We start from the raw sequence: 120,524 nt of genomic DNA on the forward strand, positions 1-120,524 counted from the left end.
CCCTGCATCCCGGGGAGGGGGTCTGGGTGCTGGCATCGAGCAGGGGCTGCACAAGGCAGGGCTGTCCCCAGCCGCTCTCCAAGGGGCCCCATGCCTCCATGGTATCACAGCTCAGCAGCTCCCCACCGCAGCTGCAATCAGGTTTATTTTGAGCTGAGACACATGAGTCATGCCACGATTTAAAAGACAGAGAAAGGAGGAAACAACCCACGAAGAGAATAAAATCAACAAATAAAAATAAACCCAAAGCACACAAAAACCTCGCAGATACTCCCCCCCCCCCCTTCCCTTTAAAATAAATTAGAATCTCTGCTTTCTAATCTCAGCATGGCAAGTTTTTGGTGGAGTCTCATGAGCACTGGCTCCCAGCACCAGAGTGGGCACAGTGCCCTGCCCACATGCATGAGGCTGAACCCAAACGGCCCTTCAGGGACAGCACATTCCCGTGGCACAGGACAGGGCCATGGGGCCATGTGCCCAGAGCCAGGCACACCACACCAGCACCTGGCAGGCAGGGGGCATGGCACTGTCGCCATGGGAGGGAGCAAGGGGAGGCAGCCACAGGACTCTGTGGCCCCTGCAGCAGTAATTCAACACGAAGAGAAACTGAGGCAGACCAGCACTGGCCAGCCACGGCCTTGCACCCTGCCAGGCACCAAAACCAGCATGACACCCAGAAGCACAACGCCCAGAGGCACAGTAACCAGAAGCATGATGCCTGAGGAGACCAAGTACCCAGAGGCTCAGCAGCCAGGGAGGCACGTGTGACACCTCAGGGGGACCGGTACCCAGGGGTGCAACAGAGAGACAAAACATCTAGGGAGCCATGACAGCAAGGCTCGAGGTGCACAGGGATGCACTCGAGATGCTCCAGGGAGTCCAGACCCAGGGGCACACCATCCTCAGGCATGAGATATCCAAAGAAGAACAATACCCAGTGGCACAACATCCAAGGAGGCATCATGACACGCAGAAGCACCGTGCCTGGAGACACAACAGTGAAGGAGGCAGGCAGCCACATGCCTGAGACCCAAGGAGAGGCAAACCCCAGAGGCACAATCTCCACAGACACAGAACAGTACCCGAGGGGGGTGGGGGCACAGAACCTGCAGTACCACAGGAGGCACAACACCCCAGGAGGTGCAATGCATGGAGGGCTGATCCCCAGAGATGAGGGTGACCAAGCCCTGTGCCTCCAGCACCACGGAGGCTCCACGCTGAGGCAGGGCCAGCCCAGCGTCACGGCCGGCAGCAGGCTCTGAGGTGAGCAAACAGAGCACTCGGTGCCCCCCATCCCAGCCAGCACCCCCAACACCTAGACTGGGAGCCCCGTGACCGGCCATGGGGACCCTGGGACCAGCAGGAGCGCTGGGCTCTGCCGTGGCCAGGGCCAGCTGGGAAGGACGGGGGCTCCCCCTCCTTGTCCATGTGCCCAACACTGGGAATTTGTTTTCTGTGAAGGGGAGGCTGCTGCCAAAACAAGAGCCCTTTCATGCCACCCATGTCACCCCCGGGCATGGAGCAGGGCCCCCAGCACTGCGTGGAACCGGAGTGGGGCACAGCCCCGTTCCCCCCCCCCGCTCCTCCCCAAATGCTGGGCAGCACTTCCCACCCCCATGTACCTTCAAGCCCTGGCACGAGGTGTGCCAGGCGGCCCTGACTCAGAGCACCCACTGACTCAGAGCATCTCCACAGCACTGCACCAGGGCCACCGTGGCCTTCTGCTGGCACCAGCACCCCAGCAGAGGGGAGAACACGGGGTGACTGCCAGGGCCGTGGCACATCGGCTGCAGGAGAGCAGCCATTACCCCACACAACAGCATCCCCAGAGCGCCCAGCACCGCTCAGAACACTGAAGCCAACTCACCGCTTCCTGCCGCGGGATCACCCTCCGCGGACAGACAGATTGACAGAGGGATGGATGGCAGCCACCCCGCCCTGTACTCAGCCACAGCCACTCCAGGTGCTAGCTATTTATCTCCAGGCTGGCAGAAAGGTGATGGTGAGGGCCGGGCAAGGCCAGGGCGAGCACAGAATCTCAGCGCTGGGGCCAGGATGCCGAGCGTGACACAGCCTGGCTCCCCTCTGACTCGTCGGCACAAATGTCTCAGCGGGGGCTGAGTCTCACCGCGGGGGAGGTGGAGCCGGGGGGCAGTCGGCCACAACCCGGGCGGCTGCCTGTGCGCCTGGGCGTGTGTGCACAGCACACAGCTTGGCCACCCACCGACCACCCGCACACCAGGCATGGCAACAAGGCCTCCATTGAATGCAGCAGGACGGGGGAGCGGGGGTCGGGCATCACCCACACTCCCGGGGAGGCCGGTACCCGGCGCTGCATCACAGGCGAGGCAACCAGCACGGCTCCCAGAACCCAGCAGCGCTGGCTGGGTGCAGGGACAAATGGTGTGGCTGGCGGCTCAGGGTGGAATTTGGGGTGGGCAGAGCCAGAGGAAGAGCAGGAAGGGTGGGAGTGGGACTGAAGAGATGAGACAAGCCAAGCTGCCCATGCCAATCCCCTAACCACAGACCTTCCCCCAGGGCCACCCTTGGCCCAGCACCTCACAGCAATCCCCACCTGCCTCATGCCCTGAGGGCAATCCAGTACTGGTTCCAGTGCCATTCCAGCTCCACAGGACCGGAGCCTGGCACAGCACATGCTGCCCTGGCACCCCCGGGTCCCCATGGCACAGGGTAGTGAATAGCCACATGCCCCTGGGGATGGACAAGGGGCCTCTGTTCCTTTCCTGCACCCTGGCAGCTCCTCCCTTCCTGGATGCCCAGCAGCTCTCCTGGGCTTGCCCAGCAAGCCACCAGCTCACCTGGAAGCAGGCTGCCCCACAGCCAAACCAACAATCGCGGGACCCTGCCAGCAGGCGGGGGACACCTACGGCCCATGAGGATGGGGCTGGGACAGGCAGCATCGGGTCCCAGGCAGCCCCAGGAAGCACACTCGCATCCCGGCCGCATCCCGGCCGCATCCGGCCGCATCCCGGCAGCACTGATACCGGTTGGTGTCTGGGCCTCAAACTGCCGCGGCATCATCACCTCCCGGCGCGGGCATACGCAGCCCCAGTGCGTGTCCCGGGCACACAGACATCACGACCCGCATCACCTACGGACACAGGCACCCGCGGATGACACATGCACGCACGGACGCGCTCCTCACCTCCCCCGGGGGGCTCGCATTCTGCACCGCCGGGCACCGCCGCCCCGGGCCGGGCAGCCGCGGGCCGGGCACCGGCGGCTCCGGGCCGAGCCGGCGGGTCTCCGCAGACGCTGCCGGGTCGACCCAGCGTGCGCCGAGGAGGCGTCTCTGCGGCACCGGCCGGCTCCGCCTGCCGCTGCATCCCCTCCTCCTCTTCCCTGCCTCCATCGTTCATCCGTCCCTGCCTCCCTCCATCCTTCTTTCCCTCCCTTCTCTCCCTCTGACCGTCCATCCTTCCTTCTTCGCTCTCTCCCTCCCTCACTCCATCCGCTCCCTCCTTCCACCCTCTCTCCCTGCTCCCTCTCTCCATTCCCCACTTAGTCTCCTCAGTCCCCACACCCGACAGCCACCTCCGGTGCCAAACCTCCCCTGCCTCTAGCCCTCTTTGTGCTGAGCCCCAGTCCTTTCCCACCCTTCAGTTCCCTAGGAACAATCTCTAATCCCTCTCTCCCCACTCTCCACCTCCTTCCCAATCCTTCTGCCAACTTCCCAGGCAACCCCGAAAGATCCCAGATTAGACAAGGTTCTCCATGACACCCTCAGCAATCCGTCCTGACAGCCTAGTTACCCCCAGTCAGTCCTCCCTACCACCTTCGTCTCCCTCGGATGCCTCAATCCAAATCTGACACCTCCAATCCCTTTTGTCATCCCTAGAACTCCACGAGTCCTTCAAGCACCCTTCAGCCCCCAAACACCCTCACTCGCTCTCTAATCCTCCACAATTTCCCAGGACATCCCTATCAGCCTCGAACTGCCCTTGAGCACCCACCATCCCAGCCTGACAACCTCAGTCTCCCCCACTTTTGCCATTTCCCATCCCAACTCTGATAACCCCAGTCCCCCATGACACCCCCCCTAGTTCCTTGCCCTGCTTTGTAGCCCAACCTTGTTACTGCCTCTGCCCTCTCCCCCAGTTCCATCCACTCTGCAGGGCCCGCACTCCACTACTCCCCATTTCCTGCCCCCACTCTCCACCCTGCATCCCTCTCATCCTGCTCTCCACTTACCCTGGCCCCTCAGCCAGCTGTCACCCGTTAAGCCCCCCAACCTGCCACCAAACAGACCCCGGTTCTAAGGGGGTCGGCAGCGGGGTGCCATGTCCCCATAACCCCACACTCCATCCCACTCATGGGTCATCAGCCTCCACAGCCCGCGTTCCTTAGACACCCATTCCACTGACCCTGGCAGCCTTGGGGTCCCCCCAGCCCGAGAAGCCCTTCCTCAGGACACAGGCAGGGACCAGAGTCAAGTCTCTGCGCCTGGCTCCCGCGGAGGGCCAGGAGCGGGAGGACATGCCCCTGCCTGCAGCTGCTCACCCTGCTGGCACGGCCCGGACCCCAGCAGCCCCCCAGCGAGGACAGGAGTGCCGCGGCTGTTCCTCCGGTGCTGCTCCCCAGGAGAGGGCACCAGCCCGCCAGGAAAGACGGCAAGAATGTCGCCGCCGCCGCGGCTTGCCCGCGGGTGGCCTCCTTACAAGTGGGACACAGGCGTGGGTGAAGGGCCACGGATATGTATGGAGGCTTTGGGCAAGTCCAGGAGGAGCTTTCGTGGAGGGCAGGCTGCCAGCGTGACCGGTCCGCGGGTGCCTTGAGCAACGTCCCAATAGTTAACAGAGGCCAGAGCCAGCAGCAGGGCTGTGCCAAGGGGCTGCAGGGCTGCGGGGCCGTCCCGCACTCACGGCGTGTCCCACGGTATTGGCGTTCCCAGCCCACACCACAGGTGAGGCTGCGGAGAAGGAGTCCTGTCCCGGCCCCTTGGTCACACAGCCCCTCTGGGGGACTGCTTCAGGATTTCACCAGCCGCTGCCCTTGACCACGGCTCTCCCCCTCTGCTGACTGCCCTGGACTTTCCCTACTCTGGCGTCACGGTTGTTCCCTGGCCGTGGCTGCAGGGTAGGGAGCACCAAGGTGTATGCAGTGCCAGGGTGTGCACAGCGCTGGACTCTTCCATCTCAGCCGTGCTGCCCACAGTGAGGGTACCCATCCTGGTCACTTCCATTGCTTGATCTCTACTGGATTTAACACCCTCAATGGCCACCTCGCGTGGGGCAGTTCGGTCCAATCCCCGCTGCTTGAGGCACACACAGCCCCTGGAAGGGCTCAGTCACCTCAGGATTCATCTTGGGAGCACCATCATGTCCCTGCTTCCCTCTCCCAGCACACAGAAAGTGGTGGGGAATGGACAGGACCTGAGGACTGTGAGGGTTTAGCCCCACGAGCAAATGGGTATTGTCCATCCCTCACCATCTACCACGATGGGCTGTGCCATGGGGTCCCCACACCATCCCCTCTTGAGGGACAACGCTTTCCCCCAGGAGGTCACCGAGCATGGCCATGTGGCTCTTGTCCCATGGAGGGCGTTTGCTGGGCGGCTCCTGTGCACCCCATGTCATTGGGAGCCGGTGGTCAGGGCTGGACCCGTGTCCTGGGGCCCTTATCAGGGGCATTGCTCAACAGCAGTGTCGGGGGTGGGCAGGAGCCATGGCACTGCCCCACCTCTGGGCTGAGGGGTGCAGGAAACCCCCAGTCATGGCCGAGCTGGGGGGGGGGGGGGGCATGTCCGAGCTCACCATGGGTGGGTGGCCGAGCTGGTCCCCTGCCAGCGGCACCCCCAGCCTTTGCGGGGAGCCACCCGCACCACCGTGGCTGCCACCAGCACTCCCCTCCCAGCGCCGGGCTGCGATGCGCGGACAGGGAAACCGAGGCACGGCCGCGCTGCAGGATCCCTGGCGCGGGTACAGCGGGGTCCCGCTGGGACAGCCCCTCCCCTTTCTCTGGGGCTGCTGGGGGCCCGGCTCCGTTCCTCTCCGCCTCGTCCCTCCGGGGGTGTGTGTGGGGGGTGGGCCCGGGCGGGCTGGGGCGGGGAGGGGAGGGGAAGGGAAAGAGGTGGGATTATGGAGACGGGACCCAATGAGCCCGGCAAACGCGCCCCGGTCGCAGCCCTTTTAGCGCGGCGGAGGGGCGGCAGCAGCCTCCCGGCAGCTTGCAGAGGGAGCCGACACCCCCGTCCCGTCCCGTCCAGTCCCGTCCCGTCCCGTCCCGTCCCAGCCCCCGCCATGGCGCTGGGCAAGCTGCAGAAGGTGCTGATCAGTGACAGCCTGGACCCCTGCTGCAGGGAGATCCTGCAGGCTGGCGGCCTCCGGGTGCAGGAGAAGCCCGGACTGACCAAGGAGGAGCTGCTGCGGGAGATCAAGGTGAGAGCGGCCGGGCTGCACCCACGCGTGGGTCTCGGTGCAGGTGGGCACAGTCGGGGTTCGGCTGGCCCGGTTGGCAGCGGGCGCCCCTCACGCAGGGGATCTGGTTCCCGCCTCCCGTCTGATGCAAGAGCTCGTCCGGTTTCACGCACGGCGGATCCAAGCCCCTGGCTGTCCCCAAAGCCACCACCCCCTGAGAACACCAGCCCCGGCCCTGGACCCACCCCCCGTGACTGATTTCGTGTCAGCAGTAGTGCGGCCAGCAGGCCTAGGGCAGTGATTGTCTGCCGGTACTCGGCACTGGTGAAGCCACACCTCGAATAGTGGCTTCAGGTTTGAGCCCCTCACTACCAGGAGGGCACTGGGGTGCTGGAGCAGGTCCAAAGAACAGCAAAGCTGGAGAAGGGTCTGGAGAACAAGTCCTGTGAGCAGTGTCTGAGGGAGCTGGGGGTGTTTAGCCTGGAGGGAAGGAGGCTCAGGGGACATCTTGCCACTCTGCAACTACCTGAAAGGAGGTTGCAGCAAGATGGGTGTTGGCTGCTTCTCCTGAGTAGCAGGTTGTAAGACAAGAGGAAACAGCCTCAAAGCTGCACAGGAGGAAGTTCAGATTTGACATTAGGAAACACTTCTTCACCAAAAGGGTTGTCAAGCCCTGGAACAGGCTGCCCAGGGAAGGGCTGGAGTCACTGCCCCAGAGGTAGTTAGAAGACAGATAGATGTGGCACTTGGCTAGTGGCACACTTGGCAGTATTAGGTTAACTCGGTGGCCTTACGGGGCACTGCCAACCTAAGCAGTGCTGTGGTTCTGTTGCCCCCAGGACTGCGATGGGCTCATTGTCCGCTCAGCCACCAAAGTCACCGCTGAAGTGCTGCAGGCGGCAGAGAGGCTGCAGGTGGTCGGCAGAGCAGGCACTGGCGTGGACAACGTGGACGTGGAGGCAGCCACCAGGAAGGGTGTCCTGGTCATGAAGTAAGAGCAGGAGCATAGGGGACATCCCTGCCTGCACTCCTGGGGAGACAGGGGAGGCTGCAGCAGGGTGCTCTCATCACCCATGGCCCCCAGCACCCTGCAGGGCTCCGTTCTCACGGGTGCAGATCCCCATCAGGCTGGGGTTGGCACACCAGTGACACCATTCTTCATCCCCAGCACACCCACTGGGAACAGCCTCAGCGCCGCCGAGCTCACCTGTGGCATGATCCTGTGCTTGGCCAGGTGAGTGTGGGGGCAGGATAGGGAGGCAGATGTGTGCCCCATGGCCCTCTGCCCCCACGCTGACCACAACCCCCTCTTGCAGGCAGATCCCCCAGGCAGCTGCCTCCATGAAGGAGGGCAAGTGGGACCGTAAGAAGGTAGGGGCAGGTGCAGCGTCACAAGCAGGATGGGGTGAGGGTGCAGCATGCCGAGCAGGGCAGAGTGGTGGTGCCCAGGTGGGATGCTGTGGCTCACCCTCTGCCTTGCACTCTAGTACATGGGCATGGAGCTGAACGGGAAGACGCTGGCTGTGCTGGGGCTGGGGCGCATCGGCAGGGAGGTGGCCACCCGCATGCAGGCTTTCGGCATGAAGGTAAGGAGCCAAGTGGAGCAGGGCCCCCCCGGCCTGGCCATAAGCACTGTGCTGGGCTGCAGGAGTGAGATCCTGCTCTGCCTCAGACCATAGGCTACGACCCCATCATCACCCCCGAAATCTCGGCCACGTTCGGCGTGGAGCAGCTGCCGCTGGAGCAGATCTGGCCCCGCTGTGACTTCATCACAGTCCACACACCGCTGCTGCCCTCCACCACAGGTACGGGCTGGGCCCTGGTGAACAGGGGCTTGAGGGGAGCTGGAGCAGCCCTGCGTTGCTCACAGCACTCCTTCTGCAGGGCTCCTGAATGACAGCACCTTCGCCAAGTGCCGCCGTGGTGTGCAGGTGGTGAACTGTGCCCGCGGTGGCATCGTGGATGAGGGCGCACTGCTGCGGGCACTACGCTCAGGGCAGTGTGGTGGAGCCGCCCTTGATGTCTTCACAGAGGTGAGTGGGGCCATGGGGACCCCCCGAGCTTGGCTTCAGTTCTGTGTCCCCTTAACTGCTCAAACCAGAGCAGCCTGGCAAACCTGTGGGACCAGGACCGGGCACAGGCCTAGCCCAGCTCCCCTTCTTGCAAGGTGGGGAGGGGGCGAATGCCCCCCACAGCTGCCGGGGGCGGGGCAGGGGCTGATGGTGGGTTGCATCTGTGTTGGCAGGAGCCTCCAAAGGACCGTGAGCTGGTGAACCACCCCAATGTCATAAGCTGCCCACACCTGGGTGCCAGCACACGGGAGGCACAGAGCCGCTGCGGCAAGGAGATCGCCCTGCAGATCGTGGACATGGCCACGGGGAAGGGGCTGGCTGGTGTAGTGAGTTCCTCTGTGCCTCAGTTTCCCTGTCTGTAAAACATGGGTGCATGGGGAGCTGCCCTGTGCACCTGCTGGTGGGTTCTCAGTGCTTGCCCTGCTCTTCTTCCCAGGTCAATGGTCAGGCTCTCAGCAAGGCTTTCGCACCCCAGACCAAGCCCTGGATTGCCCTGGCCAAGGCCCTGGGCACAGTGCTACGCACAGTGGGCAAGCAAGCACAGGGCACTGTGCAGGTCTGCACCCTAGGTGAGCAGGGATGGCTGTGCCCTGTGCCTGGGTGCAGGCTGGGCAGTACAACAGGGTGCAAGGGATGGGGGAGGGGGGGTATGGGTGGGTGCATGGATGTGTAGAAGAATGGGAATGGAGGGAGGGGGGGTATGGGGGAAGGTGGGGGGGGGTGTGGACCAGCCTCGGGCTGGCTGCTTCAGCCCTATGCTGGTCACTCTGCTGCTGGCACATCCACCCCATCCTCCCTCCTCCCTGCACCCCAGGGCCACCCCTGCAGGACTCCGGGAGCTATCTGACACCCGCGGTGGCTGCGGGCATGCTGGCTGGAGGGGCACAGAAGGAGGTGACCCTGGTGAATGCCCTGCTGCTGGCCCAGGAGGCGGGGCTGAAGGTGTGTGGACAGCTGGGGCTCTGCACATCAGCCCGAAACAGAGAGACCCTGTCCTGGCAGCAGCTCTGGGGGCAGCCCCTGGGTTGTTCCCCAAGGACATCCCTTTCCTGTGCCCTGCCACTTGCAGGCCCTGGAGGCTGAGTGTCTGCATCTCTCTGGCAGATCACCACCACTCACAGGGACGTGGCCCCGGCCCCTGACAGCGGCGTGGGCTCGCTGCAGGTGTCCCTGCAGGGCACCTCGCTGCGGGCAGCAGGCTCAGTGCAGGGCAGCACCCCCGTGCTGCAGGAGATCAACGGAGCCACCTTCGAGCAGCCAGCCCCCCTGCAGGGCCCCATCCTCATCTACAGAGCCAAAGCCTCCGAGCCCAGCACCCTGCCTGCTCTTGCTGGTGAGGTCCTCACGTCACACCTGAGCTGAGTGGGACAGGACAGGGCGTCCCCACATCCACCCTGAAGCAGCAGGGAGAGAGCAGATGTTGCATGGAGAGATAGAGAGAGGGAAGGACACAATTTGGGCAGGGTTTTGGGGGCTTAGAACAAAGGACTTGGGGTGAGGGAAAAGAAACAACATCATAAACTTTTTGAGGGGTGTTGGGGTGGGCATAGCCTTGACACCCACTGGCTGCTGGGGGGGGGAGGGAGGCAGCCTGCAGTCCCTAACCCCTTTCCTCCTCTCCAGGGCTGCTGGGGAAGGCAGGGGTCCATCTCCAGTCCTATCACAGCTCCAGCCCCCTGGCAGGGGAGCAGTGGAGTGTTGTGGGGCTTTCAGGGCCCCTGCCTGACCTTGGGGAGCTGAAGCCACGCATCATGGAGGCCTTCCAGCTCCTGCTGTAAAACCTGAGTGCCAGCGAGGACTCTCCTCCCAGCTGCAGCACCTGAGCAACTTCCCAGGCCAGGGGACCATTGGACGTGGCTGGTCCCAGGCCCCATGCAGGGCTTGGGCTGGCCCCGTGCTCAATAAAGGGTCCAGGAGAAGAGTGTGAGGTGCCTGTGTCTGTGGTTCCTTGTCCTCAACCCCAAAGCTCTAACAGGCTCTATCCCTCCTGCCCCCCTGCCCCCACTGCTGTTTGCCCAAGGGTGCAAAGGTCTCTGTGACTGCTGCAAACCTGCTAAGGTCCCCCCTGGTTGTTGATCCTGTGCTAGGACATGGCCCAGGGAGCAGGCAGAGCTCCAAGAGGGTCTGAGCCCTCCTCTGAACACCCATGGCACCTGCCCCCTCCTCCCCCCCGGGTTTTCCCATGGAGGGGGTTCTCAATTCACTGGTCTCATGAGGAAAACAGCATCTTGCCACTCACAAAGTGAAGAGGGAGGAGCTGGGGTTCGCTTGGCTCCTCCAAAATGCCAGGGCATGCTCAGAGCCTGGAGAAACGGCTACTGAGGCACACAGCAGCAGGGAGGGTACCCACAGGGTAAATCCCACAGGGGACTGTGACCCAGCCCCCACAGTGGTTGAGGGAAGGGCCCCGAGGTGAGAGAGGCGACCCCTCATGAACAGGAGTCAGAGCCAGGCTGCTGCCCCTTCTCATCCATGCCTTTATTGCCGCTGCTGCCCAGGTCTGCACAGAACATACCACAGCCTGCCAGCTCGGGGGCCTGAAGTGCCGCTGGCTGCTTCCCAGGCGTCCAAGGTGAGCTTTCCCCCAGAGGCCAGTCCCGGCTTTCAGGGGGAGCAAGGATGCTGGTGGGGAGGAGAGCATCCCCCTCCCCAGGGCTCAGCACTCCGGTGCCGTCTAGATGGGCTTCCTGGCATATTCCCGGCGGTACTTGGCATCCACCCGCGTCAGGTACCAGGTGCCAGGGAAGAGATCCGCCTGGGAGCCGTGGGGAGCGTGGTTGGCTGTAGGGAGGGAGTGGTGATGCTCAGTGGGCCCCTGGGGTGGCAGCGAGGGGGGGTCACATTCCCCCGGCCCCACTCACCCAGGTGGTGTGTCTCCTCCCGCCGCTTCATGATCTCGGCGAAGTCCTGCGGGGCCACTCGCTTGCGAGCGTCCAGGCGAGCCGGCAGGTCGGCCAGGCTGGAGATCAGCTTGTCCAGGGCTGAGCCTGCCGGCGGGGACCCACCCGGGTGAGACGGCCCTGCCAGCAGCCCCCGCTCCCTAGCCCCGAGCTTCCCTCCCCTCCCGGCCCCCGCTCCCACGCCGAGGCTCACCCGGGGCCGCGTCCTGCGAGACGCGCAGGGAGAACATGCTGGCGGCCAGCCCCGAGCCGTAGGAGAAGGCACCGATCCGGGAGCCAGCCAGCTCCCGTGCCGAGGACCTGCAGTGAGACGTTAGGGGGTCAGAGGAGATCCGGGGCTGCGGAGCTGGGGTAGGAGGCAGCCTCCTGCCCCGCTGCAGACAGGGGTCCTGGGACCCGGGGCCGTGTTGCCGAGCCCCCGTGGCCCGGGCGTGTGCTGCTGCTGGGGAGCCCCAGGAGGACAATCTCACGTCCTGCCCTGGTGCTTGACCATTCCCATGGCTGCTTTGCCGCAGGGTCTGCCATTCTGCTGGGCATGACAAGAGAGGTTTTATCCTCCTGGCATTGACAGAAGGGCTTTATGTGCCAGCCCAGCTCCAGAAACTGGGATGGAAAGGCTGGCAGGGAGCCAGCACAGAGCAGGGTACATCCACGCCAGGGATTTTGTGAAACAAATGCTCTGGGGTGGGATGATGAATGCTGGCACCTGCCCCTCCAGCCTGCCCGGGGACTGCTCTCCCAGAAATGACCTCCCCCAGCTCCCCCAAGCCAGCTTTCCAGAGGACTCACTGTGCCAGGAGGGAGGCCAGGCAGCCGTACATGGAGGGTGTGTACATGTTGCCGTTGCGGGAGGAGAGGAGCAAGGAGGGTTTGGTCTTCTGGTTGAAGATGTCCTGGCTGGCTGCCTGGAATGCCTTCTCCACCTCCTTACTGGTGTAGGTATCCTCCAGCTTCAGGCCACTGCACAGAGAGAGGCTGTCCTGAAGCCCACACGGGCACATCCCTGTCCAGGCTGAGGGCCAGGGGGCACAGCACAGGGACCCACCGAAAGGACTGCAGCCCCTTGTAGAGCCCGGTGGCGGTGTCAGGGTTGGGAGCGGCCAGGAAGTCGTTCAGCAGCAGCCGCCCCACCGACTTCTGCACCAGCTTGCAGAAGGGGGTGTGGAAGATGATGTACTTGAAGTCTTCGAGGGTGAAGGGCCGCTGGATGCCAGCTGGGAGGCAACGTGAGACTGTCAGCATCTGGTGGGATGGCACAGGCCCCCTGGAGGTGCCCCCACTTACCCTGCTGCCACTGGCTCTCTGCCTTGCGGCGGTACACAGCGTAGCAGCGGTCCAGCGCCCGCAGGTAGCACTGGATGGAGAGCTGCCCGTCCACCACCGGGTACTCGGAGGACAGGTCAGGCTTGTAGAAGTCATAGGCATGTTCCATGTGGGTTCCCCGCAGGCCTGTGGGCACAGGGACACCCAGCTGCCAGGGAGTCTCTTGGGGTCCCAGTTGGATAGAAAGCACCCATGGGTGCTGCCACCCATGCCAGCTCCACCTCCAGCAGCCTCCCTGGCTCACTCTGCGGTGCTCGCAGGGAAGTGGTCAGAGCTGAGCAGCCACAGGGGCTATCAGAACCAGTGCTGCTGGATCTCAGCAGCTCTGTCTGGGTCTGGGATGTGGATGTGCAGCCCCAGGGACAGCACCCCTCAGCCCACCATCCCCAGGGTCTCATGATGCTGACCTCTCTCCAGCACCAGCGGGGCATTGGGTCCCACCAGCATGGCAATGGCACCAGCACCTCCTGTGGGCCGAGCGTTCCCTGTGGCATAGACGGCGATGTCCCCACACACCACCACGGCGTAGCGACCTGGGGAGGACAGAGAGGCTGAGGGGGGGCATCAGCAGGCAGCAGCCTCCATCCCTTGGCTCTCTCCTCCCATCCACACGCTGTCAGGTGTCATGGCCAAGGCAGGCAACGAATGGGGACGAAGGGGCAGCAGTGCCCTTCGAGGCTTGCTGGAACATCTTTGGGTTTCAGGCCACCTCCAGCCTCCTTCTCCCATCCCACGGCAGCCCCTCACAACATCCAGCCCCACGATCTCCACACCACAGCCCCTGCCCAGGCCCACCACCCACCGTCCCAGGCGCTGGACTCCACCCAGGAGGCCGCGTTGAAGAGCGAGGCCGTGCCCCCGTAGCAGGCGTTGGTGGTGTCGATGCCCTCCACGTCGGTGTTGCCCGAGTCACGGAACAGCTGCATCAGGACGGTCTTGACGGCCTTGGACTTGTCGATGACGGTCTCGGTGCCCACCTCCAAGCGGCCAATGGCATCCCAGGAGAGGCGCCCACGCTCCACCAGCCGCTGCACCACCGTCAGGCACAGGGAGTTGATGTCTTCGTGGGCAGCACAGAAGCCCATCTGCTTCTGGCCCAAGCCCCGCGTGTACTTGCCGGCCTCCACGCCGTCGAACCGCTCCAGCTCCTCCTGCTCCACGTACTGGGCGGGGAAGTACACCTCCAGCGCCAGGATGCCCACATCCTTGGGCCAGCTGCCCGTCGCGGTGCTGCTGGAGAGGCTGCGGAGCAGAGGGAGCAGCAACGGTCCCACGGTGGCACCGAGCTTCTGGGACAGGTGGTGGCCCCAGGGGGATGCCACCAGTGAGCACCCCAAGTCCCTGCCAATTCCCCGTGCCCAGCAACACTGAGCAAGGAGAGCGTCCTCTTCTCTAGTGAGGTTTAGAAGCAGCTCCCAGACCCCTCCCTGGCTATGCCTCCACCCCTCCCAATCTCTGTGGGTGCTCACCATGCCCTCTGCACAGCCATGGGGTGCTGGGCTTCCCAGAGTGCCTGCTCTGGTCCTGGCAGCACCCTCCTTGCCCCCCAGCAGCGCATGGCACGACCAACCAAACGCAGCATCCTCGCCCTGGCCGCTGCACAGACGGAGGGACAGGCAGCAGGACAGGCAGCAGGACAGGCAGCAGGGTGGGCTTTGCACGGTGCTTTTATAAACTTGGAGGGCAGCACGGCACAGCCCTCCTGGCCCTTATCAACACTGATTCCCAGCGCTCAAAGGTCACCCAGCGCCAGCCAACACGACAGGGACGGCAGAGCCGGCGCTGGCTCTGGAGGGACAAGCTGCAAGACATCTCTGTCCTGTGCACCAGTGCCTGGGAATGTGCTCAGCTGGAGCCAGGCCTGACGGGCTCTCCTGCAACCCCAGCCCCCCACAGCAGCAGCAGCTCCAGTGCCCACAGCTTGCCGGCAGGGCTATGGTCAGTGCTTGGTGTGCAAGGTGCTCTGCAGCCTCCCCAACTGCCCCTGTGGTCCTGGAGAGGGAACAGAATGTGGCCAGGGTCGGCACCATCTGCGCTGCCTGGGACATGATTCGCCTCTAGCACATGCTGCAGCTCCAGGAGGCAAAACCACCATGACCTAGGTGAGGGCAGAGCTACCTCCAAAGCAGCAGAGCAAACAGCCACGTGATGCCTGTGGCAAGAGTGCAGTGACACCAGGAGGGACCTTTGGTCCAAACGCTGTTGTCAACACGGCCACGGGGCAGCACTGCGGCTCCTGGGGAGCCTCTGCACCCAGTGAGGCACCCATCCCCTGACCCTAACCTCTCCCCTTCTCTCATAGCCTCTGACATGTGCAGTAGCTTCTCTCAAACGTGAGGCTGGGGGTCCAGCTTCCACCCCCTCCAGGCAGCCTTAACGGCCCCTGCCCTATTGGCTCCTTGACCTCAAGCCTGGACCCTGCAAAACAGGGAGAGGAGAAAGGGCAATGGCTCAAGCAGGTTAGCTGGCTTGTCAATGCCTCTTACAGGACAGGCTCCTGCTCTGCCCCCCTGCCACCTTCACCTTCCCAAAGCAGCTCCTGCTCCCTCTACACCATCCTCCCTCCCTGCCTAAACAGCTCCTGTTCCACCACCACCATTTTTGCAGCCATCTCAGAGCTGGGGGCAAGACCCTCAGCCAGCCAAGATACCACCCAGAGGAGCTCAGCCCCATGAGCAGCCCCAGCCAGCACCTGTGGAGGGGATTGGAGCAGTCAGCAATCCTAGCCCTAACAACCGGGGGGCCACCAGGCCCCCCGGCCTTTTGTCACCACCACCATCACCCAGTGTGCTCCAGGGGCACTGACCTGAGATGAGAGGAGGATCCTCAGCCCAGATGGGCTCAGCTTGGGGCTGCTGCCTACCCTGTCGGGGATTAAATAGGGGAGTGGGTGGGGAGGGCCAAGTGAGGAGGCCCAAGTGGCCACACCTGGGATAGGAGGAGACTCCAACAGAGCTCAGGTGCTGTGAGTTTGAGGGGGAAAAGGGGGAAATGGGGCAGGGGAGGTGGTGGTGAAGGGAGCGGATTCTAAAATAACTTCATTTTCTGTCAGTCTTCCACAATGCACAACTGCAGCTCCTGGTTTGCTTTGTCTCCATGCAAAGGGAACAAACCCACCAATGCCTCATAAAATCAAGCACAACAGTGGCTGTCATCATCATTGTGCTTGGCAGGAAAGCCTGTGCTGTTCAGATCAAGACAGCAAGTTGGAACAACCAACACAAAGTCCTGCAAGAGTGAATTTTTTTCCCTGCATACCAGCTGACACCACCTGGGTGATTGGGGACTGGAGCAGTGCCCTGTGGGGAGAGGCTGAGAGACCTGGGGCTGGTTGGTCAGGAGAGGAGAGGACAGAGGGGATTTGGTGGATGTTTGTAGATGAGAGTGGTGAGACCCTGGAATGGGTTGTCCAGGGAGGTGGTCGAGGCCCCGTCCCTGGGGGTGTTTAAGCCCAGGCTGGATGAGGCTCTGGCCAGCCTGGTCTAGTGTGGAGTGTCCCTGCCCATGGCAGGGGGGTTGGAACTAGATGATCCTTGTGGTCCCTTCCAACCCTGAATGAAACTATGAAACTATGTCTGAGGGCTGGGGGTCAAGGGGGAGGGCACAGGCTCTGCTCACGTGCACCCTGTGATGGGACGGGGGGCAATGGATGGAAACTGCAGCGCAGGAGGTTCCACCTCGGCATGGGGAGTGGCTTCTTCACTGGGGGGGTTGCAGAGCCCTGGAGCAGGCTCCCCGGAGAGGTTGTGGAGTCTCCTTCTCTGGAGACTTTCAGGACCCCTCTGGATGTGTTCTGTGTGACCTGTGCTGGATTCTGTGGTCCTGCTCTGGTAGCGGGGGTGGACTGGATGATCTTCAGGGGTCCCTTCCAACCCCTAACATCCTGTGATCCCTGACCCTAACCCCTCCCCTGACCCTAACCCCTCCCCTGACCCTAGCCCCTCCCCACGCTCACACAACCATGACAGCTGCCATCCCCACCCGCAGCTGTGCCACAGGTCTCCTCCTCGCCTGCACCCCAGGGACATTCTTGTCCCTGCTATCTGCACCCCAGGGACACCTGTCCTGTTTGGCACCAGCAGGCTGGGGATGAGCAAACATCAGTGCCTGGCTGGGAGCGCCCTGCAGCTCCCGGGGGCTCACCCCCAAACGGCTCCACCAGCACTGGCAGCTCCCCAGGAGCTGGGAGCCATCGGGAGAGCCACTGCAGCGCCTGCCTCTCCCTCACCCGTGCCAGCCCAAGGCCTCGCAGCAGCACCGAGCTCACACAGCACTTGCATGCTGCTGCTTTTACAGATTTATTTGTAGGGGCTGGGGGGAGAGGAGCGGAGGCGGCAAGGGAGGAGCGAGCGTTGCCGGCGGGGGTCGCGCAGGGGCCGTGCTCATTGCGAGGGGATGAACTTGCAGATGTAGTGATGCGTCTGGGCACAGTCTGTGCTGGACCACACGGTGAAGCCTGCCGGAGAGAGGGGCTGGGGGTTGGTGGGGGCCACGGAAAGGACAGGGCACCAGCTCTGCCTGCTGCAGCCCCCCTTAGGGCTACAGGACCCAGAGGAGGAGGAGCTGGAGGCCAGCCGGGACCAAGCCCTGGAGCGGGGGGTGAGATCTCACCGCTGAGGTGGGTCAGCACGCCGCAGGTTCCCCCTTGGGCACCGTTCCCAGCCAGCCCATTGCTGGTGCTGTACTTGCTCCCACTTGCCCACTGCCAGGCCTGGCTCTGTGCAGGGAGATGGGGGTCAGAGGCGTGGCTCTGCTGCCCCTCAGCCCCCTGGCACCCCTGGCCACCCCTGCCTCACCTCCTGCCCGTAGCGCAGGCCGAGCCAGACAGGCTGCACTCGCTGGTAGTAGGAGATGGCTTTGCGCAAGGTGGCTGCTTCCTGGGGCTCCTCCACCCAAGCCAGGTGGGCATCAGCATGGCTGGCCTGGCAGTGTTGCTGCAGGGACAGCCATCAGTGCTGGGGCACCCCCAGGAGATGGGGTTCCTCAGCCACCTGCATACCCCCGAGGTATGCTTACCTCAGCCTCCTCCCAGTTCCGAGGCTGGCTGAAGTACTTGAAGCAGCTGAGCTTGTAGTAGGACCAGCCCTGGGGGCAGTAGTCTATGTACCGGGCACCTGTGGAAGGAGAGCCGTGGGGAGGAGGAGAGGGGGCCAGCCTGTATCACAGCTCCCTCCCAGCTCTGCTGTGGAAGCAGCTGGCCCCCACCTCATGGGACTCACCGGCTGGCTGCAGGAGCCCCACGCAGCCCAGCAGCAGGAGGGCAAATCTGGCTGCTGCCACCATCCTCTTTGCTCCTGCAAGTGTCCCCTGCAAGAGCTCAGGGAGTCACACCACGGCCCTGGGGACAGGGGATGCCATCTGTGCCCAGAGTTTGCAAACCTGACATGCTGTGGACTGAACCTAGCTCCTTTCAGCTGCCTAGAGGAGACAGCAGCCCTGAGAGCTATGCCTCCCTCTCCCCTCCCTGGCACAGGTCACTGCCCCATGCCAGCACCCCATCCCACACTGGCATTGGGGTGTCCTGGCCCCACCAGTCCCAGCCTTGAGAGGAAGCATCTGAGTGAGCCAAGCTGCTCTGTGGGGACATGGGGAGAGTACGGGGACCCCAGCCCCGCCTTGGCACCAGGCTGCAGCTGCAATGGCACTGGCAAAGCCAGGGCTGGTTAGGGACTGCGTGCCCAGTAGCATGCCCCCCCCGGCTCCTAGCACTGCCAGCCCCAGGCCGGGGTTTGTGTGAATGAGTCACATCAGTGCAGTTCCCCTTTGTCCAGGCTAATCCCTGGGCACCAGGCTGATCCCTGGGCACCAGGCTGATGTGCAGACTCAGCTCATCTTCCCCTCCGAGCAGCAGCAAAAGTCCACATGGGGCTGAAAACTGCACTGCTGCAGCCTGCTCCACCCGGCAAGGGCAGCGCTCAGCTCCCCAGGAGCTTCCAGCACCGGGACCAGCTCCTGCTTGCCCCAGGCACCCTCTAAGGGGCTCCTTCCTCACCTGCTTTCTGGCGATCAGGGGAATAACGGCTCCTCGTGGGTCACAGAGAGGAGAGGAGCTGCCCTTTTATATGCCAGTGCTCAGCAGCAGAACTGTTTGCCCAGCTCAGGTGATTCCCACCATAAAAATCTTATTGCTGACTCCCCCCTATCCCCCCACTTCGCTGGAAAGCTGCCCAGATCTCTGCTCTGTTTGCACTCAGTGTTTCTCCAGCAAAGGACAGGAAGAGCCTCTCCTAGTTGGTCAATAACCCCCTGCAATTAGTGTTAATAACACAGAGCGAGATAATCTCACGGCCCAGAGCAGCCTGGCACCATGCAGGGATGCCCACTGCCCAGTCCCAGGGGAACAGGGGGCTAGCAGGGACGAGCCCGGGGTGAGGCTGCCCTGGTCTCGGCTGAAGCATCCCGGCGGTGAACGGCCAGGCCACAGGTGCCACCTGCCGGCACTGCCCCCGTGCCCGGGCAGCGGTGGCAGCCCACGCCCTGCCCAGCTCTGCCATGCGTCACTCACACACCACCCTTGTTTGAACTGCCTGGGGATGTTTGCCAGCAGGCTGCAGGAGGCTGGGATGTGGGAACAGCCTGCAGCCGGGGGCTGGCAGGGGCCATCAGATAGTGGTGGGGGCGAGCGGTCCCCACGCCCGGCAGTGACGCAGGGCTGCCCCAGGCTGCGTCCCTCCAGGAGGAAGGGGCAGGTCCCGCAGAAGCAGCCCCTGCCACCTCTACCCCATGTTGGGTACCTGCAGCCCTGGCCCTCAGGAGGCTGCTCTAGGCCCCAGCAGTCAGAGCCCTTTAGTAGGGTCAGGCACAGCCTTCTCAACCAGGGTCCTCACCCCGGGGTGTCCTCCTGAACGAGTGGGAGGCAGCTGAAGCTCATCTGCCTGACTGCTTTGACCAGGCTGCTCTGGAGCATCACTTGGCTGGCTCCTAACATAACAAAGCAGCTTTGAAAGATCTTCCTGCTGCCTGTCCCGTGGCCTCCTGCAAAGCTGCCAGCTCCTGACCAGTGCTCTGCTGCTGCCAGCTCTAGCCGATGCCCTGCTCTCCTTCCCTCACCACTCGAAACCCTTGGAGGAGACCACTGGGTGCTACCCAGGGGGCAGCTGCTCACAGAGGATCCAGCCCTAGACCCAAGCCTCACTTCCCCCAACGTGGAAGGCTTGCAGCTGGCTGGAGCTGCTACTTCTGGCTGCCAGGCTCCAGCCACGTCCCCCAGGGATCTGCCACATCTCCTCTGTGGCAGCTCTTGCTGAAACATGCAGCCTGTGAGTGCTGCTGCACCCCCAGGGAGCAGCGCCGTGCCAGCGTGCAGAGGCACGTCTGGCTTTCACCACAGGGCAGGAGGAGGATCAGACCTGTCTCCCTGCATCACACAGCTGGGATACAGCTGCCACTGCTTCCCAGACCTCTCAAATATGGGTCAGTTTGCTAGGCAGCCTTCAGGGCCAAAGGGTAAAGGCTTCCTGCATTCAAACACAGCTGCTGCCCACTTCCATTTCTGGAAGAAACAACCTTACAGAGATCAGCTGCTGTGACTCATGGGGAAGCCCTTCAAACCCCGCAGCCCCCCACAAGACTCCCTCCTTGTTCAGTGAGAAATCATGAGAAAGCTCCCCAGAGGAGCCTGAGGCTCCTCAGTTACTTCTTGGTCAGCTAAAGGATGCCTCAGCTCCCTGCCTGGCTGGTTCAGTTAAGCTAATTTGGATGCAGCACCACAAGTCTTCACAAGCCCCTTGTCAGCCCAGGCAGCGGGGGAAGCTTGGGCTGTCCCCAGGGAGACACAGCCTCAAGTCCCAGCTTGAGCAGCGGCAAACTCGACATAGCTGTGCCAGGGACAGAGCAGAGCTCACTGAACTTTGGCACAGATGCACAACCTGCGGGAGAAGAGGGGCGAAATCCTCCTGGAGGTTTGTGCTTGCCAGGCTGCCTCCACTGGAAGATAAAGGAGCTGTGCAGTTTGAATATTAAACCCTTCAAACGCCCCCAGCAGCTTTATCCCTGCCAGACATCGGAATCCAGCTACTGGCTCTGTCCAAGGGCCAGCAGGAGCTGGAAGCCAGCCAGGCGAGCGCCAGTGGGGCTGGAGGCAGCGGTGGCTCCCCCCTGCTTGGAACACAGGAGGACAGCCATGGTCTGTTTGCTCTCCAACAGTTCAAGTCAAACGTTTGAAGCCTGAAAACACCACGGAGGGGCCACAATTCCCCAGCTCAGAGGAGGGAGAATCGCAGAGCTTCATGCACCAGCAGCCAAGCTCAGGCCAGGGAGGGAGCTGCAGCTCTAGGCTGAGGCTCCCTCCCCAGCTGGAAGAACTGCCCAGGGAAGCAGAGCGAGGGAGCAGGTGAATCCACACCTGACCCATGCTCACTCACACCTTTCTAAAAGCCACACAAAAGCCTCAGCCCTTCTCCAGCTGCCAGACTCCTGAGAGCTCTCACTCAAAGCATTTCAGAAAGGCCACATCCCAACTCCTCATCATCCTTCCCAGCTCCTCCTCATCCTTCCCAGCTCCTCCTCATCCTTCCCAGCTCCTCCCCATCCTTCCCAGCTCCTCCCCATCCTTCCCACTATGCCCACCTGCTTGGCTGCTGGGTACTGCCTCCTTCTCAGCTACCAAGGGACCCAGAATCCTCCTGCTACACCTGAACTGGGCTGCTTTCAGGTCCCATGGACGGAGCTGAGGGGTGGGGTCCAGGCACCGCCGCCACAGCCTGGAGCAGCCTCCACCCCCAAAAGCTCAGCGGTGACTTGGAGCGTGGAGGTCCTAACGAGCCCTCCCCTTGCCAGGGCTCTGGGCAGCCACTGAGCAGCGAGGAGTCCTTCAGAAGCCAGGGGCTGCGCCGCGCTAGCCAGGAAGACACCGCGTGGCACGCTGACGCCGGGCACCGGGCACATACTCTTTATTCTGGGGATAAAAATTGCTTAATACATTTTGGCAGCAACTATTTTCATAAAAGACTTTTATAAAAAATGTAAAAATAAGCAAATATTTTTCCCATTATTAATAGAGGAAAAGGCTGCTGAGTGAATGGTTACTCTACAACTTACCGAGATACAATACCACCTGCAGGAGATAGTATCTTTACAAGTAGTTAAAAAACCCAAACAAACAAAAGGGGAAACAAAGGCAGGCAGAAGGCCACCGTGTTATCAACAGGGCAGGCACCACGCTGGCTTCGTGCCACGGAGAGAGCGCTCCTGGGACAGGCAGCCACAGTCAGAACAAGGCACTTGGTTACTTGGGACTAAGGAGGCAAAGCCCTTTGTTTCTTTAGCATCCACGCAGCAACACTTCATTATTTGCAGTGGAAGATGTACCTGGACAGACCTCCCAGCAGCTTGCAGGCTCTGGCCTGGAGGTCTGAGTCGGTTGCAGCTAAACTTCAGGGGACACAGGGCGGCGAGCGTGCCGGGGAACGCTGCCGGCGTGCCCTGAAAGCAGTAACTTCAGAGTTAAAAACTTCAGCCCAAAGCACTGGCCCCGGGAACCAGCCCCCCCTGAGGCTCTGCCTTCATGTACCATCGAGGTGAACCACAAGGAAAAGCTTCTGCTCTTGACCGGAATGGGAAGAGCCACCAGAGAAAATACTGCACGTGGTAGGATGCCGAGCGGCCGCTGCCGGAGCGCAGCAGCCTGCTCTGTGCCGCGGCGGCAGCCGGCAGCCCCCCTCTCTTTGGAACGTCTGTCTGCAGGGGTCCCCCGAAGAGGTAGGAGCAAACCATCCCCACAAATGTTCACTTCAGCTGCTGACTGGTCCAGAGCCCTTCAGGGAAGCGTGGCTCTTGTGGCCAAAGCAGGAAGAGCAGCTGCTTGTCTCAGGGCAGCCGCAGCTTGCTTCTTTGGGGGAGCTGCAGCACCAGCGGCACTGCTGTCCCACAGAGCACGTGGGGCACCTCAGCTGGCAGACCTTGAGATGGGCTGAAGCTGAGAGCACAGGACAGCCCCAAGCCTCTTAACCACTGCATCAGGCAACAGTTTCTGAGATATCAGAGACAGTAGCTGAGATCTGCTCTGCTGCTCAAGTCCGGCTCCTGGCTTCAGGCACGCCGCTGCTGGAAGCCTGCTCAGGAGCCAGCGCTGCAGCCTCCTTGCTGGGAGGGGAGGCCAAGGCAGCCCTTCCCCAGGGCTGAAGCAAAAGGCACTTTTCACAGGGCTGGACACCATTCCCGTCCCAGGAGGACACACACTGCAAACATGTAACAACATCCTCCACACTTTTTGCTAAGAAGGTAAAGAGGCAGCATATGGTATCTGGAGGACAGGACACAGCCACCCTTGGATGGAGGGAGGGGAGTACTGTGCAAGAACGCTGGGACCTTGGATTATCAGGGCTTGAAACACTGGGGCTCATCCCAGCAGCTTCCCAAGAGGCTCGTGTCTCTTCCATCAGCAGAGCCTGTGAAGGCAGTCCATGGGCACACCTGGCAGAGGACAGGGGCACGGGGAGGGTAGTGTGTCAGAAGGGTCAGGTGTGTCTCAGGGAAGACATACAACGTGGTAACGTGGGAGAGGTGTGCCCACAGGCCACCTGGGGAGGACAAGGTCAGACCAGGGGGTCTGGGAGAGGGGGTGTGGGAAAAGAGACCTAAGAGTAGATTATATGCATATATCATCTCCTAATACCCGGGGAGCAGGCAGTGAGAAGGCTAAGGGGTGTTAGTGGGGTTGTACAAAGGCTCTGGAAGAGGAGAGGATGCGGCTGCGTGACAGAAGGCGTCACTTGACCTGCAGCTGTCTGCGGGAGTCCGGCTGGCTTGCTGAGCAAGAGTGGCCACGGGGAGCAGCAGTCTGGGAACGTGGGTGCAGCTCTGAGCTGTGTCAAGGCAACTTGAACTCAAGGAGAACTAGTAGAAGGTGCTTCAGAGAGAGGTTAGGTGAGTAACAAAAGGAGTAACAAACTAAGGATACGAAGCTTGTTTTGGCTAAGTTTCTGGAGCAGGGCCCGTGAATGCACTAAGCTGAAGAGCTGTCTCCAGAGAAACGGTGGAAGATGTGTACAAGCAGACTGGAGAGTCCAGTGCAGACAGCAGTCACCCCCAAGGTGCGTGGCAGGTGGTTAGAAGTGACCCAGGTGGTCTTCTCCATCACCAGCTTCTACAGTTCTGTTTAGCAGAAAAGCAGAGAAGCCCACAGCGACCACAGTCCCTCCGAGGCAAGAGCAGCCTGGGCTCGTTAAGACTCTTGGCTACTAAATCAGTTCTTCATTTCCGTCCTGGAAGACCTTCATGAGTTCTGGAGTCCGCTTTAGCCGAGCTTCCCCTCGGCCAGCCCTCAGGCGTACACCTGCATGTTGCTCCGCTGCTGCTCCGGCATGTGGGGGGCCGCCGGCCCACGCTGGCTGTTGCCAGGGCTGGTGGCCACGTCGGACCAGTCAGAGGCAGAGTGTGGGGAAGAGCTTGACCACTGGTCTGGCGACTCGGGCGACGGAGTCAGGTACGGGTGCTCCCCCTGTAAGTGCCGGTTGTGGCTAGGAGTCCGTTCCGTGGCCGAGGAGTAGCAGCTGTGCTGCGAGGGAGGCGTGGGGTACTTGCCCATCGAGCTCTGGAACTGGTGGTAGGCCGGCAGCACCGTCTGAGCCACCTGCCCGTCCTGCTGAGGGATGGCAGCCACGGAGAAGGAGGCGCTGGGCAGCTGAGCTATATCCGGGATCTGGTACATGGAGCTAAGGGGCCCGGCCACGTTCTGAGCGCAGTTGGGCTGCGCCTGCTGCGGCAGCGCTTGCTGGTTTATGCCGCCCTTGGGGACCAGCTGGAAAGTCATGATGGGGGGCAGAGACTCCCGGGACACCGCCATGTGCTTGGCATCCGCCTGCAGCAGGCCGCTCTGCTGGGGCAGGCTGGGGTGGGGGTGCACCACCTGCGGCACCACGCCGAACATCTCGCTGTACTGGGCCTCTCCCACCTCCACGCGGTTCATCCACTCGGCCGCCACGTTGGCCGGCCGCAGCCTGCCCAGCCCGCCGCCGGGAGGGGTGGTTCTGTGCTGCGACAGCAGCTGGCTGACCGAGGGCAGCACCGCGCCGGCCCCGCGCCCCAGGGGCTGCATCTCGTGCAGGTTGGGGAAAGACAGGGCGTGCGCGGCCGGTGCCGGCGCCGCGCTCAGCAGCGAGCCGGGCGACGAGTGCAGCACCCCCGGCGACGGCATCACCGGGGACGAGGTGGGCTCGGACGCGAAGGCGTGGGGCGACTCCAGGGAGTCCACCGGGGACAGGGTCACGGAGCTCTCTGAGAACTGCCCTTTGCTCTCGCTCAGGGACTTCTTCCTCCTCCTCTTGGCGTCTTTGGTGAGGTTCGTGGGCACGATGCCTTTGGCGTTGGGCTTCCGTGACTTCTTGCTCAAGGATGCGTGCTTCAGGTTGAGGAAGGACCTGTTGGGGCCGCAGATGACCGGGGAGAGGGCAGAGTTGAGCATGGCGCCGGGGTGCCCGGCGGGGCTGTGCGCCACGTTGTACTCGTTGAGGAGCTGCACTATGTCGTGGTGCATGCGGTCCTGGGCCACGTCCCGGGGCAGGCGGTCCATGTGGTCTGTGATGTCTCGGTTGGCAAAATGGTCCAGCAAGATTTTTGCTGCTTCAAAGCTGCCTTCCCGAGCAGCCAGGAACAGCGGGGTCTCCTCCTGGAAGCAGAGGAGGACTTCAGTGGCGTCACTCTGGTGGCACTGGCTTACAGCTAACGCTCCCTGAGCGGCGTGGCCGCGCCTGGAAGCAGTGTTTAATGCAGCGCCACTTGAGTTGTCTGGCAGAAGAGCCCACCCTGAGAGACCCCCCCCGAGGAAGGCAGATCACAGGAGACTGCTAAACTATCCCACCACGGAGTGCGTCACTCTGCCACGGCTCCTTGGAGGACCTGGGAAAGCCTCTGGTGCTTTCCTTCATTGTCCCCTGAGGGGGAAAGGTACAGAGGACTAAACCAGCCCAGTAGAGACCTAAGCTATATGGGAGAAGCTCCTGGACAGGGAAGAGAAACCAGACTAAGACACAGCAAAAGCTAACAGCGAAGCTACAGAGATCTGCACAGTGCAGACTGTCTCTCAGAGGGGCTTCTCCCTCATATCTGCCCTGCATTGAGACCCCTGGAAACATGACAGGATGTGACTGCTGCTGTGCTGCCAGATCTCTCAGCTAACTGGAGTCTAGCTGCTTGGCAGCAGCAGCGCTTCACCCTGGTGGTGCTCTCACACACCACGGACTGTGTGCATCCCTTCAGTGCACAAAAAGCAGGACAGCACTGATGCCCAGAGAACTGCTCTCCCAGATCAGAAACCCTGCAAGACTTGGGGACATCACCTGGGGACAGTTCCAGGCAGTCTAGGTTTGGAAGAATCTGTACTGAGAGCCCAGTTTAGGAAATCTGAACTGCATTCACTACCAACAGTAAAGAATCAGAGAATGGTTCAGGTTGGAAGGGACCTCAGAGATCATCCACCCCAATCTCCCCACCGTGGGCAGGGACACTTCTCAACTACACTCAGCTGCTCAAGGCCTCATCCAACCTGGCCACAACCTCCCTGGGCAGCCTGCTCCAGACTGCCACCACCCTTGTGTTGATGAACTTCTTCCTAAGATCCAGTCTGAACCTATTCTCCCTCAGCTTCGAACCATTCCCCTTGTCCTGTTTCTACACAGCCTCATGAAAAGTCCCTCTGCAGCCTTCCTGAAGGACCCCTTCAGGTATTGGAAGGCAGCCCTAAGGTCCCCCCAGAGTCTTCTCCAGGCTGAAGAGATGCTAAGGAGATGCTTTAGGTTAGGCAGCACAGCCATGCTGAGCACACCCTGCTGTACCTTGTTATCCTGCATGTCTCTGTTGGCTCCGTTTTTCAGCAGCACTAATGTTGCTTCCACGTTGTTGACAGCAGCAGCCCAGTGAAGAGCAGATTTACCTGTAGGGAAACCCAACAGCTTCAGGTGAGGAGGTATTTGCTGAAGCACCACGATGAACAGAGTACACTGAGGGAAGAAAGCAACCAGAGACCATGTGAACAGGGCCTGAAGTCACGTTTACACTCTGGGAGGCTCAGGTAACACACCTCTACATCACCAAGATGCAACAGGGCCTTCAGCACTTGCCCTGGGATGGTTCTGATTTCATGTTTTAAACAACCTGTTCACAGGGTCAGAAAGCAGCAGCACATCCAACCCCGTTGTTTCTTCTGCTTCTCTTCCAGGACTGCCTAACCAAGCCCCTGTGCAGCAGCCTGCAGCCTGTTACTGCTGGGAGGACTTCCTCGGGAGAGCCTAGTGCCTGACTCGGCTGCAGAACGAGCGAGCAGCCACACGCTGGGCGGGCAGGAGGCCACCCCCCCTCGCTTGCAGCACCACAAACGCTTGCTCAGCCCAGCACACTGTGCTGCCATTACCGTGGTCATCCACAGCGTTCACATCTGCCTGGCAGTTGATGAGCTCGGCCACCATGCCCTCCACCGCCAGGCGCGCGGCCAGGATCAGCGGCGTCGTGCCGTCGTTCATCCGAGCGTCCAGGTCTGTCACTCTGTTACGGATCAGGATCTGCACAAGGCAAACACAGACACCTTCACTCTTGTGTTCTTTTTGTCAACACCACTGCAGAACAAAACTGAGGAAACTTAACCACAAAGAAGCAGCCTGAGCGCTGAAATGCAAGGAGCCAGGCAGCGGGTGCCAGAGGCCAACCACCACACGCCAGAGGCTGCATGCATGCTGAGCTCTTCCAGCTATAAATACCTCAGGAAACCAGGTGTAAAACACAGTTTCACCTGGCCAGCAGGCTGGGCAAGGCATGAGAGCCAGGCTGTGAGTGAACAAAATGCAGCTTCACACAATTAAACAGGTTGGAAAAGACCTCAGAGGTCATCCAGTCCAACCTCTCACCCAACACCATCCAATCCACTCAATCGTGGCACCGAGTGCCTCGTCCAGGCTCTTTTTAAACACCTCCAGGGATGGGGACTCCACCACCTCCCTGGGCAGCACATTCCAGTGGCTAATCTCTCCTTCTGGGAAGAATTTATTCCTCACATCCAGCCTAAACCTCCCCTGGCACAGCTTGAGACTGTGTCCTCTTGTTCTGGTGCTGGCTGCCTGGGAGAAGAGACCAACCCCCAGCTGGCTACAACCTCCCTGCAGGGAGCTGGAGAGAGCAAGAAGGTCTCCCCTGAGCCTCCTCTTCTGCAGGCTAAGCAACCCCAGGTCCCTCAGCCTCTCCTCACAGGGCTGTGCTCCAGACCCCTCCCCAGCCTCACTGCCCTTCTCTGGACACCTTCAAGTCTCTCAATGTCCTTCTTAAATTGAGGGGTTGTTGTGGCCAAAGTGCAGAACCCAGCACTCAGACTTGTTAAATCTCATGCCATTGGACTCTGCACTTCAAGGTCTCTCAGCCTGTCAATGTCTCTCTGCAGAGCCTTCCTACCCTCCAGCAGACTGACACTTGCTCCCAGTTTGCTGCCAACTTGGCCAGGCTCAAACAACTTGTGGCAGTTTTAGGCTGTGCCTAGGAAAATTTTCCAGAGATTGAGTAGGAAAATGATAGAATGTCAATAAATTACCACTGGATGTAAGAGGGAAACTCATGCTGAGGTCCAAATAGTCTTGGTCTGGTGACTGACATAAAGGTAGTTGTATAAACTAACTCTCTCTCAGGCTTCTTCACTCTAGCAGACACCAGCTGCTGGCTTTGGCTTGGCTGCTGCTGGCCTTGGCTGTGTTTCTTTCTTGTGGCTAAGTACTAACAGCCACTCTCTGCTCTCCTGCTCTTTCCCTTTCCCTTGTCTGGCAGGGGAGAGGGGAAGCTGTTGGCAACCTCCTGGTGTTGTCCAGGGGGTTCTTGTGCTGTTTGTAAATGGCAAACCCATGTGAGTGTTGTGTATTTTGTACAGCTCCATTGCATTTCCTATCTCCAGACTGCAGCCTGCTTGCAAACAGAGCTGCGTTTGCTTCCCCCCTGCCCTGGGCTGGCAGTTTCATTCTGGGGGGGATCTTCTCCACATTAGCTGTGGGGTAATTTTCAACCCACCACCCCCCCCAGAACCCCGCTGCTCTAGCAGGGGCTCTGCAGTAGCTGTACCTGGAAGACGCCCTGGGCGTCAGCAGCCACGGCGGCGTGCAGCGGGGTGCGCCCCATGTTGTCCCGCGCGTTGGCATCGGCGCCGGCGTCCAGCAGGCGCTTGGCGGCGTCTGCTCTGGAGTAGCGGGCTGCCAAGTGCAGTGCCATCTCCCCAGTGCGGTCTGTTTGGGCCTGCAGGTTGGCACCTTGGTAGATCAGATCTGTTATTATGTTTGCTGAGGAATCCTCCGCGTCCTCGTCGTCCTCGCTGATATCGGAGCCGCCCACGCGCAGGGATGCCAACATCAGCGGCGTGCAGCCGTCTGCAACAGAAGAGATGGCATCAGAGCCACCTGGCAGGGACGGCACACCCTCACAACCCTCTCCCCTTGGACACCTACAGCTGCAATCTCTTCAGTCACTTTAGCCCAGACCTGTTCTCTTAAAGCCCAAGAGAGCTGGTGAGCTGCTTTCCCTCCCAGCAGCACTTCAAAGCCTGCCGCAGCCCTGAGAGAACTTCTCAAATAAGCAACAGCAGCATGGAACAAAAAAAGGTTTGCTGCTAAAGTGGAAAACCTCCTCAAAAGTGTCAGGGCTAGCTGAATTCCTAAAGAGGAGCAAGGGCTACAAAAGTCAAAGCCTTCAGAGGTGTAACTGTGCATGTGGATGCTCTGATCACACACCTGGGGAGAAGAAAGAGCTGACACAGGAAAGGCACTGCCCAGCCAGCCCAGATCATTGCTGGTGTTCTGCAGGTATTAACCTGAAGCAAAGCACAGATGAAAGCTTCCACTCCTGTTACACACCAAAGCCTTCATAGGATGGACCCTGAAGGTGGGATAGACAATTACCCAAAGCTGGAAACTGCCCCAGGAAGGAGGCTGAACCAGCCTCATCCTGCCTTTGTAATGTCCGTGATCCAAGCCCTTAGCAAACTGATCAAGCATGTTCTGTGCTTTCCAGTAGCACACCGTGTAGGAAGGGTCCATGGAACAGGATCTGCTCCAGTATTGATGAATGGAGTACCAGCAGCATCCTACACATGCACAATGTCCCCATTCACCCCTCCATGGCACCAAGGACTGCCACAGATACAGGCTGCTGGAAGTCTGACACAGTTCAAGTGCTTTGGAAGATGCTGGGTTCCTATCTCTCCACAAGCCTCCACTGATGGACTCACACTGATGGGACATCCACAAAGGCTAAATTCACATTCACTCAACCATGCTCCTTCAAACCTCTAATTTAACCTAGCCCCCTGATCAGAGAGGCTGGTCCAGGAAGACCAGCCCATGCTGCTGATCTTTCACTACATCCCCCTAGATGCAGTGTAATTAAGATCTAGAACACCTCCACATAGTTTCAGCACTCCATCACATGCTGAGTGCTCCAGCAGACTGACTGTCTCAAGACAGTCACTGTCTCAAACCAAAGACTCCACCTGGAGATGCTAATGTTTGCTTACTGCTTTTATTGCTTTACTTGGCACATACCACAGGCACCTAGAAAGTGAGAGGGACTGAGCTGACAGCAGAAGTGAAGCAACTGTGCTAACCAAAACGATTCTGTGATTCCAAGGGCCTCACTGGAGCTCTGCAAAGGTGAACCCAGATTTTGCTTCTCCACTATGGGTCACTAACAGAATTAGAATAATTGTGGGTGGAAGAGAACTTTAGGATCACTGTGTCCACCCCAGCACTGCCAGGTCACAGACAAACCATGTCCCTGAGTGTCACACCTCTTTTAAACACCTCCAGGGATGATGACTCCACTGCTTCCCTGGGCAGCCTCTTCCAATGTCTGACAACCTTTTCAGCACAGAATTTTTTCCTATTATCAAATCTAAACCCCCAGAAATTCAGGACAATCTCTCAGCAACTGATTTAGTCCATGAACAAGCAGGGAACCTTCCTGGACCCTCGAGACAACAGCTTCCCTGCCCATGGCAGGGGGGTTGGAACAAGATGCTCCCCAATGTCCCTTCCAACCCTGACAACGGTGTGGGTCCCTGCCTGCACAGCTCTGTCTGCACTGCAGGAACTGGCTGAGCCCTGCAGAAAGCCATGCAGCAGAACAAGGACTCTGCTGATAACCAAGGTGATGATCTCCTCTTGGAAGTAACAGAGAGCTCTAATGTCCTGCTGCCAGTTCCTGCCCTCTGATCACCTAACTTTGCTGACCAGCTTAGGGCAGTTTCAAACTTCCTGCAAGTTCACCCTTCTGCCACCAGACACAGTGCGAGGCAGGGGCAGAGGGGGGTGCAGAGACAGGCTGGTGGCAATAGCAGGGGCGGCAGCAGCAGCCTGCATGCTCCTCCTAGTGGCTCCCAAGCACAGGGGACACTGGCTGGCACCGAGCTGTTTTCTCCGGAGTGGTTGGACAGCAGCGGTGCTGACGTCTGGGCCTGGGGTCAGTTCCAAGACCCAGTCCTGTCTACAGACCCTCTTTCCCAGTTGTCCAAGGCAATACCTCCTTTTGTCCTTCTCCCTCCCACTGCTGGCTCTGCTTCCCTGTCCCAGATGAACACTTCTCAGTATTCAGGTCAGGCTGTGGTCTCCTCCATACTGCACAAAGAGCAGAGAGCCGGAGCAGAGAGGAGCTTTCCTCTTCTCCAGCACCACGGCCCTGGGAAAACCACTCACAGGAAAGCTCTTCCTTGCTCACTCACTACAGTTGCTCTGGACAGATCATGCTCTGCTGCTCTACAGGGACACAGCTACAGTCTGCATTAAATCCTAGCAAAAATTAGCTGCCACCCTCCACAAAGTCCCTCAGGTGTGTGCAGCTCCCCTCAGGGCGCTGCAAGCTGGCCACACATGGGTGGTGTTATGAGACCAGCAAAGAGCACAGCCCAGCAGCACGTCACAGTTAAGTGCTTGATGGACTGCTAGGGGAAAAAAAAGATGTGGCCACAATGTCTTTCTTCCTCCTTCCAGCTTGTTCTCTGAAGGAGCTGCAAAAGAAGCCCAGAGGATTCAGCTGGAGGCAGACACACAGCATGGAAAATTCCAGTCTGAACCACTGAAGTTTCAGTCAGTGAAAAAGAGGGGCACATAATAGGGACAGTTAATCAGTTTTAATTATAGGTGGTGGTACCAGTTCTGCCTGCAATTGCATTTCCCTGGTTACACACTCACAATACCTCCAGTGAAAGGCATGTCCTCACCACTCTGGGGAACAGAGAGAAAGAACAGCATGGGGAGGCAAAGGTGGCAGCAGCATTTTACAGAACCTCTTCTGTCTGCTCTCTTCAAGAAGACAGCCCCTGGGCAGATGTAAAGCCCAGAGCAAGATGGTAAAGGCAGAAGTTCACCAGGCAGGTACAACAGAATACTCATGCTGGCACAATGTGCTGAAAGCTGGGGTGCAGAGAGCCCACTGGCAAAGCCTCCAGGCAGTACTTCAGTAGGAGAGTGAGCCCCTTGGACCCCCCTAATCTCAGAGACTGCAGAGGTGCTGGGTTAAGAGAGGGAACAGCCTTTGGCACACCAAGGTGTTTCCACTCCCCTCTCCTCTCTCTAGAAAAGATCTCTACTGTTCTACCTACCACCTGTGGCCAGGATCTAACTCACCCAGCTCCAGATGCTCCAGCCCAAGCACCTGCACACAAGTCACTCAGCCTCAATACCCTTTGTAATGAGGGGCAGAGAAGCATTCCTGGAGTGTGAGCCACCCAGTTTTCAGGAGCCTGCTGCTGGAGAGAGAGATGAGCTGCCTCTCAGAAGTGCCTGCTTCTTCCCTCTGCCCACAGAGGAAGAGGAAGGTGGCCAGGGCTCTATTAACTGTGAGGAATCTTCCCTCTCCTTAGTAAGCCATCACTCCAACACTTCTCAGACTTTCAAAATGATTTCTTCCCCTGACAGTAACTCAGCTGCTTACTTCTGATGCTGCAGAGGGGGACAACTTAGGGCAGCCTGTTGCTTGCCTCTCAGCTGCAGCTGAATGGCAGGAAAGCAACTCACAGGTCAGTATTGTTCCATTGCTGCTGTTGGGTGAAGCTTTGAGTGCAGTCTGAAGTCTTGAGAACATTACTGCCTGCACTTGGAAAGCTTTTACTCTGCCACACAACTAGAAGCTTCAATAGGGAAAATAAAGAAAAGCTTACATTTGGCAGACAGTGATGGTTTGTGTTCTCACACTCCTTACACAGAATTCCCTCCTTCCCTGTGCTGTGCACTTAGGAGAGCCAACGGGTCAATGAGCAGGGAAAAACAATGGAAGAGAGCTGAGAGAATGGGCCCAGGCATCATTAACTGCATGGACACATTCCCACAGAATCCAGTAAAAAGCACTGCAGCCACATCAGCAGGATCACCTCTCTACATATGAACAAGGGCCATGCTTGCAGCTCTCCCAGCCAGAACTCTGCTTAACTCTCTCCTTTCAGAGCACAGAACTCCACCACGAGCAGGAGACCCATCCAGTCCCTTCCCAGGTTACACAGCCCTAGTGCTAAGCTCAGGAAAAGCAGCAGAGCATTCTTAGTGTACTCAGTCATCTGAGACCAAGACAGAGCAAACCTGTGTGCACAAAGAAGCTCCCTTCAAAGTTCCCAGCTTGTTATGATTACAAGCTGCTCACCATAGACTGAGGATATAAATCAGTGAATAAACCCCCAAACATTAACAAGCTGGCTGCACTGCTGCTCTGCTCCAGCACAGATGTCTCTCACACTGTCTGCCAGAAGTCATCTTGTAAAGGAAGAGGCCATCCTTCCTTCCACCCCAGATAACAGACACCTCAGGTATAAACCCTGCTAAGTCAGACCTTAGCAAAGTCTGGCATAAGTCTTTGCAGCACTCCAGCTGGAGAAGCTGGGAGGTTATTTCCAGCACAATTCTGCACTACAAACCCCTGCTGCAGGAGCATTCTGATGATACCTTTTAGGGACACACTTTCATAAAGGAGATCCTACCCCTGCAGATCCTACAGGTGTTTGCTAAGTGAACTGTTTTACTCCTGGTTAAGTGATGTTCCATAGAGCATGACCCAGGCTCACCAGCTTGCTTTTCTGGAGTGCATGTGAGCTTCCCTTGGGTACCAAAGAAGCTCTGCTGCTGTTCCTGTATACTCCATATAGTTTTCAAACATTAGCCACCCCAGCCATGGGAGGCCAGGGAGTGGCTGGCTCACAAAACACATGGATGCAGAGAGTACTGACCTGGCCCTCTGACATTGACATCCAGAACATCCACTTCTTGATCTGCTTGAGGTGGTGTAAGGGCTAGCGACGTGCTCCCACAGACATCGGCTGCCTCCAGGTGCTGCTGCGTCCACTGCCGCTGATCTATCTGCTCATCACCTCCTGGGAGCAAGGCTTGGTCCTCAGCCTGAGCACAGGAAACCAAGCAGTTGCTTCAAAATGCTCACCAGGTGGCCATTGAAAGTTCTTGGGGCTTTCTTAGTTTTCCTGGGGGCTCTTGGTTTGGGGTAGTGCTTGTCTGTTTTGGGGGGTTTTGAGGGCTGAGGGTTTTTAGGCTTTAAGCTCTTGAGGATCTGCATTTACCTCTGCTTGGGAGCAGCAGTGACCTGGCTGCTCTGCTGGCCTGTGGTGGCAGTGCTGCCCCGAGGGTTTGCTCCCCAGATGCCATTAATCATGCTTTACAAAGCAAAAGGAGGTTTTGAGGATGGCTTTTACCCTGCTGCTCTCCTCACCAGTGGTTTCAGCAGGGAGCATGAAGTCCTGGAGTCTTGGAGCTCCTTACCTTTGCTCTCTTTGGCTGAGGTCCACCATCACCTGCCCAGTGTTCAGTTGGTCCAGAATCTGCCAGGTTACCCTCTGGGATCTGGACAGACAGATTCCTAGCAGACAAAGGGAACACAGCATTTTGCAGGCTGACCAGGGGCTGCTACTGCTGTTTACACTAGCCTGCAGAGACCAAGGATGAGCTGCTTGCAGGTTTGGCAGCTTGCAAGGAGTGGGACTGAGAAACAAGAGATCCCAAGCAGCCAAGAGTGGTGCCAAATACATTTAGAACTGCAAACTTGGTTAATTTAGAGGAAAGCCAAAACTGCCCAGGTGTGATCCTTCTTCTGAAGCTTTCCATTCCTTCTGAGCCTTCTCTTTAATGAATTGAGCTAGAGGTATTGAAAGTCCATTGTCACCCATCAACCCCAAAATGTATCACCTGTTCCAGGAGGAAATTATGCAGCCAGCCCCCAGCTGCTGAACTGAATGGAGTGTCAGAAAACCAAACATCCCAGGGAGAGCAGATTTGACAGACTACAGTCAAAGCTCTTCTGTGCAAAACAGATGAATTAGGACTTAGAGAATTTAGAGAAGACTGAGAGGGGATTTAATCAATGTCTATCAATATCTGAGGGCTGGGGGTCAAGAGGGAGGGGACAGACTGCCCACTTTCACCCTGGGATAGGACAAGGGAAAATGGATATAAACTGCAACACAGGAGGTTCCACCTCAGCATGAGGAGGAACTTCTGCTCTGTGAGGGTCCCAGAGCCCTGGAGCAGGCTGCCCAGAGAGGTTGTGGAGTCTCCTTCTCTGGAGCCTTCCCAGCCCCATCTGGATGTGTTCTGTGTGCCCTGTGCTGGGTTCTGTGGTGCTGCTCTGGCAGGGGGGGTGGACTGGATGATCTCCAGAGGTCCCTTCCAACCCCTGCCATGTGATTGTAAGGAGTTCTAGCGTAAAGGGGCAGTTTTCTGTATGGAGTCAAGTGTCTTCCATGAAAGGCTTTCAAAACCCTCTACCAGACTGACAGACAGAGAGGCAGTGGCCTGTGTGCGACTCACTTGAGGCCAACGGCGTCCTCCCCGACCGGCTCTCTGCGCTTGTGGTTGCTGGGGTCCCTGCGCAGGATGAAGCCCTCGGGGAGCCAGAGCGAGCCGTGCTTGCGCTTGCGCTTTGCCATCATCACGCCCAGCAGGAGGATCAAGAGGATGATCAAAGCTGCCACAGCAAGGAGGTAGAGCAGCTGGGTCTTTGGTGGCAGCAGGGGTTCACCTAGAGATTCCAGTGAAAGCACAGTGAGTGTAACACAGACAATGACCTTGGAGGATGCCTTCTTCCCTCACTCAGCCTTCCCCCACAGGCAGTGTGCTGTATCCACACTGGGATGCATTTAGAGCTGAGAGGTGAGGAAAGCTTAGGCTATGCTGCAACTGTTGGGAGAGTACTTCCTGCCCTTCTGACTTCCCTTGATCTTGTTCCTCAAAATATCATTTAGAGTACATGGCTGCTGAACTGAAGGTCTTGCTCCCTGCTCAAGAGTCCTGCTGGCTGAATACTGCCACCCTGGATCAGCACAGAGAGAGCTGATCCACATCAGGCTATAAGCACAGCCCCACCAGGAGCAGTGATGTTACCAATCTACTATGAGACCACAGCTGGGCCTCAGAGTGAGGGAGAGGGGAGCAGGAATCAAAAGGGTTACATATTGCCAGGGGGGCACTGAGGAATGCCCTCCTCCCTCCTCTCCAGTGGCACATTTTTCACTGAATTCCTGGCCTGGAACACGAATGATTTGCAGTGCAGACAGCATCACTGAGCGTGGCACAGCTGCAGCACATCAGAGGTGACTCTTTCTACAGGGATCCAGATGTCTAGGCTGCAAACTTACCTGCCCTGCCTTGCTAACCAGGTGTCCCCCCAGAGCAGAACAAGCACAGTGCACACAGAGCCTTCTGCAAGTGTGCATGAGTAAGTTAGCTCCCAGAAACCACAGTGAACAGCGAGACAAATGAAGATGGTGATCAATGACCTGAGGATGAATTCTGCGAGCCCAAGCGTGCCGCCTGCCCTCCCGCCCCAGGCAATTTCCCCTCTGCAATTACTTACTCTGGACAGACACAAAAGGATAGGGCAACATGCCCTTGATGGCCTGAGCAGCTAAGAGAGCTGCAGCAGCCTCTGTGTTGTGAAAGCATTGCTCCGAATCCTCTGCACACTGCCGGTTGTCAATCTCCAGGAACACCCTGGTGCTGCAGAGGCACAGGAAGAGGGCACAGAAGTCAGGGACAGCGACTTTTGCCAAAGTGCTTGGTGCAGCTACAGCCCTTTGAGTTAACTGCTCCAGCCCACCGCTGCATTTGGTGGTTGCAACAGCTTTACACTTCCCCACAAACAGAAGGGCTACAGTCCTAGAATCATTGAACTGCCAGGGTTGGAAGGGACCCTAAGGCTCAGCCAGTCCCAACCCCCCTGCCATGGGCAGGGACACCTCACACCACAGCAGGTTGCTCACAGCCACATCCAGCCTGGCTGCAAACACCTCCAGGCAGGAGGCTTCCACCACCTCCCTGGGCAACCTGTGCCAGGCTCTCACCACCCTCCTGGGGAACAACTTCTTCCTCACAGCCAATCTCAATCTACCCATTTCTAGTTTTGCTCCATTCCCCCCAGTCTTATCCCTCCCTGACACCCTCACAAGTCCCTCCCCAGCTTTCTTGGAGCCCCTTGCAGACACTGGAAGGCCACAATGAGGTCTCCTGGGAGCCTTCTCCTCTCCAGACTGCACAGCCCCAACTCCCTCAGTCTGTGCTCACAGCAGAGCAGCTCCAGCCCTCTGCTCATCCTCATGTCCCTTCTCTGGATCCATAATGCCCCAGACAGGTACCTCCAAGCAAGAGCCAGAGGAGACCAAGAGCATCCTCTTACCCAATGACCTCCTGCTCCAGCTCCCTGTGCTTGCGAACCAGCACCAGCGATCGCCGGCTCCGCGCCGCCGACTTCTCCCCGTAGTATGGGAACACCATGGGGTTTCCCTGGGAGTCCAGCTTGATCCTCAGGTTGGTGTGCAGCAGAGTTCCCAGGGTGCGCAGGAAGCTGCGGACGTCCTCCAGCAGCTCGTCAGGGGGCATCAGGACCACGATGATCAGGGTGCCCTCCGCCAGCTTCTCGGCTTTGTCGCTGGCACAGTCCAGGCCGTCCCAGCCGCACTCCTCGCTGTTGCAGCCCTGGTCACAGCGGCCGTCTGCGTAGTGATCTGCACAGTACTTGTCATACCTGCAGCAGGGACAGGCTTACAGGCAGCATGTGGCACACACATCCTGTACCTACCCCCCTGTGCAGCCAGGGCCTTACGCTCCTCATCACACAATCACCTTGGCTGGAAAAGACCTTTAAGGCCATGGAGCCCAACCGCTAACTCCACCAAGCCTGGTGCTAACCATGTCCCTTAGCACCATTTCTGACGCCCCCAGGGGTGGTGATTCATCCACTTCCCTGTGGTGACTACTCCAGTGTCTGAGAACACTTGCAGTGAAGAAGTTTCTTCTAATGTTCAATCTAAACCTCCCCTGGTGCAGCCTGAGGCCATTCTCTCTTGCCCTATCACTTCTTCATGAGAGAAGAGACCAACACACACCTCACTTCAACCCCCCTTTCAGGCAGTTGCAGAGACCAGTGAGGTCTCATCACTTTAGGTAAAACAACACTCATTCAGGATATAAGGAGAAGAAATGTAACCCCAGGATGTGCTAGCAAGCTGGCAGGGTGGAAGCAGGATGCACAGAACACCCCAAGAAGATGTGCTTCAGTCTCAGCACCAGTGGAAGGGAACTGCTTATTCTGTTCAGTAAGATCAAGCTGCAACCCCTCCTGCCTTAACAAGAAAGGATCCTCACAGCAAAGCTGTAGCCTTTATCACAACTGAACAGACAGGAGAGCCGTGGCAGACAAGGTGGAAGACACATTCAGAGGTATACAGCTAGGATAAAACAGAGGCACTGCTGGCATGGAGTGAAATTCAGGACAGGAAGCAGCAGCATTAAAATCCAGTACAAGGTGAAGAGCCTCCCCTCCAGACTTCCACACAGGACAGGGCACACTCATCAGCAGGTGACACGTTACCATTGCCCAGGCTACCAGCTTAGCTCATAGCATACAAACTCCAGACCTTCTGTCCAAAATAGATGAGAAGTGCACAGAGCAGCAGAGACTCCTTGATGGCAAACCTTCAGCCAGAGCAACAACCAGCAGCAGAAACAACGGAAGAGATGGGAGCGGCAGGCAAGCGGCGCAGCCAGCACGGGCAGCACCGGCAGGAGAGGCAGCAGTGACACACAGAAAGCAGAGCAAGCTCAGATCAAGCCTTACTTGCACGTTCTGCTGCTTTGCTGACATTCAAAGTTGTCAAACAGGCACTCGGGGGTGTTGCAGAACTCATCGCACTGCCCATTGAAAAGCATCCAGCAGCGCAGCGAGGAGGAGCAGTTGGCCCAGGGATCTTCCATTGTCAGGGAGCAGTCACCTCCATCCCACTGGCAGGCATGAGTGTTGCAGTCCTCATCACAGTAGCCATCTTTTGCCTTCTCTGCACAATGGGAATCCAAACAGCCCCGGGGCTCCGGGCTGAAGGTTACAGGCTGCTCGCACTGGCTGCCTTGGGTGTGAGTGGGGCACTGGCAGTAATAGTAAGGAGGCTGAGAATGAGGGTGGCAGCTTCCCCCGTTCTGGCAGGGGGCACTGGCACAAGCCATGTTTGTCTGGCACTCCTCTCCCACAGCCAGCTTGGGGCAGTAGCACCGTGGACCAGAAGATGTCTGGATGCACTGCTCCCCTTTCTTGCATTTCACTTGTCCACAAGTGCTGTGGCTGCTGAACTCACATTTTGCTCCAGAATAGCCCTATGAGGAAAAACCAAGGGCAAAATAAACAAGTTGCCAACTGACTCTGACACTCTGAAGGCTGGAGGGAAGGTGTCACAGGCAAACCCCTTCTTCTCCTCGATTCCTCAAGCCTCACTGCAGGACTTTCTACACCTAGCCTCAGGGATAAACCGGGAACTCACAAGGCACTGCCACAGTTTGAGATGGATTTTGCAGAGCCATGAACAAGGGGAATCTTGCAGTAGGCACAGAGAACACAGGATAGCAACCAAAATGTTCCAACTGGCTGTTAGGTCTCAGGCAGAAAAGGCACCAATCCTGCCTCCAGGGCACAACTGCTTGGGGTGACAACAGGCAGCATCACCCTCCCAAGGCACCTAGAAGCCCTGGTGTCCCAGCCAAATCACAGAATCAACCAAGATCACCAAGCCCAACCACTCACCCAACCCTAACTAATCAGCCAGACCATGGCACTGAGTGCCTCACCCAGGCTGCTCTTAAACACCTCCAGGGATGCTGACCCCAGCCCCTCCCTGGCAGCTCATCCCAAAGGGCAATTCTCTGTCTGAGAAGAGCTTCTTGCTAAGATCAAGCCTAAACTTCCCCTGGCACAGCTTGAGACTGTGTCCTCTTTTTCTGGTGCTGCTTGCCTGGGAGAAGAGACCAACCCCCACCTGGCTCCAACCTCCCTTCAAGTAGCTGTAGAGAGCAATAAGATCTCCCCTGAGCCTCCTCTTCTCCAGGATAAACAATCCCAGCTCTACTCTACAGGACGTGGGCAGAGTGTGTGCAAGGGCACAGCTTTGCCAGCAGTACAGGAAAGATACCCTTCATCTCCAGTGGAGCAGTGAAACTCCTGAGAGTGAGTCCCAGGCGCAGTGCTTACCGGGGGGCACTGGCAGATGAAGCCCTCGGGCATGTTGCTGGCCACGGCGCAGCTCCCTCCGTTCTGGCAGGGCTTGCGCGGACACACGTCGATGACACTCTCACAGTGACGGCCTGGGCAGAAGAGAGCAGAGCCATCAGGGGCTGTGCACATCACAAAGCCACCACAAAGCAACCCTCTACGGTGGACACCCAACGAGCCACACTGTGAGGCCCCAGGGAGCCCCTCCCCTCCAGGCAGGTAGGCAGCATCCCTTCAGATGCTCTGCGAGGCGCCGCCTAGGCAGCGCTAGAGGAAGGCACATCTGCAGGCTCCGTGAGCAGTATCTGGAGACAGCCTGCCTGCCTTTCCTGCCTCAAGAATATGCACAGCCCAGCACCAAGGCAGAATCTGCTGCTGCAGTCCCCAGGTCATCCAGACACAGAGGCTGCAAGTGCTGGACCATGTGCGCCTGGGGGGTCCCTAAGCCTCCTTGGCCTTTGGGAAGATGCTCGGCAAGTCCAAAGGCAAATTGCCCCCTAAGCACGAACAAGCAACCCTCAGGACCAGGTGCAACAAGACAGAACAGGACAAGGCAGCAGACCCTCCTCAGGCTGATCAGCCAGATGGAGGTCTTACTGCCCTGACTAACATTTGCAGCAGTTTTCAGTGTCAAATTGTGACAGCAGACTATAAAAAGATGAGGATGACCTAAGTCTGACTTGGACCCCCAAGGAAACCATTAATAGAAGTCTCCAGACATGTGCAGCCAAGACTGACTGCTCACAGACAGGGCAGGATGGCCCACAGAGTGCTGGCATCCTATCAGTCAGGAAGCACAGCAAAGCCACCCCATTCCCTCCCAGGCAGGAGGGTCAGTGTGGAATGCACAGAAGACCAACAGCTCAAGGAAGAAACACGCTCCCCCTCCGTGCCTGACATTTCCAGACAGACTATGTCTGAGACAGCAGCTCCCCCTGCTCCTCCGAGGCTGCAGCAGGTCTGAACCCCCCACGCTGCAAGTTCTAGCAACCCTTGCACATGAGAGCCAGAAGCAACAGGAGGCACAATTCATGGGAGCAAGCTTAGCAGACAGGCTCAAACATAAACCTATCTGAGGGCCTTCACCAGCATCCCACTAGCTGGCCTGCCTCCACTTCCTTCATGTGTGGCTCTCTGAGGAGCTGCTTTTTACCCCCTAGGTAATGCATTCAAAAACTACTATGTGCCTTCTTCAGATGTGCAACTTTGTGATTTCTTTGCATCTGACAATCCCCAATTTAGAGGAAAATTGCAGCACCTTTGCATTTTGAGAACAAAAAAAAGGCCAGGATAAAAACTGCAGGTAAGGCATGCAAAGAGGGGCACTGGGAAGCAGGGGAAGTCACAGGCTCTAATGGAGGAACACAGGAGAAGTTGAACTGACATGGAAACCTGACAGCTGAGCGTTAAGACACATCTGGAGACTATTAGCCTAAACTTATGCCCAGGGGGAGGCAGAAAGCAGAATTTCAGCAAGAAAAGACATCTAGAGAGAGTGAGACATAAGTCTGCACAGTGTGAAATTCTTGCAAAGCTGTGACTCAAAGCTGGACTGTGGAAGGATCACATCACTAGGCTAGGAATGCACAGGCTGGCTGTGCAGAGTATTCCATCCTGGCCACCTCACCAATGCAAAGCAGAAAGGCAGCCAGGAGGAGGAAAGGAGGCCAAAAGCTAATCATGGATACCATGGCACTGATTTACAGGGGAAATTCTTATGCTGCCTTGCAAAAGGCAAAGTCATGGAGAGGTTGCTTGTGTGAACAGTTACACTTCCAGTATCGGAAATGGGAAACGGGGAAGGAGAGGGAAGTACTGCAGGAAGAATATCCTGGCAACCAAGTGCCTCAGGAGGTTCCTTTGTCTGAGACAGCTCTGGAAGCCAAATCTCTTAGAAGCTTTACAGAAATGGCTTCAGAAGTGAGCCATGCTGTAGGGAAAGAAGGGAAGCAGCTAGAGAAGCTGGCTGGCAGGAAGGGCAGGAACGGCCTCGCTCCCAGATGCTGCTCCCGGCCCGGAGAACGTTCAGCGCCGCTCACCGGTGAAAGCACTGCGGCAGACACAGATGTAGTCATTGATCAGCTGGATGCAGTCCAGGCTGCCTCGGGGGTTGCAGGGGTTGGAGAGGCACTCGTTGATGTCGCCCTCGCAGCGCTCGCCGGCGAAGCCGGGCAGGCACAGGCAGCTGTAGCCCCCGATCTGGTCCAGGCACTGCCCCCCGTTGAAGCAGCGCGGCGCCCCCGGCTCCGCCGCGCAGTCGTCCACGTTCTCCTCGCACAGGCGGCCTGTGGGGACAGCAAAAGGGACAGGCTGAGCGGGCAGTGCCAGAGACACCTTCCCCACGCTGCTGGCCAGGGTTTGTGACCACATCACACAGTCCCAGACAAACACAGGTAAAGATCCCAGCTCAATCCCTGTGCACGGCAGCCGGCCCAGGGGGCACGTGTTTTACACCCAGGCCACGCTGGCATTTAGTGGCTACCATGCTTGACTCCAACTAAAAGCATCATTAAAAACACAAATCCAAGACAAGCCCCAAACCCCAGATGCACTCCATTTAGCCCTGTGACTCGACCCAGCTGACCACCCTGTGCTGCCCTTGCACGGCGGTGAGCTCCCCACTGTTTGTTTAACTGGCTGCCTGGACCCCCTGCAAAGAGCATTTCTAGCACCACCATTGAACAAGCAACAAGGAACCAACAGGAAAGCAGCTGTGAGACAGCCCAGGCTGCAGGCCAGCCTGCCATTCCTGCCTTTGCCTTCTGGGGACCTACAGTAAACTTCAGTAGTTTAAAACCAGCCTACAGGCACTGAACCTTTTTACCACAAGACTCCAGGACAAGGGACAATGCAGGGTCAAAATTTAAACAATTACAGGGTGCTGGAAATGATGCAAGAACGAAGTAAGCTTTCTGTGTATTGAATCACAGAATTGATTAGGCTGGGAATGATCTCTAAGATCATTGAGTCTCTTAATCCAGCACTGCCAAGTGCCCCCAGGTGCCACACCCACAAATCCACTTCTCCGAGCAGCCTATTCCAGGGCTTGACAACCCCTTCCAGGAAGAAATTTTTCCTAATGTCAAATCTAAACCTCCCTCAGAGCAACTTAAGGCCATTTCCTCTCGTCCTAGCAATTGTCTATTTCAAAGCATCCCAAAGGAGACCTTCTGTTTACTCTCTCAAGACCAATAGGATGGGGAGAGATGGCAATGGTAAACTCGTCCATCCCCGTCGCCGAAGATGGATCACACACTCCCAAGGGACACTGTCGTGACCTATTCCATTAAAAGAAGAAGAAAGGGGAAAAAACCCAGGAGCAGCATTTATTTTTAAAGAGAAAATATGTGTCTCAAGGGATCCAGTGCACTTTGGGAACATTCCTCAAAGCAAATAAGGCACTCCCTTTAGACTCCACGTCATGACACCCGCAGTCGGAAGAGTCGCTCTTGCAACACTCAGTAACTGCTGAGCTTCATACCCCGAGTTCCTGGCGGACAGGAGCACTTGAAATGGCTGACGAGGTCTATACACGTTCCTCCGTTCTGGCAGGGCTGAAAGTGGCACTCATTCACTTCATATTCACAGTTGACACCTTGGTACCCAGGCACACACTGCCGGCACAAAAAGGAGCGTGAGCAATCTGCTCTAACAGACAGGGCAGCAGACGTCTGAGAAAGGCTAAGACAGGCAGAACAAGACCCCAGTGGGACAGAGTGGGGCTGCCTTTGCAGCTGTACAAGTGCAAGTGATTTCAAGGGCTGTGAAGCCAGCCAGCCTCAGCACACAACTTGACCATGGAACTACTCAGCAGCACACCGCACGCTGGCACTGGAGTGACTTCGCTCCTCCCATCCTGACACCAGCTTGGTAGCTTTCACCTAAGGTTTACATGGAACTCATACTGCCCCCGCTCTGGGCATGAGCTTCCCAGGGGTTCTGCGATTCTGAAGAGCCTAGGAAGGTTGATAGACCAAAATCTGATGGTCTACACTGCCCTCTGCATCAGCTGCAGGAAAGAGAAAGCAGTGGAGGGCATCTCCCACCCAGAGACGAGGGATATACTGCCCACCCAAGAGGGAGAACACAGCGTTTCTGGAGTGCATTCTGCCCAACATGTATTAATGAAAACTACACCTGGGGCAAAAGGTAATGCAAGAGAAGCACTCCAAAGAGGGAAGGAGTTCAAATGGTCATCAACCACACCTGCTTCCCATCGCACCTCTAGCTCAGTCTTAAAAGCCTCTCCGGAGCACTGCTGCTGCTCCAGCTAAACTGAAGGTTCTTTCCAGGTTGCTTTTATCCCCTCTTTGAAGCTATTCTCCCACTTGCACGTGTTTCTGATCTCCTCTGGTTCTTTTGCATTGCAATGCTCTGAACATTGAGGCCTGTTCCCACTAAACCATCACAGCTTACCTCACACTGGTATCCTCCCAGGTGATCCCGGCAGGTGGCACCGTTCTGGCAGGGGCTGGAGTCACACTCGTTCAGCTGCACCTCACAGTAACTGCCAGTGTAACCCACCTGGCACTGACAGTGGTGTGTGTTTCCAACGTTGAGGCAATGACCAGAGTGCTGGCACAACTGGTCCACTGTGACACCTGAAAGGAAGGCAAACACAGTGAGCAGCCATGTCAAACACACGTGCCACCAGTGCTGGCAGCTCAGCCCAGAGTCACCATCCTAGGCCCAAGAGCTGCAAAGCGGGAACTCAAAAATGGGTAAATTACAGTGGCTCAGCATCACAACTGGCTTCCAAATAGAGTCACTGCCCTTTGGATCACCAGCACCAGAGCTGGCAAGAAGTATCTGTGTTGCTGCACTATTTTACCACTGGCTGGCAAATATCTGAAGCACTACTGCTGCACTGCAAAGGTTCAGTGTTTGCACCTAGAATGACTGCAAAAGTTATGGGAGCTTGACACCTTTCTCCTTTGGCCCTGCATCTGCTTCTTTAGATTTCCTGGATTGAAAACCACAGTCACAGAATTGTCAGGGTTGGAAGGGACCCTAAGGCTCAGCCAGTCCCAACCCCTGCCATGGGCAGGGACACCTCACATCACAGCAGGTTGCTCACAGCCACCTCCAGCCTGGCTGCAAACACCTCCAGGCAGGAGGCTTCCACCACCTCCCTGGGCAGCCTGTGCCAGGCTCTCACCACCCTCATGGGGAACAACTCCTTCCTAACATCCAGTCCGAAGCTACCCACTTCTAGTTTAGCTCCCCCTGGTCCTATCATTACCTGACAGCCTACAAAGTCCCTCCCCAGCTTTCTTGGAGCCCCCTTCAGATACTGGAAGGCCACAAGAAGGTCACCTGGGAGCCTTCTCCTCTCCAGACACGGCTTGACACTTCCCATTGGCCTGGGAAGCCATCTCCCAGGAAGAAATGCCCTTACAAAGCAAGTATTTCACATGTAAAGCACTAGAACAGCAAGTTATGACTGGGTGGGCATACTATTACCTACCTAACTGAAGAGTTCAGCAGGCAGTATTCTCTGCACAAGTGCTTGCAAAGATCAGGAGCTACAAGCTGCCTCCCCTGCACAAGGCCAGCACGTTTCAAACCTGGCCTGCCTGGCCTTCAGCAGGAAGGCATGAACAGCTGATGTGTTTTTCCATATGGGCAGCCCAGGTGAGCCAGCACTCCTGAGCCATCAGAACTACTTAACTCTTCTTTCCTGATATTGTTATGGTAGCAGCCAGCTTCTTACATCAAGAGAATCAGGAGACCTGGACTCCCAAATGCAATCCTGCAGAGCTTTCTAGCTCATGAGTGGCCATGACCAGCCAGCCAGCGGCAAAGCTCTCAGGCCTTCCAGTGCATGCTGTGTTCACAGGTGTATGGGGAAAGGAGGCAGAGGTCTGGGATGCTTGGGGAAATGGCAAAGCACAGAGGATGCTTGTTTACCCCTTTGTGAAGCTGCCACCTGACAGGAGACATTGGGCACATCACAGTAAGCACCAGTCCAGCCAGATGGACAGATACAGCGAGTCTGGGCTCCCTTCTGGTCACATGTGCCTTTGTTCTTGCAAGGAGACTTGCTGCATAGATCCATAAGAGTCTGGAGAGAAACAAAAACACATCATGATGTAAGGCAAGGGCAGCAGGAAACAGGACTTGGAGCACAAGCTCAAGAAGCAAAGCAAGAAGGCCCTGCAAAACTGGTTCCATGTGGCACTGGGAAAAAGGGACAGGACTTCCCAAGTCTAAGCCTGGTGCTTCCCAAGCAGCCTCAGGGCCTCACATGCCCAGGGAAGTGCAGATGTGCAAACTCCAGGTGGCAGCATCATTTCAAGAGTAAGCTGCTGCTCACACCTTGCTGCACAGAAGGATCTGGGGCTCAGACTAAGCTTCCAGTTCTAGGAGGAGGCTTCCAGCTCCCAACAGGTGACTTTTTTTTCCCCTCCCAAACTCTCTCTCCCATCTTCACTGCTCTGTGAGGATGCCAGGTATGTTCCACGTTTTGACCTTTGCTTTTCTTTGCTTTGGAATCAGCTCCCCACATCTGCACTTGGCCCCATTTGCTCTGCTGTGGTCTCCCTGAGCTTCAACTGAAACCTCACAACTCTCAGGGACAGAGGATGGGTCAAAGCACACTGTTTGTCCTGATTCCTTGCACGAAGTGTTTCCAAACAATGAGACTGAAACACAGTAAAGCATCAGATGAAAGTGAAGACCCAAAATAACTCTGTCTGACCTAACCTAAACCAGACACTAACCATCATTTCCTTTCTGAGCGCTTCGCCTTCAAAGCAGTGCAGCCATTTGATGGACTTCAAGGCGACCCGGGGGAAGGATGAGGTTTTTACAGAGAGTAGCTCTGAGTTTTGGCTGCAAACTGGAATTTCACTTGCAGAAAGCTCTGCTTTTCAGATGCAAACTGTCTCCTCACAAAGATTAAAGCAGAGAGAGCTGTGCTTTCACAGGCAGGCTAAAGGAAACCTGGAATGAAGTTTTATCGCATGTAGCTGAGCGTGAAGAAGAAAGGCACCAAGCCTCCTGCTTCTGCATTTGTAATGAGTGGCTGAGGGTTTGACATGCAAATTCTCTAACTTATGAATCATTGCCCTCATTTTGTCCTGCTTGTTTAGCTTTGCTAATTAGGTCAAGCCAGCTCACCACTAAACCAAGAACTGCAGAGGGGCTGCAATCTCTGAATCTCCCCAGTACAGCTTTGAATAGCACTGAGAAATGGAGAAAGTTCTGAGTCCTCCTCTGGAAATGAGTAATGCATTACATGAGCTGCTCTGAACAGCAGGCAGCCCCCCTGAGAATCCACAACCTTCAACCCGGGGACAGGCACATTGATCCTTTTCTCCGGTGAAAACAAAGCAAACACAACAGCAGAGGAACCACCGAGCCTCTCAGTGCTTCACCACCACTCTCCGTGCTAATTCTCCCAACGAGGTCTCAGTGGTGTGCCCAGAATGCATAATGAGGGGAGCAGGGGGGGCTGCCTCTTTGCATCACTTCATTACTTCGCATTCACTTCCTCCATTAGCGATACCTAGAAGCAGACCTGGCAAATTAACGTCTAGCAACAGGCTCTGCAAGAGCACCTCCCCCCACCACCGACGGGCTGCTTCTGACACCCACAGCTCTCCAAAGACGCCGAAGCCAGCTGCAGGACTCCTGCAGGACGTTTTCCAGCAGTTTAACCAATTCACAGATTCCTGTTGTTGCAAGGGCAGCACTCAGGCTGCTGCAGGAGGCAGCTCATGCAGTGCTTGCTGTTCCAAAGCTAAAAATAGTCTCAAATCCTTCTTCTTGTTTTGATAAGCATATTATAATAAGAAAAACTCCAGCAGGACAAATTAATTCAGCATTCTTTCCACTGCAATATGCCAAGTTTAAAGTTTGTAAGGTGATCATTCCCCTGTGCCCAGCGCTGGGGCGGCCACAACTCCGGTGCTGTGTTCAGTTCTGAGCCCCTCACTACAGGAAGGACAGTGAGGGGCTGGAGCAAGTCCAGAGAAGGGCAACAAGGCTCCTGAAGGGCCTGGAGCCCTTGGGCTATGAGGAGGGGCTGAGGGAGTTCAGGCTGGAGAAGAGGAGGCTGAGGGCAGACCACATCACTCTCTATGACTCCCTGAAGGGAGGCTGGAGTGAGGAGGGGGCAGCCTCTGCTCCTTGGTGGCAAGGGGCAGGACCAGAGGAAATGGTTCTGAGCTGCCCCAGGGGAGGCTCAGGCTGGATATTAGGAAATACTTCACTGAAGGGTTTATCAGACATTGGGATGGTCTGCCCAGGGCAGTGCTGGAGTCACCATCCCTGGGGGTGTTCAAGCCCCCTTTGGACTGGTGCTCAGGGACACGGTTTGGTGCTGAGCCTGCAGTGCAGTGCTGAGTGAAAGGTTGGAGTGGATGAGCTTGGAGGTCTCTTCTAACCAGATACATTCTGTGAAATAGTCAGCTGTTTACAGTCTGGGTTTGCAGCTTCTGTGCTCAGCTGTGCAAAACTGGACTTGAGTCTGCAAGCAAGGCCACAGCTTTTGATCCAGGATGTGCCCAGGACAAGCACATCAGTTACTGCTTTGGCTTCTTATGGAAAAAGGAACCCCAAAACCCTCTACAATCAACATGGAGTAAGTAAAATTAAACCAATTAAATCAGGTCCTGCTCATCAGAATAGTATTCTGCATTTCATTGTGTATGTGCTTGGCCCTTTTCCTAGTGCAAGACTCTGCCTTCAGTCAGGACAATTTCATGCCTCAGATGGAATGCAGCCATTTTCCAGGCTAGCAGCTGTTTTTCATTTAAAAAGAAAACCAGTCTAGAAAGTTCCAGTGCCACCTGTCCTCACAGCCAAGCATTTTCCTCCTCCTTGCAAGCAGATTTGATTTCCAGAGTTCTGAGCAGGGCACCTGAGCTGGCAGACAGGCACTGCATTTATCTGTCCTAGGGCTACCAGGCCAGCCACCTCTTGTCAGAGGAGCAAGAGCTCTGCCACATTTGGTACCTCCCATCTAACCTAGACATTGCTGGTGATGGAGAGTTGAAACCACAGTGCCCTGGTGCAAAATGGGCAAGAAAACATCACCCACCTGGCAGTTCTTCCCAGTGTAACCCAGGGGACAGACACAGCGGTACGTGCCCAGGCTGTCCACGCAGGAGCCTTTGTTCAGGCACGGCCGGGAGTCACACTCATTAATTTCTGTCAGGCAGAAGGGGCCAGTAAACCCCACTGGACACTGGCAGGTGAAGGAATTGATCCCATCCACACAAGTACCTCCATTGAAACAGGAGCTGCAAGAGAGTGAGAACAAAGGTAAGCTGAGACAAACTGCAAATTAGCTCACAGCCAAAGGAGCCTGCAAACACTGCTGGAATGAGAGAGAGACCCAGATTACAGCACCTCCTGGCCACTGCTGAGAGCCTGCTGAAGAAGCATAGGGCAGGTAACAGCAGCTCAAGAGGATGCAAAGATCTCAAAGTGAGGCTGGACAGGGCTCTGGGCAGCCTGAGCTAGTGGAGGATGCCCCTGCTGACTGCAGAGGGGGTTTGACTGGATGACTTTCAGAGGTGCCTTCCAACCCAGACCATTCTGTGATTCCACCTCACTGCCTTCTACCTCAGCAGGCAAAGAAAGCAAGGCAGGGTTCAGAGGAGTCATTAGGGATGGAAGTAGCTTATTTCAATCAATCTTCCCAGCTCCAATGTGACCACAAACAGCCCTGCACCGGGTAGGCATGTGGCTGGCTCACCCTGATACATTTGCTACAAATTTGATTATAAATTGCAATTGTATTGCAAATGATGAGAAACAAAGCCCTTTGCCTGGTTTGGGGTTTTTTGAAGCTTCAAAGCAGTCCCAGGGATCTTTTCTCAAGGAAAAAGTTTGTCTAAGATGCAAAACACAGGCAGGCTCTTCATTGAAATGATGTGAAAGTATTGGTACTGCTAAATGCCTTCCTCCCCTTCTCATGAGAACTCTACCTCCTTCACTTGTAAAACTGCTCATACATGCCCTGGCAGAATTCAGATCAAAGGAACTATCCCCCCCCAATCTTCTGATCGTAAGAAATTCTGCCAGCTTAGGTGTCCCCATGGAGCAGTGACTGGGAAAGTCAGGAGAAGTTTTGCCTTATGCAAAGCGGGCTCCTTTTTCTTTCCAGAGAAGTCCCTGCCAGGAAACTCCTGCCCCTCTGAAAGTAACCCCAGATCAGACTGGAGATAAGCAGCTTGTACACAAAACAAACTCATGCTTGTCATCTGTCTTGTGCACTGTCAAAGGGTACTTCCACTGAGGAGCCACTGACTCACCTCCCCCAGCTTCCAGGGCCGGCTTTAAGCATCTACATTCGGACCGTGCCCAGAGGTGGCAACATTAACCTATTTATCAGGGATGCTCCTCTGCCTTGTGGGTTGAATTCTGCTTCACAGGGAGCAGAAGCTGCTGTGTGCATTGGTGGTAAAACAAGGCAGAGGAGCCAGAAGAGCTGCCAGTCTCAGGGGTGCTTCTCTGCAGCTGGGTACTGGTCTCCAGAAGATGCCAGCACTCTCTCACAGGCAGCTTCTCACACAGGAGAAGGACTTGAACTGAATCCCAATTAGCCAACCACCACAGAGCCCTTGAGTAGAGCTCAGTACATCTGGGTTGAGGTGTGACTGGTTTGGCTTGGCAGAGCCTTGAAAATTGCTACATCCCTCATTCATACCTGCAGGACTGGTTCCTGTCCTGACTGATAAGGAAAACAAAACCAGGATGAACCTCAAGGAAGAAGCAGGCACTCTGCTAAGACAGCCAGCAGCCTGCACTTGGTTCAGCAACTGTTGTGCAAATCCAACACACCCTCCTCAGTGACACCAGCCTGCTCTTAAGCTAAAGAGGGTAAAATGCTTCCTCCCCCACAACAGCAATTAAAGAAAAAGGCAGGAGAGGTCTTTTCTTTGTGTGCAGAGGATGCATGAGGATCGTGAGCACCTGGCACCTCAGCTCTTTCTGCTAACTACACCACAAGAGACTATTTATTTACTTTTCTTTTAACCATCTCAAGCTTTAGGAGAAATTGTTTCCCTCTGAGGGAATCTGAACTTAACTCACCTCAATCCTAACAAAGCTTAAGACAAACATGGCAGCAGATGATGGATACACAGAGTTAACTCTCAAAGAGCTTTCAGAACTATCAAGTGAACCATTTATACAACTGCCAGCTGCTGAGCATCTTAACTCAGCCCCACACCTCCCCCTTAGGGGGACCTCAGGTTTTATCTCAGTGGCTGCTACACCACATACATCTGTGAGCATTAAAGATCTCTGATGGTTAAACCTTCCCAGTACAGAATTTGTGGATTTAGTATTCCTCCTGCTTGCTTCTTCATCTTATTTGCTGTTCCTGACTCAACTCAGGGCTAAGTGATTTTTGCTTTCTGCCTAGGAGTTGGCCACCACTTCCATTTCTGCAGCTTTGGTGTTTCTCAGCACAGGAACTGTTTATAATCAATCAATCAATCAATCAATCAATCATTTCTCCACTTCTATGTGGTAATCATCTTATAAAGACTTCATTTCTTTACATTTCAATAAGCTACCATCTGCTACTGTCTTAGCATTTGCTAATACTGCTGTGCTCCTGCCACAGTGGAACCAAGCTTCTGTTAGAGGTTTAGGACTAATACTATTGGAACTAAAAGGTCCAGGGGGGGTGGGTGTTTCTGGGGTTACAGGTATGTGTATGTTTGTTACCTTTCATATTTAGTGAAATTTTGTGCTTAATCTGCTTTTGTAAACATCTTTGTCACTTAACTTCCAAATTCAAGCGTGGTTCTGTGCTCTAAAGGGGCAAATGCACATTCTGTCTGATGTAAAACCACAACAGCTTCTAACAGCTCATGCCAACTGAGAATCAGCTCTGCCAGGCAACTCTTGCAGCTGGCATCCTGCACCAGGTAAGCAAGGTCCCCCTGGGTGAATCACCAGCATGGCTCAGTGACAAAAGGCAGGAAGAGAGATCCTCATCATGAAAACTGCTTCTGAGCAGGACTGACTTCAAGCCACAAGAACATCTCACAGAATCACAGCAACATCAAGGGTGGAACAGAGCCTCAGCACCACCAGCTCCAGCCCAGAGCCCTGCTCTGCAAGGGTCACCCCTAAACCACAGCCCCAAGCACCACAGCCAAACCACCTTCAAACACCTCCAGGCTTGGGCACTCCACCACCTCCCTGGGCAGCACATTCCAGTCCCTGACCACTCTTGCCAGCACAAAATTCTTCCTCCTGTCCAGTCTGAACCTCCCCAGTGGCAGCTTGAGGCCATTCCCTCTGTTCTGTCACTAATGACCTGTGAGGAGAGACCAGCAGCAGCCTCTCCACAAGGTCCTTTCAGGGAGCTGCAGACAGCAGTGAGGTCTCCCTCAGCCTCCTCTGTTCCACACTAACCATCCCCAGCTCCCTCAGTCTCTCCCCATCAGATTTATCCTCCAGGCCCTTCCCAGCTTCCTTGCCCTGCTCTGCCCTGGCTCCAGCATACTGTGTGGCTCCCTGGTGCAGCAGCAGCAGAGTGGAGCTCTCTCACCTCTCAGTGCACTCATCGATGTTGTTCTCACAGTTGGTCCCCTCAAAGCCAGGCTGGCACTTGCAGGTGTAGCTGTTGACGTAGTGGGTGCAGGTGCCCCCATTCCTGCAGGGCTCACTCAGGCACTCATTGGTATCTGTCTGACATTTGTCCCCATGAAATCCAGGCAGGCAGATGCATGAGAAGGAGTTTATCCCATCCACACAGGAGGCTCCGTTCTGGCAGGGATCTAGGACAGAAGCGTTACAGCAAGGGTTAAGGAGGGGAACAGCTGGAGGCCAGGGCTACAGGAGCTGGGAAGGAAAGAACCAACACCCAGCCCAGAGTCAGTGACAGGTTCTTCTGAGCTGCTTTATGGAACAGATTACTGCAAAGCATCACTAAAGCACGATTAACCAGGGAACTGCTGAGGATTGGAAGAGCCCGTTCAGATCACCCAGTCCAACTGCTCACCCACAGCTCCCAGTCCCGCCACTGCTGCTGAGCCTCTGCCACTAAACCACATCCCTCAGCAGCACATCTGCGTGGATTTTAAACCCCTCCAGGGACGGGGACTCCACCATCTCCCTGGGCAGCCAGGGCCAGTGCCTGAGAGCCCTTTCTAAGAAGAAATTTCTCCTAAAATCCAACCTGAACCTCTTCCAGCATAGCTTGAGGCCTTTCCCTCTTGTCCTGTCACTTGTTGCATTAACAATGAACTGGCAAGAAGATGTGAAGCAAAACCAAGCTTTGGGGCCTAAAACTTTCTCTGCTGGGGTTTGTCCAATCAAAATCATCAAAACCAGACCCAAAGGTTCTTGGTTTGAAATTCAGACTACTCCTTCTGACAAATGCCTCCTGACACAGACAATACAAAAGGCACAGCAACTGTTTTCTCCCTCCTGATCACATCTTACACCTAAGAGAACTTGGCCTGCTCTCTTTTCCAGCCACTGCTCAACACCTGAGAGAGCTTGGGTGCTTAGTTTGAAGTACAAAAGCAGTGCAGCCAAATCAAATGTGTGTGTGAGTACTCATATGAGCACTTGGGAATTCCTGAGCACATTCTTCCTACTAGGAAAGGATGACTGGGGAAAGGCTGGCAGCTCAGCTCAGCAATTGCATGCACCACCCTGAATTCTCCTCACCTATGCTTTTCTCCATACTTTCTTTATCCCTACCATGCTCTTGCTACTTGTGCATGACCATTTTTCAGTCAGAGCCACTTCCTATTGCTGTATACTTCCACAAGTACCAATCTGCCTGAAAGATCTCTGCCATGCAGCAGCTTCTTCCTGCTTTGCTCCTTCCACTGTTGGACTTAAGGCCCACAATCCTCTGATGGAAACTGCCTCTGAAGCCAGATTCCTTTTCTACTCTGCTTTCCCTGGACCAGAAGCCTGAGTGCATGAAGGCAGGGAGGGCAAGTGGGAGGGCAGGGGGAAAGGAGAGACAGAAAGAAGGATGAATAAAAGGTTACAGAGCAGGGCTGTGGCTTTTTGTCATCTTAAAGTACTACTAAAACACAAACTTGGAAATCAAAAGACTCCAGCAGGGCCCTGCAGCTCACCACCAGTACAAGATGGTTCTGCTCCTTGGTGACTGATGAAAACAGCTGTGAAAGGTAATGGAAGCTCATCTGTTGACTGAGAAATAAGCTCAGATGACAAAAATGTGTGCTATAAGAGACACACCTGCATGCACTTAAAGGTCAAGTGACTGCTGCAGAGCAACAGCACATTCCAAGCAGGACCCCAGCAGCTCTGCAGCGCTGTGGCAGCCAGCCAGTTATGACTGAAGCCAAAAGCTGGGCATTCATTTTCTATGCCACACATTTGCTGACAGAAACAGGAGAGCAGAGTATCAACTCTCTAATAGGTTCTTGTCCTCGGAGGGGTTGTTTGCTTCGCAGATTAAAGGCACTTGGCTCCCACCGTGGAAGGCTTTTGTTATGCTAAAATGAAATCAGCTGTAGCAGTGATCTGAAATTCTTCTTCACCCTGATGGGTGTGCTGCCTAACAGAATCAATCACAGAATGCCAGGGGTTGGAAGGCACCTCCAGAGATCATCGAGTCCAACCCTCCCTGCAAAGCAGGCTCCCCTAGGGGAGGTCACACAGGAATATGTCCAGGCTGGGTTTGAAGATCTCTATTTCAGACAAAGCACTGCTGTAAAGCACATTTTTAATAGCTACCAGGATCAATCCACTTTGTAAAAGCCCCCAGATATAAAAAAGGTTCCTCCCAACACACCCCAAGCTCCAATGTCAGGAAATGAAATTACTTCTCTCCTTAAACTCATCTGATCATGCTCAATGAAAAGCTGTATGGCTCCAGTTCACCAGGCAGACATCAGGGGTTGAGTCTCACAGTTCCCAGAACACTTAGCAATAGAGAGAGATTTTCCCAGTTGCTCAAGACAGAAACATGAGCACTTAAAAATGGGTTTTAATCCAAATATCCATGTACAAACTACCAGGGCAAGCAACAATCCTGTTGGCTTCCACCAGCAACGCTCTGGGTCAGTGCACCCTAACACGTTTTGTGCTGTACCTGTTTGCTCAGACAAAGGCAATCAAAGGCTCAGGCTGAGCCAGGAGCTCTTTCAGTAACTTTTTAACACAGACTTGTTTGGATCCTTCTCTACAGCACTCCCACATGTCTTGTCTTTTTTTCAATGCATAGCAGAACTCTCTGAATTCATACCCAAAGCCTCCAAGTCTCTGGCCTGTTGTGAAGCTGCTCTAACTAACACACAGAGAGGTTGGTTGCCTGTCTTTATTGTAGGAGCTGGTAAAGTAAAAGCCAACAACATTGTGAACTCCTCCAAGGTTGGCTAAAGCACTTCTCAAATACTAACAGATGAGCTTTTGAACACTGATTTCATCTGGTGGGGATACAGATACTTGCCAAGCAAGACAAAGGAGTTGCTATGTATTTGGTTTCCCTCGTCAACAGCAGTGTCCGGGGCAAGAAGTGAAGGTCTGCTTTCTGGTCATCTGAGCAGTTCAGCACTCACCCCTGCAAGGCCTATCCTCCTGCAACTGATACCTATTCCAGAGCAGAGAGCCTTCCTGCTGCTGAATTTGCTTTCAAGTCTGAATTAACTGGAACAGCAGCAGCAGCAGGACCCACTCTTTCCAGAGTGTTAATGTCAGGCAGAGACGATTCAGGGAAGGCTGCCATACCCCACATTCCCACACCTCAGTCCAGCCCTGCAGTGTTGCTTTAACTTGGGGGTATTAAAATTTCAGGCAAATGTAGTTCTTCATTTCACAGTGTTCCTTATTTATGTAAACTCTTGAGGACCTTCTCAAGATAAGAATCTGGGAACAACTCCTGCTGTCAGAATGCTGCAGTCCATTTCTAGCAGCTGAATTGGACGGATTTCGACTGCCTCCAACAGAATCACAGAACCACAGAACAGGAGAGCTTGGAAGGGACCTCCAGAGCTCACCCAGTCCAACCCTCTGCCAGAGCAGCACCACCCAGGGCAGGCTGCACAGGAATGCATCCAGGGGGGGTTGGAAAGGCTCCCCAGAAGGAGACTCCACAGCCCCCCTGGGCAGCCTGCTCCAGGGCTCTGGCACCCTCACACCAAAGAAGTTTCTCCTCATGGTGAGCTGAAACCTTCTCTGCTCAAGTCTTACTTGCTCATGCAAGTCTTACAAAGCTTGGGGCTTTTATTCTGTCTTTTTGGTACAGGATTATAAGAGAACTTTCTGTGTCTGTCACACAGCAGTGATCAACAGCACAGCAAAATGATTCCCAGGGAAAGCTGGGAAGCACAGAACAACCTGCTGGGACTCACTTGAGAGGCAGTCATCAATGTTAGTGTCACAGTCTCCTCCAGTGAAGCCTGGCTGACATTCACACAGGTAACTGCCTTGAATATTATGGCACAGAGCATGATTTTTGCAGGGCTTGGAGAGGCATTCATCAATATCCACAGTGCATCTCTCCCCTGAAACACAGAGAGTCCAGAATTAAGGCTTCTGATAAGGCAATGGCGAAAAGGCTCAGTGCCAGTGCAGCTCAGCATGGCAAGGACAGCATGGTGCCCATCCACATTACCTTCCCAGCCTGGGGCACACAGGCAGGTGTAGCCTTCTGAGTCAGGAGATTCTTGGCAAATTCCTGAGTTCTCACAAGGATCTGGGGAGCAAGGAGCGACCACTACCTGGCAGTTCACACCTGAGGAGCAGAAGGGGAAAAAGCCAGGGTGCTGAGAGTGTGGTGCTGCTTGGGAGCATGAACACAGAGACTGGAACTTGCATGGGCATCCCACACACCACTGCCCTCATTGCCATATTTGAAAACATCTCAGCAGACAGAAAAGGAGATCAGAGCCCTCTTCACAGGCTCAGGGAGCACAGACAGCAGCTGTGGTAATTCTGTGTTTAATGCCCCCTCAATTCCCAGGGCATTTATACATCCAGCTTGCTCACAAAGAAAACTAAGCTGGGCTGCCACCAGGACATTTCTTCCTGACTCCAAAGGTGGCTTAGATATGGCCTCAGGAAGTATTCTGCTACTGCATCACATCTACATCAACTGACTGCAGCTGCACTTCATACAACCATGGCATTCCCCATCTTGAGTCCCAGCTCCAAGAAGTTTCATGAAAAGCTTACAATGGCACTAAGGGTGCAACAAAGTGGAAAAAACCAAAGAAGAAAGAAAACTTCTCTCTGAATTGTTACCTTTGAATCCTTTCCTACAGGTACATCTGTATCCATTCAGCAGATCCTCACAGCTTCCTCCGTTCTGGCACGGGTTGGACTTACATTCGTTCCTCTCTGCTGAACAGTAATCTCCTATCCAGCCTGGGTCACAGACACACTTGTACCTGGGAATCACACAAGCACAGGTTAACCAGGCTGGAAAAGACCTCAGAGGTCATCAAGTCCAACCTCTCACCCAACACCATCCAATCAACTCAACCATGGCACCAAGTGCCTCAGCCAGGCTCTTTTCAAACACTTCCAGCAATGGTGACTCCAGCCCCTCCCTGGGCAGCACATCCCCAGGGCCAATCTCTCTTGCTGGGAGGAATTTCTTCCTCAGATCCAGCCCAAACCTCCCCTGGCACAGCTTGAGACTGTGTCCTCTTGTTCTGGTGCTGGGTGCCTGGGAGAAAAGACCAACCCCCACCTGGCTACAACCTCCCTGCAGGTAGGTGTAGAGAGTAATAAGGTCACCCCTGAGCCTCCTCCTCTCCAGGCTAAGCAACCCCAGCTCCCTCAGCCTCTCCTCCCAGGGCTGTGCTCCAGACCCCTCCCCAGCTCTGTTGCCCTTCTCTGGACACGCTCCAGCAAGTCAACCTCCTTCCTAACCTGAGGAGCCCAGAACTGGACACAGGACTCAAGGTGTGGCCTCAGCAGTGCTGAGCACAGGGCAGAATGACCTCCCTGCTCCTGCTGGCCACACTGTTCCTGATGCAGGCCAGGATGCCCTTGGCCTCTTGGCCACCTGGGCACACTGCTGGCTCAAAATGCAACCACAGCTGTGATTTTAGAGCATTCTGCAACAATTCCTCTCCCTGTTTCTCCTGCAGAGAAGTTCTGGAGTGAAAAGCTACCTCTCTCTTTAGAAGAGTCCCAAGCTGCATTTAGGTTGCCTACCCCAGCTGCCCAGTTTGGAAGATACTGCACATAAACCCTCCCTTAAAACCACACTTCCCTCTGTTACAGTTTGTGACAAAGAGCTCAGTCACCCAGCAATATGCTTCTGCTTTGATGAGGCCATCTCAACACATTGGAACAAAGACAGAAGGGGGGGGGGGGGGAAGAAAAGATTAAAAAAGTGGAGGGGAACAATAGGCTCCAAAGATAACTAGACTGATTTGGTAGAGAGCAGTGGTTACAAATGAAAACAGCTGGCTGGGAGCAGGAGCAATCTTCTCTATCTGGTTTCACAATCTGAAGCAGAGCAGCACTCCACCCACATGAGATGGAACCAAGGGCCTGGAGAATTGCCCTGGACTGAGGCCACACAGCCTGACCTCCCTCCCTGGCACACAAACCAGGCTGATCTTACCTGGCCCAGAGCGTACCTGAGTGTGGAAGTGAATGCAGGCTGCAGCTGCTGGGCAAGAAGGATCAAAGCATTTGCTCTCCAAGCTGGCCTGGAGGCTGACCTGGCCGTGAAGCAGCCTTCCTGCCAGCCCCAGGGAGCGTGCTGAATCCTGCCCTGCACAGCTACCCCCAGTGCTAAATCACTTCCTTGCCCAAGTGCTGACACCCCTGCCCAGGATGCAGCAGCACTCTGGGACTCAGCACTGCTGCATGGGCTTCTGGGAAGTGTCACAAACACAAGCCCTGCTTAGCCAAACCTCTCCAGGACACAGGGCCCCACAGGGATCTGGAAGGAACACTCCCAGACTTACCACTACCAAACCCAGGTCTGATTCAGGGCTCCTGAGATCAACTTTTGCTCTTCCTTGATGGGAAGAATTCAGAAGCAACTCGATAACCAGAATGAGCCTTCCCCTCTTTTCTCTCAGGCATGCAACAATGTGACTGCAGCTGAGCACATCTCAGCCCTGGACAAACTGTTCCAAGTCAAATATTGCTCTATCCCCTAGTGTAAAAACTTATCTTCCTGTTCCTCAGCAGAGTATTTGGGTAGCAAGAGCAGCCCCAGCCAACAGTGACAGTCTCCATGCTTTGGACTTTGATGGGATTTCCAGCTGCTGCTCCATGAGGATTCATTTTGGAACCACTTCTTTATTTCAAATGTATTCACTCTGCTCCCATGAATTGCCAGACCCTCCCTGTAGATGGTGGCAGCACACCCCGAGGCACATGCTCATGCAAAGGCAGCAAAGAATACAATGCAGGACAGAAAAACCTCTGTTGAGACAGCAGCTGGTGACTAAAAGGCTACACCTCACTGGGGTTATGTCATGGGCAGCAGATGAGCCTGGATCCTCATCTGAGAAATTAAGAGTACACTCATGTGGCAGTGTTAGGCCAATGCCTGGGAAATGTTCCACAGCCTGAGTGGAAAAGTGGTAGAATGTCAATAAATTACCACTGGATGTAAGAGGGAAACTCATGCTGAGGTCCCAATAATCTTGGTCTGGTGACTGACATAAAGGTAGTTGTATAAACTAACTCTCTCTTAGGCTTCTTCACTCTAGCAGACACCAGCTGCTGGCTTTGGCTTGGCTGCTGCTGGCCTTGGCTGTGTTTCTTTCTTGTGGCTAAGTACTAACAGCCACTCTCTGCTCTTCTGCTCTTTCCCTTTCCCTTGTCTGGCAGGGGAGAGGGGAAGCTGTTGGCAAATGGCAAACCCATGTGAGTGTTGTGTATTTTGTACAGCTCCATTGCATTTCCTATCTCCAGACTGTAGCCTGCTTGCAAACAGAGCTGCATTTGCTTCCCCCCTGCGCTGGGCTGGCAGTTTCATTCTGGGGGTGGTCTCAGCCCATCACAAATCAGACTCCTCAAGTCAAGATGCAAGGAAAAGCAGCATAGAAGACCCCAAGTATCACGGTGTCACAGTATCACTAAGGTTGGGTGGGTGGGATGTGACAGTAAATCCTTACCCAGTGGCAATGTGTGTGCAGTTGCCATGCACACAGGGGTTGCTGAGGCAGCCATCTGCCTGTGCCTGGCAGTGAGGGTGATGGTAACCTTCAGGGCACACACACCGGAAGCCGTTGACTTCATTGATGCAGGTTCCTCCGTTGTGGCAGGGGCTGGACGTGCACTCATCGATGTCCACGTTGCACCGTGGGCCTGCAGGAAAGCCCAGAGTTCATTAAGCAGTGCTTCCTCCAAGAACATTTGCTCTGCACAAGCATGAGAACGCAGGCTCGAGCCTCAGCTCAGCAAAGCCAGCGCAGCGGGACAGAGCTTGCACGCCTCTGTGCTTCAGCTGAAGGCAGGAGAAGCGTCTGGGGAAGATGCAGCACTCCTCTGTGTCTGGAAAGCAGCAGCTACACTCAGCAGCTCTTCACAAACCACTCCACAACCTCAACAGGAGTCCACTGAAAACCACTGGTTAATATCCATTAAGAAGGCAAACCCCAAAAGTCACTCAGCTGCATCATGCTTGGGACAAACCTCTGGAGCTGCACGTGTCGCAGCCCTGCTCTTCTGCTGTGGCAGAACCTACCCTTGGAACGCCCAACACTGCCACACTGTCTGCAGCAAACACAGCTCTTGGGCTTTACTGCCAAAGGGGCTCTACAAAGCACCGCTTCCTGCTCCTGCCTGCCTCTGGTGACCACTGCAAGGTCCTTCAAGGAGGAGTGACCGTAAGACCTGGGGAGGCTGGAAAGCTAAACAAAGCGAATGCTGCAGTGAGTCCAAAGCTTTGACACAGAAGGAAAGAACAAAGAAATGAAGCCTCGTGCAAGGCAGCTCTTTAAACACTGGAATATGCCAGCTCATCACACTGCTGAATTACTCTAACACCTGAACAGCAGGGAGTCCAGCGGGAGAACTGATGTGGCAAACCAGCAGCAAAGGCTGAAAGGCCAGAGCGATCAGGATCATGCCTCCTCCTTTTTGGAGGTGTAAACAGCACCACCACGCCCGAGCCACAGGAACTGAGGAGCATCAGAAGTCCAGAAAGATGTCAAGAGGAGAGCACAAGACACGTGAAACCTCTTGGTGCTATTTCTGATGCATTTCAGAGCAATTCTAATTGGAATCACTCAGTAACAGACAGCAACGAAGGGGATGAGGGATCCCTGAGGAGCAGTGCCAACGGCCTTGCAACAGTCATTGCATGAATGTATTACCCTGCACGGCACAAGGCTGTTAAGTCCATAATAAACAGTGCTGAGATGTGCTTCAGTCATCAGAAACAGTCCTGATGTAAACCTATGGCTCCAAATGTGGACTCAAAAGTGCCTAAAAAGCTGCTTTTCCCAGCCTTACTTTTCCTGCATTAGATAAGTCTTTATCATTTAAAAAGGAGATAGAACAGACCACAGCATGAAAGAAGTACTGAAAAAAGGAGGCTCACAGGATGTTAGGGGGTGGAAGGGACCTCTGAAGATCATCCAGTCCAACCCCCCTGCCAGAGCAGGAGCAGAGAACCCAGCACAGGTCACACAGGAACACAGCCAAACAGGGCTGGGAAGGCTCCAGAGAAGGAAACTTTGGGCAGCCTGTTCCAGTGCTCTGGGACCCTCACAGTCAAGAAGTTCCTCCTCACGTTGAGGTGGAACCTCCTGTGCTGGAGTTTCTATCCATTGCCCCTTGTGCTATCACAGAGCACAACTGAGCAGAGCCTGTCCCCTCCCAGGTTGTTCAGTCAGAGACCTCAGAGCGGAGAGCAGCTCATTAGAACCCTGAGTTAATGCTCTGCTTTCACAGATGGAGAAACACCACTGGGCAAAGCCCAAGGTGCTGCCTAATCAAACACCTCTCTATATTGGCCCCAATCTCTCCTGTCCCTGAAAAGAAGCTGTAAATAACAACCAGAAGTCAGATGGGTTCTATTTGTTACACACCCAAGAAGCATGGCCTGGACATCATGACCTGACAAGGATGGCATTTCACAGCAGAGAGGAGGCCATTCTGCTGCCTGGTAGGACATGCTGTCACCTCACACGCTGAGGTTCAGAGATCAGAAGGGTTTATGAGATGCTACCTGAATCCCTTGCAGTCAGTGTGCAAAGAGCAGCTTTCTCAGCCACCTGCATCACCATCCCCAGGAGAAGCCAAAGCTGCTGGGCTGCTGCCTCTACCTGTGAATCCGGGCTTGCAGGCACAGTTGTAGCGGTTGATGCCGTCGATGCAGTCCCCGTGGATGCAGGGGTTGCTTGCACAGTCATCAAAGTTATTTTCACAGTTTACTCCTGGGGAAAAAGCAGGACGAGAGGAATAAGGAAGCTAAATCAAAGAAGACTGCAAAACCATTTCCCAGAAATAGGCAGGTCAAGAATCCCACCTGCCTGGGGATTCCACACGTGTCAGAGCACCCTAAGCAGGTGGTGGGGAAGCAGCACTGGGACACCAAGGAATGTTACCTGGGTGCTGCCTGAGCACGCCCCTGGGCTTGTATCAAATGCTTAGACAAAAGAAGGCATGACTTTGAACACCATGTCTGGTCTTTTGTCTGCATGGTCGCATTCTGGGAGTGAGGAGCAGGCAAGTTCCTCCCAGCCCCGTTGCTGTACCGGTGAGGGTTAGGCAATCCACACAGACCCAGCAAATTCAGCCAGGAAGAGCAGCGTGAAAATGACACCCTCAGCCCACAAGCCTAGCTCTGTATGCAGATTTAGCACACAGAAGCAACAACGAAAGGCTTTTGGACTCCAGGCCTTCCACCTGTGCTTTCTGTACCTGAAGTGCCCAGCAGGCAGTTGCACTGGTAGCCATTCACCAGATCAATGCAGCGCCCTTGGTGGAGGCAAGGATTGCTGTGGCACTCATCGATCTGCTCGCTGCAGATGGCACCCATGTAGCCAGGGTTGCATATGCACGTGTAGGAATCAATCCCATCCTGACAGTCCCCGTGGTGGCAAGGATCAGGGTCGCAGTTGTTGATGTTCTCCTCACATAGAGGGCCAGTAAAACCTAAGGAGGAAGGAAGAGGAGTCATTAAGCAGTCACCTGGCAGGGTGCTGCAGTGAACAGAATGCCAATACAGAAGGAACCACATTAAGCATCAGGCAAGTGGCAGACAGCACCGAGGGGGGCTGGGCATCTCCACTGCTGGCCGGTTTCCAGCCCCAAAGACAAGACTCTTGCACTGCTCACAGCACTGCAGAACCACACTTCACATGGAGCACCCTGGCATTGGAAGTGGTTATCTTCAGTACATTCAGAAGGGCAGCAATGAGAGGAAGCATGCAAACCTCCAGGAGAGGTATTTACTCACACTTGCTGTAAACCAGCTGAAGGCAGTCTCCTATCATGATTTCCTCTACACCATACCAGGGGTGGGTGGGTGACTTTTTTAGTATGAGAAATTACTGCAGAGATGCTGCAGAAACCTTCCCAAGGGATCTCCCTTGGCTCATGCCAAGCTTCTGCAGCTCTGCTTATTAAGAATTGTTTTGCCCCTCTCACCGGGAAACCTTTCAGTAACTCCAAGCAAGCACCAACTGCAAATCTATGCAAGACTGCATGCAGGCAACCTCTTCAGTTAGGGCAAGGAAACAAGCAGCTCTTGGGCCTGTTCCATTCTGCTTCAGCTGGGAAACAACCTGAGCAGCAGAGGAGGACAGAATCTCAACAGGCTAAACCAGTGGCTCAGGAAGCTAAGAGCTGCAAACAGCTGCTTCAAGAGCCCTGCTGTCCTTGGTGGAGCAGGGCTGCATGAACCATGAACAAATGGCTTCCAGGGGGGAGGCCCTGCAGCAACAGCTCACGCTGCCTCCCAGCAGCTGAAGATGAGGGAGGCAGAACTTCACACTTCAGGCATCAAATGGAGAAGGCTGATACAAACCAAGCTGCAGGGAACTTCAACAGCTGAAGAGTGATTCTCACCTGAGCGTTACAAGTGGACAAGAGGCTCCCCATTTTTCATAGAGGGCTGTGGTTATGTCTCTGGTCACACATACCAGGTGACGGCTAACATCCCCAAGCTCTGCAAACGGGTGCATGGATGAGAGGGTGTGGAAGGAGGTGGGGAGAGGGAAGGGAAGCTAGTTAGAGAGATGGATATAAAAAGATGTTAGGGAAGGAAGAAAACCAAACCGATAAGGGGATGAAAAGTACAGGGGGGAGGGAAGGGGGGAAGGAAAAACAGAGGGCAGAGGCAAAGAAAACAGGAAAAACCTCAGGTAACTCAAGAAAAGAAAAGCCATGATCTACCACTGGGAAGGACAAGTGGAATAATGCCAGAAGGGGAAGAAAAGACAAAAAGCAAGCAGTGAATAGAGCTATCTGCACAGCATTTGGCCAAACATTTTGCAGTTTTCAATCACTTGGGCAGCTGGTGGTCACCGCTCAGGGAACACACACTGCTCACAGCGGGGGATCAGCAGAGTGCAAACACACTCAAGTGTCATTTATTCTCCAGTAACTGACCTGTCCCAGGGATGAACTCCACAGTTCAGCCTCATAAAGGGCTGTCAATATTAAATATAACACTTGGCTGACATTCATTCCAAGAATTGTCATCTTGCCTCCTGTTGCAGCTCCACTGAAGCACTGAAAGGTCAGATCTGTTCTGACCTCCCCACTGCACATACTTCACTGGGATACCACTTCCCTCCTTGCAGACCAGAATTAAACTAGCAGAAGAGGCACCTGAGTGCAGAACATTAGAATCCCTCAGACACTATGGAAGTAAGGCCTAGCACAGAGTTCCACTCACATTTTTCAAGTACCAACCGAGGATTAGCAAAGAGTTTCCGCTTCAGTAACATCCATTCGGTGGCTTTCCGTCTGTCCCTTGCAAATGCTCCCTCCACCACAGGCCCCTATGGAAGCAGCAGTCTGCACTCCTCATCTCTGAAACCCAGGGCTTCTGTACTGAGGTGGTGCCAGCAGTCTGGTGCCCAGAATCAGAAGGTGCTTTTCAAGGCACAGCTCTCCACATTGTCCCCCACTACGTGACCCAAAGCCCTCCCCTCAGCCTGCCAAGCTCTGTGCTCCTGGTGAATGAAAGCAAGCAGACCACACATCAGCATGAGAACGACTTCCCAAGACAGCTTCCAGGTTTGGAGAAGATCTGAGCTTCTTCTTGCAAGTGTCAGCTCATTTTCCCATTCTCTCACAGGCAGTAATAACCAGAAGGAGAATTCTGACAGGAATGGTTCCTCTCCTGATTAGAGCTACTGCATTCCACTGCTTCCAACAAACCCATTTTTGCCTTCAGGCACTCTGAGGAAGGGGAGAGGGGGGCGTGAAAAGACTGCAGAGGCATTTTTAGGCTAATCTCTGCTGTAGTCCATACAGTGCAGAACAAATCAGTGGAGCTGAATTTGCCTTCCCAGTTGGATTACTGGAATGACTCGAAGCAAGACAAACTGCACACAAGTTGAGCCAACCTAATAGGATATTTCTGGGACAAAGGTAGCTCCAGGAATTGTTCAGCTTCCTCCCTAGTGGAAGACCTAAAGCCAAAGCATTCCATGGGCAGCCTGATCTAATTGAGGATGCCCCTGCTGACTCCAGAAGATCACAGGTTGGGCTACATGACCTCTGGAGGTCCCTTCCAACCCAGACCACTCTGTGATACTGCATCAGCCACCATTAGCTGAAAGCAACCAGAAGTTGTTCCTTACTGAGAATCAGTGGAACAGCTCTGAACCTCTTCTTTGACCAGATGGAAAAATGAGGATAAAATGTATCTGTGTCACTCCTAGAGGCCTGAAGATACAAAAGTCCCACAATTAAACCTGACACTTCTAAATGTGCAGTTAATCAAGTAGTAAAGGAAGTCAGTGTGTTCCAAACAACCCAAAATGCCTCAGCTCTGTCCACAGCCCTGACAACATTTATGATGCTTGACAAATCATTTCTACTACTTTCTGGCAGGCAGCTACTGTGTAGTGTTTCTTCCAATGTTTACTGCATTTCACTCCTCCACTTTTGCAATGAAATAGCCTGATGCAACAGAAACCAGAACCAACAGCAGTACTGCCCTGTCCATCTCTTGTTCTTTGCCTGTGGACTGTATGATCTGCCTTGGGGAAAGAAAGGTAAGCCACAGATAAAAGGCTTCACACTGCTGGGTTTCCACTCAGGGATTCCATAGTCAATAGAGAAGAAGCAGTCACTCTCTGGGGAGCAAGAGATGGAGCTGCAAGAGGCAGGCCAGACCTCCCACCAACTGTGAACTTAACTGCTGGCACAAGTGAAAGGCTTCCTGTACTCCAAAACTATTCTTTGCCACAAAGGAGTAGACAAGGCTCCACAACAAACAAGCAGCATTTCAGAGGGAGGGAGGGAGAGGGAGAAAGAACACTGACATTTCTTTGAGCCCTGGGGTTACATGTGGCCCCCAGCCCAGGGGCTCTGCAGACAAGACTGACCTGTGGCACACTGGCACTCATAGCCATTGGGATGGTCGATACACTTGGCTCCATTGAGACACGGCGTGCTGGAGCAGTCATCTATATCAATCTGACACACAGCACCACTGAATCCTGAAAGGCAGAGGAAAAGTGAAAACCCCAGGAGTAATCTGAAGTACTTCATCTCAACAGGTGTGCTGTCAGGAATTATTCATCAGCAAATCCCTACAACTACTCAAACACAAGCTTGGTAAACCTGAACTGGGTTGCATCATTAATCACACACACCACACCCTGGCTGGCTTGGGTCCTCAGCCCAAACAATGGCTTCTGTCCTCCAGCTCAAAGGAGCCTCAGCCTGAACACCGAGATGGCCAAGCCAAACAGGAATAGAGCAGATGGAGCAGAAGTGGTGCCCACCACTGGACTGTAGGCCTGTCCAGGAAACTGACAGGCCACCACTGACAGCCTCAAGAGATCAAAGCAAGGAACTTGAAACAATAATGCACACATCACCAGAGCCTTCAGACTACAACCACTGCAGCAGTGTGGAATGTGGTACAATACAGCACTGTATCTTCCAACACACTTCCTGAAACAGTGAACTATTTACAGAGCATGTCAGAGGATGCAGATCCACAGGCACCTCAACAGAAAAACAAACAAACCCCAAAATACCCCCAAAATCTTCAGGAATGTTTCTGGAAGGAAGGAACCAAAGGAGGAAGCAGAACTTCATTAGGCAGTGGGAAGGGATGCAGAGCAGGCTTGTGCAAATCATGTTCTGAACTCAAAACTGTTGGGAAGCCACCAGGCAATCAAGTGACATTTACCCTATGGCTCACCCTGATCCCTCAGCTCAGAACTTATCCTCTGCTAAAGTTGAGACCAAATCCACCTCCCCCCTCAGGCAGACATAAACTCTACTGATACCAAAACATCTTCTACCTAAAAGCCTCTGGAAGAGACAAAGAGCATGCAGAGGCTCTGAGTTTGACAATGTACTTTGAGTTACTCATCTAGATTTCACTCTGCTACCCACAACAGCAGAAGTTCATGCTGCCAACCACCCTTCCTTTCACATGAGAGCTGCAGCTGTATGTGCCTCAACGCTTGGGCACTTACAGGCACAGCAGCACTGCAACCAACACAGCTCTGCTCTCATTTACCACCCACTCAAGTGGATGCTGCACTAAGGCAACAAATACTCACAGGAAACACACTCCCCCCAGACTCTCACTGGTCATCTAGGCAGCTCCTGGTGAAGTGAGCAGGAAAAGCTTCCAGAAATAAGGACTCACCAGGAGGACAGACACAGAGGAAACGATTGACTTTATCAAGACACTCTCCATTGTTCACACAGGGGTTGCTCAGGCACTCGTCGATGTCTTCCTCACAGTGAACACCCTTAAAACCTGAGAAAGGGGAAAATAACCCAAACAAAAGGATGAGAAGAGGTGACTGAAGACCTCAGAAGTGCCTCTGAAAGTCTGACTGCCTCTCATAGCGGTGCTGAAAGTCTAAGCCTAGGTTCAGCGCAGCTTGGACAGCACCCACTAGGCAGGACCATAGGCCAGAAGCTGGAACAGGATGAGGAATGTGCTGCTCTTTCACTGCTGCTGAATATGCTCAGTGCTAACAGTTTGTGCTGGGTTCATATCTAATGCTCTCCTCACTTGATGAGCAGCACTTCAGAAGGTATCAGTAGATTTGGGGCTGCACCAACACAAGGTGGAAGTTGAGGAAACAAGGCAGATGATTTGAGCTCAAGGCTTTTCAGCTCATGACAGAGCAAAGAAAAACATTGAGGAGGGACCTGGGACCTTTCAAAGCAGATTAGATATTAGTAAGAACTCAGTCTAGTTTTCATGCTATGAGTTGATCACCTGCAGGGGTGACAACCCTCTCATCATGCTGGCAGCTTGCAGCCTTTGCTTCTTTCACCACCTTCTACCAGAAAGCAAAGCAGCAGGCTACAGAGGTCCCTGAGATTTTAAAGGCATAGCCTGAAACCACCACAGCTGGGCATGTCAAGTCTGCAAGCACTATTTCAACCAAGTGCTGTTTTTATGGTTATCTCCTCAGGACACTGGGAGCCTGCATCACCTGAGGTGTTTTAAAGCAGAGGAGAACCCCAAACACTCTTACCCAGAGCCATCACCCAGGCACCTGAAGCACAGCCACTCGTTTCATGTCTGCCCCTGCTTTGATTCCTCAAACTCCCCTTGCCAGGTGTAACAAAGCTCCACATGCTAACCCCCTTTGCCCATCTACAGGTTGGCCTCTTTCTCAGTGCTTTAATTGCTTTCTCCCTCCCCCACAGCAGTGCCAAGTGCTGCTGGCTGGTGCCGTCCCAGCGAGCTCGCTCTCACGGTCTCATCCAGCCTCACCCTTCTGCAATTTGGTGTTCCACCTCAGCAGAGCTGGCAACCCTCCCTGTGCTCCACCTGTGGATTTCTTCTTCCCTTGCTGGAAGCCCCATCCTTGTCAGAAACTCCCTCACCTGGCATGCAGAGACATGTGAATCCTCCAATTTTATCCAGACAGGTGGCATCGTTCTGGCACGGGTTCGAGTGGCACTCGTTGATGTCCATCTCACAGCGAGGTCCTGTGTAGCCCTTCAGACACTCACAGTGGAAAGAGCCTTCTGTGTTCACACATTTCCCAGCATGCTCACAGGGATTGCTGTTTGCTGTCAGAAAAAGGTATGTGTGTGAGTATCAAAAGCTCTCCTCAGAGCAGGACAGCCACCCTGCTCCTTATTAATCATGGTCTTGGCCAGCGCTCATTCCCTTCTGGCAAGCAATCATAGAGAGCTGTTGGGGTTTGAAGGGACCTCAAGGCCCATCCAGTTCAACCCCCCCTAACATGGGCAGGGACACCTCACACTAGATCAGGTTGCCCAAAGCCACACCCAGCCTGGCCTTAAACAACCCCAGCAAAAGTTAGTTCATCCTCCTGGGGAATGGCTGCTGTGTGGAAGGAAAAAATGTGGCAGTTACCTGCTGGTCAGAGGCTAAAAGAAAGATTGCCATCATCCCCCAAGGGCCAAGGGAGCAACCCTGGGCCCTATTACCAAGGACAGCTCTCAAGACTATCAACCAGCAGGGATTAGAGAATTAATGATGCTCTCAGGGCCTTATCACCAGACTATCTTTTGTATTTCCTTCACTCCTGAGGCTGACAAGATGCTGCCACAGCCAAAGAGCAGCCAAGGAGCAGCCACACTAGGCCTTCAAGTGTTTTCAGAGAACAGCAGCACCCTTGTACAAGGCAGACTGAGGAACAAATGCAGAGAAGTGCTTCTTTCCAGGGCTTCCACGAGTGCTAGCTAGGCATTACCTTGGTGAATCCCACTCCAGAAGCAGGAGCCAGCACTCACAAAAGGTGAGCAGGTCTGTGAGAGTGCAGCTACCCCCAAAACACAATGGCATGATATCAAAGGGCCACTACAGCTTCTCAGTCTGGGAAAGCACTGCAAAGATCCAGCCATAGCCTGGCTATCAAACAGCCTTGATGTACTCCTACCAAGGCAGAGCTGCAACAGCTCCCACACAAACTGCAGTACCTTCCCTGGGTGCTGCAGTTCTAGGGTCAGCTTCATGCTCACACCTGCCTGCCTGTGCTCCTCACACAAAGCCCAAGCCCTCTTGCACAGTGCAGAATGGTTAAGCATCTCTCTGCTTTCCCTCTCCCAGGGGCTAACAGTTCAAACCTGGACAGCCACTCTGACCCAGCCCTCTGTCCCCAGGCTCACACTGAGCTTATGCTGAGAAGCTACAGCAAACTGTGTGTCCTGGCCCCCCTGCAGCTCACAAAGCAAACAACCCAGCTGCCTGCTGCTGTGCACAAACTCACCCATGGCACACTCATCCACGTCCTCAGTGCAGTCTGCTCCCTTATGGCCTTGAGGACAGGTGCAGATGTAGTGCCCATTCACAGGATTGGTGTCACACAGAGCACCCTTCTGGCAGGGATTGCTCACACAGGCATCGTCCAAGTGGCACAGGAGACCTAGAGAAGCATCCAAGAGTATTCAGACCAGTGAGATGCAGCAGGCAGACTGTGTATTACACAACCAAATCCTCTGTCCTGATATTTCAGACTCCCACAGCCAGGAGCTTGAGCAACAGCAAACAGGCTTCAACCTACAGAACCAGCACAGGGATTTCACCACACACTTATAAAACATTCCATTTGAATACAGTCTGTGATTGCAGAGGAGTCTCCAGCACTTCTGGAGCAGCACAATGGCTTACACCATTACCTACATCTCCTCTTGGAAGCAGCTAACCAACTCTGTTCTCTAGGTGGCATGACAACGCTCCTGACAGCTGAGGACATGATGTGCATGACTTGCTTTCTTAATTCACATATAGTGCAGATCTTCACATTTTCACCTACCCTACAGCAGCAAATCTGCCACTTTACCAGCAAGGATGTCCTCCAGCACACAGGAAACATCTCTAAAGTTATCAGAACATCACAGAATGGTTTGGGTTGGAAAGGACCTTAAAGATCATCCAGTTCCAATCCCACTGCTGTGGGCAGGGACACCTCCCACCAGCCCAGGCTGCTCAAGGCTTCACCCAACCTGGCCTTGAACACCTCCAGGGAGGAGGAATCCACAGCCTCCCTGGGCAACCTGTGCCAGTCTCTCACCACCCTAACTGTAAAGAATTTCTTCCTCATCTCCAGTCTAAATCTGCCCTCCTCCAGCTTCACTCCATTCCCTCTCATCCTATCACTACAGGCTTTGTAGAAATCCCTTCCCTAGCTTTCCTGTAAGTCCCCTTCAGGTACTGGAGGGCAGCTATAAGGTTTCCCCAGAGCCTTCTCTTCTCCAGGCTAAACAGCCCCAACTACCTCAGACTGCCTCCACAGGGGAGGTTCTCCAGCCCTCTGTTCATCTCTGTGGCCCTCCTCTGGATCTGCTCCAGCAGTTGGATGTCCTTCTTATGCTGGGGGCCCCAGCTGCCTTCTAGACTGTGAAGTACAATTACTGTAGGCAGCACACAGCAGGTCCCTCTCATGCAGAACTTGTCAGGCAAACACAGGCTCTGCTAAGGGCTAGGAAAAGATCTGCTTTCCTTGCACTCTGAACTGCACTAAGTTTGCCTTCCAGCATAATACAAACACTTCATTGTCCCAGGCTCCAGAGATTTAAAAGGTCTTTGGTCATGGTCCATAGGTTTCCTTTTGTTTCTCCTTGGTTAGGTCACAAAGTGTCTAAAATAAGCACAGCACTTCAGCAAATGCATAAACTTCAGGAAGGATCTTCTGCTAGGTGCCAGACCTGCTGAAGCCTTCTGTCCTCACCTGCTTTTCCTTCTGGGCAAATGCAGGAGAAAGAGGCCACTCGATCGATGCAGGTAGAGCCGTTGGCACAGGAGGCAGTGAAGCAGTCATCGATGTTCTTGCTGCAGTCATCCCCGCTCCAGCCATTGACACACACACAGGCATAGCCCCCGTTGTGGTTGGTGCAGGTACCTCCATTCTGACAAGCATTGGGCTGGAGCTGACATTCATCAACATCCTCAGTGCAGAACTGGCCTGATGGACAGAAAGGAGCAAGTTCAGCAGAGGTTCAGACACTCGGAGGCAAGGAGGCTCTGGTGCAAACAACATAACCCAGGGAAATGCTGGAGCCCAGCTTGACTGCCACTTCTTACCCCTCAGACATTTGAGCCTGAGAACTTCCAACAACACTGTCATCAAATTAGACATCCCTAAGTGACCCTGGAGGAGAAGCTGAACTGCAAATAGCTTTAAGAAGGCCCAGTGTGAGAACCAGCAGGCAGCCTGCAGTACATGAAGACACATCCGTGAGCAGAGAGAATGAAGGCTGCCTGCAGTGCAGCCCCAGGGACTAGGAGGAGGGAAGGATGGCCTCACAAGATCATCTTGGCCAAGGCAGTGTCAACAGGCTAGCAGCAAAGCAGCTCTTTTCAGGAGGACTTTGTTCTTTGCTGTGTAATTATGCAGCCATGAAGATGAATAAATCAAGACCCTTCCCCCTCAAATACCAACCCTGTGCTCCCCCCTGTGCTGCTGCAGGCTGCTGCAGACAGCTGCAGACAGCTGGGGGGCTTGCTTGCTGGTCACTTTCTGCTTTTGCTGGGGTTTGGTGTCTGTTGTTGTGCTGTTTATTTTTTCCAGAGACAAAACAAACACTCTGATGAAGTGCTTTAGTGAGTGGACATGGGAGGGAAGGAGACACACACACAAGTATGAAAGCAGTTCCAAGGCATATCTCATTTCAGTCACCTCTCCAGGCACTCTGCAGCTCACACTTACTGAGTATTCATTTCTCCAGATCTGTCTTGCCCTGACACTGAGATCTGGGGGACCTACCACTTGCATCAATATTTTGCTTCAACAGGTACTCATCTTCCTGACGAGAGCTGCACAGCTTACTTCTGAGCTGGAATTGTTTAGCTTAAGTTTCAATTCATCCAATCTGATTTGGGGTTTCTGGAACAGACAGACCCTCGTGGCTACACATCAGCCAGTTGCCTCCCAGGCTGGCACAGGGCTGCACATGTGCACCCAGGAGTACAGGCCAGGGCTCACTATCTCCTTTCTGAGAAGCTATTTCTCCCCTGTTACGTTGAGAACTCTCCTTTATCACCCTCCTCAGAACGCTGATAGGAGTCAAGGAGCACCAAAAGATTGCCCTGTATAGGAGGAGAAGATTAGATTTGTTTGATGTGACTTCCCCACACCCACCCCAGCTGACACCACCCCCTCCCTCACTAGCTTGCAGCAGCTTTCCATCATTTGGGGCAAGACCCTTAAGTAACTGCATTGCTACTATCAAGATCCTCCCATCTGTCATCTCCAGCTACCCCACCAGCTGCACAGCTGCACTGCTCTGCAATTCCCCTGCACACTCCAAGCATAAAGATTCCAGACCAAGCCACAGGTCTTCCTTGCCAGTCTGCCTGGGCTCTGCTTACTCAGGTTTGTCAGCTGAAAAGTACTTATTAGATGCTGCTGCACAGTCACCTTTTGTATTCATGGCCCAGAGCACACACATATCCCCTGCTCCCAGACACAGAACTGAAACACAGAATCACAGAGCTGCCAGGGCTGGAAGGGAGCTCAAGCCTCAGCCAGCTCCAACCCCCTGCCATGGGCAGGGACACCTCACACCACAGCAGGTTGCTCACAGCCACATCCAGCCTGGCTGCAAACACCTCCAGGCAGGAGGCTTCCACCACCTCCCTGGGCAGCCTGTGCCAGGCTCTCACCACCCTCCTGGGGAACAACTTCTTCCTCACAGCCAATCTCAATCTCCCCACTTCTAGTTTAGTTCCATCCCTCCCAGTCCTATCCCTCCCTGACACCCTCAAAAGTCCCTCCCCAGCTTTCTTGGAGCCCCCTTCAGATACTGGAAGGCCACAATTAGGTCTCCTCAGAGCCTTCTCCTCTCAGCCAGTCCTCAGAGCAGAGCAGCTCCAGCCCTCTGCAACTTTATCACTGGCAGGAATACAAAAATATTCAGTCTCAACCACCTCCATGCACTCTGATTCCTTTTTTTGTCAAAGTACTTCAACTGAGCTCAGCTTTTGCTCCTCTAAGCCATGGATTGTTCTCCCCCCTTAGTGGTAAAGAAATAAAATTGTTATTATTAAAAAAGAAGGGGGGAAAAAGGTTGCACAACTCTTTGTTGTGTTCCTGAGCCCTTCCCCCTGCAGGCCTCCTCCAAACCCAAACCTTCATGACCTGCAGGAGCATCAAAAACTGTTACCAGCAATACTAACTACAGCAGAGCCTGCTGAATGAACCCTGGCTGCCCAGCTGACTTTAGTACAGCAGCTGGGGGGAAATCTAACACTTGATGTTGTTACCTGCAAAACACAACTCTCTACATCAGGAAGAACCAAAGCCAGGCGTTTGTCCTCATGGAAGTCATTTGTTCAGCAGCTTTCGCTGCTGGCTTATCAGCAACCAAACTGAGCAGCCTGGGCCAGCACAGCCTGGGCCAGTGCAGCCTAGCCTGGGCCAGCTCAGCGCAGCCTGGGCCAGCTCAGCTCAGCCTGGGCCAGCTCAGCTCAGCCTGGGCCAGCTCAGCGCAGCCTGGGCCAGCTCAGCTCAGCCTGGGCCAGCTCAGCGCAGCCTGGGCCAGCTCAGCGCAGCCTGGGCCAGCTCAGCTCAGCCTGGGCCAGCTCAGCTCAGCCTGGGCCAGCTCAGCGCAGCCTGGGCCAGCACAGCCTAGGCCAGCTCAGCTCAGCCTGGGCCAGCTCAGCTCAGCCTGGGCCAGCTCAGCCTGGGCCAGCTCAGCTCAGCCTGGGCCAGCTCAGCTCAGCCTGGGCCAGCGCAGCCTGGGCCAGCTCACCTCAGCCTGGGCCAGCTCAGCTCAGCCTGGGCCAGCTCAGCCTGGGCCAGCTCAGCGCAGCCTGGGCCAGCACAGCCTGGGCCAGTGCAGCCTGGGCCAGCTCACCTCAGCCTGGGCCAGCTCAGCGCAGCCTGGGCCAGCACAGCCTGGGCCAGTGCAGCCTGGGCCAGCTCAGCTCAGCCTGGGCCAGCTCAGCCTGGGCCAGCTCAGCTCAGCCTGGGCCAGCGCAGCCTGGGCCAGCTCAGCTCAGCCTGGGCCAGCTCAGCTCAGCCTGGGCCAGCGCAGCCTGGGCCAGCTCAGCTCAGCCTGGGCCAGCACAGCCTGGGCCAGCTCAGCTCAGCCTGGGCCAGCTCAGCGCAGCCTGGGCCAGCACAGCCTAGGCCAGCTCAGCTCAGCCTGGGCCAGCTCAGCTCAGCCTGGGCCAGCTCAGCCTGGGCCAGCTCAGCTCAGCCTGGGCCAGCTCAGCTCAGCCTGGGCCAGCGCAGCCTGGGCCAGCTCACCTCAGCCTGGGCCAGCTCAGCTCAGCCTGGGCCAGCTCAGCCTGGGCCAGCTCAGCGCAGCCTGGGCCAGCTCAGCTCAGCCTGGGCCAGCTCAGCGCAGCCTGGGCCAGCTCAGCCTGGGCCAGCTCAGCTCAGCCTGGGCCAGCTCAGCCTGGGCCAGCTCAGCTCAGCCTGGCCCAGCTCAGCGCAGCCTGGGCCAGCTCAGCCTGGGCCTATCTCACAACTCAACACAACTGACTTCCTTTGAACAGAGAAGGGGGGGAGGGGGAATCCAGGCACTGTTTGCTTATCAGAAAGTGATTTGCTTTCTCCTCAGGGAGGGGGCCCAGCCCAGCCTACTCTGTGTGCTCAGGGCTGTAATTCCCCAACACAGGCTTTGGAAGGGGCTTTGGTTGGGCTGTTTCACTCTTTTGTGGTTGCTTTGCTGTTGTTGCTGCTGTTTGTTTGGGGGTTTTATTGTTTCTTTGATTCAGGTTTTTATCCCCAGAGTACTCTGACAAAAACTCCTCTGTAGCACCCTGGGCAGAAGCATTCCTGCAGAATCAACCAGGTTGGAAAAGACCTCTGAGATCACCAAGTCCAACCTCTCACCCAGCACCATCCAATCAACTCAACCCTGGCAGTGCCTGCCTGCCTCATCCAGGCTCTTTTGGAACACTTCTAGGGATGGTGGCTCTACCACTTCCCTGGGCAGCACATCCCAGTGGCCAATCACTTTCTGGGAAGAATTTCTTTTCTCACATCCACCCCAAACCTCCCCGGTGCAGCTTGAGACTGTGTCTTCTCCTCCTGTCACTGGCTGCCTGGGAGAAGAGACCAACCCCCTCCTGGCTACAACCTCCCCTCAGGGAGTTGTAGAGAGCAAGAAGGTCTCCCCTGAGCCTCCTCTTCTCCAGGCTATGCAACCCCAGCTCCCTCAGCCTCTCCTCCTGGGGCTTGTGCTCCAGACCCCTCCCCAGCCTTGGACACATTTGAGCATCTCAACATCTTTCTTAAATTGGTTGACAGTCAACTGACCATGAGCCAGCAGTGCCCAGGTGGCCAAGAAAGAACAGCATCCTGGCTTGGATCAGAACCAGGGTGGGCAGCAGGGACAGTAGGTGATCATCCTCCTCAACTCAGCACTGGGGAGGCCACATCTCAAGTACTGTGTTCAGTTCTGGGCCAGTCATACAAGAAGGACATTGAGGGACTGGAGCATGTCCAGAGAAGGGCAACAAAGCTCATGAAGGGCTTGGAGCCCATGGCCCACAGGGAGCATCTGGGGGAGCTGGGTGTGTTCAGTCTAGAGAAGACAAGACCTCATCACTCTCTAACCTACATGAAGGGATGGTGGAACGAGGAGAGGGCAGCCTCTTCTTGATGACAACAACAGGACCAGAGGAAGTGGTGACAAGCTGGGCCAGGGGAGGTTTAGGCTGGGTCTTAGGAAATATTTCTTCACTTGGAAGGGTTCTCAAACATTGGGATGGTCTGCCCAGGGCAGTGGTGGCATGTGGAGCTGGTGCTTAGGGACATAGGGCAGTGCTGACCCTTCAGTGTTGGGTCCAAAGTGGGAGTGGATGATCTTCAAGGTCTCTTCCAACCACCTCTATTCTGTGTTTCTGTGAAACAGGGGCTGCAAAACACAGAAATGCTGGGTCTGAGCTGGGGGAAAGTGGTCAGGGTTGGGTTCTGGAGGTAGCTGATGATTAGCTGCACAGTGCTTCAGGAGCTCTAGCCTTTACCAAGATGGGATTAAGGGGGAACAGTGAAACTCTTCAACACAAGTTCTTGGAAGGATGGGTTGGGGTTTTTCTGTTGTTGGTGTTGCTGCTGTTTGGTTTTTTCCTGCTGTTTATTTGGCTGGTTCCTTCCCCTCCCCAACCCCCCCAGAAAGCAGCACAGTTTTTTTACTAAGACTCAAATCCTCCATTCACAGAACTGCCAAGTGCAAACTCCATGCTGAATTGCAGAGTGCAGAATGCATCTCAGCAACATCAGTGCTGCTGAATGCCACCAACTCATGGAGCTGGAGGCAGTGCAGCTGCAAGTTTCTGGAGGTGTTTCTTTTCTGGAGCTCTTCCTCGTTTCAATGACATCTCCAAAAGCAGCATGGGGTGGAAGAGTGAAGGCAAGCACAAACACAGGACTGTACAAACATCTTACAGCAGTGTACAAGCATACATATGATAGACAGCGAGAAAGGAAACACAAATTACTCCAAGAAGAGGATAAAAGTCTAAGCTGACCTTGACAGGCACAGAGCCTGGGAAATCAGCAAAGTGCCGACTCAGGTTCTGAGTGACCTTGCCCAAAGTAAACACCAAGTCCATGTGGTATTTCAGATTGAAAACCAGAAGTAGAAAAAAGGAACAGCCTTCAACTCTTAGCACTTTCAGCCCACTACGAAACTCAAGTTACTTCCTGCCTATTTCCCCCTCAGAAAACCCACATGGAGTAGGGCAGAGATGCTTGCTGCTTTGATTCTCAAATCAGCAGGAACTCAGGGAGCTTCCCTTTAGGCAGACTTGGGATGCAGTGGCTCAAAACACCTCCAGTTGTAGCAGATTTCATTGATGAGCAGCAGTCAGCCCCTTCTCCTAGAGGACTTCATGTTAAAAAGAAGAGAAGAGCAAGGCAACAGCACACAATGAGTACAACCCTCCAGGGAAACAGCAGGGCGTTAGCTGGAGCAACCCACACCAGTCACTCTGGGAAGCAACAAGAGACACCTCCATAAGCTGACCCCACCAAACCATACAGGCTTCTCATAAGCCCCAATCCCAACTGCACTACCCTGCAGCTGAACACAGAGCCTTCAGCCAGTTCACTCAGAGGTCTTCCTCTCTGGCAGAGCAGACATTCCATGAAGGAGAAAGCTTCCTCGGCCTCGTCGCAGTTCTCGAGCAGGTAAGACTGGTGACGCACAGCTGCAGTACCAGAGGCCAAAGCTCCTGAGAGGAGATCCCACAGGCAGCTTCAGCCCTAAAAGCATTTAGCAGGACAAAGGATCCTGTGCCTCATTCTTTACAAATTGAGCAGGGAGGAGACAGCAATGTCCATTTCTCCCAAAGTCACAACTGTGACAGCATTGGACTCAGACTGAACTGAAGCCAGAGCATCTTAGAAGTTTAGTGAGAGTGAAAGGGAAAGGTAATCTCCAACTGGTCCTCAAGGTGCTAAGAGACTCAATGAAAGAGCAGTATCAGGTTCCAAGAAGCAACAGCTTCTTCTGCTCCCATTCTCTCCATATCTCATGAAGTTTGCCACTTATCTAGGGCTAGCACTCCAGCAGAGAGGGAAGACCTCAGCAGCTCTCCTGCAAGGGCTATCTGGGAAGCTAGAAACCAGACCTAGAGAGAAAGTCTTTCAAAGAGCAGTTTAATTCACAAAGTATTCTAAAGCCTGCTGTAAGGTTCTTGAGTATGCTCAGTGCAGCTAAAGAAAGCATGGCTCATGTTTCAGAGGACTCCTAAGGGTGGAGAGCATCTTATCAAGACACAAGGAGGCCAAGAGATAAGAAAAAGCATTTGTATAAACAACTGATACTGTGACTGAAGGTTAGCAGTGCCACACCACACAGGACCACACAGCCTCTTCCCTTCTCTAACCACCTGTGTGGATGCTCAGAGCGCTGGCTGGCAGAGCACAGCTGGCTAGGGAAGGACACAGCTTTGTCTAGTCCCTCCTTGTAGCACAAGGGAAATGTCTGCCCTGACTGCAGAAGCCAAAGCCTGTTGGTCAGCCAGGTCAAAGCTCAGCTTCCTCAAGCTGCCAATGGAAAAGAACAGAGAATTAACCAGGTTGGAAAAGCAAAGGAAGAGCTGCCTGGGAGCATCAAGCCTTCCAGCAAAGTGGCATTGAGAACAAATACTTCCCCATGGGTTTGAATTGTGGATTTGTAAGAACATCCAATCACTCTGCAACCCACAGAACCATCCATGCTCCTTTAAAATGACCAAGTTACAGTTACTGGACACAGACACTGAGGCAATTCATGGCCTGGAAGGAGAAGAGCAGTAGGCAGTGGTATCTTTACCAACATAACAATTTTACTATCCAAGAGGAACCCAAAGAGTTTCAAACAGATTCCACCAAGCAAGGCTGCTGGGCAGTGCCATGGCAGGCAAGGCTTGATGCACCAACACCAAGCAAAATGCAGAGGCAAACAGGCTTGTTGCAGAAGGTTTAGGTTAGTCACTCCTTGAGGAAACACTTCAGCTTCCCTGGAAGAGTTCAGGAGGGATCTCTGCTCAATCACAGTTTCAATCAACAAACCAAACATCCCCAACTATACATTTGGCTACAAGGAAGAATTAACTAATGCAAACAGCTGTTGTGTCATAGCCCCAGTCTGGGATATGTATTGCAGTACTGAAGCCACCACCACCTCTGAACAAAGACACTGCAAAGGGTAAAGTTCAGAGTCCCACAGACCCACGGGGAGAAGAACTTTCTAGGAGACTTACAATGCAACTGCTACCCAGGAATGGAGAACCACAGGTAACAAAGCATAAGCCAGCAGCTACTGCAAGGAAGACAGAGCATGTGGAAAAGTATACAAAAGCAAGCACTTGATCATTCACACAAAGGACCTCAAAGCAGAGAGCCTCACACTCCTCTGAAAGAGACAACAGCTCTACACAGACAGACAAGCACGTCAGGAGCAAGGGACAGGCAGTGCTGAGAGAAAGGGGTCCAGTGCACATCCAAAGCCCAGACCCTCCAAAGCAGCCCTCTCCACAGCTCCCTGCAGGCAAGCTGATGGACAGGGCTACTGCTTTCAGCTCCAGGGATGGCTGCAGGCACATGCAGAAGTCAGTGGACTACACCATTTGCATCTGCAGAAGGTGTCCCCAGTTGCAAGTATGTTTAGGAAAGGTCTTCCCAGCTTAAGGATTGCAGCAGCTGCCCCTGAACAAAGGGACAAAGAAGCCAAATAGCTTCCCCCCCAACCCCCCCTTCCTTGCAGGAGTTATTTAACAAGTGAGAGGGGCATCACAGCTCTCAAAGTGCTCCCTCCCCTGGGTCTCACAGCACCTTTCTCCAATTCCAGACAGCCTCCAAGCAGCAAAGCAGAAGCAGCCATTCCCAACCCTCAGGTGCTGGGGTTTGTTCCCAACAGAGCTGCTGTGTCCTGGGCAATGCCAAATGCCATCTAAGGTATTGCAATGTTGAAAAGCTTCATACAGTATCTGAACAATTGGAGATGAAGCTACAATTGCAGCAAGCAAACAGCTGTGTTTATTTTAGGCTAATATGGTGGAGAAGAGAGTTTCATTTCATAACCACACTGGGAAGCATGCAGTGGAACTAATGGGCTTTTACAACCCCCACATACAAAACTCTGGGCTTTAAGGGACTTACACACCCCCTGATCCATTAAACACTGCCCTAAACCACTCCCCACAGGCTGCTGGGGAGAGAGGGCAGTCCTGACAGAGCTCTTCAGAGCCAGTAGTACGAACGAACAAAGTGAACAAAGTTCACTCCAAGTGGTTAGTGATGCTCTACTGGCAGACTGCTTTAAGCATGCTGGTGGTAGGTGGACTGACAGGGGACAGCTGCAGGACAGAGAAACGACCCAGAGGAATGCACATCACCAAGCTGCTCTCCATTTTGCCCTGCACTCTGCCTGCTCTGGAAAACCCAGTGACTCAAATACCTCACCAAGGAAGAGAGATCTGCAAGGCAAAACCCCAACAGTTGCAGCCAAGCCTTACAATAAAAGCTTCATATTCTCAAGCTATCTCAGCAACACATCTTCAGTAATTACCCCAAGACAAATCACCTCATTCTAAGTACAAGGGAAGGGACAGGAACTGCCAGAACAAGTCAGCTGCAGATGAAACAGCTGTTACCTACAGCCTCACAGCACACATCCACCAGCCCAGCCTCAGCAGAGCGGGCCAGCCTGTGATGGTGCAGTGCCAAACACATGCCAGATGCACTAAAAGCAGAGACAGCTCCACAAGAGATTATTTGGTACATGGCAAAGAGTACTTCCTGGCCTGGAAAGTCCCCAGATGTGCAAGGGAAGAGGCAGCAGCATGGCCTAAATTGGATGCCACCAGTCTGTCATCAGCTCAGCTCAGCTGTTAACACCTCCAGCCTTTTACTACAGCCACCTCCTAACCAAGGTTTGCACAAAACCCCCCAGAAGGCAGGGGCAGGTGTTCCAGAATCCATCCTGCATAAGGTACTGACTGATTTCAGAGGCATTGCAACTCACACTCATTCTGCTCTGCACAGCACCAGAGAAACAACCAACCACCACCACCACATTTGTTTACATCTGATGCTTCAAATCATCTCTACGCTCAGACCCAAGAGCTGCCAGCTCCTGAGGCTGCCACGTGCTCCCTGCTCCTGTTGTATCTGCCAGTTCAAACATGAAGGAAGGAAAAGAATCATAATCCCTCTTGGCCTCTTTCAGAGAGCTGTCTCTTGCAGATCCTACTGTAACGACAGCAACTCCCCAGCCAGCTTGCCAAGCTGAGTGCAGACAGATCTCAGCCAGTACCAAAGAGGCTACTATGCTTCTGAATGGAGTTTGGAAAGGCACCAGGCAGTTTGCCACTGCTACACCACTGGGAAAGCTGACACCACCTCTGACAAGAGTCTGGCCCAGCCTCCCTGTGCCAGCAGCGAGGTAAGGGGTGCTCTCTGCACGTTATGTACCTGCATGCCAACCAGAAGCGGCAGGGAGTGCAACCCTGAGGGTGCCCCCCAGCAGCTAGCAACCAGCACCCCCCAGAAAACAGCAGGGATGTCTCTCCCATCCTCTAAGAGCCTGGCATGTTCAACACTTATGACCCAGACCACCTTGTGTCAGTCAGCCCCTCTACACTTCAAGCCTCCAAGCATTCCAGCAAGGCAATGTGCTGTTTGAATGTCATTAAGGTAACCTGCCTTGTCACTTGTTTCTGACACAGAAGCTGAGGAAAGTGGTATTTGGCAAGGGAAGCTTTAAAACACAAACTACCAGGGCATAAAAGTGTTAAACATTAGCCTCTTGATGTGCAGCCTCCCTGCTTAGCTAAGGAAAGTCACCTCTGAGCAGAGTTTGGGGCTGGGATTCTCAGAGAAACCCAAGGCAGAGGACAAATATTGCTCTAATTAAACAGGAACTGAATCCTTACCTCCCCCCTTTGCAGATTCCTGCCTAAAGCTGTGCAGAAAGAGCAACTCTTGGGCTGGTGTTGAAGAGCAGATGACCAAGCTAGCAGCTATTTTAATTTAAAAGCACAGCCCTGCTGCCTGAAAAGGTTTGCTGCTGAAGGCAAACATTTGCTCCTTGAGCTAGCTCCCAACACTGGAGTTATTTGGTGGAGTCAGCTGTTAGCACACTGAGCTTCCCTCCAGACAAAGGCTGCCTGCACTTTCAAACATACAGTCCACTGGAGCCCCCCTTTCAGGGGAAGACAAAGCCTAAACAAATAGAACTGCCATGGGAGTCTCACCTTCCCAGCCCCAGCAGCAGAAAGAATGGGAAGAGGCAAGCAGGCCAAGCCTGCTACTGAGGCACTCTAATGCAAATCCTCCCAAAGCCACTTGAGCAGGGGCAGAGTGTGTCCCCTGGACCCACAGACTCACCCCACAACTCCTGATGCAGCACATCAGGAGCAAAGTGTGCAAAGGACTTAACTCAGTGCAAATCTCAATGTCTGCTGGAAGACTCTCCTGAAAGGCCATGTGGGCCAAAGGCAGATTCCTGCCAATCCTCTGACACACTGCAAGCTTCTCACAGTGAGGTAAGAGCCTTGCTCAGCCAAGAGCAACAAAAGCAAGTACCCAAACTCTCAAGTCATCTTTCAGGACACAAAGCCTTGCAGCTTCAATCAACAGAGTTTAAGAAGGTGCATTTTAAACAAAGCCTTGTTTCTTTGTCTGACTTACAGGCTGGAATGATCAAGCAGCCTTTAAACACCCAGATGGCTTCACGGTGTCCTGGGGAAGGACAAACTGACCTCCCATGGGACGTTACAGCCCTGCACTGCCATCACTCCCTCTGCATCCTTTCACCCATAAGACCACTCAGTGAGTTTTAATTCCTGATCCCAGACCAAACAAAAAGCAAGTTGCTGGATGGGATTTTTCACTAGATTAATAAGCCAAGGAGCAATGGAGACAAAGTGGAACAGAGAAGGTTTCAGCTCAACATGAGGAAAGTCATCTTTGCAGTGAGGGTGGCAGAGCCCTGGAGCAGGCTGCCCAGGGTGGCTGTGGAGTCTCCTTCTGGGAAGCCTTTCCAACCCCCCCTGGATGCATTCCTGTGCAGCCTGCCCTGGGTGACCCTGCTCTGGCAGGGGGTTGGGCTGGATGACCTCTAGAGGTCCCTTCCAACCTCTAACATTCTGTGACTGATTAGTGTGGTGAAGTGGCACACTCCAACAAATACAAGAGCAAGCTCAGAGGCAGAGCTGGGAGCAGGGAGAGAAGGCAAAGACATCCTCCTCCTTAGACCACAGTGAGCCCATCAGGCTGGTTCAGCTGCAGACCAGCAGCATAAAGCAGTCTGACTCATACAGCAGAGACATTAGCCAGGATTTTTGGCTATTTTTGACTCCAATCACACCTCAAACACACCAAATTCTCTGGTCTGCAACAGACAGAGGAACAAATGCAAGGCAATCTTTCAGGAAGGCATCCTGCTCTGCTTCCAATGGCAGGTGAGCCTGGTTACACATCTGCAACACCATGCCCCGAAAGGACCCAACAAACCCTGCTTCTGACAGGAGTTAGCCCAGGACAAGATAAAGTCACCCTTCAGCAAACCAACAAGCAGCTAACTTTCAGCACCATGAAAGACCTGGGGCAGTTTCACCAAAACCTAACCAGGATTTGTCTTGCCAGCTACAGATTTGTGAGGCTGCCAATCACCGTAACCCTATGAAACAGGAGAACTCTGACGGTGACAAAGCCATCACTGACAGCAGGAATTTCTACTCAGTCTTTCCAAAAGGCAGGATGTTTATCTTGCCTTTCTGAAAGGAAACAGCCCAATGAGAAAGAAAAGGTGAGCACTCCAACAAGAAAGAAGAGAGTAGTGTGCTCTGTCTGAGGGGCAGGAAGGAAGACCAAACTCAGCCTCTCAAAAGCTGGATCCCAGTAGCAAGCAGAAAAAAATAGTTGCCAAAGGAATAAAAAGCCTAGTTCTGTAGTACAGCTTCCCACCTGCCAGGGGATGACAAGAGGCAGATGGGCAGCCACAGGAACTGGGGCAGATTCTGCTTCAGTAAAGGATGCCTCTCTGTAGGTATTCAAAACCCAGCTGGATGAGCTCCTGTGTGACCTGCTCTAGGTGACCCTGCTCTGGCAGGGGGGTTGGACTGCATGATCCCTCAAGGTCCCTTCCAGCCCCGAACATTCTGGGATGTTAGGAAGAAATTCTTCCCAGAAAGAGAGATTGGCCATTGGAATGTGCTGCCCAGGAGGTGGTGGAGTCACCATCACTGGAGGTGTTTAGCAAGAGCCTGGATGAGGCACTTGGTGCCATGGCTGAGTTGATCAGATGGTGTTGGGTGAGAGGTCGGACTCAACAAGCTCAAAGGCCTCTTCCAACCTGATTCATTCTATTCTATTCTAATATTACCTGGCACAGTGCTACCCCTTGTCAGAGGCAGCTCCTGGAATCTCCTAGCAGGGAAGAGGAGTGGTTTCTCTCTGCCACACAGCACAGACTCTATTAAGTATCGTGCCAGATCATCAGCCGCAGCGTGGAGGACGATTTGAGACTAAAACTGCAAACAGAGCCACTGAAACCTTTCCAGGATTGACAAGCAAGGATTTGAAAGAAGAGGCTGCAGAAGAGCTGTTCTGCAGTCAGCACAACCACACTGTTAAGTACTCCTAGAAAACTGAACATCCTTTTCTTTCTGGCTGACCTACAAACAAGCAGGTCTGGCCCTTGGGCTTCCAGCGGCACACGATGTCCCCTGACCCCAAGGTCTGATTGGAAGCTTTTGACTTCCTCAAGTGTTCCCTCTCACAGCTCAACACTGCTGGGCTGTAAGCATTTATCAGGGCAGACTCCAAAAGGGTTGCTTGCTCAGCTCTCCCCTCTTCACTTACCTTAGAGATTATTTAGTCTTACAAACCATGTTTGTGCAAAGCATGGACCTCCACTTACAAAACATTTCCTTACTGCCAAGTCACTTGGGGCTTTTGTAGTTTACTTCTTTCAGCACCAGCTGCAGTTTAACCTTGAGTCAAGCCACCTCTTGTCTCAAATCCAGCCTAGCAGCACTCCATCCACCTACCCTGTTTTGCACCCTGTCTCAGTGTCACCCTTCATCTCTCCAAGCTGGGTGTGTACTGTTCCCCTGCACCTTCTTGGTCAGGAAAGGGATTGGAGTCCACTCAGAGAAATGAGCTGCTCTTAAGAGAACACTCCTGAGGTAACAGAGCAGTCACTGCTGGGGTGGCCTGCCAGACCATACTAGAACAAGAGGCATTCAGATGACTTGCAAGATGTTTGTCCACTTGCTCTGCATGGCTGCATTCACTGTGGAGCTGGAGAACACTCTGGAGTGTCATGGGACATCTGCTGCCTGCACATTTATTGGGCAAAATGAGTATCACAGATAAAAAGTGAATTCTTATAGGCCACCTAGCTCAGTGTCTCACCACCCTGGCTTTCAAGTAAAGCAACCTAGAGATGGCCCCAGACACAGCCACTGGGAGCCTTCAGCCTCCAGAGACACTCAGATCAGCAGCCACACTGCAGAGGAGTAACTATCAAAAGCTGGCACTGTTCACTTCAGACAGAGTTGGGCTCCCCAGAGGCTCTAAGGCTCACTGTTCACACAGCCAAGCTCCTGTTCCCTAAACAGTGAACCCACACTTAGGTCCAGGCTGAGCTCATTCTTCAAGTCTAGAGAGTCAATGGCCTTCAGAAGTCATCATCCAAACCCACTGCTGCACTGATAAACCTTAAGTTCACCACAAGAAAGGCAAATTCTCTGAAAGCCCATTCCATGAAATCCATTTAGAAAGCCACAGGAACATAAGGCTTGGTGGTGGTGGAGGAGGTTGCTCTCTCTTCCCAGGTTTCCCCCCAAAGGAAGCATCCTTCATGCACACAAAGCTTTCTGGAGAGACTGTCCACACAGAAGCAAGATGGCACAAGGCTAGGCCACAACACAGGTCTCATTTTTTTCCCTGTGACAGTCAGCCCAAACCCCTAGGAGGCTGATAGAGGGAACTGCCACAGCTGCAATGGTAAGGAACTTCAGTAGATAATCAGAGACACAATCTACCACAAACCCAAACAGAACCACAGCCTATTGCCAAGATCCCTTCCAGGTGAGTTGCAGAAGCCATCCCTAGCTGGCAGCAGCTATCCACTCAAATGCTATGAGGCAAGCCAAAGTTATGATGCCTCTGCAAAGCAGAACAATCCCTCACAGGCTATGTACTGACATTGCACACAATCATGATCCATCACATCCTCTGTGCTTCAGGACTAAGCCTGAGATTAATTTACTACTGACAGATGCTAGAAGCCGTAACAAGGTTTGCAATTCCGGTGGCATGGAGCAAGATTTTAGGGGTCATTGAAGGGCTGTGGGCTCTGCAGCCAAGCTCTCTTTATGTTCTTTGCAGGTCTCACTTTCTGCAGGCTTTCTGGACACACAAACAGAAGCAGGAGAGAAGCAAAGGCACTTGCTCATTAAGGGGAAGACTCGTTTTCTCCTATTTATACCTAGCTCCAAAGAGCTATGCAAGTAGTGGTCCAGTTCAAGCTTTTATGTGGCTTTACCTCCATTTAAGAATTTACTTTTCAAGTTAATGAGGGGTTTGGACTGGCAGCCTCCTTGGCAGTTACTGACAACTAGTTTGTAATGAGAACAGTGCTCTCTACAGAGGAAAGGCAGGACATGAAACCTCTGTTCTCTAATAGTCAAAACTCCTTGGCAGGGCATTCATCTGAACTAGCAATCACTGCAGATGCTTTGGTTTCAACCGTAATATTTTCTAGATACAGAGGAAAATGTGCTAAAGCTTCTTCAGATTCTGAGAAGTCACCTCAAGCTCAGCTCCAAAACAACTATCCCAAGGTCACTTGATGGAGGGGGAGGGGGAAATCTCACAGAATGAGTCTGCATCTGGTTTCCACTTTCAGGGCTGTTTTTTCACCTGTGATTTGGAAAGAAGGGCAACACTACACTGGAAGAGTGTGCCAGCTAAGAATGACTTGTGTGACAGAAAACCCAACCCCCCCGCCCCAAACCCAGAGGTATTTGTTTATTTCTGAGGTATGGAGACATTTTGTGACTAAAACTGACACTGGATTTCCTGTAAGCCACTTCCTCACACCACACACAAGGTTTCCTTGAAATACACACATTTTTTTCTCCTAGAGACTCAGACTAAAGCAGACTCATTCAGGAAGCAAAACCAGCTCTGCTAGTCGGAGCGCTCCGGACAGGCGTCAGTCACATCAGGAAAACAGCAGCAGCAAAAACAAGCTTCCCACACACACAGACACTCTTCTTCCCTCCCTTTCTCCCACCCGTGTCTCCCTTCAGCTGTGCCCTGCTCCTCAGCAGCATCGCTATTACCTACGTGAGGATCATTATCTTAGCTTTAAAACGCCCCCAAAGGTATCAGCCAAGCATCGCTTACACGCAGCTGCCTGTAAAGCGCAAAGCCATGCTTTGTACATCTGGAATCACAGCTTGGGAGAGACCTCCAAGATCACCAAGTCCAACCAATCACTCAACCCTAACTAATCAACCAGCCCCTGGCACTGAGTGCCTCACCCAGGCTGCTCTTAAACACCTCCAGGGATGCTGACCCCAGCCCCTCCCTGGGCAGCACATCCCAAAGGGCAATCTCTCTGTCTGGGAAGAACTTCTTGCTAAGATCAAGCCTAAACCTCCCCTGGCACAGCTTGAGACTGTGTCCTCTTGTTCTGGCGCTGGGTGCCTGGCAGAAGAGACCAACCCCCACCTGGCTGTAACCTCCCCTCAGGCAGTGCATATCCTCTTAGAAAGTCATCCACAGACGAAGTAGTGCAGCTCTGGTAGTCACAGCACACTGGGGCTCAGGGCTCATGGCATCTGCCTGCCAGACCCAGGTGCACACAGGCCTGTAACAGTGCCCGGGGTGAGGAGAAACTGCCTCCACTGTGGCAGCTTTTCTTCTAACAGTCCCAGCACAGCCAGGCCCAGATGTGAGCTGCACTCAATGGATGCACCTGCAGCTGCAGGCTGGGGAAGGCAGGAGCCCTGCCCTCGCTTTCTGCAGTACCTACCTGTCCACTGGGGCGGGCAGCGGCAGTTGTAGGTGTTGACGCCGTCCACGCACACGCCCCCGTTCTGGCAGTTGTGGTTCGGGCAGTCGTCCACGTTGTGCCCACAGATGGTTCCCTCGAAACCTGGGCAAAGCAGAAACACAACAGGCTGACTTGGGTCTCCAGCCTCTCTGGAAGAGAATTCACCCTTCAAGCAGCATCCTCCCCTTGCAGTTTTCTTACACGCCTGCCCTGTTAACCCAGTCCTGACGAGTCTCAAGGTACCACGCGGACCAGAGACGCTGGGGAGTGCCTCGGCTGATGGTGTGCAGGTCAGATGGCACTGTTAAAACACTGCTATGGGGGGCAGATGGACAAATAGGTTTTCACAACCAAAAAGGGCAGAGTACTTTAAGTGTCATTCAGAACAAAGTGGAGACCAAGGCATTTTGTTTGCTATGAGGTAAGCATCTCACTGCCCAACAAGCAGCAGTTAAAGCATCAGCTGGGACAAGTTTTCCCCCATGGCAAATAAGGGCCTGGTGTTCAGTTCACAAATACCTCATCACAGCTCACAGGAGTTGGTTATGTCACAGAAAGATCCTCTAAGCTTAGAAAAACGAGTTTCCAAACTCCTGCTTTGGCCCTCTTCAGTGCTGGACAAATCAAGCCAACAAATCGGCCACCACCCAATGCAGGCTTAGACACTAAGCCTTGATTGAAGGCCAGAAGAAACCAGGCTGCTTCCCAGGGAAGATCAAGGCTCCTAATGAAGGTAGACTGGCAAAATTTCCCTGCTAGATCTCACTGCTTTCAAATAAGGAAAAGTGGGGGCTGTAGCCCATCTTCCTGTCAACGTCCCCTGTTGATTTACTTCATGCCTCATGAAACAAACCTGCCACTTCTGCTGGATGGGAGCGAGCTCTCTATCAAAGCACAAGTGGATGCATGCTAATGTGGGTGAAGTAAACGATTCCAGAACACAGATGTTAATTAAAATCATCATCTCTGCCTCTTCACTGCTCTGGAATGCAATATTAACATGACACAGTCCTCTCATCCAGAATTATGCTTTAACCCCTCTACTTTTGATGCCCTGTTCCAGACGCTTCCAAAGCATCTGTGTCAAGTCATGCAGAACCTCTAAGCAACATCTGGGCCACTGCAGATGGTGCTGTGTGGCAGATGAGACCAGCACTGTGAAGCACTGATGCGGTCTCTCCAGACCACCACTACTCTCAAGAGGCTTGAGATGCTTCATATTCACTCTCCACTGCTTGAACTTCTCCAATACCACAGGCTGGAGTCAGAAGCTGAAGCGCTGCTGCCAAGCCCTATCAAGTGCATTAGCATCCATCAGCAAGGAAGAGCAAACAACACAAAAACAAAGGACCTGCAGCATGACCCTGTCCCCACAAAGCCCCTCCCACCTTCATCCAAAAACTTCATGGCAGTAGGGAAGGTTAAAAGGAAGAGGAAATATAACATGGCCAGCCTGAATCCTAATCACCACAGCAGCAGCCCTCCTGGCAAAAACTGCTGAGGAGCAACTACCCAGGAGTACAATCAGTACAGATCACTCTGCTTAAAGCTGTCTGAAGCGACCATGCATGACCCAAGGCTCAGCTGTAGAACACAGGGGTGTCCTATCAGCTTGCCTATCCCACTGCCTGCAGACTGCACTCAACCAGCAATGTGACCAACAGGGACACACACCCCGAGCACAAATGGGGAAGGTTTCTAGGTTTTGTCCTTGCAGCAGGGGCACTATGCAGACCGACTCCACTTTCTAGTAAACAAACTCCTAACAGCAGGCACTTACTTCAAATTCCCTCACTGCAATGCCCAAAACCTTAAAGCAGCTCAGGGATTTTGAGTAATAAATAAAATCTCCTCAATATTGAGCCCTCACTGAAACACTGCTCACCTTCACATTTTAACCAGCTATACTACCCCCTAGGAGCTAGCCCACAGGCATCCCATGCAGAGGTAGAAAACCGTCAGTGCCACACTAAAAGCTGGAGGGTTACACAAGTGGCAGCAGAAGAGAGAGGGGACGAAGAAAAAGAAGAGCTCCCAGAAAACCACAATGTTGCTGAAGGCTGGAGAGAAATGACAGAGGGCCATGTGTGCTCAAACAACATCCAAGGGAAAGAGACTCAGGAAGGGCTGGGATGGGGAGGGTGACGCTACTTTGAGTTCACAGCTGAAGAAAACACAAGTTTCCCTTTTGGTAACTTCCAGCTCCCAAATTCCCTCCAAATGTGTCTCACTCTGAAGGACAACTCTGGCTTCATTTCAGCATGGCCCAGAGCCATAAAGGCACAACTTCAGGGTCCTCTTCAAGTGCAGCTTCCACTGCAATATCCTGATCTGCTGATTCGGTAAACACAACTCTCCTGGCGAAGCTTAGCTTTCCTTCTTCAAATCAGCCACTGAGAGGCACGGCTGTTTGGCCCAGTGCACCTACCTCTGAGCACGAGCAGCAGGAAGCTGCTCTGGGCTTTTCCTAAGCTGGGTCTGATTGTGTAGTTACATAACCTGACTCTCTTCCAAAAGCCAAAGTAGTTCACTGGTTGGATATATTTGGACACCTGACACTGTTTCCTGTTTCCCCCTCTGTGCTGGGACTCACACGTTGTCCTTTGCTCCTCTCCCTCTCTCCAGGGGAACAGTTTGCAATACATATCCTGACTTTTGCTCTGCATCTCCAAGCACAGCAAGCTAAGGAATGAGAACCTCAGGGGGAAAAAAGAGCTCCCACTGCTAGCAGCATGCTGCTCCTCCTCTCTTGCACAGACAGATACAAGCAGATGATTTTACTCCTACATCATCTGCCATCTCCACCCCATTCCACAGCACCAGCTTCAATTTGCTCCAGTTTTAATCCTTAGCCTTATTTCAACCTATCCATTTACCCCACCTTCCTGCAGGACTCATTAGCCCCATTAGATATGGGGACAGGAAATCACCCCTGAATGAGAACAATCAAGTTATTGTCAGGTTTAGAAGCCTGCTGAGTAGAAAAGGCGAAGCTCAACAGAGCATTAAAAAACTGACCTGCATCATTTCAAACACACAAGTAGGGCACTAGGCTTGCAGAGCCTAACAGCAGCTGCCTGCATGCTCAGCAAGCAGCACATCCCTCAGCTGCAGCAAGCAAGGCCTTCTCCACCACAGGCCATCTCAGTGTGCCTGCCCTACCTCAGGGAGGATGCTCACAGCGCGGCGTGACGCGATGCTCCGCTACGCACCGGCGTGAGGCTGCTTCCTCTTCCCAGGAAGTCTTCCAGCCCTCATAAACAGCCTGCTCCAGCCTGACAGATCGCTTCCTGAACAAGCCCTTGGAATTCCCTAGGGTCCTTATCTTAGTTAATGGGTAATTATTTTGATGGATAACAATGAATAATCACTTTCCCAGCTAAGGACTTCCTCTATGGACTTGTTTAACATTCCACTGAAGGTCGGTTGCCAAGCGAACTCCTTTTTTGTCAAGCATTTGTAACTACGAGCTCATTCCTGTATTTCATGGAGCTGCTAAATGCTTCAGGTTAAACCTCTCTCTCAGAAGTACTTTTTTTCCCCTACTACAAGCCTGTTATGACTGACCTAACATGCTCACTTGTCTACAATCTTGCTTTTATCTAAATCAAAGCCCAGAGGAAAAATGATTACGCCGGACGGACAGAAGATAAGAAGTTACCTTCCACTCTGATGTAATGCTGGCAGTGTGCACAACTCCTCACTTACACCTGCCACCAAGCCCCTCCTACAGCACAATGTCATGAGTTACCCAGTGCAAGATCTGTTTGTGCAGATGAATGAAATGGGAATCTGAGAATCTGAAGCAGCAGCTCGACTGCACTGTACATAAACAGTACTTGGAGTAGTGCTGAAAAAGCTGCTGTGACACAACTCCAGACTGTGGGCCTCCTCCACATATTTTCAAGCTCTCATTCTCATGCATTTACTACAAAAAAACAAAACCACCACCCTGAATTCACTCAAAAGCAAAGTAGGAAACATCTACAGGAAGCAAGAACCTATTTTTGGGGCCAAGTCAAGGAGTAACCTAATTATGCTTCAATTGCTGGTTGGGCACCGTTTGTTTAGAGCACTTTCACAGGACACAAGATGCAAAATCAAATCAAAAACCACTCCAGCAGTTCAGGATGTCGCTGCCTCCTGCCTCCACAGCCATGAGGCTGAGCTATGGTGACTGGCAGAGGCAGTCCAGAAGGAAGGGTTAGAGCAATTCCATTTATAGTCACAGTCCCTTCGGCACTGCTCCAATGCAGAGCAGAAATCTGAAGAGGAATTTCTAGTCCCTGCTCTGGGCACTGTCTTGCAGAGGAGCAGGCCTTGTTCCCATCTTGCCTGGGTGTGACAGAACACCAGTTCTCTTCACTTTCTGTTGACCTTTCCTTCCCAGACAGAACCTTTTCCAACATGTCAGAACTGTCATGCTGCTTGCTCGACTGGAAGGGGGAAAGAAATGGCTGGGTGCCTTGCCTTTATCAGAGGTTAGTGTAAGCATTTGGGCCTCTCTAACTTCTCTCCTCTTCTGCTGTTTCTCAAATGACTGGTTTTTAAAAAAAATTGAAAACCCTCAAGGCAGCAAAGCAAGATGGCCAACTTAGACAGAGGAAATGCAGAAGCGAAGGCCCTCCGAGCTCCATGAGCTCACCCCCCTCTACACACATTGTGTAACATGCCCCAAAAAGCTGCTAATAATCCCAAACGTGTGAGAGCAGTGTGGGTGTGGAACTGTTGCTGTAGTAATCTCATTTTCCCTTCCTGACCAGAGTGTGGCCAGCCCACACACTTACCTAAGGGAAAATGTGCTCCTACCCCCTCCCCTGCCCCTTTCAGACTCACAGGCTGCCTTATCAGCTGTAGAGCATCAAGGCCTTCAAACTTCATCTTCTCCTCTTCCCCCCATCACACTGTTTCTACAGGAGATCTTCAAGTGGCTAAACAGATCTAAGACAACTTCAAATTTCTGATGGAGCCTGTTAACCCAGAGATAATTAGTTCACAACTTCATTTACAAAAGGTGGAGCAGCAATGAACTCCCTGAGAGCAGCTGCTAGCTCAGGTACACCGTTCGGAAACAGCCGGCACGCTCCAGCACTGTTTCTCCAAGCACGGCTAGAAATGGCTGCTTCCCACAGACCAGGAAGGATGATACATCCTTCTATTTTAACACTGACTTTCCCCACGTTTTCCAAGTCCCCTGCTGCTCAGACAACCTGGAAAGTGGTTGGGCAAGCAGGAGCTAAGGTTGGCAATGGACACTTAAGGTCACTTGAGCCAACGCTTCAAGACAGACTCTCCACAGACAAAGCATTTCACAGAAGTCACATCACTTGAGCCAACGCTTCAAGACAGACTCTCCACAGACAAAGCATTTCACAGAAGTCACATCCCAACTGCTCTTTCCACACATACCTGTGACTCCAGATGACCCCCACCGGCTCTGCATTCACCCCAAAGAGTGTATGGCAGCTACATCATTCCCACAAGAAGAGAGACATGCTTAAGGGAAGAGAGCTTACTTGTCCAGATTACCACCCACCGAGCGTTCGTGTGCCAGACTGCAACACTTCAGTAGGAAGTCTGGGCAAAAGCATTTCCAAACAATTGCTTTCCCATGGCCTGAATTACTCAGTAAAAAAAATCCCACATGAGGCTAAAAAACCCTTCTGATATGCAAAGACAATCAGTATTGCCCTGCCCCATGGACAGTGTGACAACTGATGGGGAAGAACAGGACGGGACGAAGGGGATGAGACCACCAGGGTCCCAAGCAGGTGACAGAGAGGTGCTTGTAGAGATGAGTGCCCTGGTGATTGGAGCCAGCTTGATGCTCAAAACCAATGCAGTCCATGAGCCAGAGTAAGCAATTCACCCCTGCTGTGGCTGAACTCAGGGCAGCTAGCAGCATCACTAAAGATGCAAACATAATTCATCCGGAGATTAAGCCAAAAAGGATGTGCAGAGCTGGAAAGAGCATCTCACAAGATGTGTTGGAACTAGAGGAGAAAAAGGAAGGCAAGGGACTATGTTTTAAGGGTAAAGCCTGAGAAGGAGACAGACATAGGTTCATCATGCACACCCTGAAGTGAATGGCAGCCTTTGGTGACACAAAGCCACACATTTGTAGAGGTCTGTGTTCAGGGAGCTTCACCTTGCCGGTGCCAATCTGCCTCACAATTCCTGCCTATTTGATTCTCTGTCTCTAGTTAGGTTCCAAAGAAGTCTGTCACTTCTAGCCTTCTTCCCTTCCTACATGATGACACTCAGATACTAACATCCCAGCAGAGCTTCTTGCCTTGCTGAGCTTTCTCCCCTCCTCCACACAGAAACAGAGAGAACTTCTGGGAGGAGGGCAGGCAGGCCTCGAGTGACAGACTCCAAACCCAAGCACTTCAAATGAGCCTTGTTTACCTGGCAAGCAGTTGCACTCGAAGCTGAAGTCACTGGTTTGGTGACAAGTGCCTCCGTTCATGCAGGGTGAGGGGGAGCAGGGCACATAGACGCTCTCACAGCGCTGCCCTGTGTAGCCTGGCTTGCACTGGCACCGGTAGGAGCCGGGCAGATTAACGCAGGTGCCACCGTGCTGGCAAAGCCCTCCTGTGGCACATTCATTCACATCTATCTCACACTTCTGGCCCGTGTAGCCAGGCAGGCAGATGCAGGAGAACTTATTGCCAGATACAGTACATGTGCTGCCATTGGCACAAGGCTGAGACGTACAGGCATCGATCCACTGGCAATCCTTTCCTGTAGGACCAAGACAGAGCACTCCATCAACACAAAGTTATTGGCATGCAAAACAGGATTTCTTTTTGTTTTCATGCTACCTTAAAACAACTGGGGTACTAAATCTTAAAGTTAGCACAGATTTCTGTCTGCATTTCACAGCATTAGATTTGAAGTGAGAGTCAATTTGTGGCTACAGCACAAAGCTGTTTTATTTACAGAGCAGTGGCAAGAAACACAACGTTGTGATTCATAAAGATTGGCCATGGCCTCAAATCATACTGCACAGTGACAGTCCCTCTTCTGTGACCCCTTCAAGAATGAAAGGGATCAGGCATTCAGTTAGAGTTTTCCCATAGAAAGACTGTGGTGGGCAAGCTTACTTTGTTTTGTTTTCTAGAGGGGTAGATTCTGAACTCGAAGTGGAAAAGCCACTCCAGAGCTGCTTCTGCAGTCAGTTTTCCCATGTGGACCACTCCACAAGATCTAAATGTCTTTCTGCTTACGTGTAAAGGGCAGGGAGTTTGATTCCCTACCCTTCTTTGCTTTTTTTGGTCATGAAGTCACTTAGGCTTCTTCTCATTTCCTGTGCTGGGGCTAGTAAATCTGCAAGCACGTTACGACCGCCCCGGAACATTCCGGGCTGAAGCACTGCCCAAGGAGGGCAGCCCGGAGGCACAGCAGCAGCCCACCTGTGTAACCCGGAGGGCAGACGCACTCGTAGGTCTCCTGGCTGTGGGGATAACAAGTGCCCCCGTTGAGGCACGGCTGGGACATGTAGCAGAGGTGTGACTCCGAGTACTGGCACTCCTCTCCCGTGAAGCCCGGAGCACACTTGCAGGTGGGCTTCCCGATCAGGGGCGCCGTCTCGCACGTGCCCCCGTTCTTACAGGTGCTGCTCTCACAGGGGTTTCTGTACTGACAGTAGTCTCCAAGAAAGCCTTCTCGACACCTGCAACACAGAGAAGTTACTTGCAGCACGGTCACCGCAGCTCTGCCGTCCTGGGAAGATACCAGGAACGAGCACCGAAAGCCTCGGAGCCTGCTGCAATCGATGGTGATGCCAGCAGACCCAAATGCTAACGTCACAGATGTAACAAGGGCCTTCCTCTGGGATTGTCCCAGATGAGGCCACAGACAGCTTCAGTTTAAATTGTGACATTCCCCATTTCAAAACAGATCAATACTGCAGAGTTCAGAGCTGCCCTTCCCTCCAAATCTCCAGTGAAAGGCCAAGTGTTAGAGGACTGCTGAGGAACGATCGATTCCTTGCACCTACTCCCATTCTAATAAGCATCCTCTGAAAGCAGAAAATCAGGTTTAGTAAGAGGCAGTATTCATTTCCCAACCCTTTATAACCCTTGTTACACACACAGCCTCTGAGGGGCTGGAGATCTGCGGCGGATCTTTCCCCACCGCGCTGCCGTGAGACAGGACTCTTCCCTTATCCTCTCCTTGATAAGTGCATCTGGGACAGTGACATGCTGAAGCCTGCGCTCAGCTAGCCACACCAGCACTGAAGTCAGGTCTCCCACGCCCCTGGCTCGCACCCTAAGGACAAGGTCATTGTTCCTCTGTCTCCCACAGAAGAACGAGTACACACACACTATCTGCAGCCAGGGCAGTATTTTAGACACAGATCTGCGACTGCAGAGTAATTGCAGTTATTTCTGTCTAACCTAAACTTATGTCAATACACTCTGACTACACTTGTCAGCTGCAATCCATCTTTTAACTGGCCTTTGTACCACAAACTTTCCATTTAGCTTCCAGCAGTGCAGGGCCCAGGCGAGCAAGCCTGCAGACCCCACCTCCCTGTCACCCACGCCTCCATTTGCTTCTTTCAGGGAGCAGAAAGCTGCAGAAGGGGATGCTGGATAAAACCCACACTTCACACACAGGACTGCTCCCTTGCAGGTTTTTCTGTGGTCCTTAGCTCTATGCTTGCATGGGTAAGCAACCCAGAAAACACACACAGCTTGAGAGAGCACATCCTGCGCTCCAACAAAACGCAGAGGTGAACCTCAGACAGATGTTTTGCTCCAGAAGAGGATTAATTACATCTATGAATTACCCAAACCCCAAAGGGAGGAGATTCAGACTGCAGGAAACACACAAAGCCTTTAGTTAGCCTGCCCCAGAAGGTAAGAATGAGAGTAAAGAGAAGGCCTTCTCCTTCAGCACTTAGAAGTGGATGCTGGACTGAAAAAAACCAAACAACCCACAGCAAAAGAATGACAACAAACATCCAAACACACACGGAACAGACAAAAGAACACACGCCCCAGCTAGCTGGATGGGCCTTAAAGTGCAGTCTAAAACTCAAACAACAGGCTTGAAGCTGTGTTCTGAAGAGACTACCACAGGGATCTCCCTTTGTTTCAATGCTATTCAACACTTCCAGCAAGGAACAACAACAGAACACATCAATGCCAGTCAACGGTGCAGGTGAGGGGATGAGAAGCTCTTGATGGAGGACAGGAACACAAGCTGCCTAACAATGAAGTCAGCACACAGAGCCCACTTTAGCCTTGTGCTGGAAACAAAACAGATACAGCATCCTCCCCAAAAACAGGGGCTGATCCAGGAGAGACAAACTTGTTCTGGGGGTTCCTAACAGTCTGCTGAGTGTGAATTCAGGATTCTTCAGAAGTGCAAAGAGCAAACATCAAGCAGGAGTACATGAGATCATGGTCCACCTCATACTTCCATGGCACAACCACTACACCATTCTGGTGTCTGCTCTTGAAGAGGGAAGAGCTGAAGTCAGTTCAAAGTAGTCAACAGCAATGATTAGTAGAAGAAAAGCTCAGGTGGCTCAGGATTTATCAGGGGAAAATGAAGGCAACAGTTAATCAGAAGCTGCAAGGCATCCATAAAAACTCAGATTTAACAACAATTCCCAGTCTAGAAGGTAGAGGGACGACAGAGCTGAGCAGTTAAAAGCACAAGCAAGATACAGGCTGTGTCTCAGCAGTGGAGAGAAGCAACTAGAACAAGGCATTGAAGGTTGGGGTGGAACTTCTCCATCGCTCCCCCAGGATTGGCTGTTCCAGAAGGAGCAGGCACGCTAGTTCAAACACAGCTATTCAGGGATGTTATTATCCCAGTTATGCAAGAGGTCATTACTAGATGACCACAACTGTTTTTTCTCATGTTAAACTTTATGAACTAGCTTTAGCCACACATCTAAAGCAGGGAAGTCACATCACAGAGGTGTGTAATTGTGATTTACCATACCCCACACCCAAATTAGGCTCCTTCCACTGTACCTTAAGACTTTCAACTTGGTGCCCAAGAACAGACATGAAAGAAGAGTTTTTGCAGGGCAAGGCAGGATTAATAAAGCTACAGAAAACAAATCCTGAGACAGTACCCTTTGCAGAATATCCTCTGTCTCCTGTGCCGTCCTCGGCATAGCAGCTGACGGCTGTCAGTCAGCACAAGCTGCTGCCACGCCATCTGAGAGGCAACCTTCGGTATTCCAGCCCTAAGCCATGGCAGCTCTATAGGCTTCCTTTAGCATCCCAAATCCCTCCTCAATGGGAGCTAGAAACCAGTCCCAACGCCAGCAGGCTACAGCCCAGCTTTGTAGGAGCTCGGTCACACAGGAATCTGGCACCCAGCAAAGACAGCTGTGCCAGAGGCTGCAGGACTGCCTGACTCCCACGGCACTCAAGCCTGCACACGGTGCACTGGCCAGCTCTGCTCTCAGATCCTCTGGGTAAGTACAGTTAAATCATTTTTATGCACATCTATATGCAGCTGATGAATGTGCAGAGTCCAACTGAACTTCAGAAAGCTTACACGGTTTCATTGCATGGATTTCCTTTGGTCCCACCACCACCAGCAGCATGGATGGGGGGGTTTGGACAGCTCAGCAGCACACCAACCCCTCAGCCCAACAACAGCAGGCACAGGCCATGTGCTTGTAGCTCTTTTTATCACAAAGGGAAGAGCAACAAACAGGAACTTAACAGAACCCCACCGAGGACACCTCATCAGGCAAAACAGAAGTCCTCCAACGCCACCTGCCACTCCAGAAAATGCAACACAAACCAAAACACATCCAGAAGAGAGGTCCTAAAGTGTTGTTTCACTGAAAGGCTGTAAACCAAACCAGAAAGTCTAGAGGAACCTCTCCTGTTTTGTCCACAAGCAGATAAACCACCGCAGTTAGCCCTCCCTCACACCTCCACGCTCAGGGATGCTGGAAGGTGCACTGAACTGCTGCCCCTAGGGCAGGGGGGGAGGGACCCTCAACATTGGCTTACACTATTGCTGCTATGATTTGAAAGAAAAGTCAAGGCTTGTGCTCCAAGATGACACTCAACCATCACCCACAAACAGCCCAGCATTTGGCACACAAATGTTCTGGTACAAAGCTGCAGAGCGTTCCAAGACCAGGCTTGTCCTGGTATCTTTAGAGGCTAATCAGGAAAACAGGAGGGAGCGCTCCAGCAGGGAAGAGCTAAAGCTCTTTTAACTTTAGCTCTTTCTACTTGGAAAGAGAAAGCCTCACAGCATGCCAGAGGGAAGATGTCTGTCTGTGGAAAGATGGTAGGTGAGGTATACATGGCCCCTGAACCCACCACTTGGTTCTCCTCCCGGAGGAGCGCTCGGGCACACACTTGTGCAATCTTCCCCTCCAGCAAAGCTCAGTGCAAGCCTTTTTGAATGTTAAAGAACAAAAAGCACCCCCAACATTAATCTACAGCCCAGATTTTCGACCCTGGCTCCTGTCCTCAACATTTTAAGGCACAAACACCAGCAATTTAGCTCTAAATGCTGGTGTAGACAAACTGCAAACATTTGCCCCCGATTCATGTTGGGCACCACATTGTGTGGCTAAAAATAGCTCTGAAAGGGCAGGGTCTGAGTCCAAACTGCTTTAAAGGAGATGATTATCCTCAACTGCAAGCCCAGCTTCCCACCACCCCTGCTCTGCTCTCATCCCAACCATTCTTCTTAGGAGAGGGAGGGAAAGAAAGCAAAACCCAGAAAAAAGCCACTTGTCTCCAGAGCAGCTTAAGCCCAGCAGCCTGTGGCAGCTCCAAGTGACATGCTCAGAACAGGAAACCCAATCTTTTCCAAATAAAAGCCACTGCTGCTCCTCAGTTTCCCATCCAGCCTTCAGCAAGGGGAAGATGCAGTTTGTTCTGGCACTTTCTGGAAGCAGATGAAGTGTCTTAACCTACTTCCACAGGAATTCAATCTTTTAAGAACAGATTTCACATACAACCTAATTCAAATCATGAATTCTGAAAGCAAGAGAGTTTGAAATGGGAAAATGTCCTGTGGGCTGCATCAGCTATGCAGCTGCTTCTAATTAAAGCTTCTCCTTTACTCTCTCTGGGCTGCTTTCCAGCACAAATACTTTAGTCAGAGCTCAGCCCTTTTTTCACCCCCCCCCCCCCGCTCCTTTTCAGCTCCAGACTGCATTTGCCTCAGCTCAGGCTCTCAGGGAGCTGAGCAAGAGACACAAGAACAAAATGAAGGTATTTATCCCAAGTTGAATCACCCACAAATCCACAGCACTGCACTCACTCTCACAACGCTACAAAGCAAAGCAGGACGCTCAGAAGCTGCAGTTTGGGCTCTTCTGCCCTAAAACTACCTTGAAGTTACCGCCCAACACTTAGTTCTCTCTCTCTTTCAAAGACTCCTGGAAAGTATGTCTGGTGTGCTGGAAAAACCTCCTCATCTGCCACACTCTGTTTGCTTGGGCACATTCTAGAACAGCTTCTTCAAATGCACCTTCCAGGCTGCTTCACCCAGGCTTCCAGATGTTTGATTTTCATGGGAGTTTCAGCTTGGAGCCCGGTGATATCATCTGGAGATGCACAGAAGGAAGCAGATGGTTTTCATTTCAAATGTGAAGGGAAGAATTTCCTAGTAGTCTTGCTTCTCTCTCCCCCCTCCCAACACTCCCTTCTCTTTGATTGGAAGATGCTTTAACAGAGAGAGAAGGGAGGGGGGGAAAAGCAGCCTGACTAATGTGAGAAGGGTCTCAGCTATTTGCTACAGATTTTAACCAGACCTCCCTCTGACTCCCGGGCTCTGACTCCCACACCTACAGCACCTCGCAGGAGGGAGAACAGGATTCTCTGGTTAGCCTTACAAAGGCTCCTTCCCACGTCTGCAGGCTGCCGTGCCTGCGTCACACCGGGAGCGCAAGCCCTGGGAGGGGGCAGGCTCCCCGGAGCGCCTCTCGAGCGGCGCTCAGCCATTGTCCCTGCCCCGCGCCGCAGCGCCCTGCTGCGCCCCCAGGCTCCTGCCCTACACCCAGCCCCCTGCCCCACACCCAGCGCCCTGCCGCACCCCCAGGCTCCTGCCCTACACCCAGCGCCCTGCTGCACCCCCAGGCTCCTGCCCTACACCCAGCGCCCTGCTGCACCCCCAGGCTCCTGCCCTACACCCAGCCCCCTGCCCTACACCCAGCCCCCTGCCCTACACCCAGCCCCCTGCCCTACACCCAGCCCCCTGCCGCACCCGCAGGCTCCTGCCCTACACCCAGCCCCCTGCCCTACACCCAGCCCCCTGCCCCACCCCCAGCCGCAGCCAGGCTCCAGCCGCGCTGCTTCTGGCCACCGCAGCTCCTAACAGCTTTTGTTCTGCACAGGTAAATCGCAGCAGGCAGCTCTGACTGACTCCCATCGCCATGCTGTTCCCACATGGGAAGCTCACAGCACGTTTGCTCTCCCCTCTCCCCTGGTCTCCAGGGGCTCCAGCTTCTGAGAGGAGACAGAAGGAAACAGGAAAGGGCAGCTCATTCTCAGAAAGGGACAGCTCTCCAACTTCTGCATTTAGCCTCTTCTGGAAAACTCTCAGACCTCATCCTGCTACAAGGTCTCCTATGGGTATTCCCCATTCACTGCTCTAGGAGTGATGAGTCTCTGGAGGTCCTGAGAGGATATCTGCTGCAGCCTTAGAAGCAGTCCTGCAGTCTCGGATCTTGCCTTCAGCCCCAAAAGTCCTCCTAAATCAGAGCTCAAATTTGTTTATGAAGATCTAGATGGAAAGAAAGGTAGGTTAAAAATCTGGCAAGGGGCTTGGAGTCAGTGTGAGCAGAAGTCCCTTACTGCCCTGGGGTTGCTGCCTTGAGTTCAGCATGCTTTGAGGTCCTTTTGTGCACACACCATGCAATATCAAACCAACAGACTTCTGCACACAGTGAGGGGAAAGAAGCAAAAAGGCAGCACTGCTCACTGGAGCAGCACAGAAGCACACAGAGCTGCACCAAACTGACAGCTTTGGGCATGAGAGGATGTCCTGGAGGAAGCTGCCCAGCTTCAGCAGCCTCCACCTCTGAGAGCACAGCAAGCCAGGGCTGCCCCTGGCCTTTGGGGCTCTATTTTTTCTATTTATTTCTCTTTTTTTAACCATCAGGGCCTGACAAAAGACACTGCAGTTAAAGCAGGACTTTGGTTTAGAGGGAGGCACAGATATCCCTTTTTGGCACACAATGTGCAACAGTCTTAAGGTCAGAAAACACAACCTTAAAAACCTACACAGCATGAGAAGCAGCAAGGCCCAGGCTCCTCCCCAAACCTTGGGGCACCCCTGCTCCAGCTCCCTTCCTTCTCACTTCTGCTTCTCTCCCTGGCACAGGCTTCTTTCTGCTCCCTGTGACTGGGGCACAGGGAAGTCAGGAGAGGTCACAACTGCCAAACATGGGGCAAATTGTTAACATGTTCTCCACTGCAGGGCCCAAGCCCACACCAATCACAGAGGCACTGCCCAATCCTGCACCCCCAGCAGCAGGGCAGAGCACAGAGGCACTGCCCAATCCTGCACCCCCCAGCAGCAGGGCAGAGCACAGAGGCACTGCCCAATCCTGCACCCCCAGCAGCAGGGCAGAGCACAGAGGCACTGCCCAATCCTGCACCCCCCAGCAGCAGGGCAGAGCACAGAGGCACTGCCCAATCCTGCACCCCCAGCAGCAGGGCAGGCACGTGCACAACACACCAGGTAGCACTGCCAAAGATCTCTGCTCTGCCTGTCCTTGAGGCAGCTCCAGTCCCCAGAGCTTCCCAGCCTGCTGCAGCTTCAGAGCTACTGCGAGTTACCAGTGCTGTTCCCCAGACTCTTCCTATTTCTGCCTCCCCTGTCATCCAGCAGCAGGGAGATGAGAGAGGGTTTTCCTGTGATGTTCACAATTAGCATTAAGCAACAGGCAACTGTTATCCTACTTTTCTGCTGGGGATGAGTGTGCCAGGAGGCTCCTTCATGCTTAACATCAGCGTGCAAAAACCTGCCTGGAGATCCTCTGGGGCGGGGGGAGCCTCCTGAACAACATCAAACACAACACCACAATGCAGCACAGCGCCAAGCCCCATACTCAAACTGTCTTTTGTCAAAGCAGGACCCAGAAAGCTTGAGCTGACAGGTCTCCTTCACACTGCTGCTGCAAACATGGCTGGATTCCTTGGAAGTAGGTCCACACCATCACCCCTCCAGTCACTGGATGGGTGCAGAGAGCCTCTCAGACAAGAGTAACCACATCTGACCTTGCAAGCAGCAAGCACAGGAATGTGTCATTTTCTACCTACAAAAATCAAGGTCAGAGAAGGTCAGCAGCTCTATCAAACAGTGCCACCAGACGACAGCCCTGGGCCAGCAGCGTCACCAGGGGAACAGAGCTACTTAAAGGGCACTCACAAGAGCAATCTGATAAAGCTCCAGCCCTGATTTCCTTGCAGGCTCACGATGGTGGTTCCCGTAACAGAAGCCAGGGGCACCACAGTGAAGTTTTCTCAGCAGAAAACTCACTTTCTCTTTGAGGGGAGCAGATGCCACAGGATTTTCTGACCAAGCACATTGGTTCAGCCCTAAGCTATCACTTGCTGCTTGGCCAAATGTCTAGGCTAGATGTTCTCATCAGTGCTTATCCATCACCTATGGTTGATGCAGGCTGTCCCTTCAGCTGTTTGCTTGCTGCTTACAGACAGCAAGGTTAGCTGGACGGACTGACCACACTCCAGAACAGATAACTTGGCCAAGAGGAGGTACAGAAAGAGGAAGAGAACCTATTAGAACAACTTATTGCCCAGTAGAGGAAGTACTGCAGCAAACCTGAGGGGGGAAAAAAAAAGTGGAAGGGGTGGAGATGCAGCTAATCAGTGAGGGATCCTGCAAGGCTAGAAACCAAGCCACTTGGTTCAGTTTCCTGACCAAAACATTGCTACTCTTGCAGCCACCAAAAGTCACAAAGTCATTGAGGTTGCTACAGCAGACAAAGTTCCCCTATTCAGAGTTCCTCATAGTGCAGGAAAGAAAAAAAACCCCAAAGTGAAAACCAAAACAGGATGCTAAGAATCAGCTTGCTGAAGGTGAAGTCTCCACCACTGAGGGTTTGGGTTGTTCTTTTGCTCTTTTGGCCTCCCTTTCTGCACAAAGAGGAGTTCTGGAGCCAGAAGCAGGAAGCAGAGAGGTACTAATCTCTGCACAAAGGCCTCTAAGAGCCTTCACAAGCACTTCAACGCCTCAAAGGCACCTGGCTATTACTTGCAGGAGAGGCTGGCTTAAGACCTGCAAGAAGGCTCTGCACAAGAAGGAAGAAAGCAATATTAGAACTACACATAACTCTGTGTGCTGAGGAAAACAAGTGTCAAGAGTGATCAAAGCTGTGACTGTAATGAAGGGAAGTGTGTCAAGACCTGGACTGTACCACAAATACTTAACAAAAGTTAATCAGAGGAAGCAACTAAACTTATTTTACTTTACAGCCTGAGACGTGGTTAAGAGGAACATGGAAGCTGAAGAAAGCATCCTTAGAGGGGTACAAGTGGCACCAGTATCAATACCATTCCTGTTCATTACCCTCACCATGACCTACATACTTTGGCTCCAGACTAATGTGCTTAAGCACATGTCACAAAGACCTACTAATGTCACACAATTCCTTGCTTCGGTCTCAAAAGCCAAGTGAAAAGCAGGAATAGTTCCAGCTTTCTTTTCAGGAGGGCTGTTAGTTTCTGTTGGCAGCAACAGAAAGCTGTGGGAAGGAACAGACTAGGGAGCAGCAATAGTTAAACTGTGAAAAACACACCACAGGGGACAGCAAGTTTCCTATTTGCCTCTCTGTGGCCTCTCTGCACCTCAGGTATTGATTTGAAATTGAGAGGAACCTGAAGTTAGATTAGGATTTCCCCTTGGAGCGCCACAGGTGCCCTTCCAGCGTATCAAATTCTATGTCCACACTACAGACTCCACCAAAGCCCCTGCTGAGAGCTTCCCAGACAGCAACCAAGGGAAAGCACCACTGGAGAGGGGAGTCACCGCTCAGCAAAATCAACGCCGCCATAGAGACAAATCAAGTGTCCTTAGGGGATTTTGTTTGCTTGCTTTTGCAGCTCTCATCTATCTCTTGCCCCCCAGCATGTGGAAAGGAACTGGCAGACATCAGAGCACACCACACTTCTGGGACACCTCATGAAAATCTCCAAACTGAGGGCTGAAGCTCTACAAAGTGAGGCAAGCTCCAAGATGGAGAGCAAGTTCCAAATTCCCTTGTGGGTCTGGAAGCAAGGTACAGACCTTGCCTCTACAATCACTTTGGCCTCGCTTCCTAACCCAGTGCAAAGAGAACAAACCTGACAGGATTTGAACCCAAAACCTGAAGAAGAATTCCAGATGGTTTACATCACCAAAAGCTAGAGTGCAACATCTAACACATTACCAAGAAACACCAACGGGGGGAGGACCATTACACTGAGTGCGCCTGATCAGAGAGCAGTGAAGGGGAAGAGGACCTGGGCGTCCTGGTGGGTGGAAGGTTGACCACGAGCCAGCAGTGTGCTCTGGTGGCCAAGGCCAATGCCATCCTGGGGTGGATTAGAAGGGCTGTGGTCAGTAGGTCAAGAGAGGTTCTCCTCCCCCTCTACTCTGCCCTGCTAAGGCTGCATCTGGAATATTGTGTCCAGTTCTGAGCCACTCAGGTCAAGAAGGACCTCAGAGAACTGCTTGAGAGTTCAGTGCAGAGCCACAACAGTGATGAAGGCAGTGGAAGATCTTCCTTATGATGAGAGACTGAGAGAGCTGAGGGCTCTTCATCTTGGAGAGGAGGAGCCTGAGGGTGACCTCATTCATGGTGATAAAGCTGTGCAGGGTGAGTGCCCAGAGGCTGAAGCCCAATGCCAGCACAAGGGGCAGTGGTGGAAGCTGAGGCAGAGGAAGTGCCATGGGAACAGGAGGAAGAATTATTTCCCTGTGAGGGTGGCAGAACACTGAAACAGGCTGGCCAGGGGGGCTGTGGAGTCTCCCTCTCAGGAGACATTCAAAACCCACCTGGATGTGTTCCTGTGTGAGCTGCTCTGGGTGCCCCTGCTCTGGCAGGGTTGAATGGGATGAGCTTTCGAGGTCCCATCCAGACCCTACCATACTGTGATTCTGTGGAGAAAATCTTAATCATTCACATTCCCTTTCTGCCTGAGACCTTGAACAAAGGAAAACTGGTAACCACGTTGTGAGAAAAAGGAAACCAACTTACTTGCAATAGCCTGTACCATTCTGATACGGAATGCACTTCCCCTCATTAACACAGGGCTTGGACTCATCCATACACTGCAAAGCTGAAAGAAAAGCAAACAACACTCAGATCAGTAGCTGTACATGTCAAGTCAGATCTTCATTAGCATATTCTGGGGAATAAAAATCCTCTAGTAAAAAATGTGTGTGTGACTGGAACAAAGGCACTATCACCCAGCTTCATCTCTGGCAGCAGCAAAAGAAGCAGACTGCAAGAAGCATCCAATACAGATTTCTTCATGAGGCAGCTAAATGCTTCCAGAAGTTCTTTCAGGTAGGTTTTCAAAGCAAAGCAGACAGTCATTTCAGCAAGCTCCACAGATATTCATGTCAGCACTCGCATATTTGGGGTTAAAGTGTCACCAATTACTACTTTCTGATGAAAATTCTGTACTGAAAGTCTGCAGCAAGAGGCAACCACTCCTCAGCCTTCTTTCACAATACTCTCTCTCCATTTTTCCCCCTTCTTTTTCAGTACCTGTAGGGACACTTGGCCCTGGAGCAGGGGCCTCTCTATTTCCTAAGCTCCCCTGCTGGACTTTTCTAGCAAGCCACAATGTGCTGCCACATCATTACAGCTGTGGCACTCTGATTTCAGTCAGGGCTGGTTTTTGGAGTCTCCCTGTAGGTGAAAACATCAGAGGGGTACAAACCTCCAGCAGAGTGTGGTGTCTTTAAGGAGGAGACACTCTGCAGCCCAAACCTGGCACTTTCAGTACTGTGCTGTTAAAAAGGTGTAACACAGTTTGGGGCTGGTCAGTTTTTACCCAGGCCTGCTGGAAGCTCTAGTGAGGGATGTGATATAAACAGGGCAGCTCCAGCTCTGGCAAGCGTCCCTCTCCAAGTGGGGACCTGAAGCAGCAGGCTGTGGCTATTTGAGAAGTGACCAGAACCATAGAAACATAGAATTGTTAGGGTTGGAAGGGACCCCCAAGGATCACCCAGCTGCACCCCCCCTGCCACAGCCAGGGACACCTCACACTACAGCAGGTTGCTCACAGCCACATCCAGCCCAGCCTTAAAACCCTCCAGAGATGAAGCTTCCACCACCTCCCTGGGCAACCTGGGTAATATCCAACCACCTCAGCTGCCCATTTATGTTCCAGCTGCAGATTGCCTTCTCTCTTTTTTTTGTGAGGAGAGTGCTCCTTTCCTCCTTTTCAATACAAACTCAGCAAGGGCCACCAGGCAGAACCGGTCTGACCCACCAGCACCAACGTCTGTACTCTGGTGACTAAGGAATGGGGCCCAGGGGAGTCAATGCCCCAGTCCCACTGCAGCTCTCCCTGCAACTGGCCCAAATCCAGGCCAAAAATCAGACAACTTGGAACAGACTGCAGTCACTGCTACCCAAGGCTGGGAGTGTTATTTCCCAATAACCCTGGGGCACGTAAGCAGGTCACACACACTACCAGGTACTACAGGAACCCCAAGCATGAAATGCTCCTACAGAGAACACAGCTGAACTCAGCCCAGTTGCCCGGGAACAGGGTCAGTGTTTCCCACCAGACGAGTATGCCTGTTTCTGTCAGCCTGCTGCCTGAAAAAGGGGCACTTGGATGGTGCTGCTTCTGTAGAGCTCTCAGGAAATGAACAAAATTCCACTCTGAGCCCCCTCCAGATAACCCTGAGGTCAGGGTTACCAAGCGACGGAAATATTAGCAGGGACTTCTGCAGGGCGCTCCCCCCGCAGCAGCCACACCACTCTCACTGATTTGCACCTGTCTGGCAATTTTTACCCCATTTCACAGCAACATCCACCCAGGCTCTGACTCCAAGCCTCATCTGCTTCTGTCTGACACGCCAGCAGACTGTTTGTGGCAGAAGCTTAGCTCCAGCTAGCGCAGCTCAGTTTCGCTGTCTTCGTGAGAAACTGCAGCAGGACGTGGAATGAGCTGCACCTCTCTGCCCACCTCTGCTGCTGCAGGGGAATGGGGGAAGGTTAAAACGAGCCCCACCACATTTCAGAGAGCTGGGAGGGGAAGCAGACTGGGTATTCTCATCTCACTACCTTGAATCCTCATTCCTTTCACACCAATCAAGCCACTGAAGCAAATACTCCGAGGATTATTCCTTTTGTGCCCGTGCTTTCAAACACAGCTCTGTAATCTCTTCGAGTTCCCTGCATCCCCAGTGAAAACCGAGCAGCCAGTTGATTTTGTAACCCACATGGTAAAAGCTTAACTAGGACTTGGCCAAAACCACCTCCCCAGCACAGCTGTGGGGAAGGGAACACGCAGGGGACAGCTTCTGGGGTCGCAGGAAGGATCCCAATCAGCGATTGCTGTTGAGCCGGTGAGGCCAGACACAGACACAGCAGAGAGGCTTTAGCAAAGTAATGATTAATTTTCTCCTGGGTTTTGACTAATTATTCCTGCCTTGAACTGCTGTTTAGCAGGTCATTAAACTACTACCAGTCCTTAGAATTCTTTAAGGGAGACAAACGGTGAATGGGGTAATGCGGGCAGCTAAACACATACTTGGCTTTAATGTAGTGGTTTAGAAGTGAAAGAAGTTAGGGAAACAAAAGCCAAGAGACTCTTTAGTGCTTTTTCAGCTTAAAGCTAAAATAAGCTGAACAGAACTAAACTGAAAGGCATCCAAAGCTTCAGTGCATGTAAATGTAACCATAGTCTGTATTAAAATCTGTATTAAACTGTAACGTGGCCGCTTCCATTCACACAAGAACCCCCCAGGGAAATCAGAGAGGAGAGTTCTCCCAGGGAAGTGACCATTCCCCTGCACCAAGCACTGTCTCCCTGCACTTCATGACGTCTCCAACAATTTCACAACCCATACCAGATCCAAGGCATTTCAACACCACTTGCTCCAAAAGCTGCTCCTCTGCCATGCTGTGTTCAAGAGCTCAACAGTACCAGAACCTTCACCTTCTGCCTCAGCCAGCACAAGAAGCTCTGTTTTGCTGCATCCATCAGATTAACTGGAAAGGCTCTGGTGTGCCCAGCATGAGAGCAGGCAGCCTGGTCTGGAGAAGACAGAGCCCCCTCCCTGGCAGCTGCTCACAGGCAACAGCAGCAAGCTGTCAAGGCTTTGAGTCCAACAGGCTGCTTTCAGCAGTTTGCTGCCACGCTTAAAAACACAGAAATGGAGAATTCTTTGTTGGTTTTTTGGACTTGCTCTAGCTTGCCAAAAATTACCAAGGCTATCACGAGCTGAGTGAGCCCAGACCAAGCACAGGCAGCCACGTTTCAAGCCCTGGCAGTCCCGGCCCAGCAGAGAGCTCGCTCCGGTATGGCAGCAGGTCTTCACCAAGATGTCCCATGGATTTACCAGCCCTTTGGGGCATGTGAGAGGAGTACTGGGAAGACACACCATGCTTAAGACTGGCTTCTTAGCTAGTGTGCAGGCCCCCACTTTGTGAAAGAAGTGCCCAATTTCTAGCACACACTGTAACCCAGTGTGAAATGCTCCCAGGACAAGGGCTCCAAGCCTGTGTGGGATGAACCTTATCAGCTACACTCCCCAGTCTGGAGTCGACACAAACCCTAGCACACACCTGCACTTCAACGTCAGGTCAGAATTTGGCTTTAACTAGCCTACCAGGACTATTTTCCAAGGCCAGAGGGAATAACAACAAACAGGTAGCCCCCGCTGTAAACCAAGCGCAAGCAGAAAGCATCGCTACCAGCCGCAGCATCGGAAGCGCTGTGATTCTCAGCCCCCGAACCCACCAAAGCTCACACATCACTGCAGTGCAGTCTCACCCAGATTTAGTCTTTTGGGCTAAAGAGACAGTCAAAGCAAATCTGGGGTGAAGAGAAAAGAAGTGTTTCTGCCTCGTTGTTCCTTAGGGTGCCAAGACGACCTGGAAGTTCCCCATTTGGTTCCCACACTTCATCTGCCCGCTCTAAGTTCAGCTACTTTCTGGCTAGAGAATTAAGAGAGATAGTTAAGGGTTAAGATCAGAAGCTGTAAGGGCCAGAGTTCAGCTTTTAGGAGAGAAGACTGCTATAGGAAACCAGAGCCATAACCAGAGAGACTCTGGAAGGGCTCTGTGGTAAACACTAAGAGCAGAGCGATGCCAATAAGCTCCTCAGCCACCAGCTCAGAAAAAGACAGGCAGAAATAAAAATGCAAAGTACCAAAACAATGCTGTGAGGAGGAGATGTTATGAAGCTGGTTTCCTGTAGCTTTGTGGTTGATTATCCTGCATCTGAGAAGGTACAGGCTCCGACCAAAGGTCTTGTTTTAAGCAAGAGGAGAAGCAATATTCCGTCAGAGAACACAGCTGAGCTGCTGGTCCAGCTTTGCTCTTCGGAGGACACTACACAGGGGTCTCCCTCCTCCTTCTGCCCACACATTCTCCATTAAGCTCACAGAAACTGAGTGTCTTTTAAGAACCTGGACCTCTGTCATAGTTGGTTGACAACCAGTCCATAGGTTCAACAGCTCACTTGTGGGAGAGGCTGGAGAACACAGGGAAAGCTACTTGAACAGAGAGGAAAAGTCAGGCTAAAAGTATATTAAAGACTAGAAAGAAACCTGAAGGACAAATGGGTTTCCCTAACCTTTATGTAGGCAGGGGATCTTGTGTCCCAACTGACACTCAGGAGAAAGAGTCTCTCGTTCCGACTGGGTTACCCCTCGCGTGTGACAAGAAAGGAGGCAACGGGACTCCAAGCCCTCAAACAGCAGCAACAGGGGATGCAGGGGGAATGCCCACACAAGATCAGTAGCATGGTCAGAACCACCAGCTACAAATCAAGGGTCCTCAGATCCCAAAGGAGCAAAACCAGCTCCTGATTCCCTTCAGGAAAAACAGAGCAAGAAAGCAGAAGCTGAGAGAAAACACTGAAACACCAAGTGCAGCTCTGGAGGACGATCAACACGTCTTCAGCGTGGAGGAGAGGGACACAAATCCTTGCACAGCTGCAACTCACACCACATAACCAGCTGCTGGGAAAGCTGGTGAGGAAAAGCAGCACTGCACACAGGGAGAGAGCACCCAAAGATAACCAAATTTTGGAGGAAAACCACAAGGGAGCGATAACTAATTACACTATTCACTAACCTCAACAGATTACACTTCCAGGGAGATTACATTCCAGGGGAAGCCCACAAGTAAATAAAAGGGGAGGAAAAAAGCTACTTCCACATTTTCAGCCTTTTCTTCAGGACAGCCTGCCCCATGGCAGCCATGTGGCGAGGGGAGGAAGCAAAAACCCTCTCTGTGAAACCAGGATAAAGCCTCACGTCCAGCACAGATTCTGGGGAGTTCAAAACAAGCTGACCAGTTTGCACTCCACAGAGGGCAGCAGTTAAGGAGAAAGCTTAGACAAGGCCTGGAAACAGTCTGCAGAGTAAAAATGCTTTAATTGGACTGTGAGGGCACCTCCACTGTTTTTACACACAACAGCCTGAAATCAATTGGATAACACAAGACTCATCAACCGAGAGGCTAAGCGGAGCTCAGAGGAGCACAAGGGCATTCAGCCAACGTCCTGTACCTTTGGAATGAGAAAATCCCAAGGCCTAAACCAGTCTCCTTCCCTACCTTCCCTAGACAAGTGGGGAAAACAAAAGAAAATGCAAAAGAGTGTGTTTCAGCAGAAACAAGCCTGTACAAAGACAGCTTGCTGCAGAAATCCACCAGGCTGGGGTTGGGTTTTTTAATGTAGTCAGATTTGTTGCTGGCACTCTCAGATTAAATTCTCAGACAACAAAAAGGAAAACAAAACCCAAAAGAGAGGCATGCCCTGTCATCAGACCTGTGCCCCAAACAGCCAGGAACTGGCCCAAACTACTCATTGGCCCTCCCAGGAACAATGCTGGGAACCGCTGGGCCAAGTCACAGGTAGAGTTGAAGCCTTTCTGTCCCCAGGGCCTTAGGCCTAGGAAGCTGCTGGTGGACTGCAGCTCCCAGCAGATGCAGCTCCAGTTTGTGACACTGCTCCTGCTCCACTCCACCCCGAGAAGCTCGAGTTTAATACGGAGTCGGGGATGAACTCATCCTAGTTTGAAAGTCTGCCAGCCACCATATTCTCCGTTCCCTTGCACAGCTACTGTTCCCTGCCTGCCCCTATTTTCAGCCTTCCTAACAAAGCCAAAGGCTTGACACCCAGAATGGAAACATAAAGCACTGATTAAAGGCAGAAACAAGGAAAAAAAGTTTTCAGGGGGAAAAAAAAAACAGCAGTGAAGGCAGTGAGAGAGCTGCAGAGGTGCTGGCGTTGCCATGGCGCTGCGGCAGGCGGGAGGCAGGCTCAGGTCTCCTGCAAAGCCTGCCCTCACCCCGCAGCACTAACCCTTGACTAAGGCGAGGGCTGAGGCTGGCTGCCGCAGCGCTCCCGGGTGATGTCAGAGAGGAGCTGAGGGCTTGCTGCTCGGAACAAACAGCAGGCGCCCCTGCCATTTGCAGAGACAAAGCTCTTTTTTCATCCTCCCAGCAGCCTAAAAAAAGGACATGTGCCCTAGGAACAGACTATTTTCTAAACACAACGGATGGTTATTTCTGCAGCTCTCAGATGACCGTGCTGAGGAGGATACCAGCACTGCTCCTCCCAGGCCAGGCACTGACCACCCCTGGCTTCTGTTGGCAAGATGGCTTTGGAGGGAACGCACAGAAACCAAGGCTAGCACCACGAAAGGACTTTTTGAACACTCAGGGAAGCTCTTCTTGCCCCAACAGGGATGGCGCTTCCCCAGCATGGCCCAAGGGCAGGGTGAGAATAACGACCACTCCCCCTTGGCTTGGCAGTCCTTAGCCAGCAGTACAAACTCAAAGGATAAAAAGGTGTATCTGGAGTTACAAACGGTGGTCGTGTGCTTTTGCTCTCAAACCAGATTCCCTAGCCCAGGAACAAACAGCCTGGCAGGGGCCTCTTGCTGCTGCTCTTTCACCTACTGCTTACTCGGGGTTCAAACCCCAGACACTGGTCTCCTCTGTGTGTCTGATAACGGGAGAAGCTGCAGGACCAGAGCATGCCGAAGAGAAACACTGACTTCCTGCAGCAGCAGGAAGATACCTAAAATGAGGGAGGCTGACAAAACCCCAACCCACCCACTGTCTGATCGTGGAATGCTGAACGCCAGCAGAGGCGCAAGTCCTCCTTTCCCAAGGATGCAAGTCCTGAGAACGCCAGAGAGAGGATCTTCACGTATTCCTAATCTGACTAAGTGGTGCCCTGGAGGAAGTGATGCGAGTTAGCCAGATTCCCATCACACTCCCTTTTTGAAAGTCTAAAGCAGCATCTTTGATAAGAACTAATTCGATAGCAACACCTTCGAGAGATCAAGTCCAACTTGCTCTTCTGTAGGCAAATCCCTACCAGGCAGGCCGGCATCCTCAGCGCCCTCTCAACTCTTCACAAGCTCCCCTCTGTGAGTACTGAAGATCTCGACCTGCCGCCCTGGCTTCAACACGTACTGCAACCTGTTGGAGACACAGGCTGACAGCCAAGGGAACCTGGTCGCAGCGGGCTCGGCGGAAGCCAGGCGCTAGTAATGGCAGGGGGCGATCAGGGTGGGCTTTAGCAGCCAGCGCCGCCCGATCAGAGGAGCGAATCGTCCCGAGCAATTATCACCGAAAGCGCAGGTGTTGCCGCCCCACCCCGGCTTACTGCAACTTCAATGCAGCCTTCTGCAAAGCTGCACAACGGCTCAACTGGAAAAGCAAGTTGCTGCACCGCTGGGCTCGCATGATGAGGCAGCGCTGAGCAGTCCAAACCATAGCGCTCCGTGCATCAAGCAGCCTCCTGTTTATTGACCAAGAGGGCTGACATCAGGTACCTGCCCTTTCTTGCACAACAGCATCAAGACAGTTGAATATGCACCTGAAAAATACCCTTTCGGTGACTTCATCCTTCCCATTAATTCAAGCCACAGTTCCCGCTCCCAAGAAGCAGATGCAGGTCAGTATCTCATGAACAGGAGTCACTTTCAGCCTGGATTTGTCACTTCTGACAACCAGCCTTTGTTTAGCACTGGGAAGAGATTTCACCCACAGTGCCAAAAGCTGCAGCATGGGAGGACTTCAACCAGCCCAGCAGGTATCCGCACCCCACCAAGGGACAAGTGATATCATAGCTACTTCTCTCCACCCTGTCAGGGCCAGAACTGGTAGGGCTGGCAAAAAGCTGGGAAGTTGATGGTTTGGAGGTCCAGTTTAGCTCTGTGGACATGACACTGAGCCTTTTGGGGGAAAAACAACACAACAGGGTTTTTTTTTGCCTTTTTATGGGCTGCTGTAAGGCATTTCCAGAAATAACAGTCCTACAACGCACCACACCTCTGCCCACCAAGAAAACACACTGCTGAATCTGCCAGCCACCTGCCCCTGGCAGGCCCTTCGTTTTCTCACAGTCCCTGTTGAGCAAACCTGAGCACAACACATTCAGGGAATCGCTGTTTGGGGTTTTCCCCCCCACTTCAGCCACTTTCTTGCAGCAGATTGATAAAACTCAGTAAGCCAGATCTCAGAAGGGGGTCACCGGGCACACAACAACAATGGTTCTCCCTGAAGGAAAATAACAATCATTTCAAAGTCAAAACAGAGATATTGATTAACTCAACCACTCTGTCTCCAAGAGAGTAGTGGTCAAAACTCTGCAGACAACAGGTCCCACTCCTAGCCCGTATCAAAGAATGAAACTGCCCAAATTATCAGTGTGTCACTCGGTCACAAACCAAACTTCCACGGCCACTTTCTCCTACGGCTGCACTCCTCACAAGGCACTTGAAGAGCGACCCAGCCTCTCGGGAGCCAAAAAGGAAGAAAGAACGAGAAGCCACATCAGTAATCACCGACTGCTGCTCCTCGACAGCTTCAACGTGCAGCAGGGCTGCACATGCTTTGCTCTGAGAGCAGGACTGGTGCTGGGAGAGGCATGAAATCCATCAGAACCCATGAGCGTAGGGCTATGGATCGCGTTCTCCAGCCCTTCTGTAAAGCATACTGCAAATGCCAACACACAACGGGGAAGAGCGATGAAAAGCAGCAGCCTCTTCAGACGTGCACACATGGCTTCATCGCGCCCGTCCCGACTAACAGGCAGAGGAGGAGACGCAGAAATCCTGCCCGTGTGTAGGTATGTCCTGAGCACGGAGCCCGGGAACACCACCACGCACGGCCCTTTCGGGCCAGGGGGAGCAGCAAAGCCGTTCTCTCCCGTGTTTGGAAACCAAACCCCCTCAAGCACTCCAAGCCAGCTTTGCAATCGCGCATGTATCACTGCCACGCACTGCCAGCGACGGACGGCTTCCAGCGCCCTTTTCCGTTACGTGTGAGCTCCCACGGGGAAGCAGCTCCCACGGGGAAGCAGCTCCCACGGCAGGCACGGCAGCCCCCGGGGAGGGGCACGGCAGCTCCCATAGGGGAGCAGCCCCCACGGGAGGCACCGCCGCCCCCTGCAAGGGGGAGGGCACAGGAGCCCCCACGGGGAAGCAGCTCGCACGGGAGGCACAGAAGCCGCCCCACAGAGGACGGCGCAGCAGCTCCCACGGGGGAGGGCACGGCAGCCCTCGACGCTACCCCGTCCGGAGCTGGCCGCCCTGCGGGGAGCCCCCGGGGAGCCCCCCCTCGGCTGGCGGAGCCCCGGCCGTGCCCCACACCGCGGCTGGCAGGTGAGCCGGCTCCGGGGGGCAGTCCCGCTCCGGGGGGGCAGGCAGTCCCGCTCCGGGGGCGCGGGCAGTCCCGCTCCGGGGGGGCAGGCAGTCCCGCTCCGGGGGGGCAGTCCCGCTCCGGGGGGCAGTCCCGCTCCGCACAAAGCGGCGGCGGCGGCGCGGGGCCAGCCCCACGCCTTGACACCCCAACGCCCCCCCCCCAGCCCCGACGCGGGTCTCCATCATCCGACCCGACCGAGGGAGGACGGAGAGCGCACTGGCGCCGGCCCGGCCGCGGCTGAATCGGCGCCGGGAGCGGGGCCGGCTCGCTCCGAGCAAGAGGCGGCTCCGGGCAGCCCCTCAGCCCCCCGCCTACCGCCTCAACCCCACGGGCTCCTCAGCCGCCCCACCGCCACTCACCGGCCGCGGGCTCGGCGCGGCTGAGCACGGTCAGCACCAGACCGAGGACTGCGGCGAGCGCTGGCCCCGCTCCGCGGGCCATGGCCACGGCCGCTCCCGCCGCCGCCACCGGCACGACGCGAGGCGAGGCGGAAGGATCTGCCAGCCGCCGATGGCGCCCGCGGCCGCCCCGCGCGGAGGGACACGGCGAGACGCACCGCCCCCGCTTCCTCCGCCGCGCCGCGCCGCTCGCCCCGCCCTGCCCCGCCGGGATGCCGCCAGGGGGCGCCCGCCGGGGCACGGCGGGGCGGGGCCGGGAGGGGACCGCGGGGGTGGGAGAGGCGCCGGGGGCGGGGGCTGGCGGTGGGGGGCGGGGCCGATGGGGGTGGGAGTGGGGATGGATGGCAGCAGCAATGAAGATGGATGGTGGTGGGGATGGAGGGCAGTGGGGATGGGGAGCAAATGGCAACAGGAATGGAGGGCGAGGGAAGCAGGACACACTGTCATGCCCCGGCGGGGTGGTGGCAGCGGTGGCAGACGCCTGCGGGCGAGGGCAGCAGGGTACTGCACATGCCGCGGTGGCTGGGGGGCTGCCCTGCCCTCTGCTCGGACATGGGGTGCAGGCATAGATGTGGGGTGCAGGCAGCTGTCGAGCAGGGGCGATGGAGCATTGCCCAAGGGCAGGCGCTAGTGGGAAGGGAAACCGAAAGCAGCATCCACCTCTGGGGGTGCACTCCGGTGGAGCAGGCAAACCAGCTCACTGCCCCACGGCTCAGCCCCACAGCTACTCATGCTGCAAAAGCCCAGGAGAAAACCTGCGTTCCTGTGGAAGAGGGCTCGGGAGGGCAACAGCTGAATTCAACCTCAAGAGCCGTCCCGGTCCTCAGCCATCATTTAAAGTGTTAAAAATCCTTCTGCCCTGGCTCCAGCTCCGCGGACTGAGAGCCCTTTGTGTGTGGTGCTGACACGGCAGACTGGCCGGTGAAGGCAGGATTGTGTCGGGTTCGGGGGAGCCAGGGGGCAATGAATAAACCTCACTGTTTTCCCCCTGTAATTCATCAGACCCTGGAGCTCCTCCCAAGCTTGGAGCTGGATGGATGGTCGATGAGTTTTCCAAGGTATACAGATACAACTTGGGTGATGAATTCCCCACTGTCCCCCACTGCTCTCGGAGCTCTCCATTGCCACTCCAAAACCTGCTCACAGGCAGAGGGATGGTGCCTCACAGCCAATGGCTGTCCCATGGAGCAGCCCCCGACACACCTCCCCACAGCCCCTGACCTGGTGGAGGAGGACAGACACCCATCAAATCCAAAACTCTTCAAGTGTACAATTAAGGGCAGTGGTGACCAGAACTTCAGTTAAAATAAGCTGAGGAGGGACAGACAGGAGTGTGATTGGAGCAGGGAACACCTGGGGAAGGTGTCCTGAACACAGCTAATTCAGGAGGAATTCTGCTGTTCCACCTAAAGGTGCCCTTTTCAGCTCCCCTCCGTGCTGAACACTGCTCATGACTCCTTATTGCTGACCTCAAAGCAGCCAGTCCTGCACTGCATGCTTTTTGCTTGACCTGAGCACCAGCTACCAACCCCAGTGCAGGGACAGCATCAGTGGCCACCCCAGCACAGCTCTTGGAACCCACCGTGAGGGCAACAAGGTCCAGCTAACACATGAGACTCAGTAGTGGCATCTACCTTGGGTGAGGGAAGGTGTCACTTTACTCCCATGTGCCTGGGGAACCTGCTGGCTGCTCCCATCTCTCCATGCTGAGCTTGCTCTCAGTGCTGCCTGCATGGGAGAGCGTCCCACAGCAGCTCCATCAGACAGAGAGAAGGGCCAGGGGCAGGTTCTCTACATGGTAGAGGCTGGACCTGGATGAGCAGTGTGGGTTTTGCAGCTGGATAGGAGAGGGTCACATCGCTCATGGCTGCCCTGGCCAGGCAGGTTTGTCTGTGCCAGGAGGGAACATGCAGGGTAGAGTGGGAAGGGGATGGGGCAGGCACCCCACTGTGTCCCCATGCCAAAACTCCTCAGTGAGGTCCTGTCATCCCTGTGGGTTTGTCATTAAACAATAAGCTCTTTGCAGAGGAGTTAAAAACGTTTCAGCACAGCTTCATCTTATGCACCCTGCTGTAGTCCCACGAACACCACCCTGTGCAAACTGCCAAAGGTTCACCACAGACCTCCTGCCGGCAGCAGGGACCTGGCCCTCCAGCCCTGCTGCAGGCCTTCTCAGTCCCAGTTTCTCACCCAGGGATAACTGGCAGCCAGCACTGCAACAGGAGAACTCTGCCAAGATTCTTCCATGGTTTCCACCTGTTTTCCACTGTGCCTTGCCCCATTTTGCTCATGGACCTTCTCACCCAGGTGCAGAAGCTGAGCCCTGCTTGCCTGGGGTGGCTAGAGGGGGTGGCTAGGGGGGGTTGGCATAGTGGTGAGGGGAAGCGGGCAGGGTGGTGGGCACGGTGGCAAGGGAGGATGGGCAGGGTGGCAGGCAGAGTGCCGGGGCCTGGCAGAGGACTGGATGCGATGCCAGCTGAGGGATTAGGAGGGCTGAACAAACTCCATATCCGCAGAGTCGCTAGTTAAACGGCTCCGGCAATTAGGGAAATCCTGGCACTTTGGCGGACAAAGGCAGAGGGATCAAGCCCTCTCTGCCGCTGCAGTCAGGAGTCTCACCCCTGTCCTGGTTTAGCCTGGGGTAGAGCTAATTTTTCCCTCTTTTCCCCCTTAGTAGCTCATTTCCCAGCGGCTGGAACAGAGTTGTGTTTTGGACTCGGCATGAGACAAGTGCTGATAATATACTGATGTTTCTTTGTCGTTGCTAAGGAATCAAGGACTTTTCTGTTTCCCATGCTCTGCTAACGAAGTGCACAGAAGCTGGAGGGGAGCATGGCCAGGACAATCGTCCTGAGCTAGCCAGAGAGATATTCCATAACCCAGGACATCGTGGCCCACATACGAACTGGGGGAAGGGGCAGACCACTGCTTGGGCAGCAGGCGGGGGATGGTGGGCAGCTGCACGGTGCACCTCTTGCCTTTCCCTGGGCTTTATTTCTCCATCTACTTTACTGGTTTGTATTTTAATGTATGTATTTTATTACGTGTCTTAATATTGTTAATTGCTGTCCATTACAACCACTGTTGTCAGCGTCATATCTGTATTACATTTCCCATCAGTTTAGTTACCAAACTGTTTTTATCTCAGCCCATGAGTTTTCTTCATTCCAGTTCCCCTCCCCATCCCACTGGGGGCAGGGAGGAGCAAGCGAGAGGCTGTGTGGTGTCTTGTTGCTGCCTAGAGTTGAACCACAGCCCTGCAATGATTTTGGCTGCCTGCTCCACAAAGCGCTCATTTTGATCTCAGCATGTGCAGACCACCCCCAGCCCCGGCGCTCTTCAGGTTTCCTGCCGCTCTGCTTCAAAGGCGACGCCGTGTGCCAGCCCTCGGGCGGGCGGCGGCGCCGGGAATGTCACCCGTGGTGTCAGGGGCCAGGTGCCCTCCTCCAGAAGCCCCCCGCCCCCGGGTGATGCTGAGCGGCTGAGCTCTGCAGACAGTGTGGGGGGCAGTGAAATGGGGTGAAGACCACCCAGCCCCTGCCTAGGTTCAGGAAGCTGGGGGG

The 120,524-nt window shown here is 53.9% G+C and overlaps 4 protein-coding genes across 7 annotated transcripts; 1 reads left to right on the forward strand and 3 right to left on the reverse strand.

Annotated features, from left to right (window-relative positions):
• The first annotated feature begins 6,116 nt into the window (after positions 1-6,116).
• Positions 6,117-10,370, forward strand: PHGDH (phosphoglycerate dehydrogenase). The gene is made up of 12 exons (XM_068164563.1): positions 6,117-6,398; positions 7,217-7,368; positions 7,546-7,611; positions 7,694-7,748; positions 7,865-7,963; positions 8,050-8,182; positions 8,262-8,410; positions 8,623-8,775; positions 8,886-9,018; positions 9,264-9,391; positions 9,554-9,782; positions 10,073-10,370. The coding sequence occupies exons 1-12, from the start codon at positions 6,261-6,263 to the stop codon at positions 10,225-10,227; spliced, it is 1,590 nt and encodes a 529-aa protein (XP_068020664.1). The 5' UTR covers positions 6,117-6,260; the 3' UTR covers positions 10,228-10,370.
• A 542-nt stretch (positions 10,371-10,912) lies between these two features.
• On the reverse strand, positions 10,913-14,307 carry HMGCS2 (3-hydroxy-3-methylglutaryl-CoA synthase 2). Its single transcript, XM_068164560.1, has 9 exons — positions 14,142-14,307; positions 13,475-13,914; positions 13,080-13,205; positions 12,634-12,798; positions 12,395-12,563; positions 12,139-12,309; positions 11,543-11,649; positions 11,311-11,436; positions 10,913-11,230 (listed from the first exon to the last, which is right to left on the reverse strand). The coding sequence occupies exons 1-9, from the start codon at positions 14,252-14,254 to the stop codon at positions 11,124-11,126; spliced, it is 1,524 nt and encodes a 507-aa protein (XP_068020661.1). The 5' UTR covers positions 14,255-14,307; the 3' UTR covers positions 10,913-11,123.
• A 2,639-nt stretch (positions 14,308-16,946) lies between these two features.
• On the reverse strand, positions 16,947-18,740 carry REG4 (regenerating family member 4). Of its 2 annotated transcripts, none has more exons than XM_068164509.1 (6): positions 18,665-18,740; positions 17,892-17,979; positions 17,689-17,786; positions 17,469-17,606; positions 17,284-17,389; positions 16,947-17,128 (listed from the first exon to the last, which is right to left on the reverse strand). In XM_068164509.1, the coding sequence occupies exons 2-6, from the start codon at positions 17,953-17,955 to the stop codon at positions 17,055-17,057; spliced, it is 480 nt and encodes a 159-aa protein (XP_068020610.1). In that variant the 5' UTR covers positions 17,956-17,979; positions 18,665-18,740; the 3' UTR covers positions 16,947-17,054. The 2 variants fall into 2 exon arrangements, with proteins under 2 accessions (XP_068020610.1, XP_068020609.1); XM_068164508.1 differs by having other exon boundaries at positions 17,892-18,010.
• A 2,801-nt stretch (positions 18,741-21,541) lies between these two features.
• On the reverse strand, positions 21,542-117,087 carry NOTCH2 (notch receptor 2). Of its 3 annotated transcripts, none has more exons than XM_068164506.1 (33): positions 116,923-117,087; positions 106,904-106,985; positions 96,105-96,364; positions 95,098-95,433; positions 88,669-88,791; positions 71,904-72,137; positions 70,443-70,598; positions 69,088-69,276; positions 67,886-67,999; positions 66,603-66,716; positions 62,959-63,192; positions 62,361-62,471; positions 60,204-60,396; positions 57,355-57,500; positions 56,726-56,845; positions 56,463-56,615; positions 52,673-52,901; positions 49,199-49,400; positions 46,063-46,216; positions 44,569-44,753; positions 43,634-43,766; positions 42,192-42,437; positions 40,132-40,244; positions 38,734-39,263; positions 37,294-37,641; positions 36,475-36,617; positions 35,430-35,640; positions 34,386-34,482; positions 33,842-34,010; positions 28,702-29,003; positions 27,020-27,167; positions 26,445-26,542; positions 21,542-25,279 (listed from the first exon to the last, which is right to left on the reverse strand). In XM_068164506.1, exons 1-33 carry the CDS (start codon positions 117,002-117,004, stop codon positions 23,936-23,938), a joined length of 7,299 nt encoding a protein of 2,432 aa, XP_068020607.1. In that variant the 5' UTR covers positions 117,005-117,087; the 3' UTR covers positions 21,542-23,935. The 3 variants fall into 3 exon arrangements, 2 of the variants coding, with proteins under 2 accessions (XP_068020607.1, XP_068020608.1); XM_068164507.1 differs by lacking the exon at positions 116,923-117,087 and adding an exon at positions 111,045-111,075; XR_010990605.1 differs by lacking the exons at positions 21,542-25,279; positions 26,445-26,542; positions 27,020-27,167; ... (17 more) ...; positions 60,204-60,396; positions 62,361-62,471 and adding an exon at positions 64,108-64,265 and having other exon boundaries at positions 63,115-63,192.
• Between the last annotated feature and the right edge of the window lie 3,437 nt (positions 117,088-120,524).

Source organism: Melanerpes formicivorus, unplaced genomic scaffold (genome assembly GCF_026170545.1).
Source record: "Melanerpes formicivorus ecotype bairdi unplaced genomic scaffold, bMelFor1.0.p_v2 SCAF_81, whole genome shotgun sequence".
NCBI classification, from domain to species: domain Eukaryota; kingdom Metazoa; phylum Chordata; class Aves; order Piciformes; family Picidae; genus Melanerpes; species Melanerpes formicivorus.

Bases quoted from the DNA above. Each gene is read 5' to 3' on its own strand.
- REG4 (XM_068164509.1), bottom strand. From the start codon at position 17,955: ATGGTGGCAGCAGCCAGATTTGCCCTCCTGCTGCTGGGCTGCGTGGGG. The intron at 17,390-17,468 runs GTGAGGCAGGGG...CTCCCTGCACAG, and splicing joins GCCTGCGCTACGGGCAGGAG to AGCCAGGCCTGGCAGTGGGC. The intron at 17,129-17,283 runs GTGAGATCTCAC...TCTCTCCGGCAG, and splicing joins CGTGCTGACCCACCTCAGCG to GCTTCACCGTGTGGTCCAGC.
- NOTCH2 (XM_068164506.1), bottom strand. From the start codon at position 117,004: ATGGCCCGCGGAGCGGGGCCAGCGCTCGCCGCAGTCCTCGGTCTGGTG. The intron at 96,365-106,903 runs GTAAGTTGGTTT...TCTGTGTTGCAG, and splicing joins AATGGTACAGGCTATTGCAA to GTGTCGAGAAGGCTTTCTTG. The intron at 52,902-56,462 runs GTGAGTCCCAGC...CTTCTGTCCTAG, and splicing joins CATTGATGACTGCCTCTCAA to ATCCCTGCCAGAACGGAGCC.
- PHGDH (XM_068164563.1), top strand. From the start codon at position 6,261: ATGGCGCTGGGCAAGCTGCAGAAGGTGCTGATCAGTGACAGCCTGGAC. The intron at 6,399-7,216 runs GTGAGAGCGGCC...TGTTGCCCCCAG, and splicing joins AGCTGCTGCGGGAGATCAAG to GACTGCGATGGGCTCATTGT. The intron at 8,776-8,885 runs GTGAGTTCCTCT...TCTTCTTCCCAG, and splicing joins GGAAGGGGCTGGCTGGTGTA to GTCAATGGTCAGGCTCTCAG.
- HMGCS2 (XM_068164560.1), bottom strand. From the start codon at position 14,254: ATGCTGCGTTTGGTTGGTCGTGCCATGCGCTGCTGGGGGGCAAGGAGG. The intron at 11,650-12,138 runs GTGAGTCCTCTG...GTCTCACTGCAG, and splicing joins CTGGCCTCCCTCCTGGCACA to GTCCTCGGCACGGGAGCTGG. The intron at 11,437-11,542 runs GTGAGCCTCGGC...CCCCGCCGGCAG, and splicing joins CTCGCAGGACGCGGCCCCGG to GCTCAGCCCTGGACAAGCTG.